Here is a 143594-nt window from a genome sequence, read left to right as displayed (position 1 = left end):
GACATGTGTGCTAAGAACTGAACAGGGGCTCTCTGTAGGGGATCTTCCTTTTCACTGCTGAGTCGTGCTCCAAACTTATGACTCTTATATTTAATTGATCACACTTAATTGTCTCAATTGCAACTGATATTTACCATAAGAATTTATAACTAATGGTGTGTATGTGTGTGTATGTATGTGTATATATGTGTGTGTATGCATGTGTATGTATGTGTATGTATGTGTGTATGTATGTGTATGTATGTGTGTATGTGTGTGTATGTATGTGTATATATGTGTATGTATGTGTGTATGTGTGTGTATATATGTGTATGTGTGTATGTGTGTATGCATGTGTATATATGTGTATGTATGTGTGTGTATGCATGTGTATATATGTGTGTACGTATGTGTATGTATGTGTGTATGCATGTGTATGCATGTGTATATATGTGTGTGTGTATGTATGTGTATGTATATATGTGTGTGTGTAGCCAAAGGTGTCTCGGGTGTCCTCTCTAGGAGCACTGTCCACCTCCTTTGAACAAGGTCTTCCATTGGCTAGGGGCTCACCAATTAAACCACATTGGCTGTCCATTAAGCCCAAGGGGTTCTCTTGTCTCTTCCTCCACAGTGTGGACTGCAGGCTTTCTACCATACCTGGCACTCATAAGTAGCATCTGAGTGAAAGGCAAGCCCTTTGTTACAGAACTACCTTCCCATCTTAACATAATAATCCATCTTTATCTTATTCAAAACCCTTAGACTATCTTCCACCTACCTAGCCATCCTCATCCACCCCAACAGCTACTACAGAGCATTTATGTTAGAGGTATTAGTTGACTTGTCCAACGATGCAGTACACAAATGTCAAAGTCAGGTTTTTGAAACTATTTCTGGTGTCAAATGCTGTGGCTTTTCCTTTGCCCCGGGGCGACTATGGATTTGGACAAAGAGGTCCTGTGTGGAAAGTGGGTGAACTCTGCTCTGGAAATCTGGAAAACTCAAGAAAGAAAGAGGCTTCTCCTCTTACTGTCACGGTGCCAGGCAGGGCGTGGACCTCGCTGTATCTAGCTCTCTCAGGGTGATTTGGGGCTCACATTTGAGGAGCTAGAAGGCTAGAAGTTTGGGTTAATGAGGCTTTTATTCATGGGTAAACGTCCCGCAGAGCACTCTCAGCAGTTGGTAGATTCAGCCTGCTCCAGTCTGGCCTCAGGCCAGGAGATTCCCATTAACGTGTAGTGCATGACAGGGTGAGGTATGTATTCACATGTGACCTGCTTGTGTGAGGGTGTAATGTCTACAAGCATGTAAGCTGTATAGTTTTCTGTGCAGGACCCATGTTTGTTTAGCCCTTTCCTGGTATAAGATCACCAGATAAAATACAAGGTGCTCAATCCTATTTAAATTTCAGTTGAATAATGAATTTTTTTTTTTTTTTTTTTTTTTTTTTGGTGTAAGTGAATGAAAAAGAAGAAATGAAAGGGGAAAACGTGGCTGCTTCTAGGTATGGTGGAGGAGAAGGTTTATTATCGATATATGGGAGAGCATAATCAGAGGCAGGGTCATCTGGGAGAGCCCAGAGTAAACATGAGCAGATTGGTCTGTGCCATGTGAGAAGGGAGTGTGGACAGGGATGGGGAACCAGGTACAGCAGCCAGGAGGTCCAAAGAAGAGTAGACCAAAAGGACCAGTTAACCAAAAACGGCTGGACTACATGGGGAAAGGCAGCCCAACCCCCAAGCTGGAAAAGTTCGTGGTCGGGTGAGATACCGGTCAGGAGGCCCTGTAACAGGTAGGGACTGAGGAATGCTGGGAGAACCTGCCGATCAGAGTCTGCATTGGTATGTTAAGTAAGACCCTCAGCCAATTGACCCAAATTAGTAGATCTAACAGTAAGAATGTCCCAGGTGTCCTATGGACATCCTTATACTAAAAAGAAAAAACAAAATAAAAAAAAAAAAAGCACTAATCTGAAATTCAGTTGTAACTGGTGCCTGTGTTTCTCTGGCAGGCAGGTCTGTCTGTGTCAGCACCTCGGGGCTCATGGGTGTAGATATTTGTTTTGGAGTCTCTAAGTGTGCACAGAAGTTTGTGTGTTCATGAACCTGGCTGATAGGGAGTGAGCAGATAGAGCCAGTGGTCCCCACTAGTCCCAGCTCTCCTCTCAGGCCAAGTTCTCAGAGTAAAAGGGATCAGGATAAGATGGGATCCTAGGCCACGTCAGGGAACCCAGACTTTCCCCAGCACCCTAAAAAGCATGCAACAGACATTCTGGATGTATGAGTGTGTGTGTGTGTGTGTGTGTGTGTGTGTGTGTGTGTGAGAATGTGTATGTGTGAGTGTATGTGTGTGTGTGTGAATGTGTGTGTGTGTGTGTGTGGTGTGAGTGTATGTGTGAATGTGTGTGTGTGGTGTGAATGTGTGTGTGAATGTGTGTGTGTGTGTGAGTGTATGTGTGTGTGAATGTGTATGTGTGAGTGTATGTGTGTGTGTGTGAATGTGTGTGTGTGTGGTGTGAGTGTATGTGTGAATGTGTGTGTGTGGTGTGAATGTGTGTGTGAATGTGTGTGTGTGAGTGTATGTGTGTGTGAATGTGTGTGTGTGTGAATGTGTGTGTGGTGTGAGTGTATGTGTGAATGTGTGTGTGAGTATATATATGTGTGTGTGTGTGTGTGTGTGTGTATTTGTGAAGGAGATGGTGACAAGAGGAGGGGGAAGGAAGAGGAGAGAGGGAGGAGCCTGGTAATGAGGCTGGCAGCAGCTACTGGGGTACTCTTGAGTTTGAGGTGACTGTAGGACTTTCAGCATTTAGCAGGCTGCTTCCCTGGGCCAGCTCAGGTCAGAGGTCTAGGCTGGAGAAAGAGATTCAGGGTGTGGGTAGGACTGAAAGGGAGATCAGAACCCTAGGAGAGGGGCAGTGATCAGATCAGAAGAGGACAAGATGGACCAGACAGGCAGTGGCCCAGAAGGAGGCTTAGGGACAGCAGCATTTGGGAAATTGGGAGAGAGAGTCTGAGAAGGTCACAGGGCTGTGGGAGCTGCATGAGGTGGCCACATACCTGGCAGTCCCTGGGTGATTCAAAGCACCGAGGGGGCATTGGCCAGTTGGGTCTGGCCGAGCCTTGGTTGGGTCTTTGGACTCAAAGCTGTGCAATGTTAATTCTTGAGCTTCTGGACACGGGAAGTGGGATAACTTCAAGTTGCCAGGGCAGCCGGACTGGAGATGGGGATGCTCAGAGATGCAGGGGTGGAAGTGAAGTGAACGCACGAAATATCCTGCCCAGTGGAATGGATGCACAGGGGCATTCCATGTCCAGGTAAAGCTCGATGCTGAAGTGGTGTCTGGCAAACAGTGGCACAGAGAATCCAGCACAGTGCTGGGCGCATAGTAGGCGCTCATAAGTGTTCCAGCTTTCTTTTCAGGGTGCAAAGGTTCCTCAGGAGGTTCTAGAAACCCCCTCCCAGAGCACGAATTTTCTCGTTAGGGAGTCAGATCTGAATTTTCTGCTATTAAACCCCTGGGAATTCCAAAGGCGCCAGGCCTGACAGTTTGCCATAGCTAAGGGGACAGTGGAGTCTGAGCGAACAATGGTGATCCCAGGGGACAGCTCTGATCAGGGTCACCCCTCCACTAGCCTCCCCTTCCTTCCGATATGGCCTTGTCATCTGTCGGGAGCCGGGGCTTCTCCTGGGGCTGGCTCACAGTGTGTGCTGTGTAAATGTTTGCCCTGATTATTTTTGTTATTGCTGTCCCTGGGCCTGGTGTTTCCTGAAATTGAATCATTTCAGTGACTCTAAAGTTTAGTTTATTTTAGTTAATCCAAACCTCAGGCTGACACCTCAGTGGCCCCAGGTTCCCAAGGCAGGGAAGACTAATTCCAACACAATCTCCTTCCGGTTCTTTGAAACCCTCACAGCGCAGGAGAAGGTGGATTAGCTTCAAGAGGCCACTTAGTTTAGATAAACACTTGGCCCGTGGGTACACGTAGTCACCAGGCACCTTCCTTAGGTTCTGAGTGTCGGGAGTCTGTATAAGCATTTGGCAGTTGACTTATCTGCCTGGTGGTTTCCCTGAAAATGTTACATAGTCTCTGTCTCTGTTTGGTTCACTACGGCAAATTCCTTACTGGAACACTCTGTGTCACACGATAAGGCCTCAGGACATATTTGCTGAATGAATGAATGAGTGACGAGTTGAATAAATGATGCCAGAGTGAGACAAAGTCCCGGTTGTTCACAACCATGTGGTCTACGACACCCGCATTCTGTTCCCATCTCCCAACATCTACCTGAGATACATGAAATTAATATGTCTGCCCAGGAACTTGATAAACACTCCCCAAAGGTCACGGGGACCTGGCAGGGGGTGACATTCCAGTAGGTATGTAGCAATTGCAGTGTAGATGAGGCAGCATCTGGTTGGGAAGAACTGGAAGAGGAGACACAGGTGAGATAAATTTGAGAGGTGGGGAAATCGAAACTTACAGGCCATCCTAGCTGTGCAGGCCAATATAGCACCAGCTCCATCAGGGCAGGCATGATGTCTGCCTTAGCCACTGTGTATACAGCTTGGCATGAGGCATAGACAGGGCTCTTAATAAGCCAAAGATGGGGGTCTGGGAAATTGGCTCAGTTGATAGAGTGTTCACCCAGCAAATGTGAAGTACTGGCTATGAAACTCGGTGTCATGTAAACTAGGCATGGCGGTGCGTGTCTCTATTCCCAGCACCCAGGAGGTGGTGTAGGAGCGTTAGAAGTTCATAGCCATCCGCAAGGAGGCCAGCCTGGGGTATATGAGACCATGTCTCAAGAAAGAAAGAAGGAAGAAAGAAGCAAAGAAGAAAAGAAAGAAAGAAAGAAAGTAGGAAGGAAGCAAAGAAAGAAAGAAGCAAAGAAGAAAAGAGAAAAAAGTAAGGAGGAAAGAAAGAAAGAAAGGAGGAAAGAAAGAAAGGAGGAAAGAAAGAAAGGAACAGAGAAAACTGGAGGAGGAGGAGGGATGACTTGAGCCTAGAAAGAAAAGGCAGGATTTAGAAACTGGGGGTTGCTTAGCAACCCTCCTGGGTTCTGGGTTCATTGCATCTTTCCACACCAACATGGAAGGAAACTAGGTCCACCCCCATCACCTCTGCAGAGTTCTACTGCACGAACCTATAGTTTGGACTGAGGTACCTCTTCAGGATAAGTGCTCCTTTCCACCAGGAGAGCAGCCAGCCCTAGGGTTTACAAATAGGTAAAAGGGCAGCAGAAAAAGGCTTTGGACATGGAATCAGAAGATGTAGGCTGACCCTGTAACTGTCCTTCAGAACAGGTCCTTGTGTAGGACGGTGTCATTCTTACAGGTATAGAGTCTGATGTCTGCCAGAACTGTCTGGCCACCTTCACACCATGTCTATAGAATGAGAATATCATTGGCTCTCCTCCTCACTGTCTCACAGGTTGCAGAAAGACATGTGAGGTATTCCTAATGTCTTGTGTGGCAAGGTTGTTGGAACTCAGTGACAGCCAGTGGTGGGTTATAGTGTAGTCATCCTTCTGAATTTCTGTTGCTTTGTCTGTGCAATGGGTGTAAGAACCCTTGCCTAGAAATTGTAGAGCGTTGGTGTGTAGAGGCAGAAACAGTGGGGCATGGGCCTGGCGGAGGTGAGGGGTTCTGCATCCTTCCCATTTGTGTGGTCTTTTGCTACTGGAGGCCTACCAGACTCAGTTTCCTCTACCTAACTTAAACCCTGGGTTCTCTCTGCCTCTGGTACCTAGGCCTCTCTTTTTTGGTCTTGATCCTTCAGATACGTCTATGTCAGACAAGCCAGAGAAGAAAGGCTGTGCAGAAGGAAATGTTCAAGGCTTTCTGCAGGTCCTTCGAGTGCACGAACCTCTGACCTTGACCCTTGGCCAAATGACTGGTCTAGTCTTTGAAATGACCATTTCCTGCCCTCCTGGCATGCTCGACATCAGAAAGGTGGGAGGAGAGCCAAGACTCAGTTCCAGAAACCCTGAACTGGAACTGCCAGCTTCCCCTTCCCTCAACGTGGCCTCCCCTGTATGTCCTCACTCACTGCCGTGGCCCCGCACGTGGTCTGCCTTGGACTCACCACAGGCCTAGCTGCCTCTGATCATGGGACTTCTTTTAATAGGCCTTGAGTGGCTTTCTGCTCTCAGCTTTACCGTGTTTCCCTGATACCCACACCCCATTCTCCCATCCCCCACCCAGACCTCAGGGCAGAGGAATTCTCGGACTGTCTCCAGGTTTTTCAAAAGCCTAAAAGAAGTGTATACAGCCTTCATGTGAGGCTCACAGGCCCCATCCAGTCTCAGACACTCATACTTCCCCAGGATGGCTTCTTAGACAACAATAGAACATCTCACTGAGCTAGCCAGGTCCCCACATCCGTCTCGCCTCACTGATCTTGGGTCTGAGAAGATGTTTTATCATTTTTGTGTTGCAGGTGGAGAAACCGAGGCTCGAAGGGTGAGTCACGAGCCCCAAGGCTATACCCCCAGCTGCCTGAACCCAAGCTCCAGTCCTCCCCACCATAAATATAAAAGCTAAGTCTAGGGGATGCCCCATGGGGTGGAGACCCTTCCCATTGTTTGGGAAAGGGGACTTGGGAGGGAAATTCTAGGAGTTAAGAGCTCACCGAGGAAGCAATAATAGAACTGTGGAGGGTTTTCCACCAGTTTGGGAGAACAAACCCACAGAGAGAGTCTTGTCCATATTCATCCTGTGAACTGACACCCTTTGCTCTCTGCAAATGAGACTGCTTGGGCCTGTTTCGAGAGGACCTTCAGTTGGCCAGGAAGCAGGGCAGAGTCAGACCATGCTGATGTGCCTGCAGGTCCACCTAGAGGGTCTGTGAGTCCCTGTGGCTCTAGGACACCCCCACTTCCTGCCTACCAGCTGCACAGTGCTTCAGCCAGCCTTGCCAGACCAGCGGAGTGCATCTTCAGCAAACTCCCCCACCGCCTCCTCCGCACCTTCCTACCCCATACTGGTGTGTGCTCTTTTATCTGTGCAGGGCTTTCACAACACTCACCTTGTGTAAACTGAGACCCAGGGTGCTTCTGGGAGATGGGTAATACAGCATTTTACAGAAGAGAAATGACAATATAGTCACATCCCCCCATCCCCCTCTCACAGGTCACAAGGCACAGGAAGACACATGAGATATTCTTAACATCTTTTTTGCCAACCATTACAGGCTGAGATCTGTCCTACCGCATCAAAAGAGTTAGAGTAGCCATGAGCCAGGGGACAAGCTGGCTTCTGTGAAGAACTTCCTATACCTCTCACTCTACCATGCTTAACCACGTTTTTTTCCCAGGGTAAACTAACACGGGGACTCATGTTAACCAAGACTGCAGCCCCACCCACTGAGAACTCAAGATGCTGATGCTTAGTTCAAAAGCCGCCTAGGACCCAGACCCGTAGTCTCAGTATGGCCCTGGAAGGATACCGGTACTCAGAGCTCTGTTCTCCCTGTGTGCTGAAGAGGGTTGCTAAGTACTTGCCTGTTGTGAAGACACAGCGGAGAGCGCTATTGTTTCCAAGTTCCTCTGTAGACATTTAATAACTGTTATTCAACTGTCATATATGCCATTGAGTCCTTACAAACAGATGAGGCGAAGGAGACTTGCATGCTAATGGTTAAACAACCCTTCAGTGCTTTACATGGCTCCCCATATTCCTGTGAACAAAAGCCTTATTATGGTTTGAGTCTGAAATGCTCTTCCCCTGCCCCCACCAACTCGTGTTTTGAAAGCTTGGTTCCCAGTTTGTGGAGTTATTTCGAAGTCAGTGGAACCTTGAAGAGGTGGGCCTGGGTGCTGGAGGTGGGCCACTGTGGGAGCGCGTTTGGAGGAGACAGTTGTGCTCTCTGCTTTGTGGTCTGTGCAAGGCGACAGCCCATACTACTCGCTCCTGTGCCTCAGAACCACAGCTGCTGTTGTGGCCTCTCCAGCCATGGAGGACTGAGCTCTCTTTGAAACCGAGAGCCAAAAGAAATCCTTCTCTACTAAAGGTGTTTCTGCTGCAAAATTTGTCACATCACCAAGAAAAGAAATCAAATGAGTCTCAGGAGACCTGGTACCATGATTATACCAGTTTTAGAGAAGAAAGTGAGGCCTGAGAGTTTTGAGTAAGGGGATTCGTCAGAAGCAGGCTGCCAGATCTTGATAGGCTGGTACCAGCAGGGAAGCTAACAGCCTTGGTGTATCAGAGTCAACAAATGGCTGATTCAGCACATTGCTGGGCACAGCCCAGAGTCTCTGATCCAATGGATTGATGATGATGCACCAGCTTCTAGGTAATCAGGGACCACATATCTGAGAAACCCTGTTCTCTCCTTCCTACTAGTGGTCTGACTCAAGCAATCTGAGGCCTATTTGCCCAGTTTGTCTGGACACCCCAATACTTCATTATGTCCTGTGGTCACAGATGATGCTAGAGGAGGAGAGGGGGGATGGATTGGGAGGCAGAGGTGCCCTTTTCCCTTCCATGTGAGGAAAGATACTCCACCATCTACTTGTGTTTGAAACCCTGCAGATGACTGAATTCTTGTAGCACCCCAAGTCCCCCCAAAAGCAGCCAGAAGAAGGCCACTTGCCTGGAATTCAGAGAAAAGGTTCATAGAATCCTTCCTTGGACTGCATCAGTCGCGTGCCTCTAAGACTCTCAGGCTCCCAGAGCTCAGGAAATGGTATTCGGATGGAGAGATAAGGACCAGCTTTTGAAAACAGAGAGCACAAGCCAAGAGTATATAAACTTGAGGAAACAACTAAATTTATGTTTTTGGAGCAAAATTAAACAATGACTCCTAAAAGAACAGAAGCATTTCAGGAAGCAGGGGCATAGGCATCAGAAAACAGAAAGTCAACAGCATATCCATCTTGTCCTGAGTTGTATTTTGATGCTTGATCTTAGGTTTGGAATCACCCAGAAGACACGGGTCACGGGAGGGAAGAGCTACCCTTACTGCAAACAGTATCACTCAGGCTGGTGGTTGTCTCAGACCAAAGGGAGACGGGAGGTGGGGTGGGGAGAAAGTGAGCCAAGCATGATCACCATCCCCTCCCAGCACGATGGACTACACACCCTCAAACCGAGAGCCAAAACCGCAAGCAACCCTTCTTTAAGTCACTCTGCCTTCACAGAGTGAGACAGGTAACTAGCGCAATCTGTTGAAAAGTCTACGCATTCTCCACTAAGCTTCCTGCATGTCTTTGTCAAAAGTCCAGTGCACAGAGCCAGAATCCAGAGTTGAGGAATCACAGCTTTTACCACATGTCTGCAGCAACCAGCATGGTGTGCTGCTGTCTGAGTTAGAAATATGACCCAGTGTGATAGAACTTGGGAGGTCAAAACTAAGATTTCACATTTTTGACAAGAAGACTTTTTGCAAGGTGATTGATACAGGAAAGGCAATCTTGAACCCTGGGATTGGGACAATGTGTCCACAGGTCAAACCCTAGCTTCACACATATAAAAAAACCAGTTCCCAGCAAACCAAAGGTACAAATGGAAAGCTTACAATGCTAACGCTTGGAAGAGGAAACAGCTGTGTTTATGACCCTGAATTAAGCAGGGGCTTATTTAGATCTACTTCTCTCTGTGACGTGTCATTTTTCACCATAGGCTTTTCACATTTTGAACCAGGCTTGCACCTGAGCATTTTATATTTTATGTTATTTTAAATAGTATTCTTAGTCAGGCATGGTGGCACACATCTGTAGTCCAGGCCCTAGAAAGGCTGAGGCAGGAGGATCTCTTCACTTTTCCCACTGGTCTGGATTATGTAGCAAAACCCTGTCTCATAAAAATAACAACCAAAAAAGTATTAAAGTTTTTATTTTCCAGTTTTTGTGTTTCTGATATAAAAAGACAAAAACGTTGTATGTATTGAGCTGGTGCCCTGCAGCTCTTCAGACCGGTCTGTTCTAGCTGGTTCAACATGGCTGACTGGGTTTTCTCCCTGAATCTTGATAACACCTATAAAATGAAGTTGTTTTTGTTCTTTTCTGATCTGGATGCTTTTCAGTTCTCTGGGCTTCAGGAATTTTCTAGAATCTCTGAGATAACAGAGCATTAGAAAGGGCAAACACTGATGCCTGCCTTGTTCAGGCCATCAGCAGCCTCCTGGGTTAGGGTGATGTTTCTCCTGGACAGATGGAAGACTCACCCTTGCTCCCTCTGACTCAGTTCTGAGACTTTTCATCGGGACATCACATGCCTGTGGGCAGCCATTCATTCACGGAGCATCTTCTGATGGGAAGTTTAGGGAGTCACTCTCTCCAAGATCCTACCTGGCCTTCCTCTCTTCCCGGCCCGAGGAAGAATAGGCTAAAGACTGTCCTTGAACTCACTCCCCTGTCATCCGACAGCCCTGGAGTGGTAGAGGCATCTCTATTCATTGCATCTCGAGGAAACTGAGGTACAGGATGGAAAAGTGGCTTGGCCAGGTAGGGAGTCGCATGCCTGGCATTTGAAGCAGCCTGGTGGTGAATTGCCGGCATTGAAGCATCTGTCTGTGTTCCTCTCTCAGCACTGTGACAAATACCCAAGAGAAACAGTTTAGGAGGGGGGAAGTTTATTCTGACTCCAAATTTCAGAAGTTCAGAGTCTGCCATGGTTTGAGACATGGCAGAGTTGAGCAAATCCTCTTATGCAGCCAGAAAGGGGGAGGGGGAGGGGAGGTTAGGAGTAAGGGGAGGGGTAGGAAGAGAGAGGGGGGAGGGAGGGAGGGAGAGGGAGGGAAAGAGAGAGAGAGAGAGAGAGAGGGAGAGAGAGGGAGGGAGGGAGGGAGAGAGTGGGGGGAGGGAGGTTTTCTCACTTTGTTCCACCTACACCCTCACACTTGTGAGAAGATGGCGGTTTCATTTAGAGTGAATCCTCCCCTCTTAGCATGTCCTCCCTGGCAAAGCTCTCAGGCCCAAGCAGAAGTGTGCTCTCCTGGGCGGCTGTCAGTCTAGTCAAGTTGACAGGATAAACCCTCACCTGAAAGGTTAGCCCCACCTCTGAGTTTGCTTCAGTGGGCAGGAGAATGTGAGCTCTTAACAGGTCCCAGAGTTCTGGTGTTTCTGGTCCTCCAAACAGACTCCGAGAACAGCCATCCCCCAGACTCCTGTGCAGTCACAGCCATGTAAGATTCTAAGAGCACAAGAAAAGAACCCTAGAAGGCAACCAGATCCCCTGGGCTCATGAAGAGACTGAAAGCATCTGTTTCCCAGGGTTGGACGGGGTAGTTGAAGTAGCACCCGGAATCCACCCAGAGTCAGCCAGCAGCTGCCATTTGAATTAGGGACGGATTAACCCAATGGGAACCTTGGCAAGGACTTAACTCATCTAAAAAGAATGCTTGACATTTATTCTGAAAGATGATTGTCTCTCAATCCTTGTAGCTCAAAATGATTCCCCACCCCAAGTATATTTTGGTGTGTTTCAAGTGGTCTCTAATTTTTCTGAGACATCTATCAGAAGTACATGGTGCATGGAACTCTTAAAGCTTTTCCATCAGTTTTCTAGGAAGTGACAGACCAGCGATCCAACACTCCATTCCAAGAAATGGAGGGAAGCGGCTGCAAAAAAAAAAAAACCCTTGTTATAAATATGTATGGACACCCCAAGGTGTCTGAGGGGCTGCCGTTCTCTTTCACCTTTCAATTCTTCATTTTTAGGTATCCCCCCAGAGAGTTGTCAGAGAAAAGCTGGTTCTCACTCATTCCCTTGCTCTTCCCTGGGATTACCGAAGTCCAGCACAGGGAGTCCTCACCCTGCTAGATTTGGAGGCCCTTCCAGAAGCTGTTTGCATTCTCTGTATGTAGACACCCCTTCCCACAGAGCAAGCCCCGCAGAGACTCCGGGGACAGGGGCAGGGGCGGCTTGTGGAAACTTGAAGCTAAGAGTGGTGAACCCCTCTGCTTTCCGGACCAAGCTCTTCTTGAATCCGCCTGTCTTCACTGGTCCTTATGCAAAAGCTCCATATTCCCTCCGGAAGTGAGGCCTGTGGAAACAACTGTGCTTGGGGCTCAGGTTTGAATGGGAAGGGAGCCCTATTTGTCTTCCAGGGTCAGCAGCTTCTATAGTCCTGGGAGATGGATCAGCTTTGTAGAGAAATCAACAGAGAGGTGAAGTAACTTCCCCATGGCACTCAGCTGAATCTGAAGCTCGCCCCCCCCGAATCTGTCCCCATTATAATATTTGCTACTTCCAGGCACAGGGAAACCTTAAGTGAACTTATTCCTCCCCCGGCCGCCCCTCCATCCCTCCCACATCCAGCTCCAGCCTCCAGCCCTAGGTTCTAACACGAGTACCACAGGGCTGCTCTCTCAGGTAATCTGGGTAGACAAATGCTTTGTGCCTGTCCAGTACCGTTTCCAGACTTGTACTTCCCAGGGCCAACTTCTCTCCTAAGAAGCAGATGCCCTGGTGATCGGGAGGGCTCTTCAAGTCACTTGTCTGGAAGAGAAACTGAGACATTGCTCTTTTATGCCCCTTGGGGGCTGCTGGTTCTTAAATCTACTGGACCTGGACAGTGCTGTGCTTTGCTGGTCCTATCACACCTAAGATGTCAGAAAGGGAAATGAAGGGAGGATTTGCAGTGATTCCTCAAGTCCCCATTACAAATAGAACACCAGGAGAGGTCACCAGAAAGCAGGCTGCTTACAAAGAGGGTAGCAGTTCTGGGAATGCAAACAGAACCCTTGGTCCTGTCTCGGCCCTGCAGAAAGCTGAAGAACTGGTGAGTATGGACTTCCTGACCTGTGGTCACCTTACAGATTTGACAAAGATGGGGGTTTCTACAGCATGAGTCCTAAACCAGAGGCCAGTCCCTGGGGGTTCCAACATGTGGGTCTAACCCCTCATCCCAAAGAAAGCAAATAGAAACTGAGGTGTAAGAAACTTCATCAAAGTAGCCATCTGGGTTGATAAAAGCCCTAGACTTACACACATACACACACACACACACACACACACACACACACACACACACACACTCACATACACACACATGCACACACAGAGACATAGAAAGAGATGGAGAGACAGAGAGAGACAGAGAGAGAGAGGCAGAGACCCAGAGGCAGAGGGAGAATGGAGGGAGAGAGGGAGAGGGAGACACACACACACAAAGGCATGTATACATATACACACATACTCACAGACACACACAGACACACACAGAGATGTACACATATACACACATGCTCACTGACATACACACATACATACAGACATAGAAAGAGACAGAGAGACAGAGAGACAGAGAAACAGAGACAAAGAGGCAGAGGGAGAGAGGGAGGGAGAGGGAGAGAGCGCTGCAGAATTGAGCAATCTGGGTCCGGCTGTGGTCTGGTTGATCTTTATCTCCGTCCTGGTCTCAGGCTGACCCAGGGAGAAGTCCATGTTGCCGAAGGGAGGGAGATATGATAAGATTATCTCCCATTATTGTTTGTGCTGCTGAGTGGTGTGTCCCTCAAGACTGCACCAGGAGGTGACAGGTCTGGGAAGCTCTGCTACTCCCAGAATCCCGAAGTGAATGCAGAGTCAGGTAAATGTTGCCTAAGAGGTGCTCCGGTGTCTTTTAAGGAGCCTTCGCCAGACACTGTCAATCAAGATAAACCCCTACTCAGAGCCCCATCTTTCAGGTGACTCTAGCATCTTTTAAGTTGACGGTGAACACTTACCATCACAGACAGATGCACGGTGAAGGCGTCGGGGCCCCCAAGGGACTGAATAATTCTATGTGTTATTGAGAAGACTTCTCAAATGGTCTGCCACCAAATGTAACAGCAGAATTTGGGAGGCTGAGGCAGGAGAATCCTCAGTGAGCCCGGCTCCATGGGCTACAATATTGAGACTCTATAAGTAAATAAACAGTAAAATATGTAAACAGTGCTCTGCCAGTTTGCAGTGTCCCTGCCCCCCCCCTCCACAGGAACTCCACCTTCTCGATCTTGTCTGCAATGGGTCTCCTGCCCATGTCCTTCCTAGGCACAACTTGCCTCACCTGAGCACAGTGATTCTGATTCTGCGCCATGCTCAAGCCGGCCCCCAAGTCTTTACTACCTCTCTTTGAGAGCTGGAGTTCTAATCCCTGTGCCTTGAACCTGGGCAGCCCTCAGTGCCCTTCTTGATTAATGGTGTGGGGTGGAAGCAACCGTCTTGGAGGTCTGAACTGAATAAGCAGCAAGAAGCTCCTGCCCTGGACAGTTGGGGTGCTCACTCGGGGGGTGAGAGGGGACAGGCAATCTGAGGATGCTCCAGCAGAGGAAATTTTGTGAGAATCAGTGTCCTCCTCCTCCTGTGTGGGTCCTGGGTATTGAACTCAAGTCATCAGACTTGGCAACAAATTCTTTGCCTGTTGAGCCAAGTAGTAGGTCATCCCTTTTTATCCCTGTGTGAAGCGGCATTGTTTATTCCTGGGATAGAACTTCGACTGCCTCATCCCTGGAAGACCCTGTGCCTTCCACCCGCATCGTTATATAGCCCCTATGGACGAGACTTCTTCTCCCGAGCTCTCTTCCAATTCTCCCCTGTCTCCAAAGTTCCTGGATAAAAACTTGGATTTCTCTCCTACATTCAGTATCCACATCCAACTTACCAAGGCCCAGAGAGTGCTGGGGGTGAAATAGAAACTCTGAGACACTCAGCATCATTTCAAAGCTCTCTGACAAGGAGGTCCTTGTATGTGTCTCCATAGCAACCAGAAAACACAGAAAGAAAAGATGGGTTAAACACGAGATGATTTCTGCAGTAATGGAATCTGGTGCTTTTGTGCTTAGGACAAAACTACATTTAAAATATTTCTCTTTTTTTGCATATATCTTATTTACTTCGTTTTAAAGAATTGGGTGCCTTCTAATGACAATCAATGATGGAACAGGCAGTTTTCATTCCGACTTCTAATCTCTAGTATTGATGTCATCGCTGGCTCAATCACTAAAAACACCCATTGCTTTTTCTTAAAGAAATTTCAACTGTTATGAAAGAGCAGAGATAAAATAACAAGAGGGAAGACTGAAAACAAGGTACAAATCTGTACGCTTACTGTTTGGACATCGGATAAGTACATTTTTACACTTCCTTATTGCTTTTACAACTTGTGTGCATTTCGATATTTTTCCAGGCATTTCCACCTAATGTTTTATCCTAAGCATTTTCTGTGACCCTTCATAAATTTTAAACCCCTCATTTTTAATGACTATAGAATATTTCTTCAGGGTTTAGACACAACTACCCTCCTTTCCCTTCGCTGAATATTTGGGTTGGTTCCAGTTTTTAACTGAGTAGCTCTTTGATAGATAATTTTCTGCATATGGCTTTTGCCATATTTCAGAGTATTTTCTTAGGCTAGCTTCCCAGAAAGGGATTATTGAGTCAAAGCCTATGAACATTTTTATGGCTTCAAAGTATCTTTTGAAGAAGGTAGGTGTTCCATTTCATGAGGTCTCCAAACATGAGAGAGGAAATTTGGCTTACAAAAAAAAAAAAAATCCCTCATCACACATGCATGTTAGCATTTTGGCAAAAGGGACTCTCTGATAATTTTCTGAGTAATTAAAACTTGCCTTCCCCAATGAAGCAAATAAAAAAAAGTTATGTCTTATTTTATTTGTTTCCAGGGACAGTATTTTCTGAGACACTTTGTGCTTCTGGGTTGTTCTAGAGTTCCAGAAGCCCTGTTCCTTCCTAGGTACTCACAGACCATAGGCAGCTTTGGGATATGGGGTGGGATGGAGGCTGACCCCATTCCAACCACAAGATACCATGTCAGTCTCAGCCCCTGTGGGTTTCTTTGGGCCCAGCATATTGGTAGAAAAACTCCTAAGCTATTTTTTCTTGTGCTGTGTGGACAGTGAGGGACCTGATCAGTCCTGTTGCTCTTCTGAGAGGGCCAGTGATACAATGAATGGAATATGAATGGGAAGCCAGAAGACTCATCCCCTTATCCACTAACTGACTTTGAGAAAGTTCAAATTCTTGGCTTCCTCATCTCTGTCATGAGGATGAGGGCACAGCCCTGCCTTAGGCTGCTACACTGATCCTTTGAGCTGAGAGCTAAGGATGTCCTGATGGTCTGAACCATGTGGCCTGGCATCATGTCATCAGGTTCTAAGGACAGAGGCTACAGCAGAAGCAAGGCTGTCCTTTCGCTAGCTTGTTGGTGGAGAAGGCATGAAGTAGGGACACTTGACCAGGGCAGTGTTCCCAAGAAGTAGGAATGAAAACAGGGGCTGGGGGGAGGGATACACAGGTAGTGGTGTGAGAGCCCGGCAGTATTTTTGAGTGGGCTATCTGATTGGGAACACAGAGTCTCAAAGGTGAGGGAGCAGGAAACTGAGCCAGGATGTGGAGGATGTCTAGAGTGAGGAGCTGGGCTCCATTTTCTGAAAAAGTCTCTTCCTAACATGCTGATAGAATGGTGTTGAGGGCACTGTTGCAGAGACATTGGGAGAAGAGATGAGACCACTTGTGATAGAGACCCTAATGGCAGCAGGTAGAATGCTGCTGGTGACAGCTGGGGACCGAGACCTCTACCCAGCGTATCCAGGTTCTTGTCACTGTTGGCGAAGGAATTTAGAGAAGAGACAAAGAAAGGAATTGGGAGCAAGTTTATATCAGAGAAAGTGTACACTCCCAGGGTCACAGGGAGCATAGACTGTGATGAAGGGAGGCAGTGGTTATTCATGCGCTGAGGTGGGGAAGCCCAGGAGTGACTGGGGACTTTTCCAGAAGAGAGTTTGTTCTCATTCTTGGATGTGACATGGTGTCAGGGGCAGGAAGGAACACACAGTTTGCAAGGCTGATGATGTACAGACACCATTATAATGAGGCAAAGGGCAGTTAGTGGGCCTCTCTGTTGGCTACACCACCCCAGACTATCTGTTTATTCATTTATGTTTTAAATGTGAGGTGTTTGTGCTCACGTGTGTGCGTATGCATGTGTGTAGGTGACCATGGAGTCAGAAGAGAACATCAGCTCCCCCAGAGTTGGAGCTCTATGTAGTGGCAAGCTTCTGGATGTGGATGCTGGTAATGGACTTCCAGCCCTCTCTGAGGGCAACCATACTGAAGTGCTGAGCCATTTTTCCAGCCCGATGAAGCCCTGTGGTTTTTAAAAGTCAAACAGGAAAACAGAGAAATGATTCTCATCTTGAGAATTGCCCAACATCCCTATCTGATGGCTGATTAAATATTTTGAAGTCATAACATGGGTTATTGCCTGTTTGTGGATCGTGGAAACAGTTTCAGGGGTGGGTGATCAGCTGATTTTGCCCTTTAATAAAATGGAGCACAAGTAAGGTAGAAGAAATCTGAGACTTATGTAGAAAGGACAAGAGTTTCTGCATGCTGAGTGCAGATGGGACTGTGAGCCCTATGGTCTCTGACAGTAAAGATTGACAGCTACAATCTGTTGGCATCTCTCAGCACCAGCGACATTGTTTTGCTGATATATTTCATGTTGGGTAGGCGACCTCTCTCATTGCAGAATATGGCACCTTGGCCTGCCAAGTGTTTAAGAGATTCCCTTTAGCATGCCGACCTCCATTTCTGAATGTTCCCAGTGCACTACTGAGCAGCTATAAACCTTTGCCCCTGTAGGGCAGAGGGAAGAGGAAGCTACAGCCTGCTTCCTATCCCAGGGACCACTCCCTCTTCCCAGTGGTACCCAGAGGAGTCAGGTTCCAATAGCCAGCAGCAAGAGATAGTGTCAGACAAGGTGTGGGCAGGGAGGTGGCATGTCACTGCCCACTCTCAAACGCAAAGTGAGTCTGCGTCATTTATAAAATACCCATCACTTTGGACCAATGTCCTGTTCCCCTCACTGGCTTAGTTCAAGGATACATGTGACAAACACTTGACACAAACATAGTAGTTTCACCTGGCATATTCATATTTGCCACATCTGTGTATAGCATTCGAAGAGTGGCAGCCATTGTCTGTGTATTGGTCGGGGAGCCAGGTAGAATGGGGTGGGGGAGAAGCCTGAAGGTATGGGGTTCTGTTTGCATCATATTGCACAGGCTGATGTCCACTGCAGCCGGGCCACCCCTCATTTATCCCACTTCTCTAATAAGCAGGCCTGCACAGCTAAGCATCTGTTCACCCTGGGAACAGGTACAAAGTCTCTTGTAGTCCTAGGTAGATTTCTTAGATCCTAAAAGCCTTAATTGGACAAAATGGGTTTTTTTCCTTGTACTTCCCACAGTGGGTGGGCGGTGAAGTTCATCTAGGAGTGGTATTAGCAGCGTGTCTAGGCTGGAAACAGTAAAGAGATTGTTGTAGGAACAGTTTTTGAAACAGAAGTGCATTCTCGTGCAAGCGATCCTAGGACAGGGTCCAGCAAGCCGGAGCAGAGTGACTCTAGACTATCACAGTCAGTGCACACGAGGCTTCGGGAGATGCTTAGCTCCAACTTAAAAGCCCAGCATGAAGCTCCCTCTCTGACTACACAGAGACTGGGAACCTGGACTTTTTTTTAATCTTCTTTCCACAAAGCGATTCTGAGGCAGGAAGGGCACAGGCTAGAAAATAAATCAACCGTGGTTGTGGAGTGCTGGCTGGTAGAACGGGACCCACTGTGTTTAACAGAGCACACGGAACCTTAGAACATCTTAAAGGCACAAGGCATGCATTCCCAGCTCTGCTGTGAGAGAGGTAATCTACTGTGATGCTGGGTAATCCCTTCCCCACTGGATGCCAGTGGAGCTGGCCTTAAAGGTCTCTGGGTGTTCTGCCCGAGTCCCTATTCTATGACTCTGAACCCAACCCTATCATTTAGATGGGAGAGATCAAAGTATTCAGGGATACAGCTGATACACTAAAATACTAACCGAATTGCTGTGTTTGAATCACTTAATTAGGGGCTCCAGGCACTTTCTATTATTATGACTACTTTTCCCAATTCATGAAATTTGAAGAGCAGAGAGTACTAGTAACTTTTCTAATGTCACACAGCCTATAAGGGACTATTTCTGGATTTTAAAGTCTGTAGTCTAATATTTGAATACCCTACCTTGCTCATGCGTTATAGACTGGGTAGAGTCCCCAATATCCTCTTGGATATAACCATGACCTTTCTTTACTCTGTGGCTTTTGGAAGCCCAACATCATTTTCAGTATTTAAGCAAGTTCCCAGAGGCCGGCATTTTTGTGTTTACCTCAGACACCAGCTTCCTGTGTCTGGTAACCAGTTGTAGAAATGGTCCCCGAGAGCACAGTCTTCATTCTGGTCCTTGCTTGTAGCTCATCACAGTGTGTGCAGACTTCGTTCTGTTTCTTTGACCAAGACACAGAACTTATCTTTCCATCACTGTCTCCAAGAGACTCCATTGCCCTAACATGTCTTTGTGTTCCATAGACTTAGCAAAGTTACAAGGTTGTTGATTCCGGAAGAATTCTTGGGATTATAGGGGCAGTAAAGAGGGAAAGAGGGAAGGCATCTGGTACAAACCTGGTTGTCTTCCTCGTGCCTTTAAAGGAGCTGCTTCTTGGGTCTCATCCGGCAGAGGAAGGAGAAAATATTTATTCACCCATTGTGTCTGATTGCCATTGTTCAAAGTTGTCCACACATTATTTCCTGTGCTTTGCAAGGGGCTCATGTGTACACAGCAAACGAGCCCCACCGCATCTCACACTTCCGGCCCCATGATGTCCTGTGGCAGGAAAGAGAAGTGGCTGAGCGTTGAGGTGCTGTTGAGCTGTGCTCATGGCGAATGGCAGGTACAGAGGTGAACTTGGTAACCAAGGCTGTACAGCAGCAGCGGCAGATGGCCACCTGGAGGCAGGAAATGACGAAAGAAGATGCTCAGTGAACCCGAGAGGGCAGAGCTGTGCATTGGGCTGTGCAGTCCATCTGTGAGCTGCACAGAGTTCCCAGTCAGGAACAGAGACTGGCCCCAGCAGGAGTCCCCAGTCTCTGTGATGCGATTTCCACAGTTTCAGTAGTTAACTGTGGCCCAGAAACAACCCATTCCACAGGTACCTGTAGTTAACTGTGGTCCAGAAACAACCCAGATGGATAATTTCTCAGCTTCCATTCCACACTACCCTGTGCACACCATCCTCACTTTCTCTAAAGACGAGGCATTGTGTCAGTCCATATCATCACAAGAGAAGGATGGAGTATGCTCTAACGAGAGCACAGAGGAGAGGGGGAGAGGGCGGGGGGGGGGAGAGGAGGGGGAGGGAGAGGGCAGGGAAGAGAGGATGGGAGGGGGGAGAGAGAAGCTACACCCACAGGCTTTTATTTGGTTTATTGATATAACCCATTTACACCATGTATCCGTATTTTATGATTATGACTCTTTTACTATGCCTAATTCATATAGTACATTTTATCAAAGAAGTCATGTATATGTTAAAAATGGTGCTTATGGGGTTCAGAACCATCTGCAATTTCAGGCATCCACTGGGGGGTCTTAGAATGTACCCTAGAGATAAGAGAGAGGGTTGTACTGTTACATAGGGCCTTTAATTTTATGGGAACACAATGTTCTCCATACATTTTTAAAAAAGAGATGAAAGACGGTTGTCAGAGTCCCTTGTGTGATCACAGCTAACTGATGTCTCGACAAAGCCAGAGAGTAAAGACAACTCCATCCCCAGCGGAGCCTCCTCCTCCTTCTCTCCTCTTCACCCGCTCTAGATTCTCTTTGTTCTCAGCCTACACTTCAGATGCTCTAGCCAGCTTTCCTGGAGAGACGGTCCAGACTTTTTCATCTTTTTGAAGTTTAGTCTCATGCGTGCTTTGACTGCTCTCGGACCTCCTGGTCATCATCCTGGGATCCAGAATCACCAGAAACCCTCTAGGTTGTTCTCTTTATCTACGCGGGTTCCTCTCCTGTGCAAAGTAGCAGCTAAGCTGGCTCCTGGTACCCATGGAGCCTCACGGTCCTCCCCCCTCCTCTCCGCCAACGCACACGCTAATTTCTGTCTGCTTGTCCACTGTCATGAGACATTCAAGTGGCCCAGTCAAGCCACAGCTTCAAGATTCATGGGAGTACGTCCCATTGGAAATGCTTCTCCGCGGAATAATACCACCCTGAACAGTGATATCCCAGAGTTTCTCTAGACAAGGAAAAAAAAAGGCTTAATCTCAACACGATCCAGACCCGTGTGTGTGTGTGTGTGTGTGTGTGTGTGTGTGTGTGTGTGTGTGTGTGTGTGTGTATGGGGGACCAATAATAACTAAAGGCCATGAATTTGAGGAGAAGTTTTGGGAGGAGTTGGAGGAAGAAGAGGAAATGATGAAAGAAAATAAAGTAATTACATTTTAATTTTTAAAACTAACTAAGTGAAATGTCTGGAATGGTTATAGGCAAGTATTGTGCCATTGTATATGAGAAACTCAAACAGTTTTGGATTTAGGTGTCAGGAGGCCCAGTCTTCTGTGGATACTGTATCTGATCTGTACTACATCTGAGGAACATCTGTATCCCAGATTCATGAGACACTTTGGCCAGGCAGTTACTCTGTCTCCTACATTCTGCAGGTGAGTACCACAACTCCTCACTGGGCTGTCTCTGATCTGGTGGCCTCGCTGAACCTTAGACTTTTCTACCATATCATTAGCCAGCCGTGTTCTGGTGCCATGGCACATTCTCACACTGAGGGGTCCCTTGAATGGTCACTCACCCACACTCACTCTTCTGCTATCAAAATGTTCTTTTTATTTGATCAACATCCCGTGAGCACGGGGTGGATGAGGCAGACGTTGTCTGTTTGGGATGTAGTGGAATCGGCAACAGATGCTCATCCAGGAAAGGCAAACCAGCACCCGCTGTTTCGGGGCTGATGAGGAAGGCTCCCTCAGGCTGCCTGTTACACGGGTGTTGGCCGGGCTTTCTGAGGGGTGTCAGGGAGCTCTGTGCGAGCATTTACGGCCAGTATGATAGACAATCAACATCGTCAGTGGCTAGAAATGCTTCAGAGGGGAGGAGTCCAAGCTGTTGGACAAGAAGGCAGACTGACCTCCTCAGGACAGTCGCAGGGTCTTCTCTGTGGTGCATTGTCTCTGGAGCAGTGGGAAATGCACAGGCTTTGGGCTTATATAGACCAGCCCATATTTCTCTTCCCTGTGTTTTCTTGAGGGGGTAGTGGGGGCGGGGGCTGGTGGTGTCTGAATGTATGCTTGCCTGTGTGGAGACCAGAAATCAACTTTGGGTATCCCTTATTTTTTGAAACAGGGTCCCTCACTGAACATAGATCTTACCAGTTGCCATTTCATGCAGTCTGGCTGACCAACAAGTCTTAGGATCCCCCTGTCTCTGTGTTGGGGTTATACGTGTTCATACCACACTGTGTTTTTATGTGGTTTCTAAATTCCAGTACTCAGGTTTATGCTTCAGGCACTGAAGGTGCTAACATATCCCTGGCCAGCCCTGGGACCTCCATCAGCCATCTTTGTCTTTCAGACTGCTGGTCATTATCCAAGACCTGCACCCACTTCTCAGGCCTCTCTCTAAGTGGTCTCTAAGGCCCTTCCTCCCTCCTTCACAGAAGTGGGTCAGCGCAGAACCTAAGGGTACATCTAGAGGGAGTGTTCTCATTACCTTTGTCCCTCGTGGTCACTAGGGAGGGAGATGTGGGACTGTGTGTCTACACCCCATGAGGACCTGCATAGCACCCTTACTTATCTGAGACACAGCTTGGCTCTCCCCTTCTCTTGTTCACCGGTTACAGTGAACCACCCACAAAGCGGCAGATGGGAGTTGAAGAAGGGGCCTTGGCGTAAAGCAATGGATGCCCCATGGTTTACCTGTGTTTTCTGCACCTTTGGGGCCTAATCTCAAGCACCTCTATACACTGAGCTTCCGGTGGAACCTTTACATCGGCAACTTGACTTCTGCATGAGAAGTCAAGTGAGCATTCTTGAGACTGCTTTCCCACTTTGAGATAGCAAAGTGGAAGCAATCCGGACCTCAGGAAGTACTGAGGACAGCAGCAACCTCACCAGGACTTCAAAGGGAAAGGTGTGCCAAGCCCCTGGATAAAGCCGAACGGACTGTGGCACACGCTATCAGTCATCCAGAGCCTTGGCAGATCTAACACCAATGGCAGCTGCAAGGCAGATGCAGTGTATTTACTGGAACTGATCGACACAACCTTTGGCAGTGAGTTGCAGTGTGATCCGGAAAGTGGGGTCTTGGGGAAGGTTCCAAAAAGTTTACTTTCACATGGTAAAGATAAAAAGGTATTATGGTGTTTTATCCTACAGGTGCATAAACTATTCGCTGTTCACTATCGTGTGACCCACAGGAGTACAATGTTTGTCCCTCTTCTATGTTGATGATATCATAATAACCAGAGCCTGTGAGCAGTAAGTGTTAGGCACCTCAGATACTGGGCCAAGGCACATGAACATGTGAAAGTGTGGAAGAGACATTCCCTTCTCTCATCCTTGGCTACCCAGACAACAGCACCTGAAGCAAGTCTTAGGTGCCTCTGTAGAGTGAGTTCCATTATAGGGAACAAGGGTGACAGAAAGGGACATGTGTCAGGGAAGGAGGAAGAGCCCACAATAGACATTAGCTGTGTGCATTGTGAGAGCACATTCCAAATGCCTTAAGAAGTTCCTCAAAATGTGGCTGGAGGTATAGCTCAGGGGAAGAGCACCCACCTACTGTGTGCCAGACCCTTGGAGAGAGACTGAGAAAAAGGTTAAGATATTACTGTTTTTTAACACAGCCATGTTGTGGATTTCCCTAGTGCTATTTGTATTTTGATGCTAATTCCACTTCCCCAAGAAGGGCTGCCTAGTCTAGAACCTTCTGGGGAAACTTCTCCCCATTTTAACTTGTAAGATAAAGGCTAGAGCCAGTGATTGGGCAGGGGAAGGGAAGGTGGAGCTTAGAAGTCTCACAGAAAGGTGAGAGGAGAGAGAGGGGGTGGATGAGGAGGAGGTGGAAGGAAGATGGCGGTTAAGCACTTGACCTGGAGAAACTGTGAGTTATAAGGGAGCACATGGCTGGGGAATAGAGTAGTGTAGTGGTAGATCTGCCCTATCTAGGTGCGCTGCTTGTATTCATATTAATCGAATTGTGTTTTCTTTGCATGGGCTTATTTGGGTTGGAGAGGTTACTGCAATGCAGCATCTGGAAGTAAAAAGAAATATTATCCATTTTCCATTGGCTAAAAAAATTGGAAGGGGGAACTTAATTTTGTTACACGTGCAGACAGACTAGGCTCCGGGCCAGAGAAAGCCATTCAGGTAAAGTCAGGTAAAGCGATGTAGGGGGACCATGTCAGGGGACAATGGCGCTATGCACATAAATGACAAGAGAGAGGACAGGACACTGGGTGTGTGCTCAGGAACCCTCTGATGTGCCCTCTCTCCTGTTTTCTGTTGTCTTGCTGTCTTGTCAGATTTTCAAGTCCACCATTATGTGACATGTCGAACAACAGGTTTCCTAAGCCTCCTTTGCATGGGCACAGCCGAAGTCTCATACATTGATGGCTTTGTCTTGATTATCCAAGAGGCAGCCCTCTTCTCTGACTACTTTAATAAGTCCACTTCTAGCAGGCCAGTGAAGTCTACTTTTTCTGCTCCTTCATTAGACAGATGAGGCAGGCTTTGGGTATCTCCTGTGAGATACCCAAAGACACATCCTCACACCCCATACTGAAGAAAGTTCAGTTCAGAGTGCTGTGCACTGACTCTTAGTAACCTCTTTCTGAACCAGGTCTGGGGTGCTCCTTCCAGGTTCCAGTGCCCTTCCAGCTGCTGGAGAGTCGGAAGAATGGCCTTGGATACAGAACCTTCTGGAACATTTGGCTAGATTATAGGAAAATGGACAGCCTACTCATTTAGTCAAGTTCTGGAGAATTCGGGACATTAAATCCCCAGTCTCCACACGTCCCCGTCTTGCAGATTGGCCTGAACCGTGGTAAACAATTTAGACTAGCTGGAGTATGACATGATGCTTCCTTTTGGCTATTTCTACAGCTCCACAGTGAATGGAAGGAAATCACTTAAGCCCTCACAGCACTGTCTGGCAGGAGGTGGAATGCCTTACTTGGCTTCCTGCCCCACCAGTCCCACACCCACAGGGGACCATCTCCCGCCCCTGTTCAGCTCCTAGGCCTGAGATATCCCCCCTCCATCCCATTATCAGTCTTAGGCCATAACTTCCACCTTCAGGCCAAATCTTAGCACAATAGTCTAACTCTCTTTTCCAGGTGAAAGAGACACAAATCAGCACTATTGGCCAGGTTTTATTCTAGTCAACGTGTGTGAGAAAAGACCTAAGGGACCTTTGTCTTCAGGTTCCAAGGAGTAGGGTTTTAGGTGCTTACACGAGGCTTCTCTGCTGTCTCATCCAGCATTGCTAAGTTAACCACAGTCAAGCTGAATCAGTCCCATCAGCGGAATACAGGTAGGCCTTCATCCTGCAGGCACCACAGAGCTGAGGCTGGCCAGGCTTGTGGCACAATGTTATCTTAAATGTATATCAAACTGTATCTGTGTGTTAAATATATGTTCTTCACCATCTTCATTTTGACATGGCCTTCTCTATCCATAGATCTTCCGTTTGCCTTTTGGAATAGGGTGGTGAGCTCTCAACCCAGCTCCACTCTGACTTACGAGCAAAGACAGACTTCAAGTGTGGTGTTAAGTAGGACTGATCCTTTGTCTTGTTGTTGGGAGAAACAGGAACTGGTGGAAACTATGGTAAACTGAAGAATATTGCCTTCACTGATTCAAACCCAATAAAATTCGGCCTCAAGAAAGTAGGTTCCATGTCACCAGGTCTACCTGAATTTCAACAACACACAAATGTGGGTTTTAAAGAAAGGTTTACCAATTTGCATGCATGGATATCTGTGTGTCTATATGTACATGCATGTGGAAGTGCCCACAAAGGCTAGAGGAGGGTGTCCCCAGAACCTGAGTTGCAGGTGACTATTCTGTGTGGGTGCCTGGGACTTGGGATCTCTTCAAGAGCATTACATACTTTTAACCTCTGAACCATCGCTCCACCCTACAAAATTTAGATCTTAATAAACATTTCATAATTCTAGAATGATGCTATTATTAACTTTTTAATTTGGAGGCTATCAACAACCAAACTTATCTGTGGACCACACAGAGGCCCAGTTTATAGCCACTGGCTCAAACCATCAAACAGAACAGCCTTGGTTGCTATAGTTTTCTTAGTCAAATCTCTCCAGGTAGACAGGTACAAATCCAATTGATGCATTTTGCAAATAATAGAGAAATCCATGGTTAGTAATTTGTAACAAGTGTTATGCCCATCACAGAAGGTGCAAAAGGAGAAAGGGAGTTCACATCCACAGACATAATGTCAACGCCACCATAGTGGGCAGTGTCTTTAGAATGCCCTATCTTCCTTGTTAGTCCCTTGGAGCCCTCCTGGCTCCCAGCACCTCAGTCCCTTAAAAGCCTATCAGTGGTCCTGCCTGTCTTGGCCCTTGTGGTCTGAGGATAGGATCAGCACCGTGCCAACAACAGGTTAGACACTCAGAGAGCACTGTCCACTCCTGGCCACTCTGAGCATTATCTTCCTGGCCTGCAAAGGGGCGTGTCCTGATCAATGCTGAGACTTTGCCGTTTCCCCAATGTTGATTCTCTTGTGTAGCTCACTGGTTGGATACCTTGATAAATTGCTTGCCTTCTCCAGACTTGAGTTCCTTCATCATTAACTTGGGGGCAGGAGGGAAGAGGCTAGATCAAGTTCCTTAAGGCTATGCCCCTTGATCAAGGTTTTGGAAATCCAAACTGTTCAGAGCACATTCCACGAGGCCTTCAAAGTCCTAGCTCTGTGCATGACTTCTGTCCCCACTGTGCTACTCTGGGCATGCAAGCGGGATCCTGGCTGGTGTGCTGGGTGTGGCACAGCAACCAGGAGCAACTTCAGCTGTGTGGCTTTGGGACACTGCCACTCCCCTCTGAATCTCAATAGCCTAGTCTGTCCTGTAAGGAAACTCCAGCGATCCCAGCCGTCCTTGGGTTGTGGAGCTCTGTGTCCGCATGCGGGGCTTTCCTCGCGCGTTACATAAGGCCCTGGGGTGGCGGGAAGAAGGGGGCGTGGGGAGGCGCGGCGGGGACCAGCGGCGGTGAGGTGGGGCACCGCGCGTGGGGGAGCGCAGGGCGCGGCGGAGTCGGGTTTCAGAGCGCGGGTGACTCAGGCGCGGGCGGGCGGCAGCCTGGATCCAGCGGTCGCCGCGGAGCGCCGCCTTTGTTCTGCGAGCGAAGTGAAGCTGGGGTCCGGAGGCTGCACCATGACACACAGGTAGGACCCGCGCCCCGCGCCCCCTGCGCCTTTGCCTCTCCGCCCGGCCGCCACCTCACCTTCTCTGCCACCGCTTCTTGCAGGAGGACCGCGCAGGGCGGGCGCCCGATGTGGCTGCTCTCCATCATCTCCGCGCTGCTCTCCACAGTCCTGCAGACGCGCGCCGCGACAGGTAAGCCACAGCCGCCGTTCGCGCGCGCCCGAGTGCCGTGGCGCCTCATTCCTGGACATAAAAGGGAGTACTTGCTTGGCGAAGCGCACGGGCGGGCTTGCTACGGGTCCTCCCGGCCCCCGGGTTCCTGGACGCTGAAGCGATTGCCTCAACCAGGATACACAGAATATCTGTGCTGGACCCATATCCCCAGAGAGGGGAGAGAGAGAGGTTTTAGCTGTACAGTGACACCATACTGCCAGTGGTGACAGTATCCCAAATCGCGCTGAGGTCGTGCGCACTGGGCTGTGGGTTGAGCAAGTCCCATGTACACTCAGACCATGGGAAATAAGGTCTCCGGCAGACCTGCAGAGATACCTTGATGCTCTGGTTGTTCCCGACAGAACAGAATAGTCACTAGCGCGCTTGGTTCAGCCAGGGTCATGAGCGGTCCCCATCCCTGCGGGACAGAGGTGCAGTGGGTGATGGACTGAGCCTGAGAACGTGATTCTTCTTTCTCTTCTGCTGGCCTCAGTTTCCCCTGACCAGGACTCAGAAGCTGCTGAGTTAAAGAGGGTCTGACTTAAAGTCGAGCTGCCTGAGTGTGAACCACGCCTCTGTTAGGTGACTGTGGGCAATGCTTTATACGCTGCATGCCTCAGTTTCCTTATCTGAAAAGAAGAATTAAGTAGACCCTCAGAGTTCCCGGAAATGTTGCTGTAATGGACAGATGGAAAATAATGTCCTTTGCATGCTTCTGGGCATGAAGGTGACAAGTGACAGAAAGATGCCTTTCTCCTCGCAGGAATGAGTGTGTTGGAAAGCAGTGTTTGGGAGGCTTAGGAAGTGGCAACTATGAAAGCCAGAACTCAAACCCAGTCGGCAGGTTCCTGTCCTTGCTTAGCCTTTGCATATGCACATGGCAGAACCAGGCTTTTGGAGCAACAGCCTCTCTCCCCTTTGGACTTAGAGGAGTAGTATATAGCCCAGTTGCAAACAGTGAAGGCTGAGAGGCATCATGTAGTTCCCCAAGCAGCTGGGCTGGGATTGGTGGTCTGGTTTGACTCCTTAGGTACTCGAAGAAGCCTGGTACCACTGTCTGTGGTCTGCAAGGGAGCAAGACGCAGATGTGGTGATAGCGTTTGCTGCCAGGGCGTCCAGCCTGGTGTTTCTTGCAGATCAAAGGGCAGTTGGAGCAGAGTTCTGGCTTCTCCCATAGATGGCCAGTGTGGAAACCTTGCAATTTCCCATATGACATAGGGCTTTGCCAAGTCAGCGGTGGAGGGCAGTTGATGACATTCAACGCCCCTTTGGGATCTGAAGAGGGATTCTGGAGCCCTGAGCTGTATAGACCTTGTGCACAGTTTACATGGCTAACTCTCACCCAACCCTGCATCGAATGAGGTCTGAACGGGTTCCCATTTCAGGAACGATACCCTATTCTGAGCCCAAGCCATAGATTTCTAAGTGTCTAGAGTAGAATTTGATCAGGTACCCTTACTCCAGAGACTTTGCTGTCATCAATCAAAAGAGTTTTCCAGAATGACTTTAAGGTCCCCCAGTTTCCGGTGAATGCTGTAATGGAAGTGTCCTCCTTGTGACAGGAGCCCAGGGCACCTCCAAAACTCTTTTACCCTGCTGTGCTTTGGGTCATCTCCTTCCTAAGAGAGGAGGCACAAAAGGAGGATGCACTTACCCTGAGACCACTCAGCTGTTCCAAGGTAGATCCATAGAAACCTGCAGGTCTGTGGGCTCTGGGGAACATTCAACTACAGGGCCATTGTTCAACTGGCTGTTAGGAAATAGGAAGTAAGGAGGAAAGGAAGGAAGGAAGGGGACAAAAGGCCATGCTGAGCATGGTGGCACATGTCTGTAATTCCAGTGTTTGGGACGGTAAGGCAAGAGGATTGTAAGTTCAAGGCTGGCCTGGGCTACTTAGCTAGACTAGATTTCAACGAGCCCCCAAGACTTAATCACTTCATACGAGTCAGCAACGTTCACTGCAGCCCCATAGATGCAGCTTCGCAGACAACGATACTGAGGCAAGGTCATCTGTCCATGAGCACATGGCTGTCATGGTGGAAATACAACCTGAAGAATTTTTGCTCTTGACCACCAAACTAGATGCTTAAGTTTGTTTCACTTCTCCAGTAGTTAGGCAGCTGCTTACATACTACATTTTAAAAAAGGATGGAATAGAGTTTATTCAGGGCATGAAGAGGGGAGTTGAGAGGGTAGTAGAGATAGGGAAAGGCAGAGAGAGATGGAGAGAGAGAAGGAAGGAGGAGGAGGAGGAGGAGGAGGAGGAGGAGGAGGAGGAAATGGAGAGGAGAAGAGAGGACAGGAGAGAAGGCGGGCCATGAACACGGGGAAACAGAAGGGGAAAGGAGAAGGGACAGAGAGGGAAGAAGGGAAGAGAGAAAGAGCAAGAGCTTAAATACTAAATATTGATTCCACCACCATCTACTGATTCTATTCTTTTAATGTCTATATGTGAAAGAAAATCACATGCCCACTCAAAACCTTTATGTAACCGTCTATAACAGCATTAAACATAATGGCCAAGTATAGAAACAAGCTGGTCCATCAACTGCTAACTAACTAAATCGTGATATACCAGTTCTGTGAAACACTATTCAACAATAAAAAGGGAGGAAGCAGAGATCCATGCTACAACGTGGTAAGGGAAGGCAGCCAGATGAAAACCTGCAGGTTACCAGAGCCTACTTAAACAAGATCTCTAAAAAGGAAAAGGCCACAGAGATGGACGGTGTCCTTAATTGCTTTGGCCTAGGGAAACAAGCAGGGGTGACTAAAATGGGCATATGGGGCCTTTGTAAGGAATGATCCCAGACGGGACTGCGGTGGCGGTGGCGTCATACAGATATCTCAGTTAACTACCATCATCATGGGTTGCACATAAGACCTCAGCAAAGCTGCCTAGAAAAGCAAAAGGAAATGCACTTTGCAGACATCCAGCCTCAGGTGGGTCCCAACAAGCCTGACACGGGGCCTGCTCATGGCCACGTACAGGCGGGCAGCCCCATCATGTACCGGCTGTCCCAGGAAGGCTGTTCTGAGTCCTGGCTGCTCCTCCAGGTCTCCAGTTCTATTGTCTGTGCTGTCCCTGAATGCCACCAAGGGCAAAGTTTCTACGGTGGGGATGGAACAGAGGCGCACAGTAATCTTCAGATTTATTACAAAGTAGATCTTTGTAAGCTTCCTAGTTGCCCCTCCGTGACCTAGTTTTGAGGATTGGGAAACCCAGGTTTCATCATGGACCCATTCTTTTCTGTAAGCTGAGATGACTAAATTCTCCTTCCGAGCCTCTGTTTTCCCATCTATGAGATGGGATGGCAAGATTTGCTAGGCTCTGGATTTTCTTCTAGCTTTGGACAGTGAGAAATTAGACGGCATTTTCCGCATTTTCCTAGCCTTAAGGACTTAAGGACGTCTGGTTGAGCACAGACTGAGCACCCATTCATCCAGGCTTCCTGCTGACTGGGGGTAGGAAGGAGCCAGGCCCAGATCTCCACCAGGGGGCTCTGAGTTCATAGGTAGAAGGAAAATTCTGAGGTTGCTCGCTGCCCCCTCCTGCATCAGCCATCTTGGGCCCTTGTGTCTGAATGGTCAGAGCTAGGCAGGCACCGGGGGCCCCTCTCCCACTGAAATAGCTGGGTTGGAATGGCCGCTGTTTCGGAGGGTGAGCGCAGTTGCCGGAACAGGGGCTGTTGTGCCTGTTAATAGAGTGCTGCTGTGTGCGAGTCATCTGCTTCTTTTCCTTTCTCCTGAGGGAACACCTCGACTCAGAAGAGTGTGCCTTCAAAGTCCAGCCCCGCAGAAACAGAACAGGAAGCTGAACACCTCCCTGGTTAAGGGTAGGGTTCCCTGTCTCTCGGGGGTGATTGTCACCTAGACTTTAATAGTTGTCAATTCTGATCATTAAAAGGAGAAGACAACTGAAACACTCATTCCTAAATCCCTGGGTTCTGTCTTTCTTGTCTTTAAGCCCTTTTTTTTTTTTTCCTTTTTAATGAAGGATGCATTTTCAGTTTCTAGTTTTCTCTGAATGTTAAGGTTTTGAGATTCATGTGTGAGGCAAATAGTTTATTTTCTCTGTGGTATAATAGTCCCTCTATGACTATACCTACTGTGGTTTCTCCATTTTTCTCCAACAGTGCGTGGGCTGTCATGTACCTGTGGAATCTGACAGCGGGGTATAACTGTTCTCGTGTGCAGCTCAGGACACGCTTGTAGCAGGCACTTCCTTTAGTTTCCTACCTAGATGTGGTGCAGAGTCCCAGGGGGAGAATATTCTCCACATCAGCAGGCACTGCTGGCATGCCTTTCTGTGTTGTGGGCATCAGGAAGTGAGAGTCCCCATCTTCATCCTGGCCACCATCGGCGTCATCACTGCGTATGATCAACATTTCTAAAAGGCGCCTGTTAGACTCTTAATGAAACCTTTATTCATATTTTCCCTACTCATACATATATGTGTGTGTTTTCCTTTCTGTCAGTGTGTGAGTGTGAGTGTGTATATGTGTGTACACCATCACCTTGTATCATGAGACAAGGTCTCTCCCCTTAGTGTAGACAGCCCGTCCAGCTAGTCCTACGATCTTCCTTCCTCTACCTGCCCAGTAACGGTGTTATAAGCCCACACCGTGGTCAGTTTTTAACACAAATGTTAGGGCTATGACTCAGGTTCTCAAATTTCTGTGGCAGACACTTTACTCACGAACACAATAGTCAACCAATATTTTGTATGTTTATGATCATTTTTATAACTTAACTGACTGTCGAAAACTGATGTGGAACTATGTTGAAATATGGACATGGGGATCTTTTACTGAACCTGGAGCTCCGGGTTTAGGCTAGACTTGCTGGCCAGCAAGCCCCAGTGATCCTCCTGCCTCAGCTTCCCAGCACGAAGATCAGTGATATGCCTTGCTGCCCTGGCTTCCGTGTGGGTCTGAGGCATCAGCTGGTAAGGGAAACCCAGCAGCACAGCCAGACACTACCTCAAAGACTGTGATTCCTCCCAAACTGTTCTCCCTGGCAGCTTCACCCTTTGAGGTTCCCCCAGCAACACATGCAGGGGTTTCACACATCAGCGGTACTTCCTCCTCTCTATTTTCTTTGTAGCCACCTGAGTGATGTGGAGCAGAAACTTGCCGGGGTATGAGGGAGTGACGTGGTCTGATACCCAGCTATGGTGTGAGGGAGTGACATGGTGCAGAACCTCTCTGTGGAGTGGCTAAGTGACACAGGGTGGACTCACCCACGTGAGGACAGATGAGGTGGACGGTCCTTGTAAGTGGAGATGGATCTCTTGGACAGAAACTTAACCACGCCATTCTCCCGTTTACTTGCCCTCACTGTATCTAAGATGCGATTTTGCTTCTTGCTTGAGGGCCCCACCTCCTCAACAAACACAGCTACAGGTTTCTGAAGGAGATGTTCGATGCCAACATCTTTCTCTTTGCCCTGACAATCTCCTTTTGATCATGTTTCTGTTCCACGTTGGCTGGCAATCCCATCTTCCCTGAGGATTCTGCCCTGGAGTGGCCCCTCTCCACCCAAGCAACTTGGGTGCCTCTCAGTGACAGGAAACTCAGACCAGCCACGAGACAGGCCTGGCCTTTGTCCAACCCTGAGCCCCAGAATCTAACACAGAGCCTGGCACAAGTGGATACGAAAGTGGGGCTTTTTAATAAGCCAGGGCAGGAGCAGAGACGTCTATCCGACTTTTCGTCTAGTAAAATATCTTACCATATCCGCCATGTATGTAAGCCACATCAAACCTCCACAGCCTTGACAACTGTAACATGGCTGAGTAATCAGGAAACTCTAAGGGACTTGCAGCTCTTTCTGTAACTTTGTAACCAGGCAGTCTGGGATTGGAACTCAAGTCAGCCTGCCCCTTGTCATTTTTGGTTGTATGAGTTAGGCGACCATTTTTGGTTGTATGAGTTAGGCGACCATTTTTGGTTGTATGAGTTAGGCAACCATTTACTTGCTGACTCATCTATGCTCTTATTTCTGATGGCTACTGTAGTCAAGGGTGGACAGTCCTCTTTCCCATTCTGGTTAAATTTCTGAGTTTGACTTTGATGACTACCACCCAGTCCATTTGAAATGGATCAAAGATGAAGGTGTAACCTGAAGTTGGTTTTATTTTGTGTGGGAGCCAGGATTCCTAAGTCACGGAGTGTGGGTTGCTGCCCCATTGTGTTGTTTTTTTATACAGTTAATTTAACATAAATTTAATTCTTTAATTTTTATACTAGTCTTTACTTTCATTCAAAAACATGTGTGCTGCCAGTGTGTGTGTGTGTGTGTGTGTGTGTGTGTGTGTGTTTAAACCCATATCACTTTGACGATTGCTGCTTTAAAGCCAGGTGAAGGAACTCACCCTGGTTTATTCACTAAGACATGGACTCTTTTTTTTTTTTTTTTTTAAATAAATCACTATTAATGGATTACTTATTTATTCATTGTGTGTGCATGCACACATGCCACTGAGCATTGGTGGAGGTCAGAAGACAGCTTCCTTCTTGGTTCTTCTTCCATCATGTGAGTCCTAGGGATGGAACTCAAGCTATGAGGCTTGGGAACAAGCACCTTTACCCGAGCCATGTCAATGGTCCAAGCCATGAGTTCTTTAGTAGGCTTGTTGTTAGATCATTGCCTAAGGAAATGGTTGGACTCCTAGAGTACACTGGTGTGGGTAAGTGAGGGTGGACAAAGGTAGTCAATCCTACACAATTCAGTGAGAGACATCAGTAGCTGAGAATGTATAAACACAGGGCTTTGTAGTCATGAGCTCATGGTTGAGGAGTGGGAACTGCTGCTGTTCACAGAGCCCCAAAATCTGAGATGGTATCAGAGGTTTTTCTTCAGAGGAGTCGGGTTCACTACCCGACCACCTCATTAACGAAAGAAGAAGCAGTATAGGGTAGGAGTGGAACCTATAAGAAGGCCCAGACCTATTCCTGAGCAACATATGATGAGAGGATAACGGGGCCAGTGGGATTCAGTGAGTGCACACATGACTTCTCCATCAGAACTTACCCAGTTCTACTCAACCCAACCCAACCCAACCCAACTTCACCCAACAAACCTAACCAATTCTTTAGTCCAACTGAACCAGCATAGCACAGCTAGTCTCAGCTCATCGCAACCTGGAACCAATCCAACCAAACTCAATTCAACCCAATTCAGTCCAACCCAATCCAATCAGATTTAGTTCAAGTCTTTAAGCTCAATTTAATGTAATCAATCTAACTAAGTGCGATCCAACCTAACTCAATGTAGCTCAAGCCAACACAACTGTATTCAACTCAATACAACCCAACACAGAGCAACTCATCTCAACCCAACCCAACAAACTCAACTCAACCCATACTAATGCCCTATTCATGGTGACATGGGGACAAAAAAGGAAAAAAACTGCTCTGAAAAGGCTATTCTTAAGTGACCAGGACTCCAGCTTTAGGATTTAGGGAGCACCTTTCTGAATTTGGGAAGCTTGGTTGTAGTCTGACTTGCTGGTAACATCTGTGAGAATTGACCTTTCTATTGATGAGGGTCTCAAAGAAAGTCCAGCTGAAAAGTCTTTCGACTATATTCTCTTTAAACTAGCTTCCTCCCCAAAGGATCTCCTGACAATGTCCTCAAGATGACCTGCCCTTTTGTCATGGCTGCTTGTAAAGATATCTGTCTCCTCCCCATAATTGGGCTGTCCTGTTCTTTTAGGGCTCGCTGGAGTGGAGGTGGGGTAGTTAGAGTGGCAGATTCACTGTCCCTCCTAAGAGAGACCCACAAGCCAGTAGTGGAGACTTGATTATGGCAGGTGGCTTGTGTGCCAATGGTTTGTTCTGAGTGTCCACATAGGCTGACAGAAAGCTTGTGCACTACTACACTAAAAGCTTGCATGCACGCGCGCACACACACACACACACACACACACACACAGAGAGAGAGAGAGAGAGAGAGAGAGAGAGAGAGAGAGAGACATATGGAGACCAAAGGACAACCTTGGGTGTCAACCCCAGGTGCCATCTATGTCTTTTGTATTTGCTTTGTTTGAGACAGACAAGGTCTCTCACTGGCCTGGAAGTCACCAAGTCGGCTATGCTAACTGGCCAGGATGTCCTAAGGATTCTTCTGTTCCCACCTCTCCAGCACTGGAACTGACATACTACAGTGTTCGGTAGTCAGCCTTTAGGAGAGAAGACTTTTTTTTAAATACCAGAAAAGGTAATGAAAGTGATACAAAGCCATTACAAATGCCTGGAGCCATGACAAAACACAAAAACAAAAACAGACAAACAAAAACTGAAAAAAAAATAAGTCAAAACTATTTTTGTTTTGTGTTTGTTTGACTTTGGTTTTTCAAGACAGAGTTTTTCTGTATAACAAAGCCCTAGGTGTCCTGGACTCACTTTATGGACCAAGTTGGCCTTGAACTCTCAGAAGTCTCCCTGCCTCTGTATCCAAGTGCTGGGATTCAAGGCCGCCCTGCAGAATCTTTTGGTTAAATAAAGATCACGTGCTCTCTTGTGACTGTGACTCAGCAAGAAGGAAAGCCTGCTCACATGTAGGGGCCCTCTGTCACTACTGTCACCCTCCTGTGAATGGGCCCACATGTTAGAGAATATTGTTACTCTCATGTGAATGGCCCACATGGTAGAGAATATTGTTACCTTCCTGTGAATAGGCCCACATGGTAGAGAATATTGTTACCTTCATGTGAATAGGCCCACATGGTAGAGAATATTGTTACCCTCCTGTGAATAGGCCCACATGGTAGAGAATATTGTTACCTTCATGTGAATAGACCCACATGTTAGAGAATATTGTCACCCTCCTGTAAATAGGCCCACATGGTAGAGAATATTGTTACCTTCATGTGAATAGGCCCACATGGTAGAGAATATTGTTACCCTCCTGTGAATAGGCCCACATGGTAGAGAATATTGTTACCCTCCTGTGAATAGGCCCACATGTTAGAGAATATTGTCACCCTCCTGTGAATAGGCCCACATGGTAGAGAATATTGTTACCCTCCTGTGAATAGGCCCACATGGTAGAGAATATTGTTACCCTCCTGTGAATAGGCCCACATGGTAGAGAATATTGTTACCTTCATGTGAATAGGCCCACATGGTAGAGAATATTGTTACCCTCCTGTGAATAGGCCCACATGTTAGAGAATATTGTCACCCTCCTGTGAATAGGCCCACATGGTAGAGAATATTGTTACCCTCCTGTGAATAGGCCCACATGGTAGAGAATATTGTTACCCTCCTGTGAATAGGCCCACATGGTAGAGAATATTGTTACCTTCATGTGAATAGACCCACATGTTAGAGAATATTGTTACCCTCCTGTGAATAGGCCCACATGGTAGAGAATATTGTTACCTTCATGTGAATGGCCCACATGTTAGAGAATATTGTTACCCTCCTGTGAATAGGCCCACATGGTAGAGAATATTGTCACCCTCCTGTGAATGGCCCACACGTTAGAGAATATTGTTACCCTCCTGTGAATAGGCCCACATGTTAGAGAATATTGTTACCTTCATGTGAATGGCCCACATGTTAGAGAATATTGTTACTCTCCTGTGAATGGCCCACACGTTAGGGAGGATTTCGTTGCTTGCTCTCACCCTTTAATGATCATCTGGATGTTTCCTCGGGAGCCTGAGACACTGCCTGATTGTCTTTGTGATTGAACTAACACACGGTGTAGACAGCACAACTAAGCTCGCTCTCTTGTAGGCCTCTAGCCCCTGCTGCTGGCTCACTGTAAATCCCACTGTGGTGGCCACAGTGTCATCTCTGTTTGATGACTACTACTATTATTAGTGACCACAGATTTCTAAACAAATGGCTGGAGACTATGTTGTGGTCTTCGGCCAGGGATGGTAATTTACAGTCAGGCCATAGCAGGGAGAAGCCTCCACCCCGCCTTCGACCCGGGCTGCTGCCTCAAGCCTAAACGAGGACACAGCAACAGCAAACGGGCCAGGGACTGCGTGCTCCCTCCTGCTCCTGCCAGGGGCTGCACACGCTTCTGTCATGGTCTGCACACACTTCTGTCATGGTCTGCACATGCTTCTGTCATAGTCTGCACATGCTTCTGTCATGGTCTGCACATGCTTCTGTCAGGGTCTGCACATGCTCCTGCCAGGGGCTGCACACGCTTCTGTCAGGGTCTGCACATGCTTCTGTCATGGTCTGCACATGCTTCTGTCAGGGTCTGCACATGCTTCTGTCAGGGTCTGCACATGCTTCTGTCATAGTCTGCACATGCTTCTGTCAGGATCTGCACATGCTCCTGTCACAGTCTGCACATGCTTCTGTCATGGTCTGCACATGCTTCTGTCACAGTCTGCAATGCTTCTGTCAGGGTCTGCACATGCTTCTGTCACAGTCTGCACATGCTTCTGTCATGGTCTGTAATGTTCCTGCCAGGGTCTGCACATGCTTCTGTCACAGTCTGCACATGCTTCTGTCATGGTCTGCACATGCTTCTGTCATAGTCTGGACATGCTTCTGTCAGGGTCTGCACATGCTTCTGTCATGGTCTGCACATGCTTCTGTCATGGTCTGCACATGCTTCTGTCACAGTCTGCAATGCTTCTGTCAGGGTCTGCACATGCTTCTGTCACAGTCTGCACATGCTTCTGTCATGGTCTGTAATGTTCCTGTCAGGGTCTGCACATGCTTCTGTCATGGTCTGCACATGCTTCTGTCACAGTCTGCAATGCTTCTGTCATAGTCTGCACATGCTTCTGTCACAGTCTGCAATGCTTCTGTCAGGATCTGCACATGCTCCTGCCAGGGGCTGCACACGCTTCTGTCAGGGTCTGCACATGCTTCTGTCATGGTCTGCACATGCTTCTGTCAGGGTCTGCACATGCTCTGCCAGGGTCTGCACATGCTTCTGTCACAGTCTGCACATGCTCTGTCATGGTCTGCACATGCTTCTGTCACGGTCTGCACATGCTTCTGTCACGGTCTGCACATGCTCTGCCAGGGTCTGCACATGCTTCTGTCACAGTCTGCACATGCTCTGCCAGGGTCTGCACATGCTCTGTCATGGTCTGCACATGCTCTGTCATGGTCTGCACATGCTCTGTCATGGTCTGCATGCTCCCTCCTGCTCCCACCTTAGCCAAATGGAGACAGGGCTCCTCTTCTCTATGCGTTCAATCATTTCTGCTGCACCACGTGATAAATGCTAGAAGTTGTTTTTTTTTTTACCCCAGAGCACTAGAATGTGAATGGGTGGGTCACAGCTCCCTAGGGACACCCTAGAGATTCCAAAAGAACCACTGTCCAGTTGTTCTCCTTCGTCCAAGCCGAGGTCCAGCCACCAGTGGGTTTTAAGAACCACTGCCAAGGAGCAGCAGTGTTAATAACAACCAATCCAAGCAGGGCATGGTAGCTCACACCTGTGATCCCTGCACTCGCAGAGCTGAGGCAGGAGAATTTACCAGGAGTTCAGGGCCCGGATAGAGTCTATATTTGATTACAGTTCAGATGGCAGAACTGGTGCCCAGGAAGAGATTTAGGATGCATGGTTCATGTCTCTGGTCTCCAGGGTTCTGGGTTCAAATCTTAGCTCTGCTGCTTCCCTTGAGTGACGAATTTCAGTCTTTCTCATCTGTAAGTAGGGGCAGGATTAGAAATGAGTCAGGAGCCTGTCACTGATGCCAAAGCTCAATGCCTCGTTAACCCCCTCCTGCCATGCTATTGTTCCTTGGAGGACCTTCTTTTACTTACCCATTTCCCTAGCATAGGCCACAGCACCCACAGGCCACAGTGAGCACTTGAGTTCATTGAGGGATGAAGTTCCAAAGCCTGTGGCTGAGGTGATTCCAGAGAAAGCTCAGCCTCTTAAGTCCTATGACATGACATATGGACATATGGACAGCCTCCACCTGTGTGCTGGAGGCTACTCAGCCGTTCTTTCTGGTTGTAGGAGGTGGTGAGGAGCTGAAAGCAGGGCTTATGACATAGATAAGTCAGGAAGAGTGTGTGCTTGCTAGTTAGAAGTGTAGCAAAGTGTTTGAGGGCTTGTGTAGCATGCACAAAACCCTTGGTTCAGTCCCCAGTCAGCACAAACCACACGGTGGTTGCACTCAATAGAAGTCTAAGACCATCCTCAGTTACATCCTGAGACCAGCCTGGACTAAACAAGATGAGATTTCCTGAAGAGAAATCTCTGTCCGCTTTCCCAGGCTGGGAAATGATAATCGTCCCATCTGTTGGAAGGGAGATGCCTAGATCCACTGATGAGTAGGCATTTCATCAGCACCCTCTGCTTCTCTACCTTCCTCTGCTTCTCCACACCCCTCTGCTTCTCCACCTCCCTCTGCTTCTCCACCTCCCCCTGCTTCTCTGTCTTCCTCTGCTTCTCCACCTCCCTCTGCTTCTCCACACCCCTCTGCTTCTCCACCTCCCCCTGCTTCTCCACACCCCTCTGCTTCTCCACCTCTCTCTGCTTCTCCACACCCCTCTGCTTCTCTACCTTCACTCACACAGGCTTGCAGCTGCTTGTCTCTGGGCTTTTGTCCAGCCCAGAAAAGTACAGTGACTAGCTCAGCTAACTGGAGGTCGTGGTGCAAATTAAAAACAGAGAAAGCCACATCTGCAACAGGGCCTTCTGGCTTCTAGGTTAGTGCTCTGGGTCTTAGAGAGCTTCACATGGACCTGGATATTGATAAGGATATGGTGATCTCTATGTATTTTATTAAAATTTGTCATATGCTATGTTTTAATTACATTCCCACTGACTTCTTTCAGACTCTCAACTCCATTCCCCCCCCCAACTTCATATTTTTCTCTCTCTCCAAAGAAAACAAAACAAGTGAAAATCAAAAGAAAAAGAAAGCCAACAAGACAAAAACCAAACAATCTACAATCTGGCACCTTGTGATGTGGTCAGTGCCCTCTGTTTCTGTCCCCAGCAGAGTTTGTTTTGCACTGGCCAGTCGCCGAGCTGGGCACGGGGCCTGACCTGGCCTGTGGCTGATATGCCCAGAGACACTGGAGAAAACGAACTTCCCCTTTACCCGCAGGTATGGATTGTAAGTTACCTCTGGGTTAGGAGTGACATCTCGTGCTCACTGCCCCTTCTCAGTGCTGGCAGTTTGTCCGGTTTGAGTCTCTATAGGTCATGTGTGTGCTGCCACGGCCTCTGAGTTCATTTCTGCATCAGTCCTTCAGTGTCTGGGAGGCACGGCTTCCTCAGACTCATGGGCTATCTCTGGCTCTCACAGTCTTTCTGCCTCTTCTTGTGAGCCTTGCGGGGGGTGGGGGGGAGGTTGATGGATTTCTATGGTTTAAATACATACTCTGGTTACAGAAATGTGCATGGTTCATATTTATCAACTATAAGTACATATGACATCTGTGCAGTTTACATTTATCAACTATGGATATATGCAACTTTATAATATAGAAATTATATGCATATTAAGTGTCTGTGCATCTGTGTTTCATATATACTTGTATGTATATATAAGCTTCTATATAGTTAGTGTCCGTGTGTGTTTGGCTTTTAGGTATGTATAGTGTACACATAACTACATTGTGAATTAGAGTGCACATGTGCGTGTGTGTGTGTGTGTGTGTGTGTGTGTGTGTATGTGTGTGTGTAACACACCCAACTCTCAATAGCCCTATGGTGGAAGAGAGTTGTGTCTCAGCTCAACAGGGTCACCCAGGTCTGCTGTGTCTCCAGTCTCTACCCTGGTGTTCCTCAGAGTCTCTGGCATTTTTCTGTTCTGTTGTGGTCTGTGAACCAGTACCACCATGGGACATAGAAAGGCAGAGTCTCTGGCCCCATTTGGAACCCAGTCAGTCAGAATCTACATCTTAATGATCTCATGGTAGAACTTGTTAATTATTGTTGCTTCTGTTTATGTTGGCCCTGACTAAACTCTTTCCCACAATAATCAATAATCGGCAGAACAGGTCTTCTAAAGGAGTCCATATCCAACCTTAGTCCTGGATCAGGCAAGGTGGCAAAGAATTAAGGTTACAGGTGAAGGGACACACCCTGGATTACTGGTTGGACAGAGTACATCCACAAGGTCCTTGAGTGGGTGGGAGGTAGAAGGGGGGCTGGGATCGTGGAAGTGGAGGCGACTTGAGTAGCCTTCCTCTTAGGTCTGGGAGGTGAGGAATGAGTCATAAGCCAAGGAAAGAATGCGGGCAGCCTGAAGGGGTTGGACTGTCAAGGGCATAAATTTTCCCCTGGAAGCTTCTAGAAAAAAATCCATCTTGGCTACCTTGATTCTTATTACAAGACCTGTTGGCTCTCTAACCTCCAGCTAAGTCTTTGCTGAGTTTGTGGCGATTGATAGATAAATACAATCATTCCTACTTTCTCTGTGGACCTACTAAGTGCTGCTCTGGCCTGGTCTTTCAGACTTTGCTCTGAATCCTTGGGGAGTCCTACCTCATGTTCTGAAAGCATGAGATCAGAGCTAAGATAGCAAAGCACTTGGCATTGAACCTGGCCTGTGGGCTGAAGCTGGGCTACCTACTCTTGTTGAAGGAGTCCTTCATGCAACTTTGCCCCAGGTTATTGCCAACCAGGGAATCCCCACACCCCCCCACCAAGCTCACCATGGTCAGGAGGCAGCTATGACCAGGAGAAGGGCTGTGGCCGAGATCAGCCAGAGCCTGCGCTGGCATTCTCTTGTTCTTCTCTGCCCAGGCTCCCTGGGTCTCCGTTTCCCAATGTGGGAAAGGAAGAGGTCAGACCAGGTGAGTTCTGCACCACCATCAGCAAGAACATGTTAGCAGGTCTGTGTTCAGTCTGGCCCAACTTTGTGACAAATGAGGGCATCCACGTGACTGAGCAGGGCCCAGCCCTGCTGTCTGGTTCCAGGCATGACCTCTCTCACTGACGGTCCATTCATGAGCAAGGCTCAAATCTGCCGAACAACTGTGTATATTTGTTACCAAACAGAGACTTTAGCCGCTCTGGCTGCCGAGTCAAAATGCCAAATTACTCACTCCCCTGCAGAAAGCACTGGGAAAAAGGAGTCATTTCTCCCTGCACAGTTTTTCCATGTGACAAAATTTCTAATTTTACTTCAGGTTAAGCCGACTCTAGCTCATGGCTCTGTTTCAGAGTCTCCTGACCCCTCCTGAGATTCAAGTTTCCCGATTAAAAAACACAATTGGTTTTGCTGGTTTAATATTTGCGAATGTAAGCTGCTATCAAATTTGCAACCGAACGTCTTCATCTTCTCCACTCTGGGATGCCCAGCAATGGCTTCTTGGTCTAGTTGTTCGGGTCTAGGCCTGGCCAAGTCCTGTTCACTCTGTGTAGGCAGACACTTTTATCTGCTAAGGGAGGGGAAGGCTGGTTGGGTTGGAGCCATGCGGCTGGATGGGAAAGAGTGATTACTGGATGTGTTTCTAAGGGCGCCTGGCTATGTTAAGACTGTTGGGATAGGAGTGCACACCTGCTGCCAACACGGGTCTGCTTCGAGACAACTGGAGCGCTGGATGATGGCTGTGTTTGAAAGACATGAATTCTGCCTGTGTGGCATCCGCTGCCATCACTGTCCTCCCCCTCCTTGCCACCCTTGGGGTCATGTCTCTCTGACAGTCAAGTGTCCCCTCTCTCTGACCTCTGGTTCATTTCTGTTCAATCCAAGAGGCTTGTCCAAAGCACATGTTCTGTCGTGTCTCTTCTTCAAACCCCTCTGTGTTTTCCATTACAGGCATGAGCTCTACACTGCCTGGACTACAGCCAAACCCTCTCCTCTCCCATCACTCTGGGCTTCTGGCTCCAGCACTGCTGAACTCTTGCTGGTCTCTGAGATCACAGGCAGGATCATTCTCAGCCTTACAAGCCTTATGGTTTTCATAGACTTGCTCCTTGGACTGTGGCGGTCTCTGAGCCAGTTGCATGAGTATTACCCTGAGCTGGTTAGGGATGCAGGGTCCTATCTCAGATCAACAGCATCAGGCTTTGGGCTTTAGATGCCCCTAGGCAATGCATTTGATGCCAAAGTGTGATCTACAGGGCTCTGTGGCCTGCAGAGTGTGCAAGTCTGGCAGAGCTAGCTGGTCTGGTTCCAGGCTCCACAAGTTATCAGTTGGTGACCTTGGGTGGCTCCTTACTCTCTCCAAACCTCAGTTTCTCCATCTGTAACAGGAGGGATAAGAATAGGGTGTATCGCACGCTGTTTGTGGTCAGTAAATGCAGCAGTGTCTCCCGCTGCCCCCGCCGGCCTCGCACAGTGTGTGGATAAAGGACAAAGTTTCACAGTGGGTATGAGAGGGACATAGACAAGGTGGGGGGTGTGGAGTTTATTAGAGCACTTACTGACGTCATGGACAGACAGGTACAGTTCGGTGGGGGTCTGAAGGGAGGAAATCAGGGTCCACGTGTCAGAAGTGCGGGTCCTTTCTCATAACTCTCTGAGAGAATGGAGTTTTGCAGCACAAGCCTGATGGTTTCTGATTTCCAGGCAGGATCAGAGAAGGTGGTAGGGAACAAGATGTGTGATGTAAGCCGCATCCCAGGGGAGAGATTCTGGCACCAGATAGGCTGTCAGCTAGGGACTCACAATGCCCACGCCAGAGCCTTGTTCTAGACAGCAAGAAAAGACCGCTGAAGGCATTGGTACCTGAGCAGCAGCTGGATTCTAACATGACATCCTTTATAGGTCCTAGCGCTCAGTGTCACCAGTAAGCCCTCGGGTGGCTTCATTCTGGTTGGTTCACTCTGTTAGGGGACAGAATTCACCTGCAAGTTCATTTCACCAAGGACCTGCTGGGGTCCAGGTCGAGGCCACCCACCTTTGGAGGCTAGGGTTGTTGAGCCATCAGGGGTAGGGAAAGCAATAACTGTAATTCGATGTGGGAGAGTTGAGTCCGCTAAGCAAAGATGGGTAGACAGAAATAGTTGTGAAGTTTGTGGTAGAAAAGGCTCATCTGCCTGTGGCAGGCTTTTCAAATGTCTCCATTTGTTCCTTCACTTTGACTGTACGATGTTCTGGTTATAAAATGATGGACAGGGAGGCCTGGTTCCCCTGGGGGATGCTAACACTAATGATTCGTCCAAAAGAATCCTTTGGTGATGATAAAAGGCAAACAGGGTTCTGAAGAAAAATAGGAGCCAGGCATGGTAGTGCATGCTTGTAGCTTATCACTCAGAATGGGGACAGGAGAGTTACTAGTTTCAAACCAGCTTAGACTACAAGGCAAAACCTCAAGAAAAACTAAAGTGCAGTGCCCTAAACACCCACACACACATACACACACACACAAACACACACACATACACACACACATACACACACACACAAACACACACACACACAAACACACACACACACACACACACACACACACATACACACATGCACACATTCTGAGAGATAAAGAGGATATTTTCATCTGTATGAGGACATCAGGGAAGTCTCCCCAAAGTATGACCTGTAAGATGTGGTCTTACAGGATGAATGGATTTACTCGGGGAAGAGTGCTGGGTGGGTAGAGCTGAACAATCCAGATCTCTAGGTAAAAGGATCCAGATGGGGAGAAAGAGTTAAGAAGCCTGCTGAGACCTCAGAGGTGGCTCAGCGGTTAAGAGCACCGAGTGTTCTAGAGAACCAGGTTCAATTCCCAGCACCCACAAATGTCAGTAACTCTAGCCCCAGGGGACCAGTGCTGCTTCTTGTGGCCAATACAGGTACCAGGCACTCAGTGTGGTGCATATGCTCACATACAGGCATACATGCAGGCAAAACACCCATATACATACAATAGAGCTTTAAAATGTTTTAAAGGAGCAGCCTGCCTTGCCCAGAGTGCTCGAAGAAAAAGAGACAGAAGGGGTACGGGGAGGGGAGGTGGAAGCCCCATCAATAGCCTGGCCTAGGTATCATGGCCCCTCCAGTCCCATATGGCACTCACAGCCCAGGGATCGGCACAGGATGAAGGCCTTAGGTTTGGGTACCTGCCTTGTTTCTACCTCTGCTTATAGGAGAATGTAGTGATTCCGGTAGAGGATGGAGATGCTCCGTCTCTGCAGCTGGAAAGGGACAAACTTAAGAGACTTAGAGAAAAACCTTAGAGAAACAGGGCAGCAGTGAGAGCCCTGGGCCAGGGGCGAGAGTTCCTCACAGGCCATCCCCACTGAAGGCCGGGAGGAGGAGAGGGGCGTAAGAAAGGCAGCCAGGCCCTCCATGTGGCAGAACTGTAGGCATGCGTTTTTTTCAACCTGCTTTTAATAAGGGCTTAACCAACACCCAGCAGAGACAGTAGAAGAGAAGTTATTAGGCTATGGGGGAAAGGGGACCTGCTCAGCAATAGTTTGTTGTGGGTGAGTTCAATCTTCTTTGGCAGCAGTTCAGTCCTGTAGCAAACACCAAATACGACCCAGCAGCCGCAAACCGGTCCTCTCGCAGACACCAGCCACGGACCGGTCGCTACAGTTCAGTCCTTTCAGCAGGCAGACACCAGGCAGTTGTATTTCAACCTTGAAGAAACCACTAGGCTCGCCAGCCAGCCTAAGGTGAGGCTCAAAAGTGGCAAGCTGCCACCGGAACCTCATGAGCAGGTCTTGGGGAAGTTTCTCTCAAGTTGAGAACCAATACATGAGTGTCATCAGTGAAGAATAAGGAGGCGGAGAAACCAAGTCTCAGCGTTCATCTCCCACTGTCTGAGGGTCACATTCATACTCCTTCATCTCGGGTCCTGCCACGTGGCTGCTATATCCAACATCCTTTCCCGCATGTCTGCTTCAGAACAGTCTTCCACGTGTTTGCTTGAGCCAGGCGTCCTTTCACCTGTGTGCCCCAGAGTAACATCGTCTGGCATAACTAACTTTCCAATGAACTAGAAGTTTCCACTTCACAGTTCTAGGTACTGCCTTGCTCTTTCCCTCTCTGTGGAGGGTGTTGAGAACGGAAATGTGGTGTGAGTGAGCCTCGAGGAGGGAGCTAGGTCTGGGTGGGGAGACTAAGGGACCATTTCCTTCTGAGACAGTTGCACCTGTAGTGCCCCTCCCCCAGCCACCCCTTTAGTGGCTTCTCTGACTGCTGTGCGGAGGTTCCTGGCATGGTGACAAAGGCCTGCAAAGAGCCACATTGTTTAGGCCTTGGAGCATGCACTTTATTCAGTGGGTTGGGACGTTGGTGTAGGAGACCAGTCACAACCGGAGATTCATCCGGACCGTCACTAAGAGAAACAAACACCGTGTGTTATGAGGTGAAAGCTGAGGGCTTCGAAGCAGGAGGAGCCCCTTGAGTTCCTAAGCATCTGTGGCCTGTTGACTAAGTGAGACCTACAGGCCTCCTCGATCTCTGATGATGAGAAATTTGGACAGAGATGGCATTTTATGTAGAACAGAGGCTCCCAAATTGTGGAAGAGACATAAGTCATAAAATAACTGTCCAGGATGCCAGAGTGTATTTGAGCCAAATTTTACCCCATTCACAGCCCACACGTGTTAGGATGTGCTGGATGACGATGCGGAGCCCTTGTATGAGAACTCTAGGTAGCAAAATGACTTGTGTCTGTCACAGATGCACCTCCAGCATCTAGAATGACACCTGCCACACAGCAGGTGTTCCATAATGCACGAACAGTAGTTTGTGTGTGTGTGTGTGTGTGTGTGTGTGTGTTTTAATGGCTTCCAGAAGCTTGCCTTCTCGGCCGGCCTGTGTTTACCTTTCCAGGAATAAGTGAGTGGGGACTGCTCTAACATGGGAAGCTTGGGTGGAATGTGAAAAATCCACCTCATGAATATGCACGTGGAAATCCAGCCAGTGCTGCCCCAAGCTCGGGATTTCTAAGAATCACCCTTTGAAGGCAGCCTCCTACCCAGTGTGGTTTATGCAGCACATTGGCTCCTTGTGGGCGAAGACACAGTTCAGCATTCATGTACCTTTCCTGACTAGCCCTCCTCTCTCTGGGGTCCTGCACATTTCTAGCATCTGGGCGTTGGCGATAGGGGCTTTCTCCAACTGCAGGTGGAAAAAGGTAAAGACCAGCCCCAGCTGTATATACAGCGAGTCTAGAATTGTCTGCTGCTGTCTGGGTGAGTGCGGCCCTCACCCCTCTTTTGACATTTCCAAGAACACGTGAGCACAGGTGAGTTGTCTGTCCCCTATCAGGAGCATGACTGGCATTGAGCATTGAGCAATCATTAGATGGACTTCAGATCCCAGCTTGGTCACCTACGAGTGCTGTGACCAGAGCACCTTCTTCAGGCGTGGGATCCACATCTGGGCAGAGGAGCAGGAGACTGTCAGTGGATGGAAGTCTCACGAGAACATCTGCCCAGCACTGGGGGCTCCTGAGACCTTGGTCCTCACTCTTCTGGGCAGCAATAGGCCTGGGAGCTTCCTAAAATACCAAGGCCTGGGGCACCACCCAAACTCCTACTGAGGCTGAGGTCAGGCACCTCTGTTCTGAAGTTCACTGTGCTTGACTCCCAGACAACACGAGGCGCTCAGTGTAGACACCCGTGTTAAGGGGGCAGGACATGTCTGACCTGTTCTCTCTGAATGTCCAGACCTGGCAGTGGTGGGCACTTTCTAATCATGGCATTCACCTTGCACTGCAGTCATGAGAGCTAGGTACTGCCCGATCTCACCTCAGTCCTGAGAGCTAGGTACTACCTCATCTCACTGCAGTCCTGAGAGCTAGGTACTGCCCGATCTCACCGCAGTCCTGAGAGCTAGGTACTGCCCGATCTCACCGCAGTCCTGAGAGCTAGGTACTGCCCGATCTCACCTCAGTCCTGAGAGCTAGGTACTACCTCATCTCACTGCAGTCCTGAGAGCTAGGTACTACCTCATCTCACTGCAGTCCTGAGAGCTAGGTACTGCCCGATCTCACCTCAGTCCTGAGAGCTAGGTACTTGCCCGATCTCACCGCAGTCCTGAGAGCTAGGTACTACCTCATCTCACTGCAGTCCTGAGAGCTAGGTACTGCCCGATCTCACCGCAGTCCTGAGAGCTAGGTACTTGCCCGATCTCACCGCAGTCCTGAGAGCTAGGTACTGCCCGATCTCACCGCAGTCCTGAGAGCTAGGTACTGCCCGATCTCACCGCAGTCCTGAGAGCTAGGTACTGCCCGATCTCACCGCAGTCCTGAGAGCTAGGTACTGCCTGATCTCACTGCAGTCCTGAGAGGTAAGTACTGCCTCATCTCAATGCCTAGATAGAGACTTAGGCTCAGAGAGGTTGAACAGTGACCCCCACAGTCCCCAGCTAGGACGCGATTGGCAGGTCTTGCTGGCAGACTGATCTGTCATCCACTTCCTGGTCTTACTCTCTGCAGCATCCTGTGGTCCCTGTACTGTCCCCGTCTCTTCATTCCACAGTACCTTGCAGATTCCCACACAGCTTCCTCAAGGCCACGAGTTCTTCCTCCAGCAAACATTTGGAGACTGTCAAGTTGTCCTTTCATCTGAGTTAAACAAGAGTCGGTCTGTTTCAAAATATGACTCCAGGGTCACCATCTGTCCTGGCTGCTCCCTTAAACTCAAATCCCATCTCAGAGGCAGGCTTGCCTCCGGCAGCTCTCTGAGGGCAGGTCTCTGCATGACTGGGCCAGAAAATGTCTACAAAGATGTAGTGTCTTTGATAACAACTGCAGAGCACATTTAAAAAAAATGTGCCTTTTTTATTGTCCCCTCACCAACAGCATCCAAATCATTACCGAGGACTATGAGCCCCTGGACAGATTCAATGTGCTCGTTTCTCCAGCAGGCATCTTCTTGCTGTCTGCCAAGCACCTTGCATGGCATTTTGCCATCTCTCTTTTCTTTGGAGCCACGAGGTGGACACGGCCTGGCTTGTCAGGAATTTGACGTTCCCGGGCCTTATTTTGCTCACTTTAGGGACCTGGTATTTCCAGATCCTTCCTAGATTTCAAGGTGACCCTGGCTTCTTTTTTCTTGAGAGAGTGTAAACATGATTTCACCCTGTTACAGCTGGGAGCGCATCCTGCAGCCTGCCCTGGCTGGATCCACACCAGCACATCTGTGGGGACGCCCCAGGCCGTTCCCAGCGCAGCTTGATTTGCCCAGGGCGAACATGCCAAGTGCTGAGAGAAAGCAGGCAACTGTGTCTCCTGCCGCTGCCAAACTCCCACATGCACTCTGCATTCCAAGTCACCCAGTCCCACCCTCTCCTTGGCAAGGGAATAGAAGGGGGGCTGACTGTCGGGGCATCTACTGGAGGAGAAGGAGAGATTCCTCCTAAAATGGTCAGGGGAGCTTTCCTCAGAAGCCCTCGGAGGTACCCTGCAGCCTGTCATGTGAAGTTAAGTCTCCTGGATCTGACGCTCAAATGCCTCTGCTCCAGAGAAGGCCAATACGCTCCATCTCCTCTGCCCTCAGCCTCCTTGATATTTCAAGCCCTGTAGCTCCTGGAAGTTCTTTGCTGATCTTTTTCTCCCTCCCAGAATCACTCAAATCTTAGCTTTCCTCATTTGGGCTTCTGGATCCTTTGCAATGACCCCCTCTTTCAGGCCACTTTCTAGAACTTTCAGTAGTTGAAGAATCCTGCAGGTCCCCTCCTGTCCTTGCCTCATGGTCCCCAGACTCAGGTCTTCTATGTCAGGACTATGATCTTGGTAACTAGGCTGAGAACCAGGAGGGAATTAGCTCTCTTATTTTCTCCTTGCCAAAATCCTGACAGGGTTGGACGAGGGGTGCTAGTTGTGGGCAGACACGGGCAGGATTGAGGTAAAGTGAACGGTGGGAGGGCAGCTCTTACTTCCTCCTCAGGGCTCCGATCTTTCTTGTGGCTCTCTTCCAAGGGGGTCTGAAGCCTATTCATGACCACGCAGAAGAGGTTTGCTGACTACTTAGTAGTAACTGTGCTGTGCCCAAAGATTCCAGAGGTACCCTAGGACGTGTGTCACTTACAGGTGGTTACACTCAAGAAAGCTCCAGGAAAACAAAACTTTCTCAAACTCACCCCCATCTCTCCATGACACATCCACCCAATAACCTATCTCTTTCATGAGCTGGGGCTTTGTTATACAAGAGAACCAGGGGTCTCAGAATTCTGCTCCTGGTGCCTGGAGGGCTGGGAGGTCTCATCCGATCTTGCCCGGTTGCCTAAGCTGATGTCCAGCACCAGGATGGGCCATGAGCACCCTCTCCAACAGAGGCACAGAGAAGGGGAAGCGTCTGTTATTCACAAGTCCCACCCAGAGTATTGTTCCAGGGAGAGGGAAGGTGGAGGCGGCTGGAATTTCATCTGAAGTCTGAAAAGCCAGTGTGTCTCAGAGACACTCCCAGTCCAGCTGGACGAGAGCCCTGGGCAGCCATCTTGCAGAAGGCTCCATTTTCCAAGCCTTCCTGCTTAAGGGTCAAGTGAGAATGTGGGAATGCAGACCTCCAGTGAGTCAACAGCCAGCCTCTGTGTGGCTATGGATGTGATATTATTACTGTATTATGTCTAGTCAGCAGGGTCAGATGAGGGTGGGGTTAAAAAGCACATGTTAACTAAAGGTTAGTACTGGTGAACAAAGATTGGCTTTTATAAGAATTCTTTATGATCAATGATAATAAATATATAGTGCTAAGGTGGGCATATTTATTCTTGTCCAGAATTCACTAAGCTGGTTCACTTATGCATTATTTGTTCGTCGTTCGTTCATTCATTCATTCATTCATTCAATCATTCATTCATGTATTCACCCATCAACTGTTTGGCTTTTGCCATGTCTCAGGCAAGACCATGTGTCCAGAAGCTGTAGGGGAGTCTGGAGGCTTTAGAGGAGGGACAGGAGAGTTCACCTGTCCCCTACTGCAGGCCAATGGGAGACATGGACAAGTGAACAGCTGGTAACAGTAGTAAAAGCCTGGGGCTACTGGAAGACCAGGCAGCTACTGGGACATGGTGTGATACATCTGCGGGTGAGCAGAAGGGGTCCCGTGAAGAATAGGGGGGCTATAGGCCTACTTCCGGTTGAAGCTGGAGTGGCTTCCCCTGTCCGTCTCTATATGTGGGACAAGACAGACTGGGACAAAGCTGAGGAACCAGGTGTTTCTGTCACCTTGGCAGGAATGGGTCAGTTCTAGACTGGACAGTCCTTCCAAGGAGCAATACCAGTTCCTCATGGCTGGCTACATAACCCTTGCCCAACAGTGCCTGGGTCTGCCAAGCCCCTCCTCTACCCACAAACCTCCAGGGACATCCGTACATAAGCTTCTTGCCCGTCTGCCTCCTTCTCATCAGTGAGGAGCATGTGGCACCCTCCCCCTCCCCCGGGCCTGGGATAAACTGCTTCCTACCCGTAAAATCTGGATCCACACAGTCAGCCTGGAAGGGAAGCCACTCAGCTGCTAGGTTCCTATGTGACAGGGAAGGAGCAGCTTTCCCACGTAGTCCTGGGGCACTTTCTGTAGCTATCTCTGGATTCCTACCCCTGCACTCTAGAGTCTGAGCTCGGCCACGCAGCAGACTCTGCGCTGCTTGCCGACTGCTCCGTGTCCCCGAGACTGGGTGTAGGCCACCATGTTAGTCTCAGTGGTAGAGCAAGCTTCAAATTCGACCCTTTGGGGGTTGGTACATGCATGGCATTCAGGGCTCCACCCCCCCCCCAAATCTATCCGTGGTGTTTGGTGTAGATGTTGAGATCCAGTAAGCTTCCAGAGGCTTCCAGTCCAGGTGTGACACTTGGAGAACCTCTAATGAATGTCCTGAGAAAGCAGTTTGGCTGTGGGGTCTGACCCCAGGCCATGAAGGTCCGGATTCTTCCTGGTGCGCTGGATCCTTCTATTCCTGCATCTCTGTGTCAGCAGAGCAGGGTTCATTGTAACCGCTCTTCACCGGGCTCTCGTGAGTGTGGACTGTGGACTGATGTGCATCGGGAATGAGATGAGCCACCTAGAACAAAACACCACAAAGTGAGTACGCTGAGACATCGAAAGCTTCTCATTGTGTGGCTGTACAGGAACTTGGAATTAAGATGTCCAGAGCCCTCCTCTGAGCTGTTTCCCCCTGAGGTCCCAAACTGAGCCCTCCAGAGTGGCCTGTAGCGGAATGGTGACTCATTATAGCTGATGTCACCCTCAGGACTCCAGGCCCCGCTCACACTCAAAGAGCCTTTGTTCCCCTAATGGAAAGCAAAGAGTCCCTGCACTAAGAGAATTGACTGCAAACTCTTCCCTGATGTCCTCGGCATCACTGGTCCACTCGCCACTTGTCCCACAGTCTCTGGGATGATATCACACTCAGGTTCCAAATTAGGTGTAGGAAGGCAAGGGAAGGGAGGGATCAAAGCTCACACTGCAGAGGCTCAGATGCGGATCTTGTGGGGAGGCGCTCTCTCTCTCTCTCTCTCTCTCTCTCTCTGTCTCTCTCTCTCTCTCTCTCTCTCTCTCTCTCTGTGTGTGTGTGTGTGTGTGTGTCTGTCTGTCTGTCTCTCTGTCTCTCTGTCTCTCTCTCTCTCTCTCTCTGTGTGTGTGTGTGTGTGTGTGTGTCTGTCTGTCTCTCTGTCTCTCTCTCTCTCTCTCTCTCTCTCTCTCTCTCTCTGTGTGTGTGTGTCTGTCTGTCTCTCTCTCTCTCTCTCTCTCTCTCTCTCTCTCTCTCTCTGTGTGTGTGTGTGTGTGTGTGTGTGTGTGTGTGTGTGTGTGTGTGTACATGTACATGCTAGGTGAGGTGAGGACTGAGGAATGAGGTGAACAAACCCAGTCCCAGAGTGCGGAATAAGGCCGTGCTCTGCAGGCGTAATTTCTGCAGATTTCTTTCTGGCTCTGTTCAGCCAATCACATTCTTTTCTTTGTGGCTCAGAGATGTAAGATGCTTGTGAGGCTAGTCTGGGGCATGGTATGTTGAGCTGGGGAGCAGAGGTCAGCAAGAAATCAACATATCTAGGCCTCTGACTTTACCCCAAGTGATCCCTGCATGCCAGGCTCCGTGTTTAGCTCAATGCTCAGAGTGACGGATCTCATATTCCCATCCAGGGTGCATTATGTCCGCACAATGCAGGAAGGCCTCAGCCCAGAGAGGCCAAGTGTCTAGTCCCATAGTCACTGGTTAGTGGCAGACTCAGGACCCAGACTCTATCTCTCTGATGTTGAAACTGGCCCTTGCCTGTGGCTGTTACCTGCAGCAGGGCACCTCACCCTTTTAGGCCAGATCCTAGAGAATTCTACGTCCTTGAGACCAATCAGGAGAGGGACAACCGTCAGTCCTCGTCATCCTGCTGTGTATATCCTGGTTTCCAGATATAGAGTGGGAGTAACAGTACCTTCCACCTTGTAGAGAGTCAAGAATAGGGAGTCTTTGCAAACCATTGAGTTCCCGGCATGGCGCAAGCCCACAGCAAAGGCCATGGATACTTTGATTCTAGTTACTCAGGTCATTCACAGGTCACCTTTGTCAAAGTGTTGCTGGGGACTGAGAGGCAAGCTGCAACGCTCCATGTGGAGCCACACGAAAAGACGAAAAGAAGCAGCAAGTGCCCAGGAAGAGGGTGGCTCCATGGAAGGACACTGAGGTGCTGAGAGGCGTCTCCTGGGAAAGCCCGTGAGAACTGTGGAGGCAGAGGGATGCCGGCAGGCAGAGCCCTCTTCCAGTGGCCTGGCTGATCCTGTGCTGAGCGCAGTTCCCTCACTGTAAGAAGTGAGAGGGAACTCCTACCTTGCTGCCCTCTTACGGAGGGACAGGTGAGGGGATAACTGGGAGACTGGGAGACACTGGGCAGGTAACTTCTGCTACTCTTCCGAGAATCAACTATGGCCCTAAACCCCAGATCCTAGACCCTTACTAACCATCCCCCCTATGGGTTAGAACAGAAAGGGGGGAGGGAAGAGGGAGGGAGAAGGAGACCTAGGGCCGAGAGAGGGAAGGAGAGAGAGAGAGACTTGCTTGAGGGAGTGCTCACACAGTAACTTCATTGAGAAGAAAAATTCTTTTGCTATATATGAAAACCGGAAAAGGGAAGAGGCGTTCTCAGTTTACTTGGAGAAAAATGCTCTTCTGTGATTCAGAAAAATAGGGTCTTTGATCATCGCCCGGCCAGGTCTCCTTTCTAAGTGGGCCCAGGACTTTTTCCTGGCGGGAAAACGTTCTTCTAAGAAATGCTTTGGGAAGTAGGGTTGTCAGAGAACCCCTGCACGTCGCTTTGATTCCTGCAGGGTGCTGTGCTCATGCCCCTCATGTAGAGAGACAGGTAGTCCCAGGACCTCCTGAGACCGGAGGGTCCTTGTAGTTTCCTTACAGGGTGGGGCTGGTTTTCTTTGCGGGCAGAGTGTGCTGACATTATTAAGGACCTTGCTGTGTCCCACCCAGTTCTATCGAGGCCAGGAAGTCTGTGGGGGAGAACTTCTCCTGGCCCCTGTAGGAGTCATTTCTTCCAGGCCTGAAGGAACTGCTGTCTAGGGTGGTTAGAGAAACTGGAAGGAAGATGCGGAACTGGAGGCACTCCGACCTGGCAGGGGCCTTGGGAAAACATTTAGTCCAGACTCTCGTTCGCTGATATTAAGCCAGAGACTTGGAAGAGGCAAAGAGATTGCTGAAGCCATGTGTGGAGTTGGTGATTGGAGTCTGTCTTAAAGACAAGTGCCTTTGCTAGTAGCCTGGGAACGTCTGAGAGACCACTGTATAGAAGCTGACTTTTTGTCTACCCAGGGGGCAGAGCTTTGCCAGCTCATGGGGGGGGGCAGTCACAGGTAGAACGGGCTTAGCCTGAGGGGGGGAAAACGTGAAGAATTTTCTTATGGCTGTTGACAAGGAGAGAGCTCTTCAACAGTGGACGTGAGCAAGTAGAAACCAGGTGGTCTTTGATGGGTGTGGACTGTTCCCAGACTGAGACTGTCCCCAGAAAGGGAACCTTCTTTGTCAGAAATCTGCAGCTTGTTAAACTCCTCACTTTTCTTTCCAGACAGTGAGAGTCAGAGAAACCACAAGGGTGGGGTGTGCCTGAGGCGCACCCCAGTCCTTGGGGCCACTTTTCTGCATGGATGTCCAGGAAAAAGCCTTAGAAGGTTCTGTTATCAGAGGCCTGATTGTGGTCTCAGATATGGGGAGGCCGAGGCAGGGGGTTTCCAAGTTCAAGGCCTAGTTGGGCAATTTAGTGAAGCCATGCCTCAAAATAAAAAGTAAAGAAAGCTAAGAATAGGCCCAGCAATGCAGATTTGCCTGGTGTCTGTGAAGATGTAGAACCTATACTCAGAACTGAGAACAATGTATATCAACAGTCCTAAGAAGGGCGGGCATCGATCGCTGTTTTCAGCATGACAGCTGGGAAGCATCAGAAGGATCTAGGGGTTCTCCTTCAGCCTTAGTGGGGAAACTAAGGTAAGCAGAAGAAATTCTGGACTGCAGGGGCCATGACAGGATCCTAAGGACAGTCACTCCCATTCCACTCTGCCCACCCCCTGGACTGCTGCACCTGCAACCACCACAGGGAGTCCTTGACCTGAGGGGCTACACACTTCAGAGATAAAGGCGAGCTAAGTGCCCTGTCAGCTTCCTAGGCGTGGCCGGGAAGGGCAGCAAAACAGAAAAGAAGATCTTTGCCTTCCCAGGCAATCCAAGTGGGAAAACAGGATGAGAGCTTTGTCTCTAGGTTCAAGGCTCACCACAGTCACAGAGCATGCATGATGTCACACCTCTCTCTGCTCTTGGACCACTTTCAGATCTCTGTGGTTGGGATCTGGGTTCCCCTTGGTTCCTCTAGCCAAGCTCGCTCGGTATTCCTCAGACCCTGGGCTGGAAGTTCTAAGAAGACTCCGGTCCCCGCGAGGCCATTAGGGACTGCCCGTGGTGGAGCGTTCCTGGCTGTTCTGCAAGGCTCTTGGGACTTCTCCACAGCCCAGCCTTGACCTGGTGCCAGAGGAAAGCAGCTAAGTCTCTTGAGGCCTTAAATGCTGACAAGCAAGAGCCCTGGGCTCAGGTCCCAGATGGTCATCTGTGGGATAGAGCTTTGCAAAGCCAGATATGGTTCCCTAGGGATACCAGGCTCCAAAGCCCAGACATGACCCCACAGATGGAAAGGCTGATCCAGCCCAAGGCACAGAATGGGAAACTGAGGCTGGAGGGCAAAAGCAGGTACTGGTGTCCAGGGGTCTGTGGCAGAGAGAAGGTGAAAGGAACCTACAAGTCCAGTTTGTTTCTTCACTGTTAGGATTCTTTCCTGGCTGCCATGGAAACTGGCATCCAGACTCTTGGTAAGAAAGTGGTACCCTGTGGGTACGGCTCAGATTTTCCTCTGCAGTCTTCTTCTCTAAAGCCTCCGATGACTTCTCCCTAGGCCCTGGGGAGGGGCCACCCTGAAAGCACAGTGGAGTCTGCACCAAAGTTTCCAAGGGCAAGAGGCCCAGGCTGTCTCTGTCTGTCCTCCTTTCCCTAGGCCACGTTGCAGACTACCAGCTTTGCCAAACCCTGAGAGTGTACGGGGAGAGATGCCTGGGGCTCCGTTCATAGGATGGGCGTGGAGTTCCTTGTGTTGGGTACAACTGACCGAGCCTGGGAATCCTGCTGAGAAGATGTAAAAGATGATACTAGGGTGCTAGAGAGATGTCTCCGTGCTTAAGTGTACCCACGACTCTGGCAGAGCACCTGGGTTCACCTCCCAGCAGCCACACGTGTCTCATAACCATTTTTCATTTTCAGGGGATCAGACATTCTCTTCTGATCTCTGTAAAAATTGCATGCACAAGGCATATGGACAAAGATGCAGGCAAAACTCTCACACATATAAAAAACTTTTAAAATGATAGTAATTTAGCAAACATTACGAGAAAAGAAGAAAGGAGAGAAGGAGGAGGAAAGGGAAGAGAGAGAATAAGAATCATTTCTGTGTCCCTCACACTCCACTGAAGATAGATCCAGAAGCTCATGTGTGTCGCGCTCTATCCTGAACCCCATATGTGCCCGGAATGGAGATTTGACTCAGTGTTGAAGGAACCAGGGAGCCATCGAAAGCTCGAGAGAAGCACAAATCAATAACCGGCAACTGTTCTTAGACAAACCTGGGTTCAGCTCCCTCCACACCTTCAGGTCCACATGAGGCACAGCATGGAGGGGACAGACATTATTTGTACAACCCCCCCCATGAAGCAACTCCCATGCACAAACAAATCAAGGAGCAGGACTGACGTGGAGTCAACCCCATGCATGAGGAGCTTGAAGGCAGCGACGGTACAGACAGCTCATCCTGTTCAGTCCTGTGCAGAGAGGGGAACTGGGCTCAGAGACAGCGAGCCGTTAGCTCATGGGCATAGCCGGGGCATGAACTTGAGCCCCACCCCTCCTGCCCAAAGAGCAAACGAGTCTCATTGCTTGCTCTGAGGCTGCGTGGGAGAGGGAAGGAGCTCGCATGTCTGGATGGTGGATGAGCATGCAGGTGGTTGCAGGGTGTGAGGCTGGAGGCTAGCCCTGCTGACATTCATTAGGTTCAGACTCAGAGCCTGGATGTTGGTTTAGCCAGCAATCCCATCTTAGCCAAATCAGCAAGTCCCCAGGCCAGTGGGAAACCCAGCCTCAAAACACACACACACACACACACACACACACACACACACACACACACACACGGGCAAGGATGGGACCTGCTCATGCCAGTTTGACTGCCAGTGTAAGAACTATGTGGAAAAAATAACAAGGTGATTATCACAGTGAGAGAAGTGTGTGCTGAATGTTCTAGATACTCAGTTTCGCTCAACCCATGAAGTTGTCCTATGATAAATGTTAAAATCTGTGGAGAAGTGTGAGCCACTTCAATGACTCCAGGCCAGAGAGTCCTATTAACAGCCCCCACCAGCAGTGTTCCCAGACTTCCGGGCCTTGTCCCTCCAAGATGGAGAGATATCTTCCCACCAGCTGTGACCTCCTTCTCTCCCTGGCCCCCAGCACAAAGCCATCCCAGGACAAGTCATGGACCAAATTGCTGAGCCTGTTTCTCTTGGCTCCCAGGCTCCTCCTCCCGCCCCTCATGGCTGCCGGAGCAGGTGGCCTTTCCACTGGAAGCCAGGGATAAATGAGCCAGCAGGCACAGCCTGAGCGTGGGTCACTCCAGGCCAGGGGTCGTTCCGCCATACCACGCCATGGGACCCTGCATGTGGAGGAAGGCGGGGCTGCTGAGAGCGAGGCTGAGCAGGGCTTGCAGCAGACTCTGTGGTTCTCCTCTGAGGCTGAGTCAGTGGAAACAGGGTCTATGGCCCAGCGCCTGCACACTTGCACACTTGTCCTCTCTCGCAGGCCTGAGACCTTTGGATGAGGGTGTGGCTGGAGAGATTCTGCAGACTCCAGCTTTTGCTAACTTTATGGCTTGCAAGCTGTACAGCTTGCTGACAGCTTGGACTCCTTGTCACCACTCTATAGGATCTCCGTAAGGAAAGTGGGCAGGAAGGCCCAGTGTCAACCCGGTCATCTACCCAAAGGCTGCCTTGCCTGTTCGGTAGAGGGGAACCTAGCTCTGACCGAAGTCAAAGCTGTCTTCCACTGTAGCCTTCTTCCTCTTCAGCTGACCTACCATGAGCCAGAGCTTGGAAAGGCTGGGTAGCCGGGGATGTTGGGGACTTGTGATTTGGAGTCTGGGGAGCCCTGACTCTGCTGCTAGGCCTCATGACCATGTGTCTTCCTCCTCTCCATCAGTTGCCTGGCCCATAAAACAAGGAGGTTGTTTGATAGAATTATGAAAATAAAATTTTAAACAGATACCTGGAAATAGGAATTCATGGGATGGCCCTATGCATGTCTAGAAGTGCCCTCATCTGATCCCCGATCTCTATGCAGAGACAGAGCATTGGATGTGAGCCAGCCCATTTACCATAACAGAACCACCGCTTCTGCAGATGCTGAATCATCCCATCAGAAAGCTCCTTTTACCAGTTAAAGAGAGGGGTTTGGCGGACTAAACAATGAAGGGTGTCTGTAGCGATCGCCTATTTCGCCGGCAAGGAAGACGCGCCACAACAGGATCCTTCTACAGGCGTTTATTGCGGGCTTGATTGAAGTAGCGAAAGACCCCGAGCCCAGAAACCAGCCCTCCTTATATATGCTTAGGAGGACTGTGCCACCACCTGATTGGTGCATTCTGTGCGCCCTAATTAGCATACTCAGAGTCACCATGATTCAGCAAAAACAGGCAGGCGTGCATGCGCACTTAGGTTGTTTATCTCAAAACTGGCCACTCTCCCTTTGGGCTGGGCGCCATCTTGTAATGGCGAATACAGTGGCTTCCCACAGGTGTCACCTTCTTTGGGCTTGGTCATTTATCTAGAGCTGTGACAGGGAGGGAACCTGAGTGGCCTTTTCTTCCTCCCCCATGCTACCCCCCCCCCAAGATAGAGTCTCTCTATGTGATCCTGACTATCCTGGAACTCATTATGTAGACCAGGCTAGCCTCAAGACTCATAGGAATTCACCTGCCTCTGCCTCCTAAATGCTGAGATTAAAGGCCTGTGCACTATGCCTGGCATGAGTCATTAAATTTCTAAACACAGATCCAAGGAGTTAAGAATATATAACTATTTTTATTTTTCACACCAGGTGAATGGTGTAATGTGAGGGTACCCAGTGAAGAGGCATATCTTCTATTCTCTGATCTCTACTCCCTTCCCTGGATACAATTTCTAGCCCCAGTTTCTTGGGAATCATCTGGATAGGTCCTAACATCTTCTAATATGTGCATTGATTATACATGTAGGAACCTGATGCATAGACTTGAACTAAGAGCTTTGAAGCCTCTAGACAGCACCATCTAGACTTCCTTACACCTGTAGCCCACTGTTGATCAGAAGCGTATATAGAACATGACTGTGGGCTTCAAAATCCTTTACATGCTGATCTATGTGCTTTATGCTAGCCCAAGTACTTCCTGCTAATAACTATTCTGTGCCTTATTTTTTTTCTTTTTATTGACTGTTCTGGTTATTGCTCAGATTCTTACCCAAGGACTCGCACCATTTGGGAGGCTACATTGAATTCCCATGCATGAATTCATCTTATCATTCATACTGGGTCAAAGAATACATATGCATTGGTACTTTTGAAAGGTGTCAGATTGCATCCCACGGATGTGACACAATTTAGGATTTCACTAGCAGAGCAGGGGAGGCCTCATGCTGCCTCAGCCCCTTGCCAGCATTTTTGATTAGCCAACATTCCGATTGCTGCCAGTCTGATAAGGAAAATGGGTTCGTCTTGCAGAAGCAGCGCTTCTCTCATTAGGAGGTCAAAGGTTTTCCTATACTCAACATCTGAGCCGACTTCGTTTTGTTTGTTTGTTTGTTGTTTTTGGCTGTAGATAGAATGTTCTATTCTTCACCCATTTTCCTGCTGACGTGAACTTTGCCATCTGCTTTGCGTGTTAAAGGATGGGGTTTGTTGTCCGTGATGTCCTGATTCTTCTCCCTCTGTCAGCTCTTGGTTTTTAAGCTGACACTGTGAGGATTAATATGATTATGATTTTAAAAAATGTTCTGGTCCTCAAATTATTATTTCTTTGTATTCAAATTTGACCAGATTTATGTCTCTAAGTTATGAAATTCCTATTGTGAACCTTTGCTTTGTCTAGTTACATTTAACCAGACTTGTTGTTCTTTTAACCTATGCCTTATGGGGTTTGAGCCTCAAACTAAAATTACTTCGAGTGTCTGTCTTTCTGTCTTAAAGCAGGCTATAAACTGGAAAAGGTAGCTTTCAGTTGAGAATTAAGTCAGGGTTCATGACCATCCGATACTTTCCCTCTGTTAACCTTGGCTTTGTGTTTGGTAAAATGAGGAGGTTGGATGTTTCTGTCCTCCTGTCCTTCCACCGTCCTTCCGTCCTTTTGTTAATTCGTTAATTGTTCAATTTTTAAACTCATTCTCACTGGCCTGGGTCCTGGGAAGCATCAATGGTGAAATTCTTGTCCTCCTCATTTACGGGGGGGGGGGTAGAAACAAGCAGCCAACGGTGACATGGGAAGGAGCTGTGGTAGAAAACCCCAGTGTGAGTGCAGGAGGCATGCAGTGCAGCCCCATCAAGAAGAGATTGCAGAGGGGGCTGGAGAGATGGTTCAGTGGTTAGTGCACTGACCACTCTTCCAGAGGTCCTGAGTTCAAATCCCAGCAACCACATGGTGGCTCACAACCATCTGTAATGGGGTCTGATGCCCTCTTCTGGTGTGTCCGAAGACAGCTTCGGTGCACTCACATGAATAAGAAAAGCTTATGGGCAGTGAAGGGGAAATGCTGCAGGGCGTGGCGCCTGCGCTGAGTCCTGAGGAAAAGGTGCAGGAGGAGAAGTTATTCTGAAAGTAGTTGGGTGGAGGAGGTGAGTGACATTGGAAAAGCATTTGAGGTAGATGTAGGTCTGTGACATTAGGGGAGCATGTCTGGGGTCAGACAGACAAGGTCCCTAGGTGACAACCTGACCCTGGGGACCACAGATGGTCATAGAAAATTTCTAGGCAAGGACTCTATGTGATCTGATTTTTCTCTGTAGTTGAAGAGGGTGGCTGTTTTCACAAAAGTTGTGAAGTGTTTCCCATAAAGTGTGTTCTGAAAAAATAAGTGTAGTCACAGTGGCACCCATTACTAGTCCTGGCACTGGGGAGCAGAGGCAGGCAGATCTGGGGACAGCCTGGTCTATGATAAATCACCAGGCCAGACAGGTCTACCTAGTGAGACCCCTATCAATAATAATAATAGTAATAATAGTAATGACAACAACAGTACTACAGTGAATACTTCCCTAGAACCAGTGTTAAAAAGGAAACATATCAGAGCTCAAGAGATTGCTCAGTGGTTAGAGAAGACCTGAACTGGAGTCTCAGCATGAAACTCAGGCAGCTCACAGGACCTGTAACTCCAGCTCCAGGGCATCTGACACCTCTGGCCTCTGCAGGTACCTGCACCCATGCAGCACACACACACACACACACACACACAATTAGAAAAATAATAAAAATAAAGATTTCAAAAAATTAAACATATCACTCCAATTACAATTCCCGTGGACCTCTCTCAAGTGAGTCTCTCTGCCTCCTCCCAGCATGGACATGCTGGGCCATCCGTTCATGTAGGGATGCTGTCAGTGGACAGAATCTTCAAAGAGCACTTTAGCAGCCGCCAGTGGGATTGTAAATGAACAGACCCATGTCACCCACAAATCCCTGTCATCTTTGCAGTGGGGTGGCCTGTACCCATAAGCAGAGGAGGTGGGGATGAAGGAATCTGTAGCAAATTGGTCTGGAAAGTCACATAAACCTTCCTCTCCCTGCCCGTTGCTGCTCATCCACCCGGTAACTGTGGTAAGAGAGGACCACAGCTGCAAGAAGGATTAATCTGAGAAGGACAATGTTGGGGGAACGGGGAGAAAGACTCGAGAAACGGACGGAGGCAGTGTGCCAGTGTTTGTGTGAGGGCTAGAGGCACCGTGGTGGCTCTGCACTCGCCACAGACAAGACTTACATACTAGTGCAAACATGGGAAGGTGAGGCTGGTGTCGCAGGTCAGCGAAGCTGGCAGTGGCTCCTTTTTAAGAGGAGCACTGGGCATTGCTGCTTCTGCCTGCCTTTTGTTTTTACTGGGACTGGAACAGAGAGCCAACCTGTCTGTTAGACAAGGGTTGAACCGGGAACTTTATCCGTTCTCCTCTCCTCTCCCCTTTCTCTTTTGTTCTTTTTTGAGACAGGGCAGCCCTGACTGTCCTGAACTCACTCTGTAGACCAGGCTGGCCTCAAATTCAGAGATCCACCTGCCTCTGCCTTCTGAGTTCTGGGACTAAAGACCTGCACCACTAGGCATAGTGACCCAATCCTTTCCTCTGTTTATTTGTGAAACAGGATCTTTTTAAATTACCCGAGATGGGTTTGAACTCACAATGTAACCTCAGCAGACATCAAGCTTACAATCTTCCTGCCTCAGTCCCCTGTGGAACTGGGATAATTGTCCTGCACCACCAGGCTCAGCTAAAAACTTTGAAATGAAATAACATTTCACCCTCAAACTTCCAAATTATCATTTGAAATCATAACCAATATGAAAATTATTAATTAGCTATGTTACACTGGTTTTGCTTTTTCCAAATTGGGTCTTTGATATCCAGTGTGCATTTAAAACAGCTTGTTTCAAGGGGAAGGCCCACAGTTCAAGTGTTCAATGGATACTTTTAGCTAGTGGTTTCCATGCCAGAAAAGGAGGGGTTAACGCAGCTTAGGAGGAGTTTGTATCCTTTCCAAACCTGAAAATTCAATAAAAGTGATGGGAAGGGCAGGGGTGAAGGATCTCCACAATTTACTGCTCATGAGCCCTGCCTGTGCCAACCTCCAGCATCCCACACTGTGTCCTTTGACCGCTTCCTGTGTGGTGACTCACGGGTTCCTTCTGAAAAATTTACTTGTGTATATGAACGCATGCACATGTGTGTAGTAGATGTGTGTGTCTGTATTTGTGTGTATGTGTGTGTATTTGTGTGTGTATGTGTGTGTATGTTTATATATGTGTGTGTATGTTTATACGTGTGTATGTCTGTATGTCTGTGTGTATATGTTTATTTGTGTGTGTATGTCTATATGTCTGTGAGTGTATGTCTGTGTGTGTATGTCTGTGTGTGTGTATGTCTGTGTATATATGTTTATATGTGTGTGTATGTTTATATGTGTGTGTATGTCTGTATGTCTGTGTGTGTATGTTTATATGTGTGTGTATGTTTATGTATATGTGTGTGTGTGTGTATGTGTGTGTTCAGAGGTGGGGGGGAACCACATGGAGGCCTGAAGTCAAGGTTGAGTGGCTTCCTCGTTCTCTCATAGATTTGGTCTGTCCAGACTGGCCTTCTGGCAGCAAGCATTCTCTTGTCTCTGCTCTCCTAGCACTGGGGACACAGGGAGCCATGACAGCCATGGTTTATCAGAAGTCCGATGATCCAAGGTCAGGTCCTCGGGTTTTCATGGTAAACACTGCTGACTGAGCCACCTCCTCAGCTCAGTGTGCCTCCTCTGTGATTAAACAGACATAGCATTCGTCGTTTTGACCTTTTGATGAGTCTCCATATTATTCTTTATACTCTTCTATATAGTGAGAACTTGTTATGACTTACACACACACACACAGATACATGTACAGACACACACAGAGGCACACACACGCTGTCAGGCACACAAGTGACTGTGTGACTGTGGCCTTTACCTCAGGGTTCTGTTGGTGCTCCGGATTTGCCTTTGGCTGAGTTTCACCCAGAACCCTTGTGGAAACTCCGCTTCTCGTCAAACTTTCCGATACCAAGTCTGCTGGAAGTCAGGCGAGCTATGGCCCACGGATCTCCCCGTCGCTGTGTATCCTCAGGCCAGGATTTCATGTCCTCAGCCTCAGTTCTTCATCCATAAAATGGGTTAGTAGCAGTTGATTTCCATGGCTGATGCAAGGTCAAAGGAATGTAGCAGATGAAAAAATGGCAGCGTCTGCTCTGGACAAGGAACTCAAGACAGAGGTGGCGCTGCCTCAGCACAGTGAGGCAGTCCCCTGCCCAGGGGAGTGTAACCCGTGTGTAGACGCAACAGAAAGGGTGTTGTCGATACTGTTTTCAACCTAGGCCTACGTGGATGGTCTTCTGTTGTGACCAAAAGCAACTTGAGGAGGAAGAGGGTTGCTGTTGCTGTTGTTGTTGTTGCTGTTTTCACCTGAACACTTACAAAACGCTATTTATCACTGAAGGAAGTTGGGACAGGAACTCAAGGCAGGAGCTTGAAGCAGAAACGACAGAGGAACACTGCTAAATGCTCCCTAAGGTCTGCCCAGCTAGCTTTCTTATACTCCAGGACACCCTGCCTCGAGGTGACCCCCCACGGTGAGCTGCTACCCTCTTCTTCATCCATTAGCAGTCAAGGAGATGCTCCCGCAGAGAGCAGCCAGAGAGACCCTTCCCTCGATGTCCCTTCAAGACGACAATTGAAGCTAACTAGGAGAGATGGTCTTAACCATTCGTTTGGGTCATCCTTTGGCTTCCTTGTGGGATAAAGAGAGTACCTCAGCCATGACTACGGACCTCTGACCGTTGGCTGTAGCCGAGGTGGCCACTCGGAGGTCTGCCGGGCTGTCTGCCATGGCTCCCTTCTGAGGCTCTGTTCTAGCATCTGGCTCTGCAGCCTTGCCCCCTGCCTCAGTGGCACTGTGTGTCCACCCCACCTGAGCCCTGAGCTTCCTAGGGAACCTGCGTCAGTCACTGGAGCAGCCCGTAGCTTTTGTCCACGGACAATGATTGGACCCAGGGTCCTCAGACCACCGCACCGGAGGCCTGTCAACCCCACCAAGCTTGTGGCGAGCACACACTCAGGTCGGGGGCTCTAGTTTTGAACTTTGTGTGTAACTCTGTCTTGCAAATTTGTTAGCTTCTGGCAGCCTTGATTTTTCTCAGGAGTAAACGGAAATAGCAGTACCTAACCTCGTGGGGCTCGAGTGAGGATGGAGTGAGCTTCTTACGTAGAGAGTTGTGAGCGGTGCCTGGAACAGAGAGAGCTGGGATGTGGATGATGGTGAGGATGAGGATGAGGGTGATGATGATGATGATGGTAATTTTTTTTTTACCACTATAAAGCAAAGTTCACTTGTGCTGGGCGCCAATGAACGCCCTCCTTTGTGCCTGCTTTACCCCTATGCTCTGAGGCATGTAAACCGAGCACCTCATGTAAAACAGAGCAATACAGACCGGTTCTGCTTTGTTAAATAATGAAATAAAGCTGCAGGTTAGTGGGGGAGGGTGCTCTATATTCTAGAACCGATTTGTGTTTTTCCGAACCATAACTCGCCGTCCATTAGTGGGAGTCCAATCACTGAGTGAGCCTTCCCAGCATGGCTTTAATTTCTAAGAGAGGAGACAACAATTAACGGGGAGGAGAAAACTGTGGAAGATCTGGTGCGCATTCACAGTTGCCATGTGGCGCTTTCTGAAATGGTTGTTCCCGAGTTGTATTCGTGTGATTTTGTGCACCCCGTACATCGCCTCTTAGTACCGGGGGCTTGTTTCCAAAGTTTGAGAAACAGCCATTCAGAAAGTCTACTTCCGGTGGAAGACCCCCTGGAGCCCAGATGTGCAAGGGTTCCCCCTCGCTCTGGCACAGTGGAATCACGGCCTCTCTCCCTCCCTACAGGGTCAGCCTCTCAGGAGCACCTGGACCTCACGGAGCTCATCGGTGTCCCTTTACCCTCGTCTGTGTCCTTTGTCACCGGCTACGGTGGTTTCCCGGCTTATAGCTTTGGGCCTGGTGCCAACGTGGGCCGCCCAGCCAGGACCCTCATCCCATCTACCTTCTTCAGGGATTTCGCCATTGGTGTGGCAGTGAAGCCCAGTAGTGCCCGGGGAGGTGTGCTTTTCGCTGTCACCGACGCTTTCCAGAAAGTCATCTACCTGGGCCTGCGGATCTCCGCTGTGGAGGACGGCCGCCAGCGGGTTATCCTCTACTACACCGAACCGGGCTCCCACGTGTCCCGCGAAGCTGCTGCCTTCTCAGTGCCCGTGATGACCAACAGGTGGACTCGTTTCGCTGTGACCGTCCAGGGCGAGGAAGTGGCCCTCCTCGTGGACTGTGAGGAGCACAGCCAAGTCCTTTTCCAGCGATCTTCCTGGCCTTTGACCTTTGAGCCCAGTGCTGGGATCTTTGTGGGCAACGCAGGAGCCACGGGCTTGGAGAGATTTACGGTGAGTTTCGGTCCACTCCCCACAGACCAGAGACCACGAACTCACGCACACTAAGGAGTGCTATGCTCTCAGAAGGCGTGCACACCATGTGGGAAGGACTGTAGGCCTGGAAGCCAGGGGGCCCACTACTCTACAATGGGGTGGCAGACAATGATGGGGTCTATTGTATTGGCTGAATGTGGACATCAAAGCCCGTATCCCGAGGCTTTGGGTTCATCCTGGAATCTCAGCACTCAGGGGGCCGAAGCAGAAGGAAGATGAATTCAAGGCCAGCCTGGGTCGCAGTAAATTATAGGTCTGTCTGGGAAAAGGGTCAGAACCACTGTGTTCACTAAAAAGTCACGACGAAGAGAGAGTCAAGCCTGCTAGTCTCAAATGATTTCATTTCCAGCGTGACCGGTACTTGTGCTTGGTTGTTTCTGTGAAGCTGGAAGGAGTGAACAGTCGAAATGAGAAATTACTTCTCTGTCCCCTAAACAAACCAGAGGCTCAACTTTACTACCAGAATAAGAGAATTCTAGAGAAAATAGCTTATCAGAAGCCCTTAGACACACCAGGGAAGGCGAGAGTTCTGGCTCGTACCTGAACTCAGTACTCAGGTTGCCGTGCGTCATGAGTTCTAAGCCAGCCTGAGCTACAGAGTGAGTTCCAGGTTAGCCTAAAGATTGAGATTCCGTCTCAGAACCCAGTGTGGTACATGAATCTCAGTAATCAAGAGTCAGGCAGACCGGTGTGAATTCAAGGCCAACATGGTCCTCCTAATGAGTTTCAGGACAGCCAGGGCTACAAAATGAGAACATGTCTCCAAAAATAAAAATTAAAAAAAAAAGTTTTTAAATAAAATTAAGAAAATAAAGAAAAGAAAAAGAGACCCAACCCCAACCAACCAACCAACTAAAAAAAAAGGCACCACTAGAGGGCAGAAATAGAATTTCTCTGTAGCTCCTGAGGGATGCTGAGGCTGCGGACATGCTACATGTGTATACATGCTGGCTTTGCTGGCTTTTGAAGAGTGAACTCCAGATCTGGGGGGTGGGGGTGGGGAGGCTGATGGCAGGTTACCACATCACAAGAACATCTAGCAAGGAAGTTTGAGCTTTCGGGGTGCAAAGGAAGACAGGTTTCAGGGCTGGCTGCTGACCTGCAGGGGTTCTGAAGATGTTAGGAGGCTGTTGTGGCCGTCCGTATTCTAAACATATACTAAGGGGGGTTCCATATTCTGAACATATACTAAGGGGGGTTCCATATTCTGAACATATACCTACTAAGGGGGATTCCATATTCTTTGGGAGCAAACAAGGCAAGTCCCTTGAATGGAGATTCGGGGTGGAGGTGCCCAGCATTCCTGGCACCTCATAGGCAGCACACACCCCTGTGGCTTCTTCAAAGTGTCCTCCCCCCCTGAGACAGCCCCGTCTTCCCTGGGCATCATCAAGTACATATGTAACCCAGGACTCTGATTTCTCTCTTCCTCAGGGCTCCATACAACAGCTTATCATCTACTCAGACCCCAGGACCCCCGAGGAGCTGTGTGAAGCGCAGGAGTCCTCGGTGAGCCTCTGCACCCTGCCCATCTCACCCAGGCCTCTGCACCTCCACCCGTCAGTCAGCCCCAGAAAGGCTGGGTGCCCATCCAGTTCTTCCTCAGCGCCATGCAGTCTAAACGCCCCATTTAAACATCAGGGCGAGCGCTGCCCCAGTCCTATTTTGGGCCTTTGGCTTTCTTTCACTTTCTACAGCTCTTCAGCGTCTCCTTGGAGTGGGGGCTGGTGTCTTATGAGGTTCTCCTGTGGCTGTGGCAGTCAATGGCCTGGTTTCCAGCCTTCCTGCCAAGAAGGGTGTCAGGATTCTAAAATCAGAGCTAAAATGCTAAGATATTCTGGGTGTAAAGCCCTATAAAAATGAACCTAAATTTAGGTTCATCTTATGCTTGGCAAGTGAACCAATTCCTAAGTTGGGGGTAGTGTGGGGGCCAGGGAGGAAAGATGGCGTCTTCCTTCCGTCCTCCCCTCCAGGATTTGCTGGTAGTGACAGCCCCGTGTAGGCTGGGAATAAGGGGATATGCTTCAGGAGCTGTCCCCTCCTCCAACCTCTGACACACACATGGAGACACAAGTCAGTAAGAGCCTCAGACCCAGCTTGGCAGGTCAGGGAACAGAGGGGCAGGAGGGGGAGGAGCTGGCAGCTGGTGAGGGAGGAGCTGGCAGCTGGTGAGGGAGGAGCTGGCAGCTGGTGAGGGAGGAGCTGGCAGCTGGTGAGGGAGGAGCTGGCAGCTGGTGAGGGAGGAGCTGGCAGCTGGTGAGGGAGGAGCTGGCAGCTGGTGAGGGAGGAGCTGGCAGCTGGTGAGGGAGGAGTTGGCAGCTGGTGAGGGAGGAGCTGGCAGCTGGTGAGGGAGGAGCACTGTCTGGCGGTTCTTCCAGGCACACAGGAGCATCATGCCAAAGCCAGATGCAGGCGGAGTGGTGTTTCCCATGGCTGCTGATCTTTAAGTGATGTCAGCTTCTGAACACATTAGAAGTTGGTTTCATTAATTTAGTGTTAATTTTTTTTCCCCTGTACACCAGAGGTAGCGTTTGGGGCTGTTTGAATTTCGGAACTCCTGAGCCAGGGTCATTCAAGAGAGCTGGGAGGCGGGGTGAGAAGGCTGTTAAATATTTGTCTCTGCTCTGCGCTCAAGTCGAAGTATAAATAACCCAGAGGTCCCAGAACATGGGATCCATTTCAGAGTCACGGGCTTCTGCGCTGACACAGGGGACTAGCTTTGAAGGTCGGGCAACAGTGGGAAGCCACCTTGGATGAGTGCTCCCTGAATGGGCTCCAAGGAACACCTTGCACAAACCAGAGCAATGGCAGCCGGCACATGGTTGCAAGGTGAAAAAACAGATTGTAGCGATAGCAGTGAGGATGGAAATAGAATAACTCTGCCTTTCCCACCCTTTCTCTGATCCCATGTTTGCATACATATGCTCGTGCATACATACACACACACACACAGGCACAAATACCACACATACATATATTTATATGTACATTCATATATGCATGTATACCACACAAGCATGTATATACATGTACACCTGCCTTCATACACATATATATGTATGTATATGTACATGTAAATGTACATATACGTGTACATGCAAATGTACATGCATGCACACACAGTTCCTCCACAGGAGTCTGTTTGTCAGTCTCTGACCTTCTCACTACCACCATCCCGTGTAACCTCTGCCTTGTGTGTGTCCTGACGTCTCCTCACAGGCATCTGGAGAAGCCAGTGGGTTCCAGGAGATGGATGAAGTCGCTGAAATCATAGAAGCTGTCACCTACACACAAGCTCCGGTAATCATGGGTGCTCCCCGTGAGTGGTTAACTGTCCCAGGCTGTTGTCAGACCTCTGAGGTTAAGTACCAGATCCTCTGGGGGAGTCAAGAGGGCCCGTTGCTACCTCATACCTACTCCCAAGCCAGCTGCCAATATCTCAGAGCCGCCTGCATGTGTGGGTAGGAAAGGCATGCAGTGGTAGATGTACTCGGTGGCCTTGGAGAATCTACCCAGACCCACTGAACTTCCGTTGTCTTCTACTGAGTGATGACATCAGTGGTACCTTATGGGGTCACTGGAGAGTTAGACAAGGCGGTCAGGGGTGAGCCTCAGAAAGTCCCCAGTGTGAGGGAAATAACCCTGAATGATAACGTTGTGTTGAACCCATGGGAATGCAGCCCTTACCTCGGCCCAGTGCCGACATGTTCCCCCCGGAACTGTGTTCTACAGCTGAAGAGAAAAGGGTTTCTGAAGTCTTGGGTAGGACCATGGAGTTGCAGGGAGGTCCCCCATCCCCATTTTCGATAGTAGCAAGAGGATCAAAGACAGCTCCCAAGCTGGGCTCATCACTCTGAAAGCTTCTGATAAAAGCAGGGAAACAGAAATAAGGCAGGGAGTACACTATAGACCTCAGGCAAGCAGGGATGTGGGTGTGGCAGATAAAAACCATAGTCTGCTAATGCTAGAATGATTTAGACAGATATCTATATCAGAGAGAAAACCTGGGCAAATTAGGCTAGAGCACATGTCTCCTAATATTATGGTCTGGGTGGGGATTGTCCCAAGACCTTGGCCAACCTTGGCTGAGATTGGGAAGGCCAAAGATCCAGGATTCAGCTTGGAGAGTGTGTGACATCAGTCTCTGAGGACCTGGAGAAATGATAGAAAAGAAGTGACTGGTGGTATGGCGCACTTGGAGTGTGTCTGGGGCTGCCTGGTCTTTTCTTTCTCCTGTTCTTGGGGACCTGTGAGACGTGCTGTACATCTGAAACCCACCCAGAGTAGGCCTTAGCCCTGTTGCTCCAGACTGCTGGCCTTCACCAGGAGACCTAACGTTTCCAAGACAGCTTCCCCCATTAGTACAGAACACACCCGCTCCGTAGATTGGTCTGAGAGGTGGACAAACCTCGTGGTCCAAACACTCAAGTAGACCTTGGTACATAGCAGTGGTGGGGGAAGGCTTTTGGTGTTCACTGCAGACTAGCTGGTGAGGATTTCAAGTAGCCAGGGAGTTCAGGGCCAGACTCAGTGCAGCACAGGGAAGGTCCCCTGTTCCTTTTGGAATCCCCTCTACACTGGCTTCCTGTGTCTTGTTATGCAAACCCCCTATTGCTGTCCTCTGCTTAAGAGAATTCCCCTAGGCCCACCCTGTTTGTCCTGAAGCTGCTGGTTCCCAACACCCACAGGGCACAGGGCAGACGCCATCCTGAGGGTTCTTCTGTCCGCTTACAAATGCTCCTCCAGCTACGCAATCCCTCACCCTTGAGCAGGTGCTGCTGAGCTCACTGTCGCTTCAGAGAGGACTTCTGAGGTCCATTCTATAGGAGAGGGCAAGGGAACAGGCATGTTGCATGGCCTGAAGGTGACAGAGACACATCTTGGGCTTCGGATCCAGAGTGCTCACCGTCACTCCACCTTGAAGGGCACCATGGCTCTTTTTGGTGCAGGGAATTTCGCTCTCTGGTCTCAGACAGCCCCTCCTTTCTCTGTCTGGCTTCTTTCTTGGGTCAGAATCTTACTTCCCCATTTTCAGCTTTTGTACCCTCCAGGACATGGGCCCTAACTGGCAAACAGAATCAGAGACAGCCTGCCCAGCCCCCCGCTCCATTCCATCTAGGGTCAGCACCTCTGCTGCCCCAAGCCTGTTCCTCCTGCCAGTCCAGCTCAATGTGCCTTTGCATTTCTGAAAACCGTACCTTCTGCTGAGTTAGAATTAACTTCCTTTTCTCAGCTCAGGCTGTACATGTGAGTCACCTGTGCCTAAATGTGCGTGGGATGGACAGAGGTCTTGAACAAAGCGGCTCCTGAGCTGCTTCCCTGGGGACTTCAGTGTGTCTGAGCAAAGAAGAATCCACATTGGCAGAGAGCTCTGAGGGTGATTCCCAGACACAGCCAGGACCTCTTCCAACCACACCTAAGGGCTCTCGGCTTCCCAGACATACCATCTGGGACTTCCAATCCCGACAGCTCTGTAGTTCTGTTTGCCTGGAACCCCCACCTCCACCCGCCCTTCCTTCCTTCTGGCAAATTCCTATCCACCTCAGGATCCAGGCCAAATCCTCTCCCGTGAGGCCACTCTCTGCCATGCCTCCCTCTCCAGCTTCTGCTCTCCTGTGTACTCCGTGATAACAGCCGGAGGGGCTGGTCTGTGCCCGCTCTGTGCTCTGGCAGGGGGTACGGTAGACATAATGTGTCCCAGGCTCAGCCCACAGCAGGCACACAGTGGATCCACAGAAACCTGTGAATGGGCACAAACAAAGCAAGACACACGAACACACCTCCATAATAACTTGACAGGATACTGACGTCTGCAGACTAGATCTGCCTACACCGCCACAGCACAGGCGTGGTTCCTTGTCCGCTCAAGCTGAGATACCTCACATTCTCCACAGACAGATCCTGGAATCTAACCTTTCCCCAAAGCAGGTCCAGGAGGCCACGGCTGCCTGGCTAAGATTCAGTTAGACTTTGGCTGAAAGGCTAGTCAGCGATTTTTACAGTAATCTTCTTGAGTAACAGCTCCTCCTATTTCAGGCTGGTCGGCCTGCTTGCCTCAGCCTTGCCTACTCCAAGTTTCTGTCCTGAGGCCCACGTGTCTTACAGGATGCCCTTGCTCCCAGCCATTGGCATCCTTGGAAGTTACAGTTGGGTTTCCCTAGCTCCATTAGGGACCCATAGCAAATAGGCTCCTCCTGGACCCCCCTCACAGGGGAAGAGTATACACACACATCCCTGGGTGGGCTTGTCCTAGCTGGGTTTTACGACTTTTCCCTGAGGTTCCCACTTTTTCAGCACCCCTACCTAGCTCCTGCTGTTTGGGCTTTTTCAGTGCCTGACTCAAGGCTCCTGGGCTGGGCCTCAGCATTCTATCAACGCCTCCCCACACCCTCAGCACTGGCCTTGTCCCCCTTTTTCAGATTTATTTTTGTTTTATGTGTATGGGTGTTTTGTCTACATACATGTTTATGCATCACATGTGCGAAGTGCCCACAGAGGCCAGATGAGGGCATTGGCTCCCCTGGAGTATAAGCAAGTTGTGCTGGGAATTGAACCTGGGTCCTCTGGAAGACCTTTGCAACATCTCTTCACCTTCTGTGAACATTTCTTATTGTGCCATTGTACAGAGGAGAAAGCTTAGACCTGGCGATGCTGTGTGATTTGTCCAAAGTAGGTCAGTAATCTAAATAGAAGGCAGACATCCCATCCAAGTCTGACAGTAAGGACTGAACTGTGAACTCTGAAGTCACAGGACTCCTCCTAGCCGTCCTCCTTGTTCTGATGGGCTAAGCAGTCACTGTTTACCCAGTGGAGCCCAACATTAAGAGCTGTGCTTGATCTTGTTAGAATGCCCAACGAGTGCTGCAGTAGCAAATGAGACCTTAGTGTCTTAGCACAGCAGGGATGGGTTCCTTTTCCACACGCTAAGTACAACATCAGATCCTTCCACTCGACCCTCCGTCCTCCCGGTAACGCCGGGGCTTAGAAAAATGAAGATACCGAAAGCTAACAACCCTGGGTCTCACAAACCGTTCCCAACATCTAGGGTTGATATCCAGACATTTAGCACCAGAACCGAGTTTCCTGCCTGGGTTTCTGAATTGCTTTATTTCCAGCTGTTGGGTTTTGTTTCCCCCTAGTTAGTAAGACTGGTTAAGACCTCCTCTAGATTTGAAGAAGCTGTGCAGATACAGGAACTTTCCTGGAAGGAAGTGGACACACCCCTCGCTGCAGAGCCTTCCCCACCGTGCTGCTCTGGGTCTGCATTGGGGCTGGATACAGTTACAGTGCAGCCTGGCTCACCAAGATAACTGTCCACACATCCCCGAACCCAGCTTCTTCTCTGTGCTAGCCTGAGACCCAGGCATCCCCAAAGTGTGGTCCTTGAGCTTAGAAACCTTACTCTGGGATCAGCAATGTCTCCCTGGGCAGCGAATGGGATGCAGTGACAGCCAGCACATAACTCTTTCCAACTTGGAGGGTGCAATGCTACTTAGAGACACGGCATTCAGGATTATTCAGAATTCTGAGGATAAATTATTTTCCTGCTTCACTGTTAAATAAACGCCTTCTTACTGAAATGATTCTCTTTAAAGCAGATTTCGTTTTTCTCTCTTCAGCCTAAAGAGGCACACGTTGATCCCATAAGCCAGCCCCCTACCTCATCCTCTCCTGCTGAGGACACAGAGCTTTCTGGTGAATCGGTACCAGAAGGAACCCCAGAAACCAACTTGAGTATCATTGGACACAGCAGCCCTGAGCAAGGTAAGTCCTGACACGGGCGTAAGAGTGGCTGGCTATCACCGGTGATCGACATGTTTGCAGCACACAGAGCTCATCCCTCCTCCATTCAAGAGGAGAATGACAGTTCAATACAGGGAAACTGAGTCACAGAAATCAGGTAACCCATCCAAGACTGCGTGGCCTGTTAACACAGAGCTGGCACTTGCTCTCCAGTGTCTGAGCTCGTGACTTTCAGACTTCCCTCTTATTTCCCTATAGGAAAGCTTAAAAGAATCGCTGCAGCTAACTGAGTACCTACTGTGTGCCACGTGTGTGCATACTTCTCCAGTTCCATCTGACATCTAGTCAATCAATATAGACAGCTGCAACTTTACCAGTGGGCAAAGCTCACAGCCCCATCTCAGAATCTCCACTTCTTCTGACTTCTGCTACCCACTTCCTGGGTCTCAGAGGACACTGATGGCCAGAAACAGGCATGGTCACCCAGTGGGTGAATGACAACCTAAAGCAGGCCTCAGACCCCCACCTGCTGATCCTCTGCTTCTGCCTCCCACACTAAGGTGCACAAACAAAAGCCTAGAGGGCATCTATGATTCCCCCGAAGCAGCAGAATGACCCGTCCCCATGGCCTGAGGGCAGTCATCTGTAGCCCTAGCTGCAGCCACGGCCAGAGCTTTGAGATGTCCGGGAAAGGTGACTCAAATTGCCTGTAGCAAGGATTGGTTGAGCAAACACAATGTCCTTCATCCACAGGATGGAGATGGTCTAATGAGTTAGGGACATGCTGTGGAATCTTTACCGTAAGAGCAGATTTCAAAACTACTGCAAACACCACTGTAAGCACACGTGATCCGCATGTGTGGTGACACATTTCCCATTTGGTACAGCATCCAGTGTGGGGTAGGATGCAGGTGGTTTTGATTCTCTCTGTTGAACTTCTGTTTCAAAACATCTCTTACAATAGTAGGGATCCCTGCTCCCGCTGCTTCTGTCATTGTCTAATGGGAGTTATTTTAACAACTGAACTTGGGGAGTCTGTGGGTAAGACACCATGAGGACTAGACGGAAAATTATAAATGATTTAATAACGTTACAATGGAACTCAGGAGTTTTGAAAATGTGGCAGTAGGAAGCCGGAGGGCAGAAGGAGCCCCAGCCAGCTGTGAAGAAAGCCCTACATGGATGTCTGTTTGCTGTGGGCCTGGGGACGTGGCTGAGACGTCCTTAACCCTCTTCTGGAAGTTGTAACCTTGCTTCCTGGTGAATGAGAGGGTAGGATGCACTGTGGTTTCTGTGTTCCTGGCAACACAGAAACACTATCAGTTATGGATACTGCTGGGTGGGTTCGGACCTCTGAGTAGGGCAGTATGTACGGTGGCTTTTCCAGTCTAAAAAGACAAGATCTGAAAGAGGCCGAGACTTCCACCTGAGCCTCTCCCCTGTTCCCAGAACAGCTTCTCCTCATCTGGCCAAAGGGAAACCCAGAGCTAGTCCAAGTACCCAAGTACGCCTTTTCTTGGTGAGCACACAGCCCAGATTGGGGGAGAAGGGGGCCTGTAGCCCAAGGGCCATCGGCATGGCTCTCTGATATTTATGGCATGTGTATGCCATGCTTTCTGGCAGTGTCTGCCCCAGTTCCGTCCAGAGTGACAGGGCCAGTAGCCGCTTGCATAGCACCCCCTGGTGGTCAGAGCAGGGAAGACCCAGGCAGGGGCCAATGCCAGACAGAACATTCCTGGAGTTCTGAGAGGTTGCACAGGGGCTGCCAAGACATTAGGACATCTGTAAATACTACATGTAAGAAGAAAGTCTGTCCTGGAGACAACCCTGTCTGGCTTACAATCCATTCCCAATCACTACTTTAAATGTGACTCACCTGCAGAAGAGGAATCATGAGACAGACATAGTAGCACAGGCCTATAATCCTAGCCAATTAGGAGACTGCAACAGGACCATAAGTTCAAGACCAGCCTAGGCAACTTAGTGACAAATTCTTTAAAAAATAGAGGGGGAAAGAGATATATAGGGTACTTCTTAGCTTGCAGGAGATCCAATTTTCAGTCTTTAAATAAATATTTTTACTATTTTAAAGTTGTGATTAGAGTAAGACACCTCCCTTGGGATGTTATCAAGGGAGCTGAGGGCGTGGGAGTCTGGTCTGCAGAGGTCCTTGACACAGCCCCTAAAGAAGAGGCAGCTTGGCCAACAGCCATACATTTTAGCGTAATGTCTTCTGTGCTTTAGGGATCCATCCGTCCTTTGAAGCCCTCTCCACAGAGGAGTATGCAGTAGCGATTCAGTCACCGTAGAACTGTAGGGACATCGGTGACGCCGATGACAAAGTGACCATCTCTCCCCTTTCCACTCCCGGAATCTGGAAGAAGCCAGTATTCAGCACTGTGATTCAGCTGCACATGCACATGTTATATAGACACCCACACAAATAACACGCGTGCTAGGTAATGATGATTACGTAACACACATGTGTGATTAACACGGAATGATGGGAAACACCTGTATTCCTGTGATGACTACATAACACATGTGATTAACACGGAATGATGGGAAACACCTGTATTCCTGTGTAGTACTTTCTTCTGGGAATGTGGAACTCCGATGCTCATGAGTGTGTGTGAGTGACTTCATATGTGCCAGGCGCTGTCCACAGCACCTACCTCACACGGATAGGTCGGGTAGCGCATGGTCATCAGACTAGCTTCTACCCTCCAAGGCGAATCATGATCTCCACTCACAGGCGAAGGAACTTGAGGCACAGGTAAAGTATTGGCCCCAACTCACATTCTGGGGCCCGACAAAGCAGGATTCCGGGCAGTAACAGGTGCCAGAACGCATGATGGACGCCACCAGGCCCGAGGGCCTTGTTCTCTAGGCTGCCCCTTCCCTCCTGGTCCTGTGTTGTGGGATCACAGACATCTTCCCGAGTCACTGTGTACAGAGTTGCCGTGTTCTAGTTGTTGACATCACAATGTCTGCTTCCTGCAGGGTCTGGTGAAATCCTGAATGACACACTGGAGGTCCATACTAAGGATGGGGGCCCGAGTACTGATGAGGGTTCAGGAGATGGGGTCTTGTTGAACATCACTGACGGTCAGGTGAGTGAGTGGTAGATTTGATTTGATAACCGAACGGGGTGTGTTTGCTTAGTTCATATTTGGTGATGACTGGAGCAGGAAGGGGTTTGAGTTGAATGTCACCAGGACTGACATATGGAAAAAACAGAGTGGTCAAGCTCCAGGGGCACAACAGCGAGGGTGGAGGAGAAACAACCCCAGCTCTCGTCACCCATGATTGACAGTATATACAGATGCAGCATGCTCGGGACGGTGACCTTGCATGGGATGCTTCTGAAGACCGCAGTCCCCTCAGGACAGAACAGTGTTAGCTGCAGTCGCACCCACATTCTCCTTAGCCATTGTCTTTCATGTCTACAAAGCCAGTTTGAGAAATGGCTTGATCTGATAGAGACATAACAGCATCTTCTCAGCGCCAGCACTTTCGAACAAGTGTGAAGAGTGTGGCGCCCCAGCACACCCGTGGAAAAGCAGGGGCAGCGATGAATGTCTGTAACCCCAGTAGCAATGCCAGGGAGACAGATAAGAGGATCCTAGAAGCTCGGTAGTCATTCAGCCTCGCTGAAATGGTGCGCTCCACGTTTAGCAAGAGACCCTATCTTAAAAATGAGGTGGAGGGCCATGGTTGAAGACTCCCAGTATTAACCTCTGGTCACTACAGGCTCATGTGTATATGAACATGACTATACACACATGTGCACTGAGACCTACTTCACCACATACACATGAAAATTCTAGGAAAAAAAAAATAGCATGCCATCCCCACCTCCTATGTGGATCACTGTATAGACCAGGCTAGCTTCAAACTCATAGAGATCGGTCTGCCTTTGTCTCCTGGGTGCTGGGGTTAAAGGTGCATACCTTTGTTCCCGGCAAATGTGTCCCTTTTTATGACACTGGCAGCAGCAGCAACTGTTCCATTTCCCCATTTGTTCTGAGACCATATAGACATCTTCACATTGCCCAGAGGAAACTAGATTACAGAGAAAGAGAAAGGCATGTTGGGCCGGAGTGGACGGGGGACAGAGTTCTGCCTGCACGAGGCTGAAAGACCATGAGAGCAATGTCCATCCTGATATCTGGATGGGTGTTCAGGGGTGGTCACAGGAGATCTTCGTGTCTAAACAGAATGTCCGGAGCTGGAGCTATCTGAGTCAGGAATCAATGACCTAGGGTCACCGGGCATGTAAACAGAGGTGGGCAAGAAATGTGTCTCAGAAATGTCCTCTGTCCCCTGGGTTTTGCAAGTCTGGGACTGGTTTGAGACTGCAGTGAAGTCACAAACATGGAGGTGCCTGAGGTCAGGAGGGATGTCAGGTGGCAGGGTGTGTGTAGGAAGAAGACCCAGGCACTCAGTTCTCTCCAGATACGCTTGCGGATCAGAGCTAAGGGACCAGTAGCAGGGATCTCTCACCATGTCCTCGTTTTTTAGGGGTTATCAGCAACAGCAGCTGGGGAGGCCAGGGTGCCTGTCACCACTGCCCTGGAAGCAGAGAATGGCAGTATCCCCACTGGGAGCCCCACCCTGGCCATGTTTACCCAGAGCACCGGGGAAGTGGATACTCCGGTGAGTAGCTTGAGCATTCTTCCCCTGCTAGGGCTCGTTTCTGGTAGAAGCAGGCACTTGCCTCCTGTCTACACAATGTAGCAGCATTATGGGGTAAATTGAGGTAGGCAGGAGCAACAGGCTGCAGAGCTCACTGGGAGAGGTCTGTAGAGTGCCGTACCACACCACGCACAGGTCTTGCTAGCTAGGTCTGGCGTCAATAGGACAGGTCGAGTTCCCAAGACACAGTGGCCAAGAGACTCGGGACCCCCAAAACAACATGTAAGTGTAGAAAAGGGGTCTGTATACCATCTTGCAGATGGGGGGGTAGAAAGTGAGCCGGAGACTCTGAGCAAAGCATCCAAGCATATGGGATAGGTAGAGGCAAAGGTCCAGAGGCCACACACAGGATTCGAAGTAATACGGGGTGCCTTTGGGGTCTGCAGAGGGGCCCTGATGTCATCTAAAGCTGAGAAGATGGGGCTGGAGAGGCCCAGTACATGAAGGCTTCTGCTATGCATCCTGACAGCATGTAGTGAAATTGCAGCCACTGAAGCTCAGGAGAGGGTGAGGAAATCCTAGTAGGAGTAGCATTTTAGAAAGACTGCCTTGGTTTAAGTGGAGAAAGGGCGGAGGAGGCTGGACTGGGTACGTGGGGATGGGTCTAGGCTGAATCCAGGTCCAGGTGAGCCTGGGTGGCCATGAACACATCAGATCTTTTCAAAAGTTGCAGTGAGTAAGGGGCTGAGAAACATCTGTTGGTTTTGTAAGCAAGAGTGACATTGGAGATGGCAAGCTTAAATGTGGAGGCATTGAGCTAGAGCGGCAGGAGGCAGGAGGCAGGAAGCAATTGGGTGATGGGTGGTTGGCAGTTGTAGGTAGTGAGGTCAGAGACTAAGGGCAGGTCTTAGATGTGTCTGTGCCTTTTGGGACAGGGCACAGGTACAAGAGGGGCCTTGGCTATCTGCCCCTTAGAGCCACATGCATGGATCAAAGTGGTGGTCCACTAGCCCAGACCTTTGGGACATCTTTCCATTTAGGATCCAGAAAACCTAACAACAGCATCAGGGGATGGCGAGGTACCCACCAGCGCTGATGTGGACGCAGAGGCTGGCAGCTTGCCCACTAGAGAGCCAACCCTGAAGCCAAGAGAAGAGGCCACTCTGGTAAGGAGTAAGAAGAGCCGAAATAGCTTTCTAGCAGTGTGTGTTTTACTCTCAACAAAGCGGGGTGTAGGGGGGCACCTCTCTGACCAATGCGAATTTGCCAGGACTTCTAAGTATGTGGCTCAGCCCCTTTGGTCTAGCAGGGTCTGAGGAAACAGGCCCTGTGTGGTTAGAAGCATAGAGAGGAGTCCTAGGGCTGCGTGCAGAGCCTTTTGTTCCCAGCAGCAGAGGGTAGGGGCCAGGGGTATGCCCTACATGTGAGGGAAAGATGTGATGCTGTTGTTGTGGGTTGGCAGGGTATAGACAGGCAGGCCTAACAGGGTGAGGGCAAGGTCAGACTGCCTGCAGCATAGAGAAGGCTGGACACACACATCGCAGCTGGACAGTGGACCAGTCTGTCCCTGTGATATCCCCACAGAAGTTCTCTACCCATCAGATTCAAGCCTGCCTCCTCACAGCCACTCCTGTGTTCCCGCCTCATATGAAGGAGATAGTGCCATCCTAGCTGCTTAATGTGAAGTCATCTTCAGTCTTCCTTCTGTCCAGTACCACATGCGAATAGAGTCCTGCTGATTGTTCTAGATGAATCTATAACTCACTGGTATGGACCCTGCCTAGGTAGTGTCTCACAGAACCTGGCTGGGTGCTGCTCCTCTTCTTTGAGGCTTTTCTGACCTCAACCTACTGACCCGGCTCCTCTGAGACACTAAGCAGGATCTGGTCCCTGGCCTTCTTGGCTGCACCTTGGGGCTTCTGTGCTCCAGACCTGGGCCTCCTGCTTCACGCTCCCCTCAGTTTCTCTTGGCTCTGCGGTCTTGCCACACTCCTCCTTGCTGCAGAGACTCCCCCACCCCTTCCTTCACTTGTCTAACAGCACTTCCCCAGGAAGGCGATGGCCTTGTCCTTGGAAGACCTCTTCATAATCAAATTGGTCAAAGGCTCCGTGTGCAGTGCAGCCCTAGCTCCCTAGCAGATCACGAGCCTGGTGGAGATGGGGGTCAGTAGACCTCCATACCCCCACCCCACCAACCCCCCATCCCCCACCCCACTTCCCAGCTCTGCGGTGCCTCTCTCAGGTGGTAGGTGCTGGACTAATTTGCTGACGGAGAGCATTAAACAGTGGGGCCTTCCAAGGCCAACGACCCACCTCCAAGCTCCTCATTGCCTGCTCTCCTGTGTAACTCACTGGGACAGGCAGCCTTCTGCTCTACTCCTGTATCCACACAGGCTAGTGACAAACTTCTCCAGGTCACTCTCCACAGAGGAGTTCAAAGTTCCTTCCTTTTCCTCTCTTCTGTTTTCTTCTTTAAAGACATAGTATGTCACAGCAGGAGAACACCAGGGACCAGTCTCAAGCTGGAGCCTGGCTGGCAGAGGTGTTAGGAAATAGGAGGGTCGTCTGCAGAAGTGCTCACCAGGACGGTGCAAACTAAGCCTGAGATAGGCACTGAGCAGAGCCGGATGGATAGCTAGGTGGGGGTTCCAGAGGTGAGCTGAGCATGCCCAGAAAGGCATATTCTGATGCTGAGCCCCAGAGGCCTGCAGTACAGTCCTTCAGTGATGTAGAAGAGAGAGAGGCAGAGGAGCTGCTAAGATCTGATTGTCCCTGTGGTTTCCTCTCTGTAAGCATGTGTGCGACCACTGAAATGGGGGTGGGGTTCATGGGGCATCATCTCATGCCGGCTCTATTTCAGGGTTCACAAGGTGAAGAATGGTTAACTCCGGCTGCGTCCAAAGCGCCCCTCAATGCTTTGGAGGAGGAAGAGGAGGCCAGCGGAACTGTCATGGACATCCTGGATATTTTCACACCCACAGTGGCCCCTGAGCAAGCCAGCGGGGTCCCTACAGACCTCCAGGCCACTCTCACACCCACAGTGGCCCCTGAGCAAGCCAGCGGGGCCCCTACAGACCTCCAGGCCACCCTCCAGGCCACTCTCACACCAACAGTGGCCCCTGAACAAGTATTTACTGCTGTAAGTCCCAGCAAAGCATCTTCTCTGATTCATCGGGACAGAAAGGTCAACATTCCGTGCTAAGAGCCATTAAGGTCCTCTGCAGAGACACTCATGACTTCAGCCCTGTTTTGAGAGCTTGGCAGAGTGCACTGGACAGAGAAGAGGGACGGTGATAAAAAGGGGCCAGGCTTTTGTCCCTATCTGCTACATCCTAATTTTGATATAAGAATTTCCCTAGAGATTAGTGTTCCAAAGGTGGGGAGGATTTTAAGGAGTCACTTCTGTGACTGAGTCAAGTGTGAGGATGTTGGTAGGTCAGGTGTTTTGACATTGGACAGCCACCACAGAAGTGACACCCCCCAATCATGCAGCCTCTCCTGTTGATGTCTTTTGCAGGCACCCACGGATGGAGAAGACTTGGTGGCTTCTACAAAGGAAGCTGAAGAGGAAGGATCTGGTAGCGTACCACCTATTGGTCCCCCGTTCCCCACACCCACAGTGACTCCTGAGAGGCAGGTCACCCTGGTAAGTGTCCTGGGGGTTTTGACTCAGCTAGCAGATCTTTCAGTGTGGAGAAAGGCCACCCCGACCTTCTCAGGGTCAGCTCTCATCTGGGTTTGTAAAGACAGTATTTGAGGGCCTTTGGCTCTGCAAGCTGGAACAGACTGTAGTTTAAGTAGGGTAAGGTAAAGAATAGAGGATCCTTGCTTAGGTCTCCAGTTGCCTTTGGAATTGCATCAGGATTAGCAGTGCCTCAGGGCATAAATACTGAGCACAGGGCTGGGCAGGGTCTATCAAATGGAGCATAAGTGGTGTGTAGACCTGCGGGCTGGTTGGGAAGCTCCCAGCTGGAGGTCTGAGGCTATGGGCTGCTACTCCTGACTTTGAGCTGTCCATTGGTTCTGCAGGCTGGCTTCTGGTCTGGAGGCAATTCAGATGTTCAGAACCATCCTTGCACACATGGTGGCCTGCTTAGAGACTGTCACTGACTCAGAGAAGCAGGCACCTCAGTCACGCTTGTGTGAATCCTGGGTGAACTGCTCTTCAGGGGAAGAAGGTTCCCAAGGAGAACCTCGTGCTGGTGACACACCTTGGTGTGTCAGTTCCTGGAGTGGCACTCTGAAAGCCACCACTCAAGGTCCAGCCATGTGACCCCTCAGCTGCAGTGGTAGGCTGTGCTCAGGGAGTGCAGAGGTCAGGAGAGGCCTCTGATAATCCCGAATGGCCTTTGCCCAAGAGCATCTCCCAGTGACTAGGTGGTTCCCATTCCTTTCTCAGTGGTTAGAGTTACCCTCAGCAATCGATTGATTTGGGGCCCTTGAGTTGGTTAGTTGCTTTGATTTTATTATAATCACAATATCATCTATCTAACAAAACTAGCAGTAGCCTCTTCATAGTCTTTGATACTAGGTTGACTTTTCAATGTCCCTTGTCAGTTAGACTCTGAATCCTCCTCAGTGTACACATTATGTGTGTTGATACTGTATAAACTGGGGACATGACTGTTGCATGGTATGGTTAAGGAGGTTATATGTGTGTGTGTGTGTGTGCATGTATGTATATATGTATGTATGTATGTATGTGAGAGAGAGAGAGAGAGAGAGAGAGAGAGACAGAGACAGAGACAGAGAGAGAGAGCACAGCCAGAGGCACTTGGAAGAGTCCAGAGCAGAGAGAGAAAGAACAGACTGTATACGGCCAGCAGACTGGACTTTGGCAGGCTATCTGTGAGACAGAAGAACAGAACAGGAAATGGAAAATCCAGAAAACAGGAGAGGGGGGAGGAGGAGAGAGAAGACATTGAGAATAGCAGTTATAAGTGAATGAGTGGATTTGGGAGGGGGAAGCTCATGAACTGAAGGGAATTAATGATAGGGGAGAAGGGGAGAAGGAAGTCTGAAATGTTAACAAGTCTTTGTGGTACCGAGGGAGCCTGAAGGCCGGCATGCGCTTTGGTATGTCCAAGGTAAGGGAAATGATTCCTTCAGTGAGAGGGGAACCAGCTTCATTCACTAGTTCCTGGGGATGCTGGCTTTTATCTAACCACCAGAATTTCTCCTATCTAGGCAGAGCCCATTTTGGAATATTTGGGCTGCCTTTTGGAGTCTGAGGAATTAGAGTCTCCTTTGGACTTAACAGATTCATCTCTCAGGTTCTTTTCATCTCTGTCTCCTGCCTTATTTTTCGGTTTCCCATTGATTTGGGGTCAGGGGGTGACTGGGCCAATTATCATTGTATCCTTGACTTCTCTGGCAGTTGGGGCCAGTCATACTGTTGGGTGAGGGTGGGGTTGAGTGTGTGGGGCTTAGTGTTTCTGGGAAACTCTGTCCACATATATTAATGACCATAAAACTGCATATTAACAACCAGAAATTAACCACCACACAATTGCAACCAGAAATTTGGTTTCCAACATCCTTCTCAGTGGAGATAGCCTGATAGGTAACAAAAGATTTGTTTACTAGGATGTTAACCTTTTAATATCTATCCGTAATAGAGGAAACTTGAGACTGATTTAATTAGCTGCCCAAAGGAGACTAATCGAATTAAAGTCTATTCAAATGATGGGAACATTAGACATTATTAAAATTATTCTCTTTTTTACTCAATGTTGGAGAAAAGCTATGGTACCAAGCTAAGTGAAAGAAGATGGTTATAAACTTTAGTGTGCTGTGTGGTCTTAACTGTTTGGAAATACATGCTCCAGAAGGAAACACCCTCCTCAGATGTCAGCAGCGTTGCTTCAGCGTACATGCTGGGCCAGTAACATTCCTACCCCTATGACACGGAGTAACATTCTCACCCCTATGACAGAATTTTTAAGATAATATTTTAATTAATTTATTTATTTGGAGAGGGGTGGCAACCATATGTACATGAGTGGAAGCCAAAATAGGGTAGTGACTGGTCCTTAGCTATTCCTTAGAGGTAAGGCTTCTCTCTGAACCCGAAGCCCCTGCCTCCTTTTCTCCACTAGACTTGAAGCCAACAAGGCTGTAGCAACCAGCTGTCTCCCCACTCCTGCAAAACAAAAGCAAACAAGCAAACAAACAAAACACTGCAGTTGTTGGTGTGTTTCTATAAAGATAAAGAGGGTGGATATGTTCTACGGAGGTGTGGTGAGGTGTGGGGGAACGGGTTGCCTCTGTCGGACCCCATGCTGAGGCATCCTTTCCCCCTGAGGGACCAGCCACACACAAGTATAGTACAGAATAGAGTTTATTTAGGGCACGGGGGAGGGGAGTTAAGAGGGTAGTAGGGGCAGAGAGAGGGGGGATGGGAGTGACGAGGGGGAAGGGAGGTAAAGAGAGGAGAGGAGTAGAGGCTGGCCATAAGCACATGGAAAGGAGGGAGGGGAATGGGGAGAGAAGGGACAAAGGGGGAAGAGGGTGAGAGGGCAAGAACAAGAAAGTGAGAGGCAAGAGGAGCAAGAGAGTGAGGAGGGGCCAAGCAGCCCCTTTTATATGTTGCCAGGTAACTGTGGGTGGAGCCTAGACAGAATGCTAACAATTTTGAGCATAAGAAGGATGCTCAGATTGTTAGGGAGTGCTGAGATCTGAGCTCTACTCCCTGACATTGTGTAGCAAACAGTCTTACTGCTGAGACATCTCTAACCCCAGATTCTTTTGTATATCTCTATAAGAAGAGGAGGAGAAGGAGGGGTGTAAGAGGAACAGGGAGGGAGAGGAGGAGTGTGGGAAGGGGAAAGAGAAGAATGAGACACAGGAGGAGGACAAGCAGGAAGAGATGGGGTAGGTGAATGAGCAACTGAGCCAAACACGGCATCCTGGCTTGCAAGCCATAGACAGATCACTGCCAAGCGCATGTGTCGGGCACCTGCTCGGAAACAAAAACTGACGCCCCAGTTTCTGTGTGGAAAGAGCTTAAGCTCAGTCAAATGACACCTGCCCTGGAATATTTTCAGAATCGTTTTGAATCATGGGGGCCATGGAGTTCAGGGGGTCCAGGACGAGCCTGACTCTGCTGCTCACCTGCAACCAAGTTCTTCATGTCTCGGTGTTTCATACACAGCTCAAGGCACACAGCGTGGCTGGTTCCTTCATTATTACCTGTGGGAGCCAATGAGTTCATGAGTAGAAACCCTTGCCAAGCACTTCATACCTGCTCAGTTGATTAGCTACATGCAGTTCTGTATCACATGAAGATCAGACAGGGTTATGCTCACATAGTTCCTGAAAAGAGGAAGGGGCATGGTCTTCGGATGTTGTGATTTGAGGTTTTGTACCTTCTACATCCAAGCCACCATTATAAGACATGACCGAGAAATTAGTCAGCAAAGCCCCCCAGGTTTAAGATGAAGTCCTTCCATTGGCTCAGATGGGTCCCGACTTTTGTATCTGTTATGGGAGGTCCTTCTAAGTCACATGCCCTGTCCCTAGTTTTCTTCTTGAGGGTGGCTTAAGAAGAGAACACTGGGCCCAGGTTGGCCTCTTGGCTTCTGGAGGATGGTGGTAGATGTGTAGGCTGGGGCGATGGGGGTTACCTGTGGCTCAGCTGCCAGGGTGAAGGGGTGCTTAGGCAAACGCTGCCCAAGGCCCATCGCTTCAGAGGAAATCGGTTGTCTTCTAGAACTGCTAGGGCAGGCTCTTCCAGCATCTCTGTGATCCTGACTGTGATTCCTCAGGGCTCCTGCGCTGGCCCCTCTCCATCTCTGCCCTGGGCTTCTGCTTTCTTCTTAGAGAGCAGGTCCAGGGCAGCCAGAGGCCTCTGGGTGAGTGGTCCTTCTTGGTCCATCTCTGCCGCTTCAGGGAAATCTTGAGACAGCAGGGTTCAAAGGGTGGTTTAGGGATCCCTAAGAAGAAGCCCCCCAACACCCACACTGGGGGTTCAGTGTCCCTCTGCACTGTCCTTTTGTTCATTTTATTTGCCAGGGAAGCCATTTCTCAGGAGGCTTTTTGATAGCTGACATCTCATAAGCTCACGTTTCTCCTTCTTCCCTCCTTCAATCAATCCCCCTCCCTTCCTCCCCATCTCTTTCCCCTCCTCGCATAAACACTTCTGGCATCTAAAACCATTTCCTGAACACCAGTTATGGCAGGCTGTGAGACCAGAGGGGCTCCCTTGAGAAGCCTGTGGTTTAAGGAAGGCAGATAGATCTAAGAGGAGCCAAAACCTAGAGAGGCTTGCAGGTGGCAGTGGTTCCAGATGCCAAGCCACTGGTGGGGCCCAAACAAGGGCTGAGGAAATCCTCAGGCAACACCGGTGTTTAAGCAGTGTGTCTGTATGTGCAGCTTAGCCTACATGCTTCTCCTTTACCAGTGAGATGCAGGAACAAATCCACTGAGCCCTGAGAACCAGCAGAGTGGTGCAGGGGACAGGGTATGCCTTGGGCCATCCTTATAAAAGAAAATGCCGTCTTCGGTTTGAGTTTAAAGATGAAAGTGAACGGTTTCTGTGGAGAGGAGGGCGCAGTGAGAGATGTGTCATTGATCCTGTGGGTTGTTTTAGGATGATGCTGCGGAGTAGAGAGACTCCTTGGACCTCCAGGTTCCATGGCTCCTTCAGCCAGACCTCAGGCTTCCACTGTTCTGGAACCCTGTAGGTCTCAACTCCTTATTTCACTTAAATCATATTTTCTGGACCCCTGAGAGAGCATGAAGGGTATTCCAATTAGTCCCTGGCTCAAGACCTGCTTTTTTCCTTGAGCTTCCTGTCTCTAGGATTGATACCCTGGAAACAAACCATAAACATCCCTAATGGGTCCTTCTCTGCTTCCCATCTAGGCCATCCCACATTCCTCGAGTTTAGCTGTGAGGTACTCCCTCCTCTATCAGATGAAAGCAGCAACCTTCAGTGGGCCTTCTTGCTTGTAGTACTATGACCTCTGCCTTATTTACGATTCGGTTGCTATAAGGAAGCACTATGACCAACACTACAATAAAAAATGCATTTAATTGGGGTCTAGTCAGTTTTTGTCACTAATTTCTGACAGTATCAGAGGGCTAGTCAGTTATCATCAAAGAAGCCAGGTGGCAGGCATGCAGGCAGGTGCTGGAGAGATGAAAGATTACATCTCATTCCCAAATTACAGGCTAAGAGAGACTGACACTGGGCCTGGTGTGGGCTTCTGAAACCTCAAAGCTCACACCCAAGGGCACACTTTTTTTCAACAAGGCCACACCTCCTAATCCTTCCCAAATGGTTCCACTATTTTGGAACCAAGTATTCAAACATGGGAGCCTATGGAGGCCATTCTCATTCAAACCATCACAACTCCCTTCTAATGGCCACAGGATAGTAAGTCCTACTCCTAACTCTAACCTACAACCCTGATCCTCCTTGAACCTCTCAGCATAGACATATTTGACATTCAGATAAACTTATACCCAAGTCCTTACCTGCAGGATGGTTTCACAATGGAGGATACCCAGGAACTAGGTCTGGAGAGGTAACAGAAGGGACTGAAAGGAAGCTGAGTCCAGGCCACCTGCAGGCTGTACCTTGGGGAGGCTGAGGCAGGACTCAGCTGGAAAGGGGGAGGGGAGGGCAGAAGAAAAGTTGGCTATACACATTTTAAGGCTATAGCGTGTGAGCACTTAAGGTGGCATAGCCATCTACGGAGATTGGAGATTGGATCTGCATGTGGGAATTTCTTCTTTCTTCAGGCAGGAGTGGAGGCCGAGGGGTCAGGCCCTGTTTGGGGCTTGGATGTGGGCTCAGGCTCTGGAGACCCTGTGGGCAATGAGGACCTGTTGAGAGTGAGTATTAAGGGTTTGGGGGCTGGTGTTGGGGAGGGAAGGTTGTGGGTCAGGCAGCAGTGACTGTAGACTGGCCCCTTGGGAACTGTTGGCTCTTGTGTGTGGAGATCATCATATATTCCCCTTTACTTCATGCATTTTGATATTTCCACCACATTTTCAATAAGCATGAGCCTGGGTCTGTGTTGAGAACCCCATTTGCTCCCTTCCTTCTGCCCTGGAATCAGTTCCATCCTCCTCCATTGCAGGGTTGTTCACTGACCTTCACCTCTGCTCATGTCTCCCGCCTTCCTCTTCGTTTATGAAAGATTTACTCTGGTTTCTATGTTGTTTGGATCACTGTTCACACTCAGATTCCAGTGTAAAACCCTCCCTGGCTCCCAGTCAGCTCCTGGCGCATTCTTGGTGCCTGTGGCACATCTGTCCTGCCCAAGGCTGGGCTCTGCCAGTCCTTTTTAAATTGCCCACAGGGAAGTGTGGTGGGTTCTTGATGCAGCTGTTGCCCCATCCTTGGGCCTAACCCTCTTTCCAGCCCTTTCCCTGAGCCCTGTGCTGCCCCAGTTTGAAGCTCCACGTAGCTGCCCCCGCCCATTACTCATGCCCAGAGCTGGAAATGTCCTGGGCTCAGTGAATGAGTGGTGTGAAAGCCCAATGGATCTACCAAGAACATTCTGGGCTGGAGAGATCTAACAGCCCAACAGGAGGCTGAGGAAACAAATTCCCTTTGGTAAGCATTTCAGGAAGAGGCCAAACACAGGCTGTTTGGCTGACCTTATAGTCAATTAGAAAGCTGAATTAGCCAGGGCTCCCCTGGGATTCCAGATAACTGGCTCTTTATCATGTACACCATTTGGGAGAAAGCATAGTGTGATCTGCATGGAAAGCCACACTCCTTGGAAATGCCAGCTTTATGAGTCCATGAGTCATGTTGTCTCCTTGAGACTCAGTTTCTCCCTGTGCAAGGAATTCAGTCCCTCCTTATCGGATCATTTCAAGTATTGGAAAGAAGGTAAAACACATGCTCAGCCTCTCTCATTGCTTCTAACAAACTGCCTTTCAGGGTCCTCCGGGTCCCCCAGGACCACCGGGACCACCTGGCATTCCAGGGAAACCAGGAACTGATGTTTTCATGGGACCTCCTGGGTCTCCTGGAGAGGATGGAGCTCCTGGTGAGCCAGGACCCCAGGTGAGCAACTGAAGCCTCTTCCCTCAGTCTGAGATTATAGGGCTTCCTTCCACAGAGATTACAGATCCAGCATCAACCAAGGTTGGAAACCAAAACCTTCCCATCTGAATCATGGCTGAGACTCCAGGAAAGGACAGTCAAGAAGATTCTATATGCACAAGTTTCCTGACTTATATGGGGATGGGGGGGTGGGGATGCAGCCTTGTGGAAGTTTTGGAATCTACCACAGTATACCACAGTCAGGCCTGGTATGGGAAAGCCTTTTCCTCCTCTGCTCCCGATGTCCTTCAAGTACACAGCTCCCTGGTACAGCTCTGAGCAAGGAGGCTGGAGAGTAGCGGGTGCTTGTCCTGGAGCACAAGCAGCAAGTCCTGTGCTCGCTGGCCTCAGGTTCCCCAACCTTTCTTCCTTCATATTGTAGGGTTTTGTGTGGCTTTTAGCAGAGATTCTGTGAGCTGATTGTCACTGATATTTCCTAGGGCCCTGAGGGACAGCCTGGACTCGAGGGAGCCTCTGGCCAGCCTGGAATGAAAGGAGAGAAGGTAGGGGACAGTGTGAGAGGAGCCCACACAGAACTCCAGCCTGGCCACTCTCTCTCCCTAACCTGAGCTTGTCTTCTATGCTATTCTCTTTCCTCATCTCTATGGAATGACCACTAGGCTCACAGACCCCCCTCACCTGTTTCTCCTTCCCACTCCTGTGTGCTGTAGCGTCAGTAAACGGTAGTGACATCATCTACCCTGTGCCCTACCTATGACCTTTCAGTGCATCCTGCCCGCCCTGTAGCATTAGGACCTTTCTTGATGTCTTCTCCTCCTATAGTCATCCTCTACCTGTGTTGAAGGAGCTCACCGGCTCCTGAGAAAATAACTATGGCACCCTGATGCACAAAGACCGAATGCCTTTCTTGGCTGGCACCAACTGTTTCTGTAACACGTGACCTGCTGCTCGCTTCGCCAGCTCTGAGCAACAACACAGTTGCTTAGGGTCCTCCCTAGGCACTCCTAAGCCTCTGCATGTGGTATCTGCCTTGTCTGGAAGGCCACTTCTTTTTGTCATCAAGGCCCAGTTTAGATACATTGACCCTCCTTTATCCTAAGAGTCACAGTACAAGACTCCTCTCTACACATTTATATTGTTGCTTTCCTTGTACACACACAGAGAGACACACACAGATACACACACACACACACACACACACACACACACAGCTATTTAGTTTCTACATTAAGTGCAGTGAAAGATTAGCTGCAATAATAATTGACCAGTCATAACAATATACTATAGTGAAATACTAGCATCCTTATGCCTACTTTGAGCCATTATTAGGTGAAACAAGGGTTCATGAATGGGTGAATAATGGTCTGACAACTGAGATGGCAGTTAAGATACTGACGACAAGTGGGTAGTGTATAGAACATGGATATGCTGAACCAAGAGATTGCTTATGTCCTAGGTAGGATGGAACAGGAAGTTGTAAGATTTCATTTTTCTGTTCAGAATGGTGTCTACTCTAAAACTTGTGAATTGCTTATTTCTGTAATTTTCCATTTAGTAACTTCAGCCTCTGGCTAATGGAATAGCTGAAGCCAAATATCGTGGGGCATGGAGAAGGTGAGGGGGACAGAATGTCCTCCTCTTCAGTCTTTCACTGGGGTTTGTTGAGATGAGGTCATGCTACCTAGGCTGGATTGGCCTCGGACTTGTGATCCCTCCACCCACCGTCTAGTGCTAGAATTACAAATGTGTTCCATTATGCCTGGCTTCTCTCAACATTTCCAGCACCTTTCCTTCTTCCTCTTTCTGTGGGCACAGGGTTAACGCTGCTGAGAAGTTGCTAGCATTCCCTTGTACCCTGAACCCTTAGCCTGCCTTAGAGCTGAAATGTCCTTCCAACCCAGCACAGCCTTTGTTAGTCTTTTATGAGTAAGTGGAATAGTCTTCAAACAGCATTGTTAGCTACCGTTCCTATTTAGCCTGCTTTCAGTCTCCTGAAGCTGTCTACTGCCCATGCAGGTGCTCTTGGGAGAAGGCAGTTGACGCCCCTCTATACACGCCTCTCTATATAAAGAAAGATAATAAATAAAAACAAGACCCTTAGCACGAGTGATATGTCCATAGGAGGCAGGGGCCTGCACATCACCCCCATGAGCATGTTTGAAATGTCTCCTGCCAGGACACCATGGCTACGGAATCAAATCCCAGTTCCCATCCATCAGCCCCGGAGGGTAACCTGAATGAATAACCTGATTTTTGTTGCAAATGAATTTCTCAGAAAGACACAACTGTGCAGTCTTAGGAAGTCATTTTATACAAAACATCAGTTTGCTAAGAAATCTAGGTCTGCAGGAAGCCCCAGCAACCCACACTTACCTTGTCTGCCCCTCCCAAGCAGCGGCTACACCTCCTACACTGTCTGCACTTGACACCCCGTGCTGCATACTGAAGGCCCTGTCGGCTGTGCTGCGGGGCTCAGGAGAGCAGCAAGGAGGAAGAGCCACCCTGCTCTGCATAACTGCTGCGGACCCGTCGCTTTGCTGGGTTATTTCTGGGATATGCTAAGTGGCACACTGTTGGCCTGGGGACATGGGGTGCTTTGGGGTTAGGGAAAAGCAGATTCTAGAACTGCATTTGGAGAGTTGAAAAAGCCTTCTGGCATGCAGTCACAAAAATGACTTCATTTATGAGGGAAATGAGTGTCTCTGCGTCCTTATGAGACATCGGCTCCAGTGATACATTTGACCCCTGACTCCTGTCACATTGTCCCCTTTTGGCCCACACATCCTTATTGGCAAGGCCTAGGCAGTACTTTCTGTGGCTGGATAAACTGAGTTGCAGCAAGTCTTTTCTCATGCTCTTAATCTAGGCTGTAAACTCAGATAATTAACGAAATTGGGGACAGTCTCATACCTCCCGGAATAGCCTCCAACTCCTTAAGAGCTGAGGATGGTCTTGAACTCTAATCCTCCTGCCTCATCCTCCTGAATGTTGGAATTACACCTGTGTACTATCATGCCCAGTTCAAAGTGAGTTGCTTTCCCACCATGCATAGTGAGTAAGACTCAGTTTATTTGCCTGGGCAATTTAATACTTACATATAAAACCATTCTTATCAAACATGAACTTGTCATAAAAAATGTAGATGGTTGCTAAGAGTGTATCTAGTAGATTATGTATGATGTTTAATATAAATAGAAGCCTCTTTTATGTCCCCGTGTTGAGTTGAACAGCTCACCCTGCTACCTTTGCCCCGGGAAGGAAGAGGTGGGAATGGCCTGTTTTCCCAGCTGCAGAGCACGGCTGGGAGGGTAGCTGAGGAGATGCCTAGAGAACAGGATCCCAGGATATTATTCTGTTTGCATTGAAGCTTCTACCTCCAGCTCTGGCAGGACTGAGGCATGAGGTCTTCAGGGTGTTCACGGCATTCACCTGCCGTTGAAGGTTCTAAGACACCCACACAGGAAGGAGTCTGTACTCTGACATTTTCTCAACTACCCAGAATTTCTGGGGAAACTTGAGCTCCCAAGAACTGTCTTTGAGTAACCTCACTGAGCTGGAAATGTCTGTGTAGACCCAGCTTCTGTCTTTTCCTGTAAGTTAGAAGAGACATTTGATGATGTCACCATGGTCCCTATCTCTTAGATATCCCAATCTGCTTTGGAACACTCGTGTGATAGCATCAGGGTGCCCTTGAAGACTCTGAGGATAGGCTTGCTTTTTGCCTAGAATCCAGAAAGCAGCTGTGTTTGAAGTCCAGCACACCACAGTACTGGCTTCTTCTCTCTCATTATCAGTTGGCTTTGGCACATTTGCATGGAAGGTTTTCATAAAACCAAAGAGACTGCAGTCTATACAGGATACTGAGCTGAAATTATCATTACTACAAAGCCCACCAACAAACCCAGCAGACACCCTACAAGGGACCTCAGCAGGAAAAAAAAGCCATGTAGCTGGGCCTTTGCCCATGTTTCTTTATATTAACATCTTGTAATACCCTTGATAAATTCAGTTCACCTCAATGAGCCAAATTTTCTAAAGAAAAGGTGGAAGGATTTGGTTTGGCTTCCGGTTCATGAGATTTCAGTTCATCATGGTGGGAGCCTGTGGTGGATCAGGGGTCAGGGGCTCCAGCCGTCATGTAAGAGTCGGTGATGGTGCAGCACAGAACAGCCCATGGTACCCAGAAAACAGAGTGCATGCCTGAGCTAGGAGCTCTCCTCTTTTCAATTTTCTTCCATCTGGACCCCTGGTCTATGGGACATGCCACTGAGATTCAGGCTGGGGGTCTCCTCTCCTTAATCCTCTCCGGAAACACCACAGGCATGCCCAGAAGTGCGGTTTACTCATGTTGGCATTCTCAGGCCAATAAAGCTGATAGTTAAAATTCATCATCACAGATTCTAAACTACAGGACAGGCATGGCGGCTCACACACCTTGAGTCCTCGTGCTGTGGGGGCAGAGGCAGGACCATCTCTGAAAGTGTGAGGCTACCTTGGTCTGCATAGCAGATTCTAGGCCAACCAGGGTCACATAGTGAGACCCTGTCTCAAAGAAAAAAAACACTTCAAAAAATAGTGAAGTACAATCTTGTGACACACAGCACTGCCGTGACTCATTCCGCTGGAGAGTTGATTTCTCCACAGTTTCCCACTTATGACCACACATCTCTACTAGTTGGGATTCCAAGAAGGTGTCTGGACTCAGTGCATACAAGTTCCTCCAGGCCAAGGAGTGGCATCTACTACTGTCTCCTTTTGGAAATTTCCTGAACTATTTCTCACAGTCCTCATTTTTTAACCCTATTGATTCATGGAAGTTCCAGTAAGGTCAATCCTTCCATCCCCAGGCTAATCTGCTCATGTTCCAAACGGATGTCCACCATACCCACGAGCCAGTGGACTGGACCTAAGTCCTACCTTTTTCAACTTGAGTAAAATAACAAGAGAGAAAGAGGGGGAGGGGCAGGGGGAGGGGAAAAAGAGACCAGAGACTAAGGTGGTTTCTAGACCTTCCTCAACTGCTACAAGATCCACTTGGCTTAAAGGAACTTGAGAAAGCCATTGGAAATAATGCAGTTTCCCCTTCCATGATATGGTTCTCCTTAACGGGATCAATCGGAAGTGCACCAGAACCTTTCAGAGTCGGGGCAACCTTAGGTATGGTTCACAAGAGCCCTGGTGGTTAGATGTGTGGCTGGAAGAAGATAACCGGTACTGAAGCAGACAGTGTGTAACTGCCTGAACCCAAGGGGAACAGAAATAAGAAACTGCAGCTAAACACGGACTCAGTAACTCAGACACATTTCTGCCCAGGTCACACACATTTGCCCAGTTTGCCCCTGTTGGCCGTTGGTGAAGGTGAGGGTGGGGTAGGAATGGGGGTTGGGCGGGAATAAGGGTGGTGCTGTCTTTGGCTATGACTACTAACTCTGCTTAGTGGCCCATTCCCTCGTGTCTTCAGACAGCCATCGCTGATGGCTTCTGGGCTAGGGGGCATTTGAGCTTCTGCAGGGCCACCTAGGACCAGCTACAGAGGGTTCTGACTGTGACAGTTGGCTACAGTCCAGCATGTTCTCCCTGCTGGGGGTTCAGTGCCACCTCCAACAGGTTCAACACCTTTCCTGCTCACAGCGTTAGCCCAAAGACTGAGCAGGCTCTCCTGCTCATATGTATATATATATATGCATATACGAACATACATGTGTGTGTGTGTGTGTGTGTGTGTATTCACATAGTGTTTTCAGAGTGGAACTGTACACAGCAAACTTTCTAGATTTTTGGCTGTTTAAAATCCTGTTAGCCTTGTGTGTAGATGATAACACCGAGTAAGCAGAGGGAAGTGATCTCTATGTGACTGGGGCCATCCTGGTCTATTAGATAGTGAATTCCAGACCACATGTAATGTGCATGTGATTTTAGGTTTGGAAACCATTTGCCCCTGGGATTTGAAGGTAAGCATCCTGTTATCGGGGGATGAGCTTAGATTTCACTTCCAGTCCCAGCCTCCCTAAGACCACGTCCTTTTCCCTTGGCAGGTTTTAGGAGTCACTTTTCTTTGCTTGGTGTATTGAAATCCCTTGGAGCATTGTTGCTGGATGTGCATTCTTTAAAACAAGCGTTCTCCCACTTGGCACTAAAGAGCCTTGAGGTGGAATGGTGTTTAATCTGGAGAGCTCTGGGTTGTGCAGTGTCTGTTTTGTTTGTCCAGAAATGTTGAGCGTAGACCTCAGCCTCCAGTGACGCGCACGCTACTTGTCCCGTTCTCTTTATTCTTTATTCTATTTGATCAGTAATTGGAATTCTAGACTGTCCCTGAGCTCCACTTGGCCATCCTTTCTACGTGTTTTATTCATTTGCACTGCTTTCAGAGCAGTTCTGTGTCCTGGTCTTTGGTCGTCTCTGCTGTATTTCTCTTCAGGGTGTGTCTCTTAGTCCCATAGAGTTCTTCATTTCCACCATCACACGTTTGTATGACCCCTAATTGGCTCTTTTTCATAATCATTGCTCTTATAACAGTTTGTTCTCATTTCGCGATTCTGTAACGCCGTTCCTTTTTTCCCTGAAGCCGTAGCGTCGTTGTTGTGTTCTGTTCTTTGTGCTACCGCTGACTTTGTCCCTTTGTGGTGTTGCCTTTCCTCAGATCCGGCGATTTTTTTTCTGTGTGTTTGGTTTCAAAATTGACACCTCATTTAGCGTCTAGGCCTTCATCACACAGGGATCTTCCTTCCAGAGTCCTGCCCTCTCTTTGCTCCTGAACATAACTCTTACTGTCCTTGTGGTATCAAGGCACCCCAGGTGCTCTTGGGAGCGATGTGCCAAGAAGATAGGGGAACTGCTGAGGGCTGACAGCTGTCCTGAAGTAGAAACAGCCTGTCTCTCTGTTAGAGGATCCTTGGGCATCCCCACTTCTTGCTTCCTTCATGGTTACCCCGCCCCTTCTCCCCACCCACCCTAGGCACACTCTTGCTTTCTCGGCCACCACGCAGGGCATTTCATTCTCTGCAGCTTCTCTCTGTGGCTGGATCTCTGTCTTACTGGAGCATCGGTAATATAGACTCGCCTCTCAGCCTGTGGGGATGGAGACTGTCGCTGTGCATCCCAGGAAAGGGACAGGAGAGATACAGTCTTTCATGGCTAGCACATCATCGTCCGTGTCATAGCTTCTGTGTGGCCACGTGCTAGCTGGGCTGTCTCCTGCAGGAGAACAGCCTTCACTAGTCTCACGGTTCCAGGGCTTCAGGTCCAGTTGCCTCGCTCCATTGTTTGGTCGGGGCCATGGTTGAGACAGAGCCGGGGCAGCAAGATGATGTAGCGGAACAAAACTGCAAGCTCTCTTAGCGGTTGAGAGCAAGGTAGTGGTGTGCATGCAGTGTTAGCTGGCTCCCTGTTTTTTCTAACTTGTCCCATGGACCCCCAGCCTATGAGATGGTGCTACCCACATTTGGGGCAGGTTTTCCCCTGCCCTCAATTGGTACTCTCTGGAGACTCCCTCAGAGACACACCCGAAGTGTGCTTTACAAATCCTCAAGGTGCTTCTCATCCCTACCAAGTAGATAATCAAAATTAACCACTACTCCTTTCCTGTTTAAAATTGGGAGCACCCCTTACCTCTACCGTGCCAGGAGGTGGGGGAGGGGAAGCTGCATCGGTGTGAGGCTGCTTTGATCTCTCCAACTTCATGCCAACTGCCTTAGTTTAATCTCAAGGAGGAGGGCATGGGTAATTGTTGGATTTCTCAATATTTGGGCCTGGCTTGCTCCGTCAGCTGAGGCCTGTGGTGATGTGCTCAGTCTGGAGTCATCAGCCAAACCCAGACAGAACAAGCTGCTGTCGTAACCTGCTATTCGCTCCTCTGTAATTCTGCAGTTTTCTTTGAGCAAGCATCCTAATTGGCTTCTGTGTTCATGTGTTTCAGGGAGCAAGAGGGCCCAACGGCTCGGTTGGCGAGAAGGTAATTGAGAGCAGCTCTTCTCCCCTCTACTCCCCTCTCCAGGGTACCCCTGGGCCCGAAGAGTGAACCCACAAATGTCACCGAGCAAAGAGAAGCATTCCCCAGAGTGGATGCTTGGGGAAGATGGGCCAGCTGGGATGGTGGGGAGCTAACCCGGCAAACGTTTCTCCTTCTTCAGTACTCTAGTGAGCATGTCAGCCAAGGGAAGTGGCAATTAGTGAGACAGCTGTTCTGGGCCATCAAGCCGTGCTCGGGAGAGAATTTCTAAATGTAATTAGCCTCAAGGAGTCGGTCCTTTCTGACTCAGGTGTTCACATTGCTTCTTAGGGAGAGGAGACACAGCTGGTAACTATCCTGTCTTCTCCTTACAGGGTGACCCTGGCAACCGAGGCTTACCAGGGTCCCCGGGGAAGAATGGAGAAGTTGGCACCCCTGGGGTCATGGGACCACCAGGACCTCCTGGACCCCCTGGGCCTCCAGGCCCCGGATGTACAGCAACGCCTGGATTTGAGGTACTTTTGCCCTGTCTGTGGCTGAAGAGCGATGGAAGGTAAAAACCATTGGAAGCCACAGCACACTGGGCTCTAACCCTTGGGTAGAGGTTTTGTTGAGTCCCCTGTAAGTCCCCCCTATCATCCTGCGTGGCTCAAGCAGGTGCCTGGCAGTGAACTCTGAAATTCTTGCTTCTTCTTCCCCCAGATCGAAGGCTCTGGGGATGTCCAGCTGCTGAGCAAACCCAGAATCTCGGGACCCTCCTCCCCAAGTGTAGGTAGACCTTTATGAGCCCCTTTGTGAGGGTGGTCCTGCTGTCACCCCTGTGGGAGGAGGCTGTGAGGTCTCTTTTCAATGACTCACACTCATTGTGCCCTCAGCCCCATGCTGATCTCTGTTAGATTCAGTTTGTCCCCTTTAAGAGCTTGTTCCCAGCAGGTCCCCTGTCCATTTGCTCATCCCCAGGAGGCACTGCCCTTGTCCCGTAAGATACACCTGCATGAAGACTCTCCACAGGAGGTTATGATAATTTTCACATGGAGCCCAGAGCCAAGTGCCCAGGGAGCGTCTTCTAACACACCAGACAGCTTCCTGCACACTCGGGATCTAAGGGTGGGGTCAGGAGGGCACTACTGTGCTGGATGAGGACCTCTGTGCCTTGCTGTGTGTGGAGACTTCTCTTCTGAGCCTGGATCCATCACCCAGGACAGCATCCACTGGAGAGCTTAGGGAGAGATGGCAAGAAGGTAGCGTGAGCCAGCAAACAGGAGAAAACCAAATAATGTGTCTTCGTCTGTTTGCTTATTTTTGTCAGGGTCCCAAAGGAGAAAAAGGAGAACAAGGAGCCAAGGTAAGTTAGGCCACTGGAGGGAGGATCTTTCTAGAAGGTTATAGAAGCATTATCCGCGGACTGTGAGCTTTGTTCTTTACTTCCCTCTGCTGTACCTAGGGTGAACGGGGAACAGACGGAACCAGCACTATGGGGCCTCCAGGGCCCAGGGGGCCACCTGGACGTGTTGAGATCCTGTCCAGTGTAAGTATCACCTAGGTTGAAGCTTTGTCACATGCTTTGCTAGGGGGGATAGCAGGTGACCTGTCACTTCATGAGGCTGGTGGCTGTACAGGGTGTCTGGGCCTGCCCCCGCCAGCATGCCCACCTACCTGCTCCTACCCACTCCGTGCCACCACCTGCAGAGTCTGCTCTCCTGCCCGGCAAGGCCAGGAGCCAGACGACAGTCTAGAAAGTACTGGAGTCTTGAGGAAGCCCAAATAAGTGCTCCAGAAAGGCTCTGAGCTAGTTAAGAAGTCAAAGCTGGAGTCAGGCCTGGGGTCACCTTCACTGCTGACAGAGAGAGTGCTGAAGGCCTTAACCATGTGGGAGAACCACCGATTCCAGAGCTCAGCCATAACGTTGAGTTTCCTGATTCCAGTGTCAGACAAGAGAGAGAAGGATAGTGCTGAGCGTGCTCTGAACTGTCATCAGAAAGTGTCCTCCAACTTCCAGAGTCAGGGGACAGAGACCAGGAGGAACTAGGGTTACACCTCTGAGGGCCAGTTCTTGTTGGAAGGCATCTTCAGAAGAGCTCATTGGACAGCTCTCTGGGAATTTGTTTTTTTTTTTTTTTTGTTTGTTTTAACTATCAGCAGACAGATTTCAAAATTTCACTTGGAAAGCTGGTCACGTGGGTGAGCAAACCAAGCCTCTCTTCACTTTGACCCCTTCCCCCGTTTCCCAGGGAGGCAGTAATGTGTGCTTTCTATGTCGCCATTAATCCATATGAAAAATCAAAGGCTTGGCAACACCTGTCCTTTCACGAGCCCCTTATCTTCTGCCTGCTCCCACCTGAATGTCCTTTAAACCTCTGTGTCTGTCAACACTGATGCAGACAGTGGGGCCGAAAGAAAAAGTCCCAAAGACCTAGAAAAAGAGTGGCCAGAGTTAAGAGGAGACAGAATATGATGTAGAACTGCCAAGCCCTCGGGGAGGGAAGCAGACAGTCTTGAGTGCTTGTGGGGGAGTGTAAACTGCTTGCATGGCCTCTTTGGAGGACTCCCTGACAGTCTGTTCACAGTAAAAATAGATGTCTTCCAGAATCACACATAGAAAGCTCCACACAAGATGATTGAGTAGGAAAGAATGAGTTGGAGGGGAGGGTGCAGGGCCTAATGACATTTATCTAAAGTAACGACATACGTGAGTTATTACACATGCATGCACACTCACACACATGCATGCACATGCTATATATGGGCACACACATGTATGAATGTATGTATGTATGCATGTATGAATGTATGTATGTATGTATACATATGCTTATAACTTTAAAAGAGAGAAGGAATTCATCTACTGGTTAATTTTAAAGTTAATTTAAAAGGAAAAGTGACAGGCAGGGACTGTTTGATGGGGAGTGGGAGGGCTGGGTGTGTTTGGCAGTGACTTTGGGGTGTGATTAATGTACTCCATACTGGGTGACTTCAATTAAGGTCTCTTTTCCAGAAGCTAGGAGGGACACTTGCCTTCCTTTGTCCTCACTGTGTAATTTTCCTCTTTCAGTCTTTGATCAACATCACCAGTGGATCCATGAATTTCTCAGACATTCCTGAGCTCACGGGGCCTCCGGTTTGTATCTGTATCTGCCCTTGAGTGAGGTTTCTACCCAGATGCACCCGCAGAAAGTGTTGGGTTTTAGCTCCGGAAGCATAGAGCCAGAGTCTATATCAAAGCTGGAGGGAAGGAAGCCTACATCTTTGAGTTTTTATAATCCTAACCCCGTGCTGCAGAGTTGTGTTCAGGGAGCAGAAGTGTTCAGTCCTGTGCACCGGAAATCTGGGTGAGACTGGGAGCACCTGGGACACTGCTCCTGGGCTTCTGTGTGTCTGCCCAGTCACATTTCACAGGATTCTGCCAATGGGACACTGGAGCCAGAGCAGGATTGACACTCACTTCAGCCTTTCTCATGCCATCTTAGAGATGAAGAAATCAATACACGGGGAACTCACATGTCCCCCCTCAAGGCTCATGCTTGACAGGATCTCAAGGAAGGGGTTCAATAAATTCCCATGACATCTGATGGGGACCAGGGAGAAGAAAACGCTGGCCGTGGAGCCCTGGGGGTCTAGCCTTATCTCTGAAGACCACTCAGAGCCCCCTGGTTCTTTCTGGTCATTGGGACAGTTGATATGAGGTGGGGTGGGGAAAGTGCTTGTCACACCATGGTACTTGGCAAGTCACACTGGAGTCATGTAGAGATGCATGCACATAGCTGTGCACAGTGGATGTCTGCTGGGGCGGCCTGCCCTGCGGTACCCGGGGAGCTCAGCCATCCATGTTGTGGGGAAAGTACCTGGAATATACCCCAAGATTTCTGAAGCTGTCTGGAAGATGCCTCCGCGCTAGCTTTCTTCTGCGGAGCAGCATCTGCGAGGCTCATCCACTGTGACCTCCCCTGGGCTGTGTCACATTGATTGCTACTGAAATGAATAATCCAAAGATCCAACATCCAAAGTTCAAGGCAGGCCAGGTATTGGGCAAAAATCCATTCACAGGGACCTTTTGTTCTCACTAGAACTGCTAGAGAGAGGTTCAGAGTGCTTGTGGGTGAAGCAGAGCAAGAGGGACAGCATAGGTGTCTCTGAGCCTCTGGGCCCTTGGCACCTGCATCCCAGGCCTTGCCTTCAGTACTTTGTCCCCATTGATGGGGACAAAAAACTACCTGTTTTTACATGGAAAAACGGGGATTGAACTCAGATAATCAGGCTTGACAGCAAACACTTTTATCTGCTGAGCCACCTTGCCAACCCCTCTATGTAGTAACTCTCTGTGTGTCTGTCTGTCTGTCTATCTATCTATCTATCTATCTATCTATCTATCTATCTATCTATCCATACATCCATCCATCCTGTCAAACTCATGTCCCTTTAGTAGCATTGGTAACCTGGACTTGGCAGGAATGGGGTTGTGACCCAGTGTGGTTGAAGTACACACTCTGCCACACCCTTTAAAAATCTCCATCCCCTCCATAAAAGTCTAGCTCCTAGCATGGAGCCACTTCTCCACAGCCTTCAAGCCTGTCCTCCATGCCATCTTCAAAGCTGACTTACCCAGGGTCCCATGCTGGCCATTCCTGCCCCTGGGAACGTCACAGAGTCGTCACTCAGAGGATGCTTCAGTGGCAAACAGGCCTGGGGAGCAACGCGTGCCTCTGGGTGCTGGAGGACAGATCCTGCCTCCACCATCCTCTGGCTGTATGATTCTGGGTAGCACTTTCCCTCCCAGTCCTCAGCATAATCCACCAGGTGGCACAATGACCCACACTGGGTGAAAACGGGCGTGTGTGCATGGCAGGTCCCTGGAGGTCGGTGATTTACCACCGCCATGTCATTTCTGCTGGATTAGACAGGCTCAGGCCTTTACCCTCCTGAGGGATGGTGGCCCATGAGGGGCCCATGAGGCACAGTGAGCCTGACTCTGAAAACTCTCTTGTCTTTGGTGTTTTGCAGGGGCCAGATGGTGTGCCGGGGCTACCAGGATTTCCGGTAAGTACCGCGGTGGTTATCCTGCACCGTGCTCGGGCTCTGCTCATTCTGTTTGTACCTGAGATGCTGGTCCCTCCATCTCTCTCGATCAAGCCGTAGCACCATCGCACACACTCACATTTTTCACACTCTCCACAGACGTGTCCTCTCCCTTGAGACCCGTGGGGTTTATCTTTACCGTCTTGTAGTAATTTCTTTCTGCTGACAGGTTGTCCTGCGTGTTTCTACTAGAGGACTGGGTCTTACGTCTCTGCCTCTGGGCCATCCAGCCCTGGGCAACAGCTGGGTGACCCTAGCATATCAAGTGACAGTCTGCATAGATAAGGTCCCCCCAGATGTGGGAAGTCGGTGGTACGTGAGGGCAGAGGGGAACCACAGAATGGCATTCATAGCCTGGGTGTGCCTTCATAGAAGGGCAGCGTGGTTTTGCATTAGAACCATCAGTTTTGTCAGAGTTTGAGCCTGTGCAGAAGGCCAAAAGTAGCCTGGGGGGAGCTGCACTGCTTCTTTGAAACCCTGCCACTTGGAAAGGCCTGAGGTGCCATGCCAGGGACAAATGAAGGAAACAGATAAAGACAGCGTGGGGTGGGTTCCTCATGGCTGAACTATAGATCTCCTCTTGTCTTTTCAGACTTTTCTGAACTTTTAATACAATGGAGTTTTTTACACTCTGTAAGTGAGCATAAACCATGAAGATGGTTTTAAAATATCCTACTGAGTAGGCACTAGAACAGAAGAGGGAACCAGCAGGAAACGGCCTTGTGGTGAGCAGTGAGGTGGGAGAAAGAGGTCGGACCCCTTACCTACAGCCCCTAAGGTGGCTGCTTCAAGTCTGAGGGCACATTCTGGATCATTCCAACATGCTTTCCTCTGTGAGAATGGCTGTGTGCTCTGAGGGGGGCCGCTGCAGGGGGTGAGGAAGGCCGTGTGAACAGGAGCCAGGCCACATACCACAGATTTGGCCTCGTCCTTAAAATTATTTGAAAGAGAAAGATGAACGAAAAGTTCCCTGCTAACCAGTAACAGGCAGATATTGTCAGGACGCTGTTGTGATGGACAGCACACCCCCTCCGCCTATCTTGCTAAGCAGCAATAAAGCAATAAAACGTCCAGGGGCAGTGGACGCCATGAGGGGACAAGTCATTGTCACAAATGTTCTGTGTCTGCCGGAGTTGAGGACGAACTCTGGCAGAAGTGTAGGATTTGGCTGTATAGAGGGTGCCGGGCAGCCCAGCCAGGGGTGGGAACACAGGCTTTAGTGAAGGGGCAACAGGTCTGGTACGAGGAGATCAGGGGAACAGTAACCTCCATGGTACCGGAGAGGAAGTGTGAGTCCCAGCCAAGATTAATGGCAGGCTAGGATGCCGGATCCCAACTTGTGCGGTGGATGTTGTGCGGTAGAGGATGCCCAAGGCAGCTGTGGACGAGTCAGCCCAGGGGACCAGGTAAAAGCAGGTCCAGATCTGCCCACCTGGAGGAAAGCAGCGTTCAAAGAAGTTACGGTATCTAGGGGAGCAGGAACAGGCTCTACTAAAGAATTAAAAGGCAGGAAAGAAGCTTTACGGGGAGTTCCAGCAGCAGATCTATCATACACCATGGGAATCGGGGGGTCTCCTTACTGGGTTCCCACTTACATTAATAAAAGAATTAAGAACAGACACGTGGAGGCACACAGACGTTTTATTAACACTTAGAAGGAAAACCCAGGGTAGGCAGGCTGTACATCTCACAGCTGTCTGGAGAAGGAGAAAAGAGAAGATAAACATGGGGATCCGCCATCTGGACGGGAGACCACCCAGTGGGAACAGGGGTTTAGAAAAAGAACAAGGAAGCCAAATCTTTGATTAGGGACTTTAAAAGCATCCTTCTGGCCAGCATCCAAAAGAAAAGGACAGGAGAAATAGACCCAAGGGATAGTTGATAGAGTCCCCCTCCCCCCTCTGTCCCCAAGGGCCTGGGACGGTGAAGCTCCCGGAGATGCCCCCACTGGGTATCGTTCTCGGCAGCAGTGCAGGCTCTCCAGGCCTCCAGTACCCAGGCCTGCCTTCTGCTCACCGTTTCTTGCCTCCTTACAGTTAGGAAAAGATCAGAGCTAATCATGACTCTGCCTGCTTGAGGAGAGCTTGTTCTGACGGGTGGGGGGGTGCGGGTGGGTCAGCGGAGAGAGACACAGAGACACAGAGACAGACAGAGATAAATAGAACGGAGATGGTTTTTTGCTTGGGAAAAACCTTTTAACCATAACACAGTGACCTCCATTGATCCTTTGCAGGGCCCCAGAGGACCAAAAGGTGACACTGGCGTGCCTGGATTCCCGGGTCTAAAAGGAGAACAGGTAGGGGCCCAGGGGGGATGTGGTTGGAATTCACTGGCCATTCCCATTAAGCCAACTGTTTCCTTCTGAAGACATTTAAAAGATTTCCAGTCATGACTACTCTGTAAGACCAGAATGCTTTCTTTAATTAAAATATATTTTAATTATGTTACTTATTTGTTATTTATTATAATTTATTAATATTATTAATAATTATTAATTATTATTATTTATTGTTATTTATATGTATGAGTATTTTGCCTGCTTGTAACTGTGTGCATGTGGTGATTACTGAGGCCAGAAGAGGGCATCAAATCCCTTAAAACTGAAGATCATGAAGGTTGGTAGGGTGCTAGGACTCGAACCCCAGACATCTGGAAGAGCAGCCCAGTGCTCTTAACCTCTGAGCCGTCTCTCCAGCCCATGGAAGTTTTTTGTTTTGCTACTGCCCTGAAGAAATGCTGCGCTTTTCCGCAGACACCCTCTCGCTGATGACTTCTCTGATATCACACAGAAGGGCACTGTCGATTCTACCATTCCCCCATCTGAAGAGAGTGTAGCTCAATGCCCCCAGAATGCTGTTCTCACATGTCGAGCCGTCCTGTCTCCTGGCTATTCTATGTGCTGCCTCTGGAGCTCTGGGATTAGTTCAGAGCCTCGCCCACAAATGACACATGCTGGCTGGAAGAATGTAAAATCAGTGAATGATAAGGATTTCAGTATTTGGTGATTGTAAACTGGGACATTGTGTATTAGAGTGGATGTCATGCAGGAAACTTCTATGAAAGCTCAGGGTTCACAGCCACCCTTTGTACCTCTACAGGGCCTCTTACAATCAACTTCCGGACAGGAGCATCCATAAGTAAACAGTAAAGACTGTATATCTTTTGATCTCCTAGAGATCCTAACAATTCCTTATACCAAGTGTAAGACAAAGACAGGAAAGGAGTGCCGATGGGCATGGCAACCCCTGCCCCCATTTCAGAGGCTGCACATGGGCGGGGCCACACCTGTCCCTGAGTCAAGGAGCATCTTTGAGAGGAGTGAGGATTAGAAGTTTCTCTGGGCTTTCTTTTTTTTGCACCACTTTGCCCCCAGGTCAAGGAAGGAGACCCCAGAGACTAATGGTCTTCAGCACTAGGAAGTGTGTTGGGAAAGTTTGGAAGCACGTGGGGGTCCTCATGGTGGCCTTGCAGAAAAGAGATGGGATCAGCTTAAAGCTGGAGTTTTTGCTTCCTGTGTTCCTTTTCCTATGTGACCAAGTAGGTAGACCTAAGAGTCTAGATCCCAGAGGCTACTCCTGCTGCTAATTCTCTGTCACTTTAAATGTCTGGGACAGACACCAGGCAGTTGTGCTCCAGCTCTTACAGTAACTGCACTTCCTGCTGCTCTGCTCTGCCTCTTAACGCTTTTGTGCTTGTCCCTTCCTGCTGCTCAGGACTGCCTTTCCTCGCCAAGGAAGTGGTAAGACTCACATGTCAGCTGCAGGGTTTGGGGGATGGAGGAACAGGCTTTCCATGCTCACCTTGGTGCCCTACCTGGCTGCTTCCAACTGTGGAAAGGAGGCTGCTGTATTGTCAGCCCAGTTGCCCAGGGCTGGTGCAGAGGCCTAGAAGCATGCTAGTCTCCACGTGGCCTTCTTTTCTACCTGCATGTCTTGCTGGAACTCTCGGGATAGTAGGTGAACCTACTGAGGACAGGATATAGGAACAGTATCCTGCATCCTTGCCCCTGGTCTTCCATCATCTCTTTCCGAGCATCTCTCTGCCTAACCAATAAGCAGTTTGCACAGAGGCTTGGAGAGTGGAGGACAGCTCCATCTCTTGTGTTGAGAGAGGCAGGCACCATGCTTATAGATTTGTCTCTCCCAAGTTTCAGCTAGTTAAACAACAATAAATTCTCGGTGGGGACAAATCTCAAACTATCAAATTTGTCAGGCACTAGGTGTCCAAGCTGCTCTGGAAGGACATTTAACGGCAAGAAGTAGATGGTCATGCTGGGGCAGGATTCTGGGTCTGAGAATGAGGGTACAGATCTGTCCTCATTTAGGGCCCTTGAGGGTGTACTTGAACAGTAAACTCAGACAACACGTGGAAGAAAGATCTCAGAAAACATTCCATCATGCAAGAGGCTTTTGTAATCCTTTCGCAAGAAGGCTTTGCTGGAATGGTGGGGCTGGAGGTCAAAAGTCATGGTAGCAGGATGGAGATCTCAAACATGACCTCTCAAACAAGGTGGAAGGAGGAGGCTGGACCTTAAAAGATTCTCTGCATTGCAGGGCGAGAAGGGAGAGCCTGGAGCCATCTTGACTGGGGACATCCCTCTGGAGATGGTGAAGGGGAGAAAGGTAACTCTGTCAGAGTACCCTGAGGGCATACATGTACTATGGCTTACCGTCTTTGGTTGTATCTTAAGCAGTGTTTTCTGAGTGACAAGTACCTGTCTCCTGTTTTAGGGTGAGCCTGGAGTTCATGGAGCACCAGGACCCATGGTAAGATGGGAGTCTCTCCATTGGGTTGGGACAAGGGTTCAAACCTCTGCCGTGCTTTGGCTGACTTTGACTGAGTTAATCTACTTATGAAAACGTGAAAGGTAACAGGTGGTAGAGCATGTGTCCGTGTCTGTGGGAGGTGAACTACGGGGACATAGACTTCTTAGTGGTTGTCAGGCCAACACAAGACTCTCAAAAACAAACAAAACAGGGATAGAGGGAAGAGAGATGGCCCAGTGTTTAAGAGCACCTGCTGTTCTTGTAGAGGACTCGGGTTCAGGTCCTAGGACCCACCTGATGAATTAGCTATTACTCCAGTCCCAGGGGACCAGGCACTCTCTTCTAGCTTTGGTGGGCACGGGCATGGGTATTATGCACATACATATATACATGCAGACAAAACACTCTTTCATAAACAACAGTAAGCAACCCCCCACACTGGTTGACCAGAGGAGTGTCCCATTTCTCATTTGTGCACAGTCCATTGTACCTACTTCCTGCTGGACCCCACCCCCCCCAACAGTGACTCCAGCATCTTTCAGATCCAAAGTCATAAGAATTGTCTAGTTGGAAGTCTGAGACAGGAGAAAGTGGAAGAGACTAAAAGGGCAATGGTCATCACTTCTAGCATGTTCCACTCGTCAGAACTCAGATTCTTGGGGTTCAAACTAGAAGTGGTGAGAACTGACAGATGCCAGGGAGTCCCACAAGGAACCTCACATTGGTGGGGGTCTGCCATGTTATTGCTTTGGGAGTAGAGATGCCCTCCTCTCACTTTCTGGGCTTCTTTCTGCCCATCTGTACGATGGATGGGTTGGATTCGTGCTACATGACTTTGATCTTTTAGAAATAGGCAGCACACTTGGACTTTTGAACACTTCTGAGTTCTTTCTCCTAAGATGAATTCTAAACTTTCCTGCCGAGTGCGTGCTCACACACACACACACACACACACACACACACACACACACTCCGCCTCAAATGAAGAAAGATCAGTTGTGGCTCACCACTGTGGTCACATGACCTCTGAGTCTATAGACAAGGAAACGGGTTCAAAGAAGATAAGTAATGTGTAAGAAAGTGGGAGACTGGAAGGAAACCTGGCATGCCTTATATCTGGTGGGGCTTCTTCACCCATCTCTACCCCACCACACAACCTCCAAAAGACAAGCTGCCATCTACCTGTCTGTCTGTCTGTCTATCATCTATCTACCTATCTATCCATCTATTTACCTACCTACATACCTATTATATCTATCTATCTGTCTGCCTGTCTGTCTGTCTATCTACCTACCTACCTACCTACCTACCTATCTATCTATCTATCTATCTATCTATCTACCTACCTACCTACGTACCTATCTATTGTATCTTATCTATCTGTCTCTCTGTCTGTCTGTCTTCTATCTATCTACCTATCTATTATCTGTCTATCTACCTATCTATTATTTATCTATTTATTATCTATCTGTAGAGGCATGACAAGACTGTCACAATACACAGGACATCTATTTGACTGAAGCTGAACCTCAGACCTGGGGAGGAAGGTTTGCACTTGAGTGAACGCCTATGTGTTCCAAGTACATCCTTCAGAAAAGCTGAGGCTTTTGGGTCCTTGAAGTCAGGCAGAAAGACCGAATATAGAGTACATGGGCGGAGAGCGGAGGCAGATGGGAGAGTCTTGTTCCCAACTGGTTAAGCACTCGGTAACCTCCAGTTCTAAGGGAAATGCAAACAGTAGTGGAGCCAGCAGGAGGCCCCAGATGGCCATGGCGGGCATCCCACTGAAGGCCAGCTTGTGCGCAGCTTGCCAAACACAGGCAATAAGGGCACCTTTTAATTTGCATAATGCTTCCATCTGGGCTAACTATGGCCCTAGAGACCAGTGTTGCTTACGACTCTTTTACAAATATGCTAAGGCTTGTTCCTCAATGTGTGGTCTATGGATCAGTGTCCCCAACATCACCTGGGAGCTTAGTAAAAATGGACCACTGCAGGCCCTGGCCTGTACGCCAGCTTAGACACCCTTGATGTGCACGTTCATGAGATCCAGGACAATCCGTGTACATGTATGTGCACGTGGGAAATATCCCAGAGAACCACCTACCAAGTGGCCTGTCCATGCTCTGGAAACACCCTCTGATTTTGCTTTGCTCTTCCCTAAGAGTGATATGTACCAGAGACTTTTCATTCTGGCCCCGTCTTAAGAATCTCTCAGGGCATAGACAGGCAGGCACTGAGGGTCGCCTGTGTCTGAGGTTCCTAGGCTGGCCTCGAGTGACCCACACGACCAGCGCCCAACCTCCAGCGCATTCCTCCCTCCCCTTCCTGCTCACCACACTACCTGTGGTGATGGTGGTGGGCAGAGGGGCTTGAGGCTCTGGAGGTAGTTATAATTGCCATTCCTCAGACTCCAGTACACAAGATGATTCCTGCCAGGAGCTTAGATTGGGGCAGTGACTCAAGAAGTATGTGAACCCAGAAAATTATCCCTGAAGTCGGGTTCATAGATCAGGAAGTCTGCAGGAGGACTGAGGCACCATGCTGAGGCTAGGCTTCAAGATGGGTGGGGGGGCAGAGACTACATCTTACATCAGGTTCTTGGGCAAACTGGCACAGGGACATGGGGACCCTGAAATGTATGACCAACGTAAAGTTCCATGTTTTGAGCCATGGGTACCCGGGGCATGAGGCAAGAAGCCACTGGCTTCTTGCTACTTCCTCTGTTCTGACTGAGGTGTTGGGTCCTGGGTGAGTAGCCTTCCGAAAAGTCTAAAGATCTGAAGGTCTGAGCAAATGCTTCTAGCTGATGAGAAGCAGGAGACCAGGAACCAGGCGGGTCCTCCAGGACCATTGCTGATGTTTCCTCATCCCATGCCTGCTGCTCTCCCTACAAGAGCACACCCAGAATTCCCATATCTTTGGACTCTGAGTGTCTGGCATTTGCTAGCCTGGTGCTTGTTTTGCTTCTAGGGACCCAAAGGACCACCAGGACACAAAGGAGAATTTGGCCTCCCAGGACGACCAGTAGGTATCAGTGTTCCCCAAACTAAAGGACAGGGGCATGTGGTGGCCAGGCTGGCCCATGGCAAGAGCTCACTAAGGTGTCTGTGTGCATCTCAGGGTCGTCCAGGATTGAACGGCCTCAAGGGCGCCAAAGGAGATAGAGGGATCATGCTGCCTGTGAGTACCACTCCCACTTCCGAATCTCATCCCGCTAGAGGGGATCCTGTAACCATGAAGTTCAATAAGTGCTGCCTACAGAATCCATGTTCTGGAGCTTTCTTTCCTCCTCCATTGCTTCCAGGGGTCCTCATACCTGGCCCCCATGTCACTCTCAGGAGGGTCCCATGCCATCTAGGTCATTCCCCTGCTGAGGAGTGTCAGGTTGCCCATGCAGACACCAGACAGAAAGGAAAAGGAAGGAGAAAGGGATCTGAGCACCCTGTGTCCCTTCCTGGCTTCTGCTCACAGGCCCAGGAACACAGGTCTTAACTGAGCAAATAGGGACCAGAATCTGGGTTCCAATCTCAGCTTTCGGTAAGCTGCTGTGTGGCTTTGCACAGCTGTATGCCCTCTCTGGGCCCCAGTATTTGTGGTTGTCAGGATGACATCGCTGTTCTGCTGCCTTGCTCGTATGGCCCAGATGTGGGAGTGCCCCGTGGATGGCAGGCAGCCTGGAGGCAGAAGCTCCTTCCTCCCGGCTTCCAGCCCAGAGTGTGTGGCACATGCTGCTGTTGCTTCCTACATCCTCAAACTCAGGGGCAGCTTTTCTTTTCTTCCTGCAGGGTCCACCTGGCCTACCTGGACCCCCAGGACCCCCAGGGCCCCCTGGAGCTGTGGTTAACATCAAAGGCGTGAGTTAGAATGGGGCTGGGGGAGGCTTTCCTGGGGACCCTGCAATGGGCACCAGATTGGCCTCAAGAGGAGCTAGGTGTCCTGATGGCTTCGCCCCTCATATTTTCTTCCCTCAGGCTGTTTTCCCCATTCCTGCCCGGCCACACTGCAAAACACCAGTAAGTAACCCGAGTGTATGTCTTCAGCAGCAGGCTAAGTACCGGTGCCAACTCAAAGAAACGGATTGGTTCTTGCCTTGGCACCTTCCATCCCTGTATGTCTACTCTGGTATCATCTATCCACATATAGACCCTTAAGGATCCAGAAGTTTCTAGGTAATAGGCCCCATAATGAAACGTCTGCACACTGGTTTATTTTAATATGGTCGGCACAGCTAGTCCCCCATTGGTGAGACCACATTTGGCCTCGTTGGCAAGAGGGACATAGAAAGAAGTGATGGAAACCCGTAGCCTCCGCGCTGAGAACTTGGGGTTAGAATCTGTAGCTCTGTTCCATCCTTTCCGAGGTTTGTATTACTGCTCACCGCAGCACCCCAAGAGGCAGAAGCTATCTCTCCCCTTTATCATGGGAAGACAGCTACCCACAGAAGCACTTTGGTTAGCCCAAGGTCACAGAGCATGGGGCAGCTGGGACCACAGCTCAGATCTCCTGGTCATCAGGAAGCAGGTGCAGGCACTGTGATCGCCCGCCCCCCACATCCAGGCCGTTGGCAGCACTGTCTCTAGGATTTTGCCAGTATCATAGAGAGACATTTATTTCTGTGTGGAAACTCTGGGACAGGCATGAGTCATGGATCTGTGCGTAATCACTCTCCCATTCTTTCAGTAAATATTTACCGAGCTCTCACCAGTGCCAAGGACTCTGCTAGGCCCCGGGGGACAAAGGAATGACCTAGACAGACGTGGTCTCTGCTTTCTGGAGTTTGCAAACGACCATTTCAAAATATTCTTTGAAGTGGGCTTAAACTGATTCCTGTGGGACTGGGAGTGCTGCTGGTCCCTGGTGCTTCTCACTGATGCTGGCTGTGTGTTGGCCTAGGCCTATGTCCAAATCTGACCTTTGAGGCATCCGAGTGAGCATCCCACAGTCCAGGCAGACTGGCCTGAAAGGCAGAGCATGGGATGCCCCTGGGTGCAGTGCTGAAGCTCCTGTGAGCCCAACAGCAGCAAGGGCATGTTTATACAGATAACTGTAGCGAAACCTCTGGTGCAAGTGCAGGGTCTGGAGATGCTCCAAGAAAGCTGTGCATCTCCTCACACAAGGCCAGTAGGCCGCCTAGGGCCCCCTGGTTATGAGTGCCGAAGGTCCCTCCTCCCAACCCAGAGCCCTGCCTCATCACCACCTCCCACAAACAATCCCAGCACACCAAGTAAGACACAGGACACCAGAAACTGTAGACTGTTGTGGGAACGGTGCTGCATGGTGGAACCTATGGTGGAACCCTGAGCAATGTCTACACTCAGGATGGTGGGGCAGCTACAGAGTTACTTGATGTTGATGCTAGGCTCCAAGTGTTTGGAGTGAGGTTTGTCTTGTTTTGATTTCCTGTGGCATACCGGACGCCGTGGGATTTGGAGCCATGGTTGTAGACATTGTCAAACAGAAGCATACCCAGCACTTTGCAAGCACCTTCCAGGTCCAGCAGTTTAACATCATGACAGTTTATCTCCCCCCACCCCCCCCCCGCCTCACACACACCTTGCTCAACCAGAATTTCTGCAATGGTAATCCTTAGGTTTTTTTTCTGGAAGGTTCCTTCCTCTTCCCAATATCTTTTCATCATGACCCCTAAGCATCTTGCAATCCCCACTTATAAGCACAGAAAGATCCCAGATCTAGATGGAGCATCTTCTGGGGAAAGATGGAGGCAGAGTAGGACGGTTACATTAAAATGTCGACACAGAACAGTCAAATTGCCCAAGAGGAGAGTCTCGATGAGGGACCGTCTAGATCAGGTTTGCCTGGGATTATCTATATTGCCTAAATGGAGCCAGGAAAGCCTGCCCATTATGGGTGGCACCATGCCCTAGGCAAGAGGTTCTAAGATGTCTAAGAGCAGAGAAAGTGAACTGAGTACTCACTTGCATACATCAGCTCATTGCTCTGCTCTTGACTGTGGATTTTATGTGACAGCTTCTTTCCTGCAATGCTGCCTTGACTTCATAGCAATGATGGGCTGCAACCTGGAGTTGTAAACCAAATAAATCCTTTCCCCCATAAACTGCGTTTGCTAGGGTTTTCTATCATAGTAGCAAGAAACAAAGCTAAGACAGTTGAACAGTGTTGTCCAGAACTGCTTGGATTCCCGGCCCCTGCCACCTAACTAAGAGTCCATAAAAGGCCCTCCAATCTAATGACAGCTCTTATTTATCACTGTCATGCTGCCGTGACCTGTGCCTTATGCCTGTTTCTGATTACATGCAGTAGCAAAGCAGATGACTGGCCCAGCTTCAGAACCGGCTCAGAGCTCACGTGGGAGCCAATTCTAATCGATAAGAGAGAAGGCCAAGACACTCAGCACTGGCCGCACTCCGGAACACTTTCTGGAAGCCTTGCGTTTTTCCTCCTGCTAAGATTTTTGGCCAGAAATCCTGGTGCTGTGTGCTTGAGGCCAGCTACATTATAGGTTTCCCAAATGAAGGCCCAGGAAGTCTATGTGGAGGGTGCTGGGGGGTCTGGGACTCAAAGCCAAATAGAATACTGGCCCTGTGTCATTTCATCCCCTGCAATATGTCCCTAGGACTGTGACTGCCCAGACAAATGCTGGGGCAGGGATTCCCATATCTAACTGGGTCTTTCTCCCTCTCCCAGGTTGGAACTGCTCACCCTGGCGACCCAGAGCTTATCACTTTCCACGGTATGTGTTCTTTTCTTTATGGTTTCTCGGGAACATTTCTGATCTAGTGCATGAAGATGTTTACATGTGTCTAGTGCTGGCCACAGACAAGGTGGTCAGGGAGGGCTGACTGGGCATGGCGGGAGTGGGGGTGGCAGTGGAGCTGTGGGGCACACCTCTGTCTGGTTTTCTCATGTACCTGTGTGTATCCTGGGTACTGGGAAGCGCTCCCTCTGTCCATTCCTGTGCTAATGTGTTCAGAAGACAGTCATGGATGCCTGCTTGGCACTGCCTACACTGTTCAGCCTCCTCAGTCCTTAAAACAGTTCAAGTTACAAGAACCATTAAATTAATAGTACAGAAAGGATGGTTCAGCCAGCAAAGACAAGGCCTGAGGTTCTGGGTTCAGTGCCTAGAACCCACATTTAAATAATAATAACAATAAAATAATAACTACAATAACAACATTAGCTGGGCTTGGGGGACAACCCTGGAGGAATGACAGCCAAGGGCATTCTCTGGTCTTCACCCACATTTGCACACGTGGGTATTGCACCTGCATAAACTCCCACACACAGAGAGCACACACACATAGAGACAGAGACAGACAGAGAAAACCCAAAAAAGAACCATTAGTGTATCCGTGTAAGCATCTTGGGGAAGCCTGTTTAAAATGCAGGACTATAGGCCAGGGTGTAACTCTGGCAGAGCACCCAGACCCCCAGTATGTGAGACCTTAGGTTTGATTCACAGTGCTGTGAGGAGAGGGTAAGGCAAGAAAGACATGGTGATGCCTACTTATAACCCAGTAATCAAGAGGTGGAGGTAAGAAGATCGAAAGTTCAAAGTCAGCATCTGCCCTACATCAATCCATTGGAACCTGCATGGTCCTAGCCTCCTGGTGGAACTTGTGAGAAACCTTGTTCAGTGTGTGTGTGTGTGTGTGTGTGTGTGTGTGTGTGTATGTGTGAGTGTGTTTGTATGTGTTTGTGTGTGTTTGTTTATGTGTGTGTGTTTATGTCTGTGTGTGTGTGTGTTTGTGTGTGTGTGTGTGTGTGTGTGTGTGTGTGTGTGTGTGTAGGTGCAGGGTGGGAGGGGTGGGAGAAGTCTCTCAAGAGCACACTGAAGAGACACAGGCCTGTAAGAGAGCAGTCACTCTAATCCTCTTTAACCTCTGTACCTTGTCACACAATGCCTGGCTTTTGGTTGGAGAATGGAAACAACATAAACAAGGGAAAGTCCTTACCTGAAATTCCCTGCAGCTTGGCTGTGTCACCTGGTCTACTGGGTAGGGCTCTCCCTATTAGTGTCTTCTATATCTTTTTGTCATTTTGGTCAACAAGTTCAGGTGATCTTCTGACTTGGTGCTCAGACCTGCTCCGAGGCCCTTTTCCCTGTGGTGTCAGATGAACCTGAGTTTTATTGTCACTTGAGAAAAGATCTCTCTATGTAACTCTTGCTGGCCTGAAACTCACTACGTAGACCAGGGGCCTTGACCTCATAGCGATCTACCCACCTCTGCCATCTGACAACTGGGATTAAAGGCATAATTGCCTTTGGCTTATCTATAATTCATATTATGATTCATACTATAATCTATATTAGCTGGTGGGGTGGGAGTAGGCCTTGGGTGGGAAGGAGAGCTGGGATCGCCATTGCAGGTCTTCAGTTGCTCCCTGTCCTTTGAGGCTCCCCTGGGAGGAAGGACAGGAACGGGACTTCTTGGATATGCTTGCCTTGGATATATGTGAGAGGTATTCTGGAAGCACGTCTGGGGTGTTACTACTGCATGTCAGGGCAACACCTGAGTGGGGTTGGTTCTCAGTCTGCATTCCTAACCCAGCCCCTGCTCGGTTGCAACAGCCCCTACTGGGTTCAACCCTTAGACCCTCTTCTCTGTGAACTGAGCCAAGGTCTGGAGACCTGTCTGAGGCAGTGATTATGAGATCCCCAGTCTGTATCTGTTGGCTTCTTAGGGGCCTTCTGGTCTGATTGATTTTGCTAAATGGGATTAGCTCAAAAAGTTGACTTTCTTATATTTTTAGTTGTGAGCCTAGCCTTTAAAGGCCGAGTCATCTCTCCAGCCCCTAAAGTCGATTTTCCACAACCTATTTTTCCTTTTTCTTAAATGTTTGTGTGTGTTTGGTGACAGGTGTTAAAGGAGAGAAGGGGTCCTGGGGTCTTCCTGGCTCAAAAGGAGAAAAGGGGGACCAAGGAGCTCAAGGACCACCAGGTATGCCTGCCCCTGTTCTTGGCCTTGCCAAGTCAGGCTAACTACACAGCCACCCTGCCCACAAGCATGGCAGGTTCTAGTGAGAACCAGTTACAGGCCTGACACATCCAAAGTAGAACATGTGGGAAGAGCAGGGGCTAGGGCTGAAGGGCTGAAGGAAGAGTGCTTGCCTAGAATGCTCAGAACCCTGGCTTCCAGCCACAGAACTGCAGGCTGGGGGTGGGGTAGGGGCTGGCTTTCCATCATCCATATGTAAGATATGGCACACAGAGAATTAGGAGCTTGCCCAGGATCCTACGGTTCCTGGGTAGTGGGGCCTTTATTAGGCCTGGAGATGCCTCCGAGCCTAGTGCCAACCCTAGTAATCCAACGCAGTGTTGCTTTTACTAAGGGAAAGCAGTGGTTACTAACTTGGAAACTCTTTGAAATCTGTCATTAAGTTGGGGAACTTACAAAGCATTTCTTCTGCAGGCCCTCCCGTTGATCCAGCTTACCTGAGACATTTTCTCAACAGCCTGAAGGTGAATGTTCATTATTAAACATTCGGTCTACTATCCTGGTCTGTCTGCTGTTGCTGTGACTGAATGCTACAGACTGCGTAACTTGGAAAGAGTAATGGTTTCTCTGGCACACAGTTCGGAAAGTCTAGCAAGTACACTGGTTGGGATTCTGCAGAGTCAAAGAGGCTATGCAGGAATCACACAGCAAGACAGAGCAAGTGTGGCAGAGGGCCTACTTTTATATCAAAGCTGATCCCTAGCTTACAAGTTACTCCTATAACCCATAGACTTCGTCTCTCAGTGCCAGCAACATACAAGGTTAGGGATGACATTTTCAACACATGGAATTTGGGGCCCCCTGAATGCTACTAAAACTGTAGCAGCCTATACCTCAGTTCCTTGGGTTTCTGGGAGGCAGGGTTCATGCCAGGTTTACTGCAACCTTCCTTGGTCTCTCTTCCAGCAGGATAATGGAGATGCTACATTCAGAGGAGAGTCCAGCAACAACCTCTTTGTATCAGGGCCTCCAGGACACCCAGGCCTGGTTGTAAGTAGTGACTCCCTGAAGACCTGTGTCTTCCTTCTCCTGTACCCTGTCCCCAACATGAGAAGGTGTTCCTAGAGTCCTGTACATGCTGGAGCCCAGACTTGGGGATGAGCAGGCTCTCCTGTGTGCCATTGCTTGCTGGGAGGTTAACTCAGCCTTTAGAGCTGCCCGGGTTGTGCGCGGTGAATGAACCCCAGGCACTAGCCATGCACACTGTGACAAGTTTACTCTGTGACCAGAGCTGTCAGTAGTGAGGGGTTATTCCAGAGGATGAACAGAAGGAAGGTTCTGACAATGTCTTTAGAAGGACTCTTGATTCTTCTGATGTTTGACTGAAGGTCAAGCCGGTAGAGTTTATCTGTAGGCCTGGTCTTTATAGATGGGAGGAGGGATCACGCAGCCATGAGAGAAGATTAAGGTTTGTCCAGGTTTCTGATCTAACTTGACTGTGGCTTGAGGCAAGTCCTCTCCACTCTGAGGGCTCGGGTCCTCCTTGTGTAGAGTGAAAAGGGCAGAGTAGATCTCCAGGGCCCTCTGGATGCCTGAGCTTGCTGGTGCCTTTGGACTCCATACCTAAGCTAATGTTCACTGGGACTGATGATTTTACAAACATCCTAAGAGGAGAGATTTCTCCATAACTGTGTGCTTGCCTTAACAGGGACAGAAAGGAGAGGCTGTTGTAGGGCCTCAGGGACCCCCAGGAATTCCAGGTCTGCCTGGACCACCTGGCTTTGGGAGACCTGGTGTTCCTGGACCACCGGGACCCCCTGGGCCACCGGGACCTCCTGCCATTCTGGGTGCAGGTTAGTACTGAGTGATGCCTCATTCCTGCTACCTCTACCTTTAGACTCTGGGTGGCGTATGAGAGTCTCTTTGTTGGATAGAGGGCTGCATGCTGGATGGAGCCTACCATCTTCTTTAAAATGGGTACAGTTCTGATATTATAACACACATCTACTTCAAATGTACAAGCCAGTGATGATGAAGGTACTCACAAGTCATCCTCACCAGCACTTGTGGTTACTGGCTCAGTCCTGGTGACTGTGAGGTTTCTGAGTTTCCCTAGTGAGTATTAATAGTGTTACGTATCTTTCCACATATTCTAGAACCTTCCTGGCTACTTTTTCAATGCCTTAAGAATCTGGCTGTCTTAGTTAGGGTTACTATTGCTGTGATGAAATACTATGACCAAAGCAAGCTGGGGAGGAAAAGTTGATTTGGCTTATACCTCCATACTGCTGTTCATCACTGAAGGAATGAGGCCAGGAACTCGAAATGGGTCAGGAACCTGAAGGCAGGAGCTGACGCAGAGTCCATGGAAGGGTGCTATTTACTGGTTTGCCCCTTGTGGCTTGTTCAGCCTACTTTTTAAATAGAACCTAGGACTATCAACCCAGAAATGGAATGACCTACAACAGGCTAGTCCCAACCTTTCTGCATCAATCACTAAGTAAGAAAATGCCCTGTGGGCTTGTGTACAGTCTGGTCGTACTGAAAGCATTTACTCAATTGAGTTTCCCTTCTCTCAAAAAGCTGTAACTGTCAGGTTGACATAAAACTATCCATTGCAGTGGCTATGGTCACTCGATGTAGCATTCCGTTCAGGCCTTGGAACTTCAAGGGCACAAATGTAAAACTTAGCTACCCAGTCACTGAACAATACCAAGGGCCAGGAAATGTACTGTTACTACAGTTTTCTGGGAATTCAAGAAAGCTGATAGCAAGGCCTGGGGGGGGGGGTAACTCAGTCCATAAAGAGCTGCATATGCTTGTAAGATCCCCCAGAATTTATGCACAACAGTCAGGTGTGATGCACACCTACAATCACAGTGCTAGAGAGGTAGAGACAGGAGGATTCCTGGGGTTCAATGTCAGCTAGCTTCAGCCACTGAAAGACCCTATCTTAAAAACCAAAAAATAAGAGGCAGCTGGGAGACACTAGTAGATTATCCTCTGGCCGTCACATATCTTGGGTATGTATGTATGTGCAAGCGTGCACACACACACACACACACACACACAGAGAGAGAGAGAGAGAGAGAGAGAGAGAGAGGCTATTAACTTCATTTTATAGCTAGTAAATGGCACCCACAGACACAAAGCCCAGATACCAATACCTCCAAGGCCTACGCTTTTCTCAGTGTTCACTCAGTGGACGTTATATGGTGAGCAATAAAGCTGAACATCCTTCGACCCAAAAACCTCAAAGTTTGAAATGCCCACAACCTCCTGAATACTGGCATGGCACCACAGTAGAAACTCTGTATTCTGAACTGTTTAATGTCCACAATTATTATTTAAAACATAGAGGGCTTGGGCTTTATGCCAGTGAAGAAGTGTTTCTCCAGCATATCCGAAGCCCTGAAGTCAATCCCCAGAACCATAGCAAAATTAATAAATGAAATAGAAAATTATTTTTAGTTTATGATTCTGGGCCTATCCCCAAGATACATCGTGTACATGTAAATATTCTAAAACTTAAAAAAAACAAACAAAACAAAACTCCGAAGCACGCCTTCATATGGTAGCAGCCGTGAGCACAGGGGTGTTTCTCGCTGGTTGCATTGGCATATGCCGGATGGGGCGGAACACATACGGTGGGATCCCATGGAGCCTGGGTGCTGGGGAGAGCCTTGCACGGGTGGCCTTGGGATTGGCTTCAACATGGCCTTGGCTCTCCTGGTTGAAAGCAGAAACAAGGCCCAGATCAGGTTTCGTGAAAGGAATGTTTGCTGGCCAGAAGCAGGGGCTGTAGTGGAATGAGCTGACCAGCAACTGGAACCCAAGAGCAGCCTACACATAAGACTAGACCATTTAAGGGTGTTGCTAGCCCTCCACAGACCACACCCTCAGCACAGAGGGGAAGATGGCTGCTGATGGCTTAAGGCTTCCACTGTGAGCTGGAAATTACAGGCTTCTTCGTCGACTTTAAACTGAAATGTCTTGGAATAGGACAGTTTGAAGAAAAGATTCTAATTGGCTTGTCTTGAGCAACATGTTGACTTTGAACCAATTAGTTATCTACAGTCAGGTGGTAGGACCACTTGGGAACACTGTACCTCTTCCTGTCAGGAAATGGTTGTGGTTGTGAAGGGAAAGACCTCAAGAGAAAACCGGCAAAGCTCCTGTAAAGATGGGTGGTGGGTAGATAAAAGCAGATGTGGTACCCGGCCCTGAGGGATGTAGATACAGGGGTTGGCAGGGTGAGTACAGGCGGCAGAGAATCTGTTGTCCACAGGAGCACCCCTTCTGGGAAGCCTGACACCTTGCTGCCTTGAGCATAGAGGTTGTCACAGTTTATAAAACACTCGCACTGTCCACATAGTCTTCTCAGATGCTGAGGCTCACAAAGGACATAAGCCTTGTTCAAGGTCCCTCATCCTTGGGGGGTCACATGGCTGGAACCAAAATCCAGGTCCTCCCGTGACCCTGTACCCACTGGCCACTTACCACCTGTGTGTGGACATTCAAGCCCCGTGTTGGAACTGACACTTTGCTTGAGGTGGCCTGAAGATTGTGGATCCATTTTCTAGGATTTACAGAGATGCCCTTATACTTATACCTGCCAAGAGCTTTGCAGATTCTGAAGGTTTAGAGAGACAGAAGAAAAGCACAGAGGAAATCCCAATACTTCTGTGCTTGTCAGAGACAGGGGCTTTCAGTTAGCCACTCACGCCCTCTCATTTTTTTCTGGAGTTCAGTATGGCAGATGTGAGCTGATTTTTAAGGGTCCCATGATAGTGCAGGAACTAAGAAGCCCTGGGCAGTTTGCAAGGTGCACACCTAGCCTGGATGTCACCGGTGCTCACCAGCGTACCAAGGGAACATTGTAGTAGTAGGGATGTCTGCTGGTGTCACACAAACAACTTCTGAGAGCCCGCTGCTTTCCCAAGTGTGCGACAGGCAGCTAGCAACCTGGTCTCTTCTGGCTCCAAGACCAGTGCCCCGTCCGCACCAGCCCAGGCTCTCCCCACAGCCCCAGACCTTTCTCTTCCTCTTTGTAGCCCACTTCCTCTAAATGGTGGTCACATGCTCTGTCTCTTGAAAAGTTTGTATGAGTCAGGGTATTTTCAAGGACATGACAGAAAACTTGATTCAGTTTGGCCTTTACAGCGAACTACTAATGGGCTTTGCTTACAATCCTGACAAACACCAGGCACAGTTCATCCAGGGCGATGGTGGACAATTTCATCTCTTTCCCCCAGTCAGCATGGCTTTAATCTGCATGTCTGTAGCATAGACCCCACAGGGAGTCAATTGTACCAGCCAGTATGCGTTCTCTCACTTCTCTCTTTTGTCTTGCTCCAGCTGTGGCCCTTCCTGGCCCACCTGGCCCCCCAGGACAGCCAGGACTCCCTGGATCCAGAAACTTGGTCAGTATCTTGTGCAGTAGCAAAGCCTACACTGGATAGATTCGCTTCAGCTTCTGGGTGCTGTGTCTCAGTGGGGGGAGGGGGAGGGACGGGGCTGGAATCCCTTTTGTTTTCCAACTCTGCTAGGGGTTGACTGTACTGTTTTCCTAACATGCAGGAGGCCCTAGGTTTGGTCTCTCATGAAGCCAGGCATGGTGGCAAATGGCTCTTGCACTAACACTTAGGAGGTGGAGGCAGGAGGATTAGAAATTCAAGGTTGTCCTCAGAACATAAAAGTTAGAGACCCTAAGTCTAAATAAATAAAGTTCCATGACAATAAAATGGGCCATTCCACCAATAGGAGATGGTCATTTACTTCCTATCCAGGTGACTTGTTCAATAAAGAGCTACAGAAAGCAAAATGCCTCCTTGAAGCTGTAGCCTATGAGCCTTTAATTGACTAAAAGCCGTGCTCTATTTTTAAAACCAGCACGCACACGTGTGTAGACAGCACGTACATGTGTGTAGACAGCATGCTCACGTGATTTGCTGGCCGTACTTTCCCTGGGTTGTTCAGCTGGAGCACACACGGCTCAGGGACATTCACCAACCCACAGTGCAGAACAGTGGGTGTACCTTGATGGTAGCAATGCTCAGAGACAGACAAACGCCCACCACACCCAGACCAAACGCCAGCAGTCCTAGGAGTCTCTTTGGTTACCAGGTTTCATTCTTAAAAAGATTGATTTTCAAAAGACAGAAATGTCCAACAGATGACAACATTTGGCTCTTTGACTACTTTGGGGGAATTTCTGTGCCATTTTGATCAATATTATTGTCAAGCTAAGATTTTTTTTTCTTTTTTTTTTTTTTTTTTTTTTGTATTTTTTTTTTTTTTTTCTCAGTTACAGTGAGACTCTCGGCTGGTAGTTTCTTGAGATTTGGTGCTATTCAGAATTTTTTTTTTTTTTTTTTTTTTTGCAGCTTCAACTTCTTGAACCTGTTTCTAGATATGCTAAACGCCTGCCATTCTTATTTTAGGCAACTTTTTGAGACAGAGACACTGCAAGCCCCCGTTTTTTAAAACACATATTTAATATTGCAGCCACCCAGCTAGACTAAAGACTAAGTGCTAAGTATAATTGCCTACTTGCTTACATTTCTTATCCCAAATGAAAACGAATTTGAAAGTAACGAAGGAGTGTAAGCTGACGCCGTCAGCCAGAGTCGATGCTGCAGAGCTGTGTTTAAAATCAACCCAAGTGCAGCGGCTTGATGAGTTTGCTGAAACTAAAACCCAGCAACGACAACTCTGGTGCTACGTCGTTATCTTCACAGGAAATTATCATCATTTGTGTTTTTATTCACTTTTTGTAATCTAGATTTGTGGTTCGAAGAGTGCGTGTTTTCATTTCACGGGAAAGAACTCCCTTAGCCAAGTATGATAGCACGCTCAGGCTGACGTAGACGGATTATGAGTTCAAGGCATGTCCTGGCTACATAGTGAAAACTTGTCTCAAAAACCTGCAGCCTAAGGAGCCAGATCGGCGGATAAAGTGCCGGGCACACAGGCATGAAAATCCCAGTTCAAACCCAGTATCCACATTAAAAAATAAAAAGCTATGTGTAGTTTGTAGTTGTACATACCTGGAACTGTGGTGCTAGAGGAGGGGGAACAGAAGCAAGAGGGTCACCAGAGCTGACTGACTGGACAGTGTAGCGAGTCGGTTAGTGTTGGGTTCTGTGAGTGACCCTGTTTCACACGGTAAGGTAAGAGCAAGTGATAATAGAAGATTCCGAATGTCTACCCCAGCACTTCCCTACATACACACACACATACACACACACACACACACACACACACACACACACACACTCATACACATTCATACACAAACTCATAGACACACACTCATACACACACACACTCATACACATTCATACACAAACTTAGACACATACTCACACACACACTCATACACACACTCTCACACACACACATATCATACTCATACTCACACATACACACACACTCTCACACATACACTCACACACACACACACACACTCATACACATTCATACACAAACTCATAGACACACACTCATACACACATACACTCACACACACACACTCACACACACACTCATATACACACACTCACACATACTCACACACACACACACACTCACACACACACACACTCACACACACACACTCATACACACACACTCACACATATACTCACACATACACACACACTCACACATACACTCACACATACATACACACACACTCATACACACACACTCACACATACTCATACTCACACATACACACACACTCACACATACACTCACACATACATACACACACACTCACACACATATTCATACTCACACATACATATACTCACTCTCACACATACATACACTCACTCTTACACATGCATGCTCACACACATAAACACTCACATTATATATACACACACAGAGAGACTTACTCACACAGGGTCTCATGACATATCCCAGTGGTAGAGCACTTGACTAGCATGTGCAGGTTCCGAGTCTGAGTCAAAACACTGAAAATAAACATTAGTTATTAGTAAAGTATCGTTTTCTGATGCAACAAACCCTTTTCTTGAATGAGGGGTCATTTTACCACTGCTTGGTAACAGTTTTGAATTAAAATGCTCTGACAGGTCACAGCGCTCAGCGACATGAGTGACATGCTACAGAAAGCGCACTTGGTCATAGAAGGAACATTCATCTACCTGAGGGACAGTGGGGAGTTTTTCATTCGTGTCCGAGATGGTTGGAAAAAGTTACAGGTAATTCTTAACCTTCCTATTCAGCCCTCTCCCTCTCACATAAAGAACAGCCCACACCCGTCAGCGACACTTCCTTGGGGTTGTTCAACTGACAATGTCCTCCTCTTACAGTTGGGAGAACTGATCCCCATTCCTGCCGACAGCCCCCCACCACCAGCACTTTCCAGCAACGTGAGTAGCTCCCCTGCCCACTCTCTGAGCTCCCTCCCCAAGCTCTTTAGCTCTGTTCCGTGTGACTTATTACGTGGTGGAAACCCAGTAATTTCTAAGTAGGACATTGTCACCACTGAGTAGGGAGAGAGCTGGACTCTGGAGACCCCTGCTCCCAATTTACCCACAAGCCATCTAGAAGAATCCCTTCTTTTCTCCCTCTCTCCCTCCCTCCTTCTCTCTCTGCCCCTCTTTCCTCCCCTTCACTTTTTATTTAGTGACCAGATCTCACTAGCAGTTCTGGCCAGCCTGGATTCACCTGCTGCCCCCCCCCCCCGAATGCTAGGGTGAAAGTTGAGTTATCACCACACCTGCCAGGCAACCCCTGAACTTTTACTCACTATACCATGAAAGAGCATAGGCAACTAGTGTAATCTGCTGTTGGATTCTGTTGCAATCTTTTGAGGCTACTACCATCACCCCATTTTTCACATTACAAAACTGAACCTTTGAAAAGGAAGACATGTTGGCTTTTAAGCTGAGGTCCCTGCTCCCCAGCACAGGGATCTTACAGATTCTAGAACATTCCTCCTTTCCTGCTGACTTTTTGTTTGGCTGTGAAAGTCCTACAATGTAAGAGTCACAGCTAAAGGCAATACCTCGCTATTTGAAGCATCACGCCAGGGTTACCCTGGAGAAGAGAGTGGATGTGTATTTATTTATGCTTTAATATTTCCCTTACATGTCACAGCCGTACCAGCCACAGCCTCCGCTGAACCCCATTTTTAGTGCCAATTATGAGAGACCTGTCGTAAGTACAATTCATACATTTCCTTTGCAGATAATGACCGAGAGCCCATAAGTTTGGTATCTAGTTTTTTGGTTTTGTTTTGTTTATTTCAAGTATATGAGTGGGTTTTTTGCCTACATGGTTGTATGTGCACCATGTGTGTGTCTCTGATGCCTGTGGAGGTCAGAAGAGGAGATTATATGTCTTCTAACTGGAGTTATAAACAACTGTGAGCCACCATGTGAATGCTGGGAATCCAGTCCTGGTCCTTTGCCAAAGAAGCCAGTGCTCTTAACTGATAAATAGTTCTTACCTCCCAACTGTTTACAAACTAGCCAGGAGGGCATACACTCAAATAGACAGTTGTATCACATTTGCTAAACTATTTGAATGAGACAAACCCAAGATGCTGGGGCTACCAGGAAGACGAGGAAGTCGCTCTGAAGGAGGAGACCTCTAGATTCAGACCTAAAGGACACCAGTTGAGGAGTGAGTCAAGCAGGGGAAAACAAAAGTAGGAATTCCAGGCAGATGGGAAGATGGGTCGTGGGAGGGTGGAATGTGTGTGCTGGTCCTTCCCGTTCTACATTTCATACTAGCCAGAGGAGTAGACTTCCCAGCAAGGGTGGGTGGTGATGAGCAAGGGCCAGAGCTAGGGGATTTGCCCCTTTCCTGCAAGCAACAACGGGAGCTGCCTCTAAGTTGAAAAGCTGAACAGGGGTATGCTATGCCGTAAGACTGGTGCTTTGAAACGACTTGGTTTGAACACATATGAGGACTAGAAAGGGCAGAAGCGGGGATACAAAGCAGTAAGTTGCAGAACAGGGCTGGTTGGAAAGACACGAAGAGACACAGGAGAAGCCAGTCAGTTCTGGCTGTGATAAGAGTGAGACAGAGGTGACCCCAAATGCTCACCAGGGTGACCCAGTGGTCACAGGCATCATCTGACACGAAGGGGTTGCAGACTCAGCCCCACTATCACGAGTGTAAATGAAGATCCTATCTCAGTCACAGCAGGGACTTTATAGAACTTGGTCACAGGAAGTACAACCATCCTGGGAACTCTCTTTTCTGTTCTCAGTCGTTTTACTGTTTCCACAGACCCCCTTGTATAAGAGTTCCTCTTCCTGTCCCCGTCCATCCCTCACCCATGTAGGCATGGTACACATGAGCTTGCAAACAGCTCAGGGTCACCACTGTCTCGTGCCCCAATTCTCTTGCCTTATGGCTGAAGAGCCCAATCCATCTAATCTTGGGAGAAGTGCTCCCCATGCCCTTAGATCAGCCACTCATTTACACTCCAGTGAGAGCAGCCAGGACATACAGCCAAAGGCCCAAGGCCTTCAAAGATCCAGGTGTAAGCCACGCAGCACAGAGATGTGCTTTCTGCAGTGCGGAGGTGTCCAGAGAAGGCGTTGGGTTGAGCAGAGCAAGTCTGAAGTGGCCCCAGGACATCCAAACAGAAGTGGGAGTGTGAGAGAGGACTAGACTTGTCTGAGACCCTCCTGGAGACCTTCAGCAGTGCTGTGGCCATTGTGAGGGGGATGGAGGAGTCCCAAAGAGAAGATTTATAGGACGGAACCAAAGGGAGGCTGATGGAAGAAACCCAACAGGCAATTGAGAAGCTTCACCCTCTTGAGACAAAGAAGGCCAAACAAAGTACACGGGAGTCAAACACTGCCGAGGGGTTGGGGAGGATACAAAAATGACCAAAAGGAAGATTTATAGGAGAGAGCAAAGAGTTTATGAAGCCAAAATGATTATGAAGCTGAAAAGAAAATGCTCAGTGGAGAGAGAAGTAAGTTTAGGTAAACTGTCAATGAACCCAAGTCAGTAAAGTGACCAATGGAGTTCTAATGCAGTGTGTTGGTTTTTGTTTTTTAAATATTAGATCTATTTGTGTGTAAGATATATGACTCTTTCTCCATCTTCCTCTGTGTGTATGTGTGAGTGTGTGTGTGTGAGAGAGAGAGTGTGTGTGTGAGTGTGTGTGTGTGTGTGTGTGAGAGTGTGTGTGAGTGAGTGTGTGAGAGAGTGTGTGTGTGTGTGTGTATGTGTGTGTGTTCATTTGGAGGTCAATACCAATTTATCACTCCTTAGATACAGCTATCGAGTGGGAGAATGAGCCACAGACGGTATTCATATAGAATGTCAGCAGAAAGGGCTGGAGGAAGGAAATAGATGCCAATGTACAATCCAAACCAAACTCCAGAATGGCTTTGGTTTGGGGCTGATGGACAAGGTGTCAGGAATGGGAGCCAGGACAAAGCCAACCTTGAAGCCATGCTGACGACGAGGCTAGGAGCGTATCCTGAGCACTCAACCATAGCCTGCACTTTACTCAGGCTGAGGAGAACTTTGCAGCTCAGTGTCTGTTCATGGAGCTGGAAGGGGCTGGGATGCTAAGACTGTCTTCACTGAGCTTGGACTGTTGCTCCTGGGCCACACCTTGCAGCCAGAAGCAGGAGCAGTGGGTGGGGCTGCTAACTGTTCTCTCTTACTCTTTTCAGCTGCGCCTGGTTGCTCTAAACACACCGGTGGCTGGGGACATCCGAGCTGATTTCCAGTGCTTCCAGCAGGCCAGGGCTGCAGGACTACTGTCCACCTTCCGAGCATTTCTGTCCTCACACTTGCAGGACCTCTCCACAGTGGTGCGGAAGGCAGAGAGATTCGGCCTTCCAATTGTGAACCTCAAGGTAAAGATGAGCCCTGTCGTCACCACCTTCAAGCACACCGATTCCCAAGGAGCCCAAGCATTTGCCACTCCATTGCAATCAACCATAGCTTCCTCTTTGTCAAAGCACTCTCCTCTCTGAGCTGGAAACTCCAGAAGTGGTATCTGAACAGCAAAGAGGAAACCAAACCCTAGTTGTAGGTCAGTGGCATAAAAATTCTAATGTGTCATTTGTATTTGTAGGGCCAAGTGCTTTTTCACAATTGGGACTCGATATTTTCTGGTGACGGAGGTCAGTTCAATGCGCACATTCCGATATACTCCTTTGATGGTCGAGATGTGATGACCGATCCTTCCTGGTAAGCGTGGGCTTGGGCCCTGTGACTAGCATGATAGGCATTTCTAGGATGTGTTCTAACTATGAGATGTCTTTATCATCTGCCTCCCCCACAACACTGCCAGTGCTAAGCTACTGAGGCCACTGAGTCATGGGAAAGCCATGGCCTTGAAGCCAGAAGCCCCAGGTCCAATAGCTCATGATAAGACCCGGGGCTAAGCACTTGGCTCCATGAGCCTCAGAGGCCTTGCCTGTCGAGTGAGCACAGTCATGGTTAAGCCACAGGACAGTTGTGCATATGACTGTGGTGAAAACACAGTAGGCAGTAGACGGTGACATGATCCCAGCTTTGTCCTGTGAATGGCATTCTTGGTCCTTAAAGACACTATGTGTTGTTCAGAAACACATCTGAATCCAGGTCTGGAAGGCACAGTATCACACCCATACAGACACACACTTTAAAGAGCCCCCAGTTTCAATGGGGCAATGGATAGCAGACTATGTATAAATGTGGACAATTTTGTAGTTCTAAAATAGAAAGCTGATAGGAGGAGAGAGGAGGTATTCATTTTGGAGAGTGAGAATCAAAAGTAGAGTCCTACAAGAGGGAGCCCTTATGTTGTGAAGAAGTCACAAGTCTGACTATGAAAGAGGCTACCCAACAAGTGATGTCAGAAGCAATGGTACAGATGTGTGAAACCTAAGGACGCCATTCAGAGATCACTGCAAGCGGGTATGGCTGTAGACAGTTTGTCTGGAAGCAGGTAACAGCCTCAAGGCTAAAGGAAGGATTTGGCCTTGAACTATGGATGGGGAGACTTGTGTCTCTGTTTGCTACACGCATGCTCACGTCTCCACCAAGAGAAAACACAAAGGATCGCTATTTAGGAACTAGGATGATGGCTCAGCCAGCCAAGTGCTCGATGCGCAAATGTGGCAGCCTGGGCTCAGATCTCCACTCATCTCATAGCAGGTGGGGCATCTGTAGCTCCAGCACTGAGTGGTAGAAATGGCTGGGTCCTTGGGGTTTGGTGGCATCCAAATCTAACTAAATTGGCGAGCTCTAGGTTTAGTGAGAGACCATGCCTCAAAAAATAAGGAAGGGAATGATTGAGGAAGATATCCAGTGTTGAGCTCTGAAACACACACACACACACACACACACACACCAACTGTAAAATCAGATAAAAAGAAATAGAGAACTTCGTGTTATTAAAAATGCCATTTTAAAAGTAACACTATAAAATTTCTTTCTAGGCCCCAGAAGGTTGTTTGGCATGGCTCCAACCCCCATGGTGTCCGTCTTGTGGACAAGTACTGTGAAGCCTGGCGAACCACAGATATGGCGGTGACGGGATTTGCCTCCCCACTGAGCACAGGGAAGATTCTGGACCAGAAAGCCTATAGCTGTGCTAATAGGCTGATTGTCCTGTGCATTGAAAACAGTTTCATGACAGACACAAGGAAGTGATAACCTTCCCATGGTTCTAAGAGTGCTCTAATACTTCTTATGCGAAGCATTGACACTGAAGTCTAAAATGCTGTAAATACTACAAGTTTGTTTTTTGTCATATCACACTTCTGTCAAAAGAGAAACCAAAGAAAACATACCTCAGTGTACTCGAAAGGAAAGACAGAAGGGAGTCAGATCCAAGTCAAATCCAATCCACATATTGGTGCTAGATTCTGCAGGAAGTTCCCGCAGTGTGGACACATCCCTGACACAGAGTAGGGCAGCCTGAAAACAGAGGCTGGTGTGATCACCCAGTGCATTCTTCAGAAAGTAATTTCTTCCTTTCAACCATGGCTGTTGAGGGTAAGGTGTTTGCTTACGACATCACTTTTTAGACACACAGCCCCATCCTAACTTATGTCTGAACCACATTCTTTAATTCCATACATGTCCATACAGACAGAGAAAGGGAGCTGTTCTAAAGACGCTGCTCATGTTTCCTCTGGTACAGGCTTTAATGTGGTCCCCACTAGAACATCATTGCCACCTGCCGCAGAGTTCTGCGTGTTTACCCAGTCGTAGGGTGGCATCTGTTGATGTAATTCTGACTTGCTGGGAAGTTAAAACTCTAGGAAAGAAACAGCACAGAATCCTTACCTTCCCCTCGATATCCCCTCTTCCCATGCCCCACTCCAATCTTATGATTTCCATTTGGCAAAGCCCTGAATTATGACTGCAGTTGAAACAGATTCGTTGAGATGAATTCTCTGAGAAACCTGTATCATTGCTCCATAGACTTTGAGATCCTTGTCCATGTAAGAACATAAAGACATCTTTTCCAGGTGCTTTCTTCTGTTTGACGTCTTTCCCCTGGGTCCTTCATTCCTTACCACTGGGTGTGTGTGCTCATATTGTCACCAGCACTGGGGACAATTCATTCAAGAATTAGAGAGGGGTCGGGTGAGGTGGGGTTGACTCTGAGGGGGAGGCCAGCTCTGCTGTGGTTGTAGCGGGGTCTTGGTGCATGACTGTGGGCTCTTCTGTCTCTCTCAAGGAGAATGGGATAGACACACTCAGTATCAGGTTCATTCAGTGGAAGTGATCATCAGAAAATAAGGTTCCCCAGCTCTGCAAAGTGGGTACATTTTAAATCTCCACTTTATAAAGGAAGAAAAAGATAAAAGTAGAGGCTCAAGTCCTTCCTAGGTCCAGTCATATGGCTGGCATCAGACTCAGGCCCAAGGTCCTCTCAAGGCCATTGGATATGGCTGCCTGTCGGTGCCATTCCATCTCCATCCCAAGTGAGTCTGGGAACATAATTAGTAGGCAAGAAGCATGTGGAGATATTTCCTTCCATTCAGTGGGGCTGGCCCAGTAAGTCATCAGAGTGACTACATCCTCCTAAGTCCTTGAAGTAGAAAGGAAATTCAGAACAAAAATAAAAATAAAACAAACAACCCAGAACCTGCACTTCAGACTTCACAGCAGGAAGAGCAGTCAGATCTTTCTAATGAGTCACTAACAGAAAAGGCTACAGGGAAAGTCCCTGGATGCCTGGGGGCAGGACCAATGCTGAGTTACAGGCAGGGGTGCTTTGATATGGGCTCAGTGGCAGGAGGAAGAAGACGGGAGGGTCCTGAGTCAGGAAGTATAGATGCCACCCACATCAGTCAGAGCCTGCAAGAGCCAAGGCCACAGAAATGACAAGGTAGCGCGGAGCTAAGAAAAGCCAGGAAGAGAGACACCCACTTCTGACCCTAGGAGAGGGTGGTGAGACATTCCCCCTCCGCATACACTGACGGACCTACCTTCACAGACAGAGTCAAGTATAGAGCTAGATACACTGACTAACCATCACAATCCTGTGGTAGCATTCAAGAGCCTTCACTGAACGTTTGCCTCCACCTAATCTTCCTGTCCCATGCCAAAGTCCACTTGCCTGGTCTTTCTCATGGTCTCTTAGGCAAGCCTCATAGACTCTTCTGATGGGCCATGTTGTCATGCTCCGTACCATCTTAGCAAAGCCTTAGTCATTAAGTGTCCCTTCCCTTCCCACAGTGCTGCTGTGACATCCCCTAGACCGACCGACCTGGTGTCATACCCCTCTCACTAGGTACCTGGAATCTGGTGTGCTTCACATTTGAAATTTATTACTCAGCTAAGATATCATGGCTGAAGGGCCTCCAAGCCTTCACTACCCATTTGCCTGGAAGTCTTGGAGGTACTAGAAGGCTGTTAATTCAACTCTCAGCCCAAACACAGGAGGGAACATTGAATGTATATGTCTATAACCTCTCTAAGCTGGAGGGCTTTGGGGTGCTCTGTCTGTATTGAAGACCTTCAGGTCTTAAGCTTATGGCTTCAGGCTTCCTGGATCTTCCACTGAGAAATTGAACAGGGTGATAGAAAAGGCTGACAGCCCATGTAGGGTAGTGGGCAGATCTTATGAGGACAACAGCTTGGGAAGAACAGAGTAGCTAGTAAAAGAGGTGAGTAGCTCCAGTGGTGGTGGTGATGGTGCTGGAGGTGATGCTGGTGGTAGTGCTGGTGGTAGTGGTGGTAATGGTGGAGGTGGGGTGGTGATGGTGGGGGGATGATGGTGGTGGTGGGGATGGGGTTGATGGTGGTGAGGTGGTGATGGTGGGGGGATGATGGTGGTGGTGGAGATGGGGTTGATGGTGGTGAGGTGGCTAGCACCAAGAAGGTCTGAAGAGTCTGATGTGACTCCATGGTGTAGCCTGAAACAGACCTGGTAAGATGAAGAAACTGCATCACAGGAACCACTCTCAGGTTTCCGTTATCTTCTGGATCCCTTGGCTGAGCACTCTGTCACCTAAACATGAACCAGATAAAATCAGAATCTTGGGAACTGTCAACAGCCTAGTGTATGACAGCTGAGGATTAGCCACAGTTCAGAAAAAAAGGTAAAACTAAAAAGAGGAATGAGTTTGTTCATGAGACTAAGAAGTGGGAAGGAGTGCAGCCTCAGTGTGGCAGTGTCATCTTCCCATCTGTCTGTCTGTCTGTCTGGCAGGCTGGCTTCTGCTTTTCTCTGTCTATGTCTCCTTCCTTCCAACTAAAGACAAGCTGCCCTCACAGGCCAGGGTGCAGACAGCTTCAGGCCTGAGTTGCCCTCTGTTAACCAGAACACACTCACAGAGGGAAGAAGAGGCTTCCTCTCCCTGTGAGATTACGTCAGTTCCTAAAAATGACCACCGCTGGTCTCACTTGAGTTCTGTGTCCAGGACTGTGATGGGCAGCCTCACCAGAGAAGAGATGTGCCGGCAAAGCCAAAACTTCCTCCATCCAAAATGTCTAAGGTTTCTGAAATGACCAGACCACTGAAAAGATTAAACACACAGATTCATCCTGCCCAGCAAGAGGGATAGAATGGGAAAGGCAGGCAGGCAGAAGCAAGATCACATCCGCCTTGACTTCAACGATAAAGCATCTGAACTTTCTCTTAACCCTAATGGGCATGGCACACGTAGAAGGGGAGGGATAGGATTGGCTCTGTGTTTGTTTATCCACTCAGAAGTATCTGGAGTAATCTGTTTTTACTCTTGATCATGTTTCTCTGTGGAGACAGAACATAAATCTGTTTTTCAAGTCCACCAACCCCTTTATATATATATATATATATATATATATATATATATATATATATATATAATTATAAATCTTCCTTTCTCCAACTTCCTTCTAATTCCTGGCCTCCTCCTCTTTAATTGTTATCTTGTGCATAAATATATAAATACAACCTGATAAAGCCATTTCTAATAACACAGACTATTCAGAATTTCAGTCAGGAACTCTGCAGTCAGGACAAATATATTGTCCCTGTCTTCCTTAACCTAGCAGCTAGGGAGAGACTTTTCTGGCTACTTCTGAGCTCGAATCATCAGGTGTATTAGTCGGGGTTCTCTAGAGTCACAGAACTTATGGGTAGTCTTTATATAGTAAGAGAATTTGTTGATGACTTACAGTCAGTAGTACAACTCCCCAACAGCGGTCAGCAGCAGCTGTGAGTGGAAGTCCAAGGATCTAGCAGATGCTCAGTCCCACAAGGCAAGCAGGTGAAGAACCAACCTTTCTTCTTCCAATGTCCTTATGTAGGTCTCCAGCAGAAGGTATGTCCCAAATTAAAGTGTGTACCACCATGCCTGGATCTGGGACTTGCTTTGTCCCAGATGACCTTGAACTCAAAAGAGATCTCCTTACCTTAGTCCCCTGGGATTCATAGCCACTGTGCCTCAAGATCTCCACGCCAAGATCAAGGTCAGAAACTTGTATCTCCCAGGCTCCACATCAGGATCCCAGATGTGCCCTCCATTTCTGGATTGTAGTTCATTCCAGTTATAGTCAGGTGGACAGCCAGGAATAGCCACTACACCAGGCAACCCTGGAATCTCTTCTAAATCTTTAATAGCCAGTGATAGGTTTCCCAGTCTTGACTTCCATCTGGTCCTCTAATTCATTGACATGACAGTCAAATGCTGAGAGTTTTTTGCCTGAATCTAAACTTCGGCTCTGCCACTTGCTGCCCACGTCATCGCTGGCAAGTTCTCCAAGTCAAACTGAACATAATCCCTGTACTTAATCCTTCCCTGGAACTCAGTGTTTTCCTTTGACAAATGGGGAGGCACAGAAAGTAGCCTTCATTGGATGTTGTGGTGTTTGGAGTGATGCTTTAGAGCGAGCAAGCACAACAGTGTGTCCACTGTCCTTGGCTTGCCCAGGTGGCTCCTGGAGGAGCTGAGCTTTCTTCCTTGTTCTATGCGAGACTGTATCTCCCAATCCACTCGGCTTTTCTGGCCATCTCCAAGCCCTGACTGCTGTGGCTGAGTATCCACTTACCCCAAATACTCTGCTGCCCTGTTCTCCACTCGTCTTTCTACCAGTACTAAAATGCTTTTATCATCTTGCTCAGTAGAGGCTCCAGATCTCAGTCCTGAGACTAGGGCTAGATCCCTTCGGGTGAGCAGGGACACACTGTGACACAGACTTCCCATCTCCTGCATGAGCCTGCCCAGTGTGCTGAGTTCTGAGAAGGATCCAGAACTCCTCTTTTCCTTCCCTTATACTTGCTCTCCCTCTCAGGGAATGACACCACCATCTAACGGGGCCTGGAGGGCCATTTATTTACTCATTCATTTAAGACATACTTGTATTATTGTACCTGTTAAATGCATATGATGTGTCTATAGTGTGTGTGACAGGAATGGAGTGAGGGTCAGATCAGGGTGACTGACATTCACACCTCCTCAGACACTTATTTCTTTGTGTTGCAAACATTCAAAATTCTCTTTACTAGCTATTTCTCTCAGCAATTATTGATTGAATGCCCCATTAGGATGACATCAAGAAACACTAAGAGCTTAAAATATCAATGTTATTTATGGTTTAAGTCCAAAATGTTCCCCACAGGCTCAAGATCTAAATGCCCAGTCCCCAGCCTGTGGCACTATTTTGAAGGCTGTGGAATCTTTAGGAGGCGGGGCCTGTCTGGTGGGATTAGGTCACTGGAGGGTTGGCTTTTGAAGGTTATGTCTGCCCGTGAGCCATGTGAACAGCATCTACCCCACGTTCCTGCTGGCACGGATGGAGCATTTCTAACCATCATGCTTCTGCACCACAATGGACTGAAACCCCTCTGAAAGCATGAGCCAAAATAAAACCTTTCTTCCTTTGGGGAGGGAGGGGAAGGCAGATGTTCCCTTTCAGCAACAAGGAAAATGACAAGAAGATTGGACAAAGTGTAGCTACTTCAATGATTTACTGCCATCTGGATTTGAAATGCACACACACACACACACACACACACACACAATTTTCAGTTCTGTATATGTGCAGTTATCTCTCTATAAGGGTGTAGGGCAAGTAGGTTGTGCCACCAGACAGAAGAATTAGAGAATTAAGGTGAAGTGAGATCAGACCCCAGGGATCCCAGAGATTTGAGATCCCAGGGATCCCAGAGATTTGAGATCGCTCTCTATCCATTTCTGTCCCTGTCCTGGAACACATAACCATGACACCCCACTGAGAGAACCGTTGCAGTCAGTCATATAGCATAAGTACCTAGAGTTTTTCACACTAATGTGGTAAACTCCCCACCCCCACTCAGTCAGTAAGTTTCCCTTCCTGGGCATTCCTTCCGGAAACAGTATTTAATCCCTGGCTCACCCTGAGTAAAGTGTATGCATTTGCTGTCTAATAAAGCAGTTTAAACAAGCAAGAGCTGTCTCTTCTTCAAGGATCTATATGAGAAGGCCTTTAACCTAAAGAGCCACACCTAAATCTGCCAGGGAAGGTCTTCTCCTCTAGCCCCTCGGTACTCTTGGCATTCATTGGGAATCAGACTATCAGACTGGCTTTGCCCTCTGGTCCCAGGCTCTGCCTTCCCCTTCTTGCTTGATACAAGAACATCCTGAAAGAACACTGTTTCCCCTTTCGGTTCTGCCAAAGAAAACTCAGAATGTGGGACGCCTGTTCTGGACTTCGTACTGTCTTCTGGTGGCATGTTAGCAACATTCTGGGCAGCCCAGGGCAGAAGCAGGGCAACCCACAAGGCCAAAAGAGTGTTGGATGCCCTGGAGCTGGAGTCACAGGCAGTTAAGAGCTTCCCATTGTGGGTGCTGGAATCTAAACTCAAGCCCTCTGAAAAAGCAGCAAGCATTTTTAAGCCGAGAGCCATTTCTCCAGCTTCTCCCGCAGACTGTAGACTTTTACCTGTTTAAGTAACTGGGTTTGATGTGTGTGTTTGTGTTCCCCTGAGCCCCTGCTGCACTGATCCCTTCTTACCCTCTCCTGCTGGCTGCTTTTCTCTCCAAAGCATCTTATAAAGGGGAAGTGCTTCCCCAAACCCTTTCTGGAGCAGGACAGAATGAATGGCAGAGCATGAAGCACAGCTCTAGTACAGTGGGTAGCTGGTTCCCACTCTCCTCTCAGGAGCTCTGGGACCTGTCTTCCAGAACCTCAGATTTTCCACCAGAATTAGAGTGCTGTGGTATTTATATATTTGTGGATTCAGCTTTAAATGCCTGCTGCCGTCTTGAGTCATAGCCACCACGGTTGCCCCTAGTAACGTTAGTGGTGGGGGGAGGTTCCTGCATAACTTTCCAGCAAACAGTGAACGGCTCCACCCCAATCATCTGTGGAGCTTTGCAACTGAGCTGTGTTTCCAGAGATGTTCCTGACTCTTCCACAGATCTTAAGAAAACCCAGGCACATCCCATTCCATCCTGGATGAACTCAGCTTTGTTTTCACCCACAAATCTACCCTCGTTCTGACCCAAAGTTTGGGTACCCAATGGATCATGCAGCCTCTGAGGACTATATTTCTATCGTTGACATAGTGGTTAATAAATTATTCCTTTTTGGTCATTTAGCTGTTTGCCTCTTTTATCGTAGTCTCAGGGCACACTTCGCTTAGTTTTGGAACTCCAGAGCTAAGCGGTTCTAGAATAATAGACCAATTCTAATAGGTTCCTAAAAAGTGGGTGGGCGAGAGGTGAGGTTAGAGCACTGTGTCAAACTCCAGCTGGCTGCATATAAGCAGGATGGGCTCTGACGAATAAAGCAGGCTCTGGGGCAAGACGTGCCATTACAGGAATTCAGAGGTTTATGGGTGGTGTGTGAAGGCTTATGGTATCATGTTCAGTTTGACAGGAAACCATTCAGGTTTGATTTCAAGATAATAATTTGAGCTTACAACTTCTTAGAGCCAGCCACATTGAGATGAGAAGACCAAAGGGAAGAAAGATGGTGGTGGTGGTGAAGGAGGAGGAGCAGGAGTAGGAGGAAAGGGAGGACCAAGGGAGGAGGGAGATGTGTTAAGGAGGAGGTAGAAGAGGAAGAAGAAGAAGAGAAGGAGGGGGAAAGGGAGCAAGGGAGAGAGGAGGAGGGGGGAGAAGGAGGAGAAGACAGCCTGCAAGTCACTGGTAGAAAGGAAAGCACACTATGAGCCAGAACTGTGACGGCTCGCTGGGAAGCTGGACCTGGCATGGCTGGATAGCTAATAACCACAGCACAGAGCAGCCCTGGGCCGCACTTGTTCCTTGACTGCTGGTCCATGGGAGCCGGGGCTGACGTCAGAGATGTGCTGAGGAAGAGGTGGGGGCTCACAGACACCTGTGCTGCAGACCATTGCCTCAGCAGATCTGCGATGCTTATCTCTAGATTTTCATATTCATGAACATCAGCAGCAGCAATCCTGTCAGTCATCTGAGGCGTCCCGGCAGCTCTCAAGTAGGAACTAGCAGATGGGTCAGAACCAATGGCTTCTATTTAAAAAGAATGATTATAACAAAAAGGAGACAACTTTGTAAATTCAAATTTGTGTTCTCAGTGAAATTTTAGAGGATAATAAATTAGATAAATTTAGGAGGATCAGAAACAGTCCTTGGAGATAAAATAAGGGACCAGTGAGATGGCTCAGTGGGTAAAAATGTGGTGGAGCTAACCTAATGACCTGAGTTTCATCTTCAGACCCACAGTAGAAGGAAAGAACCGTTTCTAGAAAGTTGTCCTGTGTCCTACACACACACACACACACAGAAAGAGATATACACATACATACATGCACACACATGCATACACAGAACATACATACACATACAGACATACATGTAGATACAGACATACACAGAGACACATACACAAAGAGACACACATGTAGACTCAGGAACACACTCATACATGTAAGCATACACATACACACATGGAACATGCATGCAGAGAGACACATGTAGACACAGACATAAACAGACATAGACACACATACATGCATGCATTCACACACAGAACATGCATACACACAGAGACACACAAAGATATACACATAGACAGACACACAGACACAGATACATGCACACAGATATACACACATACATACACACACATGCACATACACACACAGAAACAGTGGATTTCAAAATTATAGTATCTAGGTACTCAACCTGTGGAAAGTCTTTTGGAAAATTATAACCAAATGAAAATCGGTAGAAAACTGAGATCTCACACAGTAGAGAACAAGGAACCATAACAGAAACCTAATGAGGAAAAGTTACACTATAAGTTACAGTTTTGTTCCAACTGGTGGTTTCTAATGTGTAATATGTGTATGTCATCTGGACTGAGGTGGATTAAAAAAGTGTCAGTAGATATCCAATTCACAATTTCACATTTCTTTTCATTTAATATGAAACTAAAATGGATACATGAAAAACTTGTAGTGTGTTTGTTGAAGGAAAGCTCTTGGGCAGCTGACGGCACAGGCTGTATGTTCTTAGGGTGTGTGTTATTAGGATCCATGTTGTTAGATTCTATGAAGGATGTATGAGGCATACCGTTGGCACGGTAAATGACTACATTTGTGCTTCTGCTTCTTGGCATGGGAAGAAGAGCAAGCAGGTGTGTCTGAGATGGGGTTAAGTAGAGCCTTGTGTCACAGCAGTGGCTCAGCTGGAGTAAAGGCACAAAGGCTGACAAAGCAGCACTTATTACAACCTCTCAGCAGGCCACGCCCAACCGTGTCCTCAGGGCTCCAGGCACCATGTAAGTCCTCCATTATCTGCGGGTTTTGATTTCTGCAGTTTCCATTATCCGTGGCCACCCACCATTCAGAAATACTGAACAGAAAATGCTGGTGTAAAGTAGCCGTAAGTTTACACGGCATCATTCTGAATACTATTGCTCTCCTTCCCATGCTGGCTGATTTAAACTGTCAACTCGACACATTCTAGGATCATTGGAGAATAGTATTGGTGAGGAACTGTCTAGACCAGATTGACCTGTTGTAGGAGTGTCTGTGGGAGTATCTATCTATCTATCTATCTATCTATCTATCTATCTATCTATCTATCTATGTCTTAGTCAGGGTTTCTATTCCTGCACAAACATTATGACCAAGAAGCAAGTTGGGGAGGAAAGGGTTTATTCAGCTTACACTTCTACATTGCTGTTCATCACCAAAGGAAGTCAGGACTAGAACTCAAGCAGGTCAGGAAGCAGGAGCTGATGCAGAGGCCATGGCTTAGTGGCTTGCTTCCCCTGGCTTGCTCAGCTTGCTCTCTTATAGAACCTAAGACTACAAGCCCAGGAATGGCACCACCCACAATGGGCTGGGCCCTCTACACCCCCATTCCCCCTGCATCACTAATTGAGAAAAAAGCTGGATCTCATGGAGGCATTTCCTCAACTAAAGCTTTTTTCTCTGTGATTAACTCCAGCTTGTGTCAAGTTAACACAAAACCAGCCAGTACAATCTATATCCTTTATGTATGTGTATATATTTTTTCTTTATATGTATATATCTAGATCTCTATCTCTATTGTTATATCTATCTATAATTGTTGCAGCAAATATTAAAGGGATGGCTTAACCTTCTATTGGCCCCCGAGATCTCACTCCATGGACGCCGCACTAGGGTGGAGCCAAGGGCATATACTCCATCACTCGATCCAAAAGAGACCCTCTCCGCATGATTCCCTTCCCAGGCAGTTCACTCCACCCGCCCTGTTGCTTCTGTCCCAGGTGGATATGAACCCCCCCCCCCGGGTTTCTTTCCTCTACTGCCCGGTACAAACATGACTCCAAAGCCCGGTAGTTTATCAAATATATATAAAATTCACAGTTCACAAACCCTCTACACAATAAGCTTACATCCAGTAGACAAAGATACAAACTGCCCTTCTATATGAGATAAAAAGACCTATAGAAACCCTTAAATATTCATAACTACCTATCGCCAATTATGACCACCTGGATCTAGATCCTCCTTTTCCAGCTCCATTGATTTTTCCAATGTCCTTGATTCCTCCAGGAATCTCCCTTTTTCTCTTCCTCATCTGTTTTCCTAGCCTTTTCTCCGCCTACCTCTCTACGGTCCAATCATGTATCACCTTAACATCAACCAACATATAATGTAAGTGTCTTGCCTATGCATATATGTGTATACAATGTAAGTACCTGATGCCCTTGGAGGTCAGAAGAGGTTGTGGGAGGGGGAACTTGAAGGTGGGAATGAATATGATAAGTTATATACACATGTGTAATCCTCAAAGGGTAAGTAAAAGGTAAGGGAAAACTATAGAAGATCCTATATACAGTTCATAATTATGAATTTTAGGATGCAGATACAATGAATAATATGCTACAAAAATATCGCAGGCACAACTGATCTGGACAGTCTGAACATTACACTACCAATAAATCAAGTCAGAAGGAATATTTTAAAAATCTGCTTAGCTCTCCACATTTGGCATATGTATTTATGGGTAGTATTGAGGCAGTTCCTCGAGGAAAGAAACACTACAGGAACAAGAAAAATAAAGGGGCAGGTGACAATTTTATAGTCTACTAAGGCTGGAGATGTAGTTCTGTTGGTACAATGCTTGCTTACTAACCAAAGCCCTGGCTTTAGTCACTAGCACCACATAAGCCCGGAGTCACAGCACAGGCCCTGTAATCCCAGAAGTTGGGACCTAGCTCAAGGATATCTTTGGCTACATAGCAAGCTTGAGGCCAGCCTGGACTACATAAGACTGTCTCAGGTAAGAAAAAAAATCAGCCTATTGCATCCTACTCCTTGTGTTAAACACTACACATGCAGGCACACTGCACACTGCCTGCCTCATTAACAATCTCAAGAACATCCTAGCTCAATAGAACACGCCCGCTGCCTCTTTAAGGATCGCCAGCCAAAGTGACATGCAGTTACCAGCTACCTAGTCTGGCTGAAGCTCCGGGGTCTGTGGGGACGTCCATTCCTCTTATCAGGTCCTTGGTGCTGATGAGATTATGATTAACTAATTAATTAATTACTGGGAAGGGCAGAAAAAGAGCGTCTTTCCTTGAGGGTTTATGTTCCCATGGAGTATATAAAATTCACATGTAAGCAGGTACATTGATGTGGCAATTCAGACAGTCCTTAAAACTTTGAAAAGACAAGGTAACAGGGTTGAGTGGAGCCCTCTGCACTGGTGTGAAAAGGTGACATTCAAGTCAAGATGTTTGCAGCTGGTTTATTGAGGTGTCTTGATTTAGGGGTAACTATGAAGCGGAGTCTCGAAGTTTCTCCGTCTCTGCAGCACAGTCTCCTACAGCATAGACTTTAAAGACCCCCCGGGACAGTGCATTAGTTCAGTCCATCCAAGAGACAAACTGCAAGGGAATTTGATGTGAACAATTAATTATATGGATCGTAGAAAAGCCACGGCATGAATAGAGGGCAGTAATGTGTGTCCGGGCGTTATAAAGGACAGGCAAATGGAGAAGGATGTGTTTATGAACCAGGAGGCTAGGACCAGAATACAACAGTTGGCTTGTGCTAGGCCCGGAGTCATAGGGATAGATAGCCCACTGCAAATGTGTTGCTGGAAACGGGAGGATGCTGAGTTCCTGTTCGTGGGACTCATCTACACCAAGCACCAGTCAGCTGGCCCAGCATCTTGGAAACTTCAGCTTGTAGGAAAGTGGTCCCCGTCCCTTAGAGAGCATGGGTGAAGAAGGGGAGAGGCCAGAGACACAGGATGAACACAGGAAGATTGTGTAACCTCCTGGTTACTAAGTGTTTATCTCCTGTAAGAGCCAAACTTAACATCCCCTTGCAGGGTTTCTCCCTTGCCTGACCCTCACATAGCTCTTTTGAGCCAACATCCTCTTAGGAAGGAAGATACAAGAGGTGTGTAACCTGGGCCTGAGAAATCCCCTCTCCTTCCTTCTTTGTGCCCAGTTCCTCTCATGTGTCTGAAGTGAGCAGAAAGG

General features: G+C 48.7%; 1 protein-coding gene across 3 annotated transcripts; it reads left to right on the top strand.

Moving 5' to 3' along the window:
* The first annotated feature begins 26883 nt into the window (after positions 1–26883).
* COL15A1 (collagen type XV alpha 1 chain) lies at positions 26884–131670 on the top strand. Of its 3 annotated transcripts, none has more exons than XM_080940313.1 (40): positions 26885–27231; positions 27315–27403; positions 66487–67034; positions 68511–68585; positions 70296–70376; positions 74696–74840; positions 77823–77932; positions 79344–79478; positions 80498–80623; positions 82318–82596; positions 82975–83103; positions 89205–89297; positions 90358–90483; positions 90963–91025; positions 98399–98434; positions 98806–98946; positions 99134–99199; positions 99741–99776; positions 99876–99959; positions 101484–101549; positions 103430–103465; positions 105738–105800; positions 108058–108126; positions 108235–108270; positions 111244–111297; positions 111394–111453; positions 112059–112127; positions 112245–112286; positions 114940–114985; positions 117117–117197; positions 117669–117718; positions 118164–118244; positions 118903–119047; positions 122553–122617; positions 125297–125425; positions 125537–125596; positions 126327–126386; positions 128876–129061; positions 129283–129398; positions 130634–131670. In XM_080940313.1, the coding sequence occupies exons 1-40, from the start codon at positions 27221–27223 to the stop codon at positions 130845–130847; spliced, it is 4101 nt and encodes a 1366-aa protein (XP_080796439.1). In that variant the 5' UTR covers positions 26885–27220; the 3' UTR covers positions 130848–131670. The 3 variants fall into 3 exon arrangements, with proteins under 3 accessions (XP_080796440.1, XP_080796439.1, XP_080796438.1); XM_080940312.1 differs by having other exon boundaries at positions 118161–118244; XM_080940314.1 differs by lacking the exon at positions 99134–99199 and having other exon boundaries at positions 26884–27231; positions 118161–118244.
* The last annotated feature ends 11924 nt before the right edge of the window (positions 131671–143594 follow it).

This window comes from Micromys minutus (assembly GCF_963924665.1).
Source record: "Micromys minutus genome assembly, chromosome: 28".
In the NCBI taxonomy this organism is placed as follows: domain Eukaryota; kingdom Metazoa; phylum Chordata; class Mammalia; order Rodentia; family Muridae; genus Micromys; species Micromys minutus.
Note: the sequence above shows the minus strand (reverse complement) of the source record. Positions and strands in the feature narration are given on the sequence as shown.

Bases quoted from the DNA above. Each gene is read 5' to 3' on its own strand.
- COL15A1 (XM_080940312.1), top strand. The intron at 108,127-108,234 runs GTAACTCTGTCA...CTCCTGTTTTAG, and splicing joins AGATGGTGAAGGGGAGAAAG to GGTGAGCCTGGAGTTCATGG. The intron at 112,287-114,939 runs GTAAGTAACCCG...TCCCTCTCCCAG, and splicing joins GGCCACACTGCAAAACACCA to GTTGGAACTGCTCACCCTGG.